The 144,179-nt window shown below is 28.2% G+C and overlaps 10 protein-coding genes across 26 annotated transcripts in view; 6 read left to right on the top strand and 4 right to left on the bottom strand.

Moving 5' to 3' along the window:
- LOC119685464 (sex determination protein fruitless-like) overlaps nucleotides 1-21,960 on the top strand; it is a 421,971-nt gene extending 400,011 nt beyond the window's left edge. Inside the window, exon 7 of one of the 4 annotated variants that reach the window (XM_038099749.1) lies at nucleotides 21,368-21,960. In XM_038099749.1, coding sequence (XP_037955677.1) covers nucleotides 21,368-21,834 — 467 coding nt within the window. In that variant the 3' untranslated portion in view covers nucleotides 21,835-21,960. Of the gene's footprint in view, nucleotides 1-2,389; nucleotides 3,621-10,593; nucleotides 11,557-21,367 lie in introns of those variants that run through there. The other 3 variants (XM_038099748.1, XM_038099746.1, XM_038099745.1) reach the window with 3 other exon arrangements.
- Nucleotides 21,961-35,134: 13,174 nt separating this feature from the next.
- Nucleotides 35,135-40,279, top strand: LOC119685382 (calcineurin B homologous protein 1). Its single transcript, XM_038099645.1, has 3 exons — nucleotides 35,135-35,281; nucleotides 38,372-38,635; nucleotides 39,807-40,279. The coding sequence occupies exons 1-3, from the start codon at nucleotides 35,215-35,217 to the stop codon at nucleotides 40,043-40,045; spliced, it is 570 nt and encodes a 189-aa protein (XP_037955573.1). The 5' UTR covers nucleotides 35,135-35,214; the 3' UTR covers nucleotides 40,046-40,279.
- A 325-nt stretch (nucleotides 40,280-40,604) lies between these two features.
- On the bottom strand, nucleotides 40,605-45,758 carry LOC119678518 (protein transport protein Sec23A). 2 transcript variants are annotated; one of them, XM_038090378.1, is made up of 6 exons: nucleotides 45,480-45,758; nucleotides 44,155-45,422; nucleotides 43,937-44,090; nucleotides 43,321-43,869; nucleotides 43,131-43,151; nucleotides 40,605-40,818 (listed from the first exon to the last, which is right to left on the bottom strand). In XM_038090378.1, exons 1-6 carry the CDS (start codon nucleotides 45,756-45,758, stop codon nucleotides 40,729-40,731), a joined length of 2,361 nt encoding a protein of 786 aa, XP_037946306.1. In that variant the 3' UTR covers nucleotides 40,605-40,728. The 2 variants fall into 2 exon arrangements, with proteins under 2 accessions (XP_037946306.1, XP_037946307.1); XM_038090379.1 differs by lacking the exon at nucleotides 43,131-43,151 and having other exon boundaries at nucleotides 40,729-40,818.
- A 1,353-nt stretch (nucleotides 45,759-47,111) lies between these two features.
- LOC119679534 (metastasis-associated protein MTA3) lies at nucleotides 47,112-67,490 on the top strand. 7 transcript variants are annotated; one of them, XM_038091938.1, is made up of 13 exons: nucleotides 47,112-47,287; nucleotides 55,877-56,038; nucleotides 61,968-62,075; nucleotides 62,419-62,639; nucleotides 62,843-63,163; nucleotides 63,221-63,409; nucleotides 63,469-63,732; nucleotides 65,196-65,383; nucleotides 65,674-65,924; nucleotides 66,003-66,344; nucleotides 66,391-66,533; nucleotides 66,590-66,705; nucleotides 66,783-67,490. In XM_038091938.1, the coding sequence occupies exons 1-13, from the start codon at nucleotides 47,263-47,265 to the stop codon at nucleotides 66,907-66,909; spliced, it is 2,457 nt and encodes an 818-aa protein (XP_037947866.1). In that variant the 5' UTR covers nucleotides 47,112-47,262; the 3' UTR covers nucleotides 66,910-67,490. The 7 variants fall into 7 exon arrangements, with proteins under 7 accessions (XP_037947866.1, XP_037947868.1, XP_037947865.1 ...); XM_038091940.1 differs by having other exon boundaries at nucleotides 62,416-62,639; nucleotides 66,406-66,533; XM_038091937.1 differs by having other exon boundaries at nucleotides 62,416-62,639.
- Nucleotides 67,491-73,943: 6,453 nt separating this feature from the next.
- LOC119680640 (3-oxoacyl-[acyl-carrier-protein] synthase, mitochondrial-like) lies at nucleotides 73,944-75,372 on the bottom strand. Its single transcript, XM_038093562.1, has one exon. The coding sequence runs from the start codon at nucleotides 75,333-75,335 to the stop codon at nucleotides 73,980-73,982; it is 1,356 nt and encodes a 451-aa protein (XP_037949490.1). The 5' UTR covers nucleotides 75,336-75,372; the 3' UTR covers nucleotides 73,944-73,979.
- Nucleotides 75,373-77,245: 1,873 nt separating this feature from the next.
- Nucleotides 77,246-81,377, top strand: LOC119680313 (oligopeptidase A). The gene is made up of 3 exons (XM_038093075.1): nucleotides 77,246-77,443; nucleotides 77,506-78,341; nucleotides 79,920-81,377. Exons 1-3 carry the CDS (start codon nucleotides 77,352-77,354, stop codon nucleotides 81,161-81,163), a joined length of 2,172 nt encoding a protein of 723 aa, XP_037949003.1. The 5' UTR covers nucleotides 77,246-77,351; the 3' UTR covers nucleotides 81,164-81,377.
- Nucleotides 81,378-83,111: 1,734 nt separating this feature from the next.
- LOC119678897 (oxysterol-binding protein 1) lies at nucleotides 83,112-89,048 on the bottom strand. 3 transcript variants are annotated; one of them, XM_038090979.1, is made up of 4 exons: nucleotides 88,851-89,047; nucleotides 88,287-88,747; nucleotides 87,267-88,208; nucleotides 83,112-83,951 (listed from the first exon to the last, which is right to left on the bottom strand). In XM_038090979.1, the coding sequence occupies exons 2-4, from the start codon at nucleotides 88,689-88,691 to the stop codon at nucleotides 83,202-83,204; spliced, it is 2,097 nt and encodes a 698-aa protein (XP_037946907.1). In that variant the 5' UTR covers nucleotides 88,692-88,747; nucleotides 88,851-89,047; the 3' UTR covers nucleotides 83,112-83,201. The 3 variants fall into 3 exon arrangements, with proteins under 3 accessions (XP_037946907.1, XP_037946906.1, XP_037946905.1); XM_038090978.1 differs by having other exon boundaries at nucleotides 87,267-88,726; nucleotides 88,851-89,048; XM_038090977.1 differs by having other exon boundaries at nucleotides 87,267-88,747.
- Nucleotides 89,049-92,405: 3,357 nt separating this feature from the next.
- On the bottom strand, nucleotides 92,406-103,652 carry LOC119675393 (protein phosphatase Slingshot). 2 transcript variants are annotated; one of them, XM_038086591.1, is made up of 9 exons: nucleotides 103,521-103,652; nucleotides 98,822-98,865; nucleotides 98,562-98,751; nucleotides 98,052-98,500; nucleotides 97,887-97,952; nucleotides 97,623-97,817; nucleotides 97,185-97,454; nucleotides 94,327-97,125; nucleotides 92,406-92,515 (listed from the first exon to the last, which is right to left on the bottom strand). In XM_038086591.1, exons 1-9 carry the CDS (start codon nucleotides 103,575-103,577, stop codon nucleotides 92,428-92,430), a joined length of 4,158 nt encoding a protein of 1,385 aa, XP_037942519.1. In that variant the 5' UTR covers nucleotides 103,578-103,652; the 3' UTR covers nucleotides 92,406-92,427. The 2 variants fall into 2 exon arrangements, with proteins under 2 accessions (XP_037942519.1, XP_037942520.1); XM_038086592.1 differs by lacking the exon at nucleotides 92,406-92,515 and having other exon boundaries at nucleotides 94,446-94,545; nucleotides 94,611-97,125.
- Nucleotides 103,653-105,743: 2,091 nt separating this feature from the next.
- Nucleotides 105,744-110,037, top strand: LOC119681057 (nicotinamide/nicotinic acid mononucleotide adenylyltransferase 3). Of its 4 annotated transcripts, none has more exons than XM_038094123.1 (7): nucleotides 105,744-105,927; nucleotides 105,993-106,119; nucleotides 106,185-106,573; nucleotides 106,630-106,731; nucleotides 106,790-106,941; nucleotides 108,161-108,512; nucleotides 109,793-110,037. In XM_038094123.1, the coding sequence occupies exons 1-7, from the start codon at nucleotides 105,802-105,804 to the stop codon at nucleotides 109,835-109,837; spliced, it is 1,293 nt and encodes a 430-aa protein (XP_037950051.1). In that variant the 5' UTR covers nucleotides 105,744-105,801; the 3' UTR covers nucleotides 109,838-110,037. The 4 variants fall into 4 exon arrangements, 3 of the variants coding, with proteins under 3 accessions (XP_037950051.1, XP_037950053.1, XP_037950052.1); XR_005252502.1 differs by lacking the exon at nucleotides 109,793-110,037 and adding an exon at nucleotides 107,754-107,857 and having other exon boundaries at nucleotides 105,745-105,927; nucleotides 108,364-108,449; XM_038094124.1 differs by having other exon boundaries at nucleotides 105,773-105,927; nucleotides 108,353-108,512.
- A 2,731-nt stretch (nucleotides 110,038-112,768) lies between these two features.
- On the top strand, nucleotides 112,769-115,937 carry LOC119676701 (amino acid transporter AVT1C-like). Its single transcript, XM_038087957.1, has 6 exons — nucleotides 112,769-113,121; nucleotides 113,189-113,434; nucleotides 113,506-113,615; nucleotides 113,675-113,815; nucleotides 115,193-115,399; nucleotides 115,459-115,937. The coding sequence occupies exons 1-6, from the start codon at nucleotides 112,769-112,771 to the stop codon at nucleotides 115,935-115,937; spliced, it is 1,536 nt and encodes a 511-aa protein (XP_037943885.1).
- Nucleotides 115,938-144,179: the final 28,242 nt, after the last annotated feature.

The following is a 144,179-nucleotide window of genomic DNA, read 5'->3' as shown; positions in this document are numbered from 1 at the left end:
AAATTGTTGAAACTTTTTAAAAAAAAGAAAAAATAAAAAAAAATTCAATAAAAATTTTGATTTGCTTTGAAAAAACCACGCAAAATTATTGCAAAATCATTTATTTTTAATGCAATGTTTACACACAAGGGCTTAGCAACATTCCTGCTAACAAGAATTGTTTAGCAACATGTTTCGAGTTTGACTTCCGCGTTTTATTGGTTAATTTTTGAACAGAAATTTTCTTTATTAAGCATTAATTTCAATTAAGTATATATGCTCATTATTATTTATGATCCTTTGGTGCATTAGTAATTTTTGAAGGATGGCAACTCTGGCCGAGTGAGAGAAAAGTAAACGAAGCAAGTTAACGGTTGACATTTAACAAACAAGTTGTTAATTAGAAATAATTTGATTAGAAATTAATAAATAAATTGTTACTCAAACTGTTCAAGAAGTAATGTATATTTTTATTAAGTAACACGCTGTTATTTTTTGTTAGTTTTCGGGAAGCTTCATCATTCTCTATCGGTGATTCTATATATGGTTCATCCGTGAACAAATTGGCCATGAGAATTTCAACGCCTACAGAACCTTTGCAGAAGCCTTTACAGAATACTTTGCAACATTTTTTTTTAAAAAAAATTGTTGAGCAACATGTACTGATTTGAATAGAAATCAAAATCACGTTTGTATTAAATTTTACAAGAATTTTTTTAACAATTATTGTTAAACAGTGAGTCCTGAAAAGGACTTGGTTTTGCAACATTTTTGTTGACGGAAATTGTTGAGCAACATGTTTTGATTCAAGTAGAAGTCAAAATCGCTTACAACGTTTAGAGCAGATTATAGCTCTTTCGCCATAATGAATTGTTGAGCACCATGTTCTGATACAATTGTAAGTTAACAAGAGAGTTTGCAACATTTTTATTCAAGAAAATTGTTAAGTTACATGTGCTAAGTCCAGTAAAAGTCTAAATTCTTATATACTTTTTATTTATTACAAATAACCATCACTTCATCGATATTATTCATTTTATTTACGAATAGTATTAATATATACATACTATTAAAAAGCTTACTTTTAAAATAGTTCATGAAATGTAACATCAAGCGAATTAGGGAAACCTGGAGAATCTATCAATTGCTTATAAGACATTATAAGATATGTACCTGTGAATACAAACGCTGTTGATCCATGTAATCTAAGCAGCGTCCTTAAATGCATCTCTAACCGAAGTCATTGAACTCATGCAATTGATGTACACAATCACAGTCGTTCAGTGAAACTCAGTGTTTTATTTAATAGCCCTTCTTACGGGTATCAGTAAAGGCTAAAAGTTCTAAGCAAAATTTTCAGTATATTCAATGGGAACTACTTGCCTAATGTAGTACTCTTGTTTAGTACTATCCCTAATTTTAATTACGTATCAGCCAGTATAATTTGTGTCTGACATAATATATAATATATGTATCTATTTCTCCGCGACCGTATTCTTATTTATTGCGGCTATCATTAATTGTACAACTAAAATGAAAACCCACGTATATGTTGCATATATACTCGTATATATATATATACATCTTCATCATATCAGTTGTATTTCTTCAATATATCATTTATTGTGAAACCAAAGTAGAAACCTAATAGAATGTTCCTCTCTATATATATCTTCTGTCAGTTCGCACCACTAGTCTTTATGTCTACTCGTTTGCATTTTTCTCTCTTTTAATCTCTCTTCATTTTCTAATTATTTTTTCTTATCTTAATATTATGCTCTACTCTTTTACATGTTTGATTCAGACTACCACAATCCTCAGCTACCCTAATTCGTTTATAAATCTTTTCTTCACTGCTTATGTGGTAGATTTGATAAATTGATTTTGTTTCTTTAAAAATGGACTTAAGTCCATTTAGCAAAATGGATCGAATAACGTGGAGGTCTATCCGTAACAACTTGATCTCAACTAATTCAACCTATAATCTTTAAGTTTGTAGTCTCTAGGGTACTAATTAGTGTATAAAAGTTGAATATTGCCACATAACCCATTTCATCAAGATATTCGTGAGTATTGTTTTAAGTGGATTTTTCAGTGTAAACATTGCATTACCCAGATAGAATATTCTATATTATTTTATTGTTAATTTTTTTGCTTAAAAATACTACCGCTTAGCTTAAATCGAAAGTTTGTTAATTTGAACACCCAATAAAAAATTTTTTAACTTAAAATAAATTCATCTTTTCACAAACCCCAAAACAAAAAAAACCAATAAAATCGAAAGTTTAATTTTAAATTTTTAAAATTATTTTCCAAACATTCAATTTCCTTCAAACAAAAAAAAAAATACTCTTAAAATTCTTACTTTCTATCTATCTCTTGACTCTGCATTATGCCATCATGTTTACAGGTAAAGTACAAACCGATAGTGACGATTTGCATGGTGTTGTTGATAACGATGATGTCAGTGAGGAAATCGAAATCAAAGCCAACGATCCCCAAACAGACACGGAAGACGATGAGGAACATGATGAGTTACTCGACAACAACTACAATTGTCGTTACAAATGCAAACAATTAAATCTGTCCACAATACGTTGCCATCATCTGCAACGCCAGCCATACTATACACACGAGCAACATGCCCACATGTTGCATGCACGCAACGGTGAGCTAAGCAACTCACCACCGCGTACTGTAATCAATCTAGGACGTTGTAGTACAGCGCCAATGAGTGTTTCCACACCGATCACAGCATTAGATACACTATGTGCAGAAGCTGCTGCTGCGGCCGCACTCTCGCCGACAGCAGCGACAAGTGCAACAACATCCTGCTTACAACAGCAACATCTAACGTATGCACTGCAACAGCAACAACAACAACAGCAACATGCTGCAGCTGCTGCTTATCAACATATGCAACAACACCAACACAATAGCTATCAACATGTTGGTGCAACTTGTTTGACACAAGCACATCAACAACATCAACACCATGCAACACATCATACAGCTGTTGTACCATCCTCCTCCACTTCGTCCACTTCATCGAATGCCTCTTCCAGTTCAACCGCTACCAATAACTCGGCAGCAGCCGCGGCTGCTGCTGCAGCTGCTGCAAACCGTCGCGATCACAATATCGACTACTCGACGCTCTTCGTGCAACTCTCTGGCACGCTACCGACGCTCTATCGCTGTGTGAGCTGCAACAAAATCGTATCGAATCGTTGGCATCACGCCAACATACATCGTCCGCAGAGTCATGAGTGTCCTGTGTGCGGCCAAAAGTTTACGCGTCGAGACAATATGAAAGCGCATTGTAAAATAAAACACGCCGATATTAAGGATCGCTTTTTTAGCCATTATGTACATATGTGATCAATTTTCTATGTAGTTAAGTAAAATGCTAGTTCGAAAGCAAGCAAGTACGAAAATGAAAATATCCAATCAAAATACCAAAGTTACAATGCAAAATACAAATTTTATTAAATTACTTAAATATTTCTTCCTCTTCGTAGTAGTTTACAGACAGACACATACCAAATGTAGTTATTAAAATTAATTTTAAACAATATATGTAATAGCAAATATGTCTTCTCTCCCCCTCCATAAGCAATTTCTTCAACAATTAACAAAGCGATTTAATGTAATTTAATGCATAAAAATATCTCAATAAAAATTTTAATAACTTAAATGTTCTATAATTATCAAATACAATTTATAAAAAAAAAATATATATACATATATATATGTATAAATATATATATATAAGAATTTAACAAAACAAAGTATTAAATTTTAAAATTAATTAAATGAAAATGAAAAATGAAAAATGAAAAATGAAAAAGGATTTCATGTAGACTGTAGTAGACTTTTTTTCTTATATATACTTATAAACTAAAAACACAATTACAAAACAACGATTATAAAATGATATTTATTTTGTAAAATGTATTTTTTTAAGAAATTGTTGTTAGTGAAAACGAGAAGCGTGCAAAAATTCAAAAATTTATTTATTTATGTAATTTTTAGATAAATTAACAAAATTATTTACAACGAGCAAAAAGCAAATATAAGTATTATTGTAGTAATTCCAATTAAAATATTTTATTTATTTATTATTATTTCCTTAGAATAACTTAATTTTTGTTTTACTTACAATTTTTTTGTTTATATTTTTTCATAAATGAAAAAAAAATTTGTTTTTAACATTGAAAAAACTTTAGTATGCTTAGCAACATGTTTGTTGACTTCAGCAACATTTGCTATGTTTACAACACTGTTTCGATATCGTGAGCAGCAATGAATGTTAACAAAGCGATACAAAATTTTAGTATGTATTTCATGTACACATAAAGCAATATATTCACTAAGGCTAATTTTTTTATGCAATAACAATAATAAACTATTAAATTTAAAGTCTGTTCAAAAGTATATAAACAAAAAATGTTTAAGTAGCTGAAAAAAAACAATCTGTAATTTTCTAATATCATTGCTACGCAGGCGATCAAATCATCATCGATTATCACATTTGTTGTCGTTTTTAATGTTAGTCAACAAAAATAGTGATGATCGACGTTCGACGAAAAACAGTGTTGTAAAACGTACAGTACTTAAATGCATATTAATTGAATATTCTGAAAATATTGTTATTTTAATAATAATAACAAATAAATGTAACATAAAGTAACAAATATTATATGCAATATAAGTATTATTATTTATATATTTTAGTATGTATATTATATTATATTATAATTTTAATAGATGAGTGCGCCTATTGCCAATAATACTTCGCTTTAATTATTTTTCGTCTTTAAAATATTTATTTCATTAAAAATGAAAATCTTATTAATTTAATTTTCTTTGAAAGAATTTTATTTATTCGAAAATTAACCTCCAACACCTCTACAGCCTTTACAATCCGTTGCCGGATTTAGTCCTAAACCAGCATTGCTCTTTACCTGTCATTCTTTTTTTACGCTTTCTCCAATCTCGTATATAAAGTGCAGTTAGTCTGATTACACCAGAGGAAACATGATTACTTCTTCAACTGCAACTTTAAACACCTTTTTCGTCTACCATCCTAATGACATGATCAATCCAGTGAAGCAAGTACTATAATTATCATTCTTGAAAGTCTAATAAACAAAAACATTTCTCTTAAAAGCGTAGTTTTCTATCTTCACAATGGAACCAGTAAGCTACTCTCATTATTATTCTTAAAAATTTAACCGAAAACCCTTTTCGCTTCCATTAAGTAAACTGTAATTTGGTAAAAATTTAAATGTATAATATTCCATGAAAAAAATGAAGAGGAGTCCATTTTTACCGATAATGAGATATCCTCATATAATATGAGATATCCTCATATAATATGAGATATCCTCGTATCCTCATAGAAGACTTCTTCAATAATATTTATTCTCATTTCGCAACTGAGCAACGATATTTTTAATGACTAATAAGTTAATTATATATTACATTTATAAGAGACCCTATGATCCATTTTTGAGTAAGTTTTAGAGGGGAAGTTTATGTTTCTGTTTTTTAATCTCCAAGTTTATCATTAATAAAAAACTGTTAGAAGTTATTTTTATTTAATAGTTAAAAAATATTATAAGCCCACCGAAATTAAATTTTTTTTATATATTTTTTAAAAGTATAAAATATTAATTTTTATCAATATATTAAATATTTAAAAAAATTATTTTTCTTTAACACATATTTTTAAAAATTTTTAAAAATGTTTTTTATTTTGAATTAAAAAAAATTTAATTTCTAAATTATTATAAAAGTATATTTTTTAACATTTTAATGAAATAATATTTCTTTGTATTCATAAAAAAAAATTTCCATTTTTAAATTTATAAAAAGAAGTTTCTTTTTTAAAATTTTGTTTTTTAAAATAACAAAATAAAAAAATATAAAGGAATATATATTTTTAAGGAATATATTTTTAAAATATTTTATTTTATAATTCTATAAAACATAACTTTAAAAAATTTAAAGTTAAATTATTTTAAAACAATTTATTAAAATTTTTTTAAAAATAAAATTTTTTAATATTTTTAAAAATACATTTTTTTAAATGTATTCTTACAATTTTTTTAAATTTTTTTGAAAAATGCTATTTTTTATTATTTTCTGAAAATTACAATTTTTCTAAATTTTTTTAAAAATACAATTTTTGTAAAATGTTTTAAAAATACATTTTTTTTAATTTATAATAAATATTATTTTTTTAATTTATAATAAATATTATTTGTTTAATTTTCAAAAAATTGATGTCTTATTAATTCTTAAAAAACTTTTATATTCCTAAATAAACAATTATATTTTTTTTTAAATTTAATAACTGAAAATTTTCTTTTTATTTTTAAAAATAATATTGTTTTAAAATTTTTTATACATATTTCATTCTCATTGTTTTTTTTTCAAAATTTTCTTTTCGTTTTTAATTTTTACCAATAAATTTTAATATAACATTTACATATAAGTGTCAGCAATATTTTCGGAATATTTGATCTATTTCACCACACATAAATAATTGCATTATATTTATAATTATTTAGATATATAGTAAACCAAAGCAATTGAGCCCACCTTATTTTAAAAGATTTTAAAGATTTCGTTGAATTTATTTTTTAAATGAAAAATAAATACTTTTAGGCTAATTAACAAAAGGCAAAGATTTAATATAAAAAATATATATTTTAAATTAAAAAGCAGTTTTTTAAAAATAATAATAAAACAAAACACAAATAAAAAAATTATTTAAAATATATTCATTAACTAATAAAACAATTATTATAAACACAAACAACATAAATCAAATTTAACTTCTTAAATTAATTAATTAATAAAAATTTTCTTTATTAAAATCTAAAAATGGCGTATTTCTTGCTGTTGTAGTGTTGCAAAATTTTGTACCAGTTCTTTTTACGATTACTTCTCGTTGCATCTATGTTTAGATTTTCAACACTGTATCTACATTCAATTAAAAACTCAAAATAAATGTTCAAAGTTAAAACTCATATAAAATATGGATATTTTATATACTCGTATATTATATGAAACATATTTTTATATAATAAAAAATGATTTAGTTTGGCATTGCCAGTGATTTTAATAAAAGACGGTAAGTTCTCAAATTCTTTACATTGACGTATATTTGTTTTTGTATTTATTTTAGCTTTAAGTTTTATATACATATAAATATATATATATAGAAATATTTTTTAAAATTAATTTATTGCTAAAATGATAAATTAGGCACAAAAATTCAATTTGCAAATGTGACAAAATTTAAAGAAAAAAAACAGGAATTGGCCGCCAAAATTCAAGTTTTGAAAATTCACCACAAAAAATCAATTTTACTTAATATTGAAAATTATTTTTATGTTTTTTATTTCGTTTTGAGCAGGAAGGAGGGGTGTTGAAAATATGTTCGATGTTTTCTTTCATATATATGTTTTACAATTTCAGAAAAAGTATTTTTTTTATTACCAAATAATTGTTGAAACCTACAACTTTAACAAATTGTCAAACATTTCTACTTCATACTAAATTTTTTTTAGTTAAACAATTAAATTAAAATAAGATCTATGATATATGAAAACGTTATACTATCTTCTATTTAACTCTTCTTAACTTATTTTCTCTGAAACTGACATTTTTTAAAACATTCTTAACATTTATAGAGAGTTTAACGTTTGTTTAGTTAAAAAAAAATTGTTATTAAGAAACAAAATTTTATAAATAATTGAACAGATTTTTTTAATAACCCCTAACGCACTTTGTTTTTATTTTTAAACTTAAGACATAACTTTTTTCTTGGCATTTGAAACAACAAATATCAAGTGTTTAATATTTCATTTCATTTAAATATTATTATTAACAAAAATCATGTGTAAAATTATATATATACAAAAGCTAATATAAGTAAATTTCCCTAAACACATTGGTACAGGGTTACTTTTAATATATTACTTTCATATACTCAGAGTATTTTCATAATTCATTTACTTAAATACTGGTTTATATATAAAAATATTTTTTTTAAAACTTTAATGTGTGTGTGTGTGTAATAGTTAATTACAACGACTCCCTTGTTTTTAATTTATAAATACAAACTATAAGTAAAAAAAATTGGTGTTTATTACGAAATAATTATTCAGGCAATAAAATGTATAGTGTAAATATAACTTCCACTCTTGAAATCTTATACCTCGATAAACAGGGTTTACACATACAATTAAAACAATAATAATATATGTATGAGAACGTAGTTACTTTATATAAATACTAATAAATAATTGCTTAAATTTATTTTTTAAACTTAATTATTTAAATAAAATAAATTGGTTTTAGTTCTCTCCTTGATGCACATATGAAAATTGTAAAATAATTTCTATTTATTTGAAATTTATTTAATAAATGTTTAATAGAATAATTTTAAACAAAACCTACTACAACAAAAAAATTTGTTTACAGCCTAACAGTTTTATAAGTAGCTATTTATATTTATATATGTATGTATATATATAATATATTTGTCTCATAACTTAAACATTTATTAAAAAATCTGAACTTTTTTTATAGTAAAACTAACCATATTTTTTTGGGTGTAACGAGTTTGTTGCGTAGCCTCAAAATTAAATTCCAAAAAAAAAAAATTAGTAAATAAACGTTTCATGAATTTTCATGAAGTAATTGTTTCAGTGATAAATATAAGGTTAAAGGTTAAAGATTTTATAAAATTTAATAACTTCTTTTTATTTTCAATGAAATTGACCATTTACATAAAAGATGTAGTATAGAATAGGATCTATCCTTAATTAAGTTAGATGATCCCACAACCAGCTAGCTAAGAAGCAAGGTAGCATTATTAATATTGTGTTTATGTGATCACTTATTCAATCTACTTATAATTAATCGCTCCCCGAGCTTATGGCTCTATGATGACTCCTTTATTACTCTACAATATCTAGTTAATAAATCAGATTTCATTGTTATATAAAGGAGGTTTTAATCGAGTTTGAATAGATAAATATTTATGGGAATTTAATAACAAACATTATATTATTGCTCCACGATGTTTGGGGTTGCGTACTTCCAGACTTTAATAGTTTATATTAAGTTGTTTAAAAATTTAGTACCTGATCTAATGGATTATAACACTAGTACACTTTTGAGTATTAATATTGTCAAACTATAGATTCTCATAAATTTTTTTTTCTGGTTCATGACAATAGTATGTGTACTAGGAAAAAATGTATTCCTGTTTTCTCTTCTATAAAACCAAATAAGACAGTAGTCGATCATAACATATAGTGATGCTAAGACGAGTAATATTTAGTACAGATTTTTACTTTTTAAAGTTTTTATTTTGATAAATATTTATTAAGCTATTGATGACTGCCAAACAGGAGAATAGTATATACAACTGAATAAATAGTCAGAAATGTATGCTTTATAAAATGTATCAAAATATTTAATGATTCTTATAGATTAACATATGAGTAGGGCATGAATAATGAGAATTAAAGTACACTTATACTGTGTATCCTATTTAAACTATATATTATCAGTCGTAAGCTGAGCGATACCTTCCCACCTGTAAATGATCTCCTGTTTCACATGGCATTAACAATGCTGAACTTGGTTGGCCTAGACTTTGTAGGTAATATCCACTGGCGGATGTAGTGCTGTAACTGATTATATGAATTGGTGTAGGAATGTAAACTTTGTGAAGGAGGTAGGAAACCATACTTTAAAATATTTTATTTAGAATAGTTTACAGTTCAAAATTTAATTATTACAAAAACAACAAATCGCTTGATCTATATAACTACCACTACTTGTTTAGCTCCAAGCAAGTTAGGTTAGAAAATCAAAGTAGCCCTTGGGATCTTATAAGCCTGTTTAGTTTAACTTAGATAAGATTATTAACTCATTCCTGAAAGTTAATAAGGTAAGATGGTTTTAGTGGGTATAAATCTCATAAACTCATAATGGATCTATATAAGCCTGAAAGTCCAAGTTTAATCCCAAGTAAGCTGTTAGCTGTTAGCTGTTTCACAAAATCTTTCGATTTATACACTGAATTTACTTTATAATAAAAATCACTGAACACGCGTACAATTTCGAGAAAGTTTTCAGGCCCCTTATATCCATAACCATTGATTTCATTGTTTCTTAAAATATTATAAAAAATTGTTAAAAAAAATTTTCCGTAGGCCATTTCGTACTAAAACAAATATAAATCATTTTATTTACATTATTATATAAATATGTATTTATGTGTCTCAATGATATTTATGTATAACAGCATTTATGTAGTTTATTTTATTTAGTTAAAGATGTTAGTAGTGTATTTTAGACATTTATAACAACAAAAAATAATTTGTTTATGAGTATCACCAACCAAAAATTGTTTTTCTCTTCTCTTCTCTATGCGCACGAATGACGCAAAAAATCTCATAATGAACAAATCAAAACTATGAAATATCAATGAAAATATTAAATAATAATAAATTTGAAAAAAACATTTATATAAAAATTCAAATTTAAATCAATGGCGATCTCTACGCTGATGATGTGCCCTTGTAGGTTCCAAAGCCTGGCATATGCGTCTAACGTTCGAGCGGCTCTCCGGTGGCTGCAATTTACATCGCTGTAAACTTTGCGGCAAAGTGGTGACGCACATACGAAATCATTATCACGTGCATTTTCCAGGCCGTTTCGAATGCCCGCTCTGCCGTGCCACCTATACTCGCAGCGACAACTTACGTACGCATTGCAAGTTCAAACATCCCATGTACAACCCCGACACCAGAAAGTTTGACAATCTAATGTCGGCTGCATCAGTTGCTGCTGCTGCGCAATCACCCACGGCGACACAGATATCACAAGCAGCAATGGCTGCAGCTGCTGCGGCTGCATTCAATGCTGCACAGCAACATCAACAACAACGCGAACAACAACAGCGTGAACAACAGCAACGTGAGCAACAACAACGCGAACGCGAACGTGAACGAGAACGTGAACATCAGCAACAAATGCAACAGCATGCGCACAATTTAACACAACAGCAACATATGCTGTTGCCATCGCAGCAACAACCACATAACGCTACAACAGAATGATACAGTCAGTATATTGGCTGGGATTGTGGCAACATGTTAAACGGCTCCTTAACGTCAACTGCAGAAGTCAATGCAACAACAACATATCAGCAGCAACAACAACCGAATCCGTATCTTTGGGAAATGCAAGAAAGGCATGATACACGCCAACCTTTATCCACGCCACACACTGCAACCATTACACATTATCAGCAATACCAAGAACAGTATAATGTGCTGACACGTCGAACAAGCCACTATAGCAACAGCAATGGCAGCGGCAATAATGTTGCAGCCTATGGTGCTGCTGCAACACAAGTGCAACATTTCAACATTTATCGTCAACGTGAGCAAATTTTCACACGTCACATGCACAATTACTCCAACAAACGAAACAAAATGCAAACAAATCCCACACATTTTTAAAATGTTGCAGAGCAATTTAAACATGTTGCTAGAAGCAAAATATTCAACACTAAAATAAATGTTGCACAAATTTTAAATGATTTTATCAAAGCGTTCAATTTGAATAAAAGAATAAATGAATAAATGCCAATATAGAAACTAAGTTCAATCGTAATTTGTTTAAAAATATGGAAAATTTTTTGGAATACATATTAAAATAGTTACTATGCATTGAAACAATGTTTATAAACAATGTTTACAACAATTTCATTTACATTAGATTGCACTGTAGAACTTTTGAACACCAAATTCTTGTGGATAAAGTGATTTCTTTAATTTATTTAAAAAATTTATATAAAATTTATATTGACAGCACAGTTAATATATTTAATTATATAAAGATTTAAGAATGATGTAAATCGATGCTGGCTTCATTTGTTTATATACAAGATTTACACATATTGAGATAAATTATGTAAATAGTTAATGTTTAAAAATAAAAATAAATTAAACACTACTCCGCCCACCCACACTTAAAAACAAAATAAAATACTTATAATGTATTCCTGAGCACTTTTAAGCATAAAAATTAAAAAAGTAAATAAAAATAGTGTTAAATTCATCAACAAACTAAATAATACGGTTTCCATTTAAAAAAAAACAAAAACAAAAACGAGTTCTAAATGTTGTGCAATTTAAAAAAAAATTAAAATAAAATAAGTACAATGATATATAAGAGGTTTCTTAATATTAAAGAAAATTAATTTTGATCAATTATAATCAAGAATTGCCTAAAGAAAAAAAAACATGGAAAGTGCATAATAAATTTAATTTTAACAAATTATTTAAAAATAATTTTAGTAAATTTAATATAGTTTTTTTTAAAAATATTTTTATAACTTTTAACAACATATAAAAGTACTAGTTTTTTTTATTAATTATTACAATATACTAGAAATAAATATGTTACTATCTCATATAATATAGAAGTATTTTTTTTTAATAGTTATTTATCTTTTAAAATGCGTATTAATATCTTCGCTTTATTTAAAAAAATATTTTATTTATAGAAATATATTTTTGTTTAATGCTAAATTTTAAATATATTTTAACTCGTTTAGTGTTGGAAAAAATTAAAAAAAAAATACTTAAAATATACTTTTGTAATATTTATTTTTTTTTTATATATACATTTTTATATAAAATTATTTTTTAAAATTTTATTTTTAAAGAAAAACATATTTAAAAATATGGTTTTTTATACATATATACATTTTAAAATATTATTCATACATAAAACATATTTTTAATTTTTTCTATTTAAAAAATTTTTTAAAATTGGATTTTTTCGTAATAGCATTAAAATTTGACTTTTATAAGAATAGATTTTATAACTTTATTTATTTAAATAATTAAATTTTTAAAATCATTTTGAATGAAAAATATATTTTATAATTTAAAATGAAAATATATTTTGTTTACATATTAAATTTTAAATTATGTTTTTATGAAAAAATAAATTTTGAAATTTATTTAAAAAGTTTAAAAATTTTAATTATTTATAAAATCACCAACTTTTTAGTTTCAACATTTTTGAATACTTTATATTTAATAAATATTTACAGTAATACAGTATAATACAATTAAATTAAAATATAATATCATTTGCAATTATATTTTATTTTGAATGGAACACATATTACAGTGAGTCAGTTTTTTCAACTACCGCATGGTATATCTATATTAAATATTAAAAAGATATATTGTTTTATATAAAGTTAGATTGAAATATAATTTTATTTAATGATATATAAAAAATATTTAATATTTTTATTTTGTTGCAATATATTTATTTGAGTTTTATATTTAAAATTTGAATATATAATATTGAAAACCAGTCAATTACAATTATTTTTTGTGATATAAAAATATGTATATGTGTTTAATAAAAGTATATTTCAATATATTATATTTTATTAAAAAATGCTGTATGTTGAACATTAAAATATGTATAAAAATAAACTGTATATTAAAGATTGTATATGCTATATTATATGAGAATATATTTTTGTGTTTTATATTGCATGAAAATGTATTGTAATATTTTATTTCATATAAAAATATACATATTAATATATAAAATTGAAAAAAGTATGTTTTGATATTTTGTGCCTTTTAATTTTATTCTAAATTGTATTTATAATAAAACTTATATACATTTTTTATTAAAAATCAAGCATAATAAACGTATTTTTATTTGTATTAAATAAAAAGGATCAAATTACAGTAACGAACAAAATTATTTATAATTATAAATGATCAATAATTATAAATTATATATATAAGAAATGAAAATAATTGTTGTGAAAATATTAACTTAAATATTCAAAAGAAAATATTTTATTATAAAACATCAAAAATATTTTCCATATTTTTAAACGAAAATTATATGTGCAATTTTATTAATTAAATTTAAATTAAGGTATTAAAAAAAATAAACTCTACAATTTTAACGTAAATAAAGTTGTTTATATAAAATTAACACGTAGTAAACATATATAAAAAATACTACGAGAAAGAGAACAAAATGAATTAAATTTAAATTAAAATTAAATAAATTAAAAAAAGAAAAATGTTAACAAAAACAAAACATATTAGTGTTAAGAAGCATTTAAGTTATATTATTAATAATTATAAATTTAGTATAAAAACGAAATGCATATAATAATATTTGTTTATAGCTGCTTGTTAATTATTAAATGTTTAACATCTTATGATTAATTTTTAATAACATAATTTTTTTATAATATTCATTTAAAAATTAACTTTTAAATTATATAATTAAAGCAGCTTTTAACATAAAAAACAATGCAACTAATGAACATGTACTGCTTGTGTACAAATATTTAGAAATTATTTTATATTGAAAAAACTATATATGTTTAATATATTAATTATTTTTATTATAACATTTTTTTACTAAAAACAAACAATATGTACAAAATAAATTTTAGTTTGAAACAAGAGCAATATCTACACGAACTATTTTAAAATTTGTTGTAAACAATTTTGGCAATTAATATTTTATTAAGCATATATTATTATATTAATATATAATTTTTGTTAAAATATTTGTAATTTATTTTTAACATATTTATTTTTTAATTTATACAACAAAAAAGAAAAACTAAGAAAAATAGTATTAACTAAAATAAAAAAAATTAAATAAACCTTGTGCTGCACTTAGATTCTTTAATAAATAACTTTATACAAGTTTTGGTTCCTAAACTATTATTTTTAAACCTTTGGTTTATAAAAAACTATTTCCTATTAAATTTTTTTGATATAAAAGCTTCTACATTTTTTACATTACAAATAAAAACAAGAACGATTTCGCCAATTGTGAACTTACGTGCTATTCACAATAGATTTTTGTTGGAAAACATTTTAAATTTAATTCTCTATTTATTTTTTAACTTTTACTTTCATTTATTTAGTTTAATAAAATAATAAAATTAACGTTTATTTTTAACTTCTTCTCAGTGCAGCACTTTTTGTACTATAATTATTAAATTAAATATATTACAATAACAGTAACAATAAAATAACGTAATTGTTTTCAAAACTATTTATTTAAAATCGATGGTGCACAAATGTTATAAACAAAAATTAATTAATTTATTTATAGAGAAAATGTAATTCGTCAAATTAGAATTGGAAAAGATTTTATTAATGTTTTACTATTTAATTTGAAATGGAATGTGATAATTACAAATAATAGACGTTAAAAATGAGGAAAAGCGAGATTTACGGTTTGAATGGTGCTAAATCCAAATAGTTTAATATAAAACGAGAATTTAAGAGAGGTTTTGAGAAATTTCACAGAAAGCTAAAAGCACAAAACATCTAAAAATTATCTATACTTTTTTATACATACTTTAATTGCTAAATTTTAACAAACAAAAAAAAGAATAAGTTAATAAATAATTAAAAAAAATTAAATATAAAAACAAAAATAGTTATTAAAAAAAATACTACTTGTGAGAACCGTTGTGCAATATGACTAGTTATTTTTTGTTTAATTAATATACATTAAATTATATTTTTAAAATAATATAATAAAATTTATAATTAAACATAAAACTCGATTTAAATTATTAAATATTGCATTAATTATTTTTACATTTAAATTAAGCTGTTGTACTAAATTTAGTTTTTATATACAAACATTTTTCTTCGAGAATATTAAACTAATTTACTAGTTTTAGCAATTGAAAATATTTGTGCTAAAAGAATTTAGTTGTAAACAAAATAGATACACTGTAAAAAAATTTCTATGCACACATCCACGTTTTCAATATATAATAATAAACTCTCAGCTAAATTATTTACTATGCATTTTTAAAAAGAATAAAATGTAAAAAATTAGAAATTAAATGGTACCTTGATGTTAAATAAAAAAACAAAAAAAAGAACTACAAATTAATATTGAATAAAATAAATATTTGTGTGTAGTTTTAAATGTCATTACTCTGTATAAAAAAAATCGTTATATATAATATTTAAAAAACAAACAAGAAGACTTACCTGATTTACTTTGCAACTAATTTCAATATTTATATTTGCATTGATTTATTTGTGAGCATATATATCTATATAAAATATTTAATATAAATATTCATATATATGTATAAAGTTTAATGCAACCCTAAGCATCTTTTAATTTGCAGCTCCATTAATTTCATATTTAACACCAACCCACACCCACGCCGCGCAGCAAAAAGAAAATTTTTTTATTTTTATATAAAAGCAAAAATTATTTAATTTAATTTTTAGTTTAAGTCTTATTTATATACAAAAATGAAAAACATTTAATTTAAGCTAGTTTTAGTTGAAAACTACAAAAACAAAGGATCAAAAAAATATTAAAGCATTTGTTAAATTTTACAACTAATATTTTTTATGTACTAAAATACAAAAAAAAAAACATTAAATAAATTAATAAAAAAAAACAAATAATTTTTTTAGTTAAATTTTTATTTTAATACAAAAATTGAAATAAATAATTATTTTATTAAATTCTATATAATGTTGTTTATTTTTTGCTTCTTATAAGGTTCATCTGTAAATGGAGTAAAATAGGTTTATCGGTGTAAATGTCATATATAAATATTATTGAAATAGGTTTGAGTGAATTGTGCTTCCAACTTTTAGGATACGCTTATATATATAAATATGTATTTATATATAATACAGATATAAAATAATATTAATGTAGTAAAACTCGTAAAAATTTTCAACCCTCGGCCCAAGTTCCTGTTTTTTTTTTTTTTCTCATTTAATATAAAAATATTCTTTTCGTATTTTTATTTATATACATATACTTTTGTTTATATAAGTATACACGTAAATATTTTAACACATAAGCTTTGTAAGTATTTATATAAATTTTATATATAATTATTTTGTTTAATTATTTAATAAAATATTTCGCACAAGTGTTACACCCAAAAATTTTAATGGCTTATAAATATATTTCAGAAAATAATTGTGCGAATATATTTTTTATGTTTTATTATTTATATACTTATAATGTATAAGAAGTTAAATTTTTATTTCAAAGAGATTTAGCCGTTTGTGACTAATTTTTATTTGTTTATCTTATATTTTTTAATTTTAATGATGTGTTTATGTAAAATATATATGTACTATATATACAGAATTGTAATGGAGGCATTTTTAATATTAAATTTTTATAATATTATATATATTATTATAAAAACAAACTAAAGAAAATCACACCAAACAACATAAAAATTAATTAAAAATTAAGTCAAAAGCTAAACAATGTTTATAAATTTTTTTTCTCGTATATAAAATGCACGCTGGAATGTTATAAAATTATAATAAGATTTTATAATTTTAATTATTATTTTTCATACATAAATTATTTTTTTTTTTTGCTTTCTTAATTTTTGCTAGTAATCATTAACTAAAAATATTTTTTATAAAATTTGAAATAATTTTACTGTATGTTAAAATTTTTATAATAATTTAGTTGTAAATTTTTTTTTTAATTAGAGTAATTTTAATAAATAGATTATTATATATTTTCTTCATAATATATATAAGTTTACTAAAGTATCGTTTATCCAATTGTTTAAAATTTTTTAGATATATACTTTTAGTCAGCTACTGAGTTCCTTTCAGAAAATAAGTTAAAAGTGTTAGTTCACAATAGATTTTAATAAAATGGTACCAGCTATATAATTTAAGCTTATGCATTCTCATAACGTAAATTCTTAGTTCTTAATACTTCTAAATATTTTAATAATCGCTGGCAGTAAAGATATGCTTTATAGTGTCGTAAATAAAAATTCTCTTCGCAGAGAACCAAATTATATATATGAAAATGTTATTATTATTTTATTTATTACGATTAGTGAGCTTTTGTTGTCATATGGGGTATTATTTATTCTTAGAAACTATTCTCATGATATATGGTATAATTCACGATATTTTTTAAATAATCTTCGAGGTTTATGGTGTTTATGGATTTTAAGCAAGCATGCAACACTTAAAATCAATGCAATTTCTTTATTCAAGTTGATTATATTATTATTTAATTTAATAAAATAATAATACTCTATATAATTAAATATAAACATATTAAGTCACAAAAATTTAAAAAAGAATTTTGAAATAGTTAACAAATTGAACAAACATAAATTCAACCATTCACAATAGCAGCAGCCTAATGCTTAAAACCCGTTCTAATAGAATAGAGAGGGTAGAGAATTTGATTTATTAATTAGTTAGTGTTTTCTTCATTGATTTAAATAAATAGTACAATTTTCTTAAGTTATAGAATACTATTTAATATGATTATACCTTTCTATAATGTGAAACGAAAAGTGATACAATCATGCAAAACAATACTATGAACTATATAACAAATTGCAAGTCCCGAATCTTTTCCACAAACGATTGCATAGATTTAGTTAAAAATCTACCCTTTATGTACAACAGTCCTGATACAATCTATGGGTGTCACCATAAGTTTATTTATTAAACGTATATGAAATAATCTACCTGCAAAATATATGTTTATTTATTTAAAATATTATTTTTAAATTTTCAAAAAAAAAGACTAAATTGTTTATTTAATAATTTCTAATTTATATATGTATGCTTGTAATATGTTTATGAATTTAGTTTTACAAGTTCACTTACATACATATATACATACATAATTAAAATTATTTGAAAATCTGAGCAGCTTAACTGATCTAGTTAAAAATAGGGAATAGGGTCGATAGAACAGTCAGTCGTCACTTGAGCGTAAATACTGAATTAAATCATTAATTTTTTTACTTGATTCATGCTTAAGTCAGTTTAGAGACTAAAGTCCTTTGGGACTGGAAAATATCACCTCGAGAAATAGATAGAAATCACCTCGTAATTAAAAAATTATTCAATAATTAATAATTTTAATTTAATTTCATTTATAATTGTTTATTGGTCTCACTAAAAAAATTTTGACACTATTTTTAAATTCTACTTATAGTTCAAAATCAAAAAGTTCCATCAAAATTTTTTTCGTAGATTAAATAATATTAATCTTATTAACATTAATGTGATTTAAACTTTTTTAAAGTGTATTCACATACAATACAGAATACATTCACAATAGATAATAATATTACTATTCACTTAGTTTCACCAATAATCGATTGGTAATTAGCGTGATTACTACGTTGATTTGATTGGCCGTGACTCTTTCATATATATTCACTTTATAGGTATATAAGTTAAGTAATATATAAAAATATTTTTATAGACTTATACAAAAGTAGTATGTATGGTTTATAGATTTTTATTTAATTTAATAAAAAGATATTTTTATATATATATATTTCTTTTTGTAATAATTGACAATTTGTATTTTATTACGGTGTTGATATGTTGTTTTTAGTAAGCTAAGAAACGAAAATTAAATAATAGAAATCAGTGTTGTATATCATTTGTTTTATATTTAAGTTTATTTATATATTATTCTAGATTTTTTAAAAGTAATATTAATTTTTTCATACTACAAATAGTTGAATTATATTTTCAATGTAAAGTGTTGTGGTATATTTCAAAGAAATAGATTGAATTTCTGTATCTTATTTCAAATACAAATTATATTTAAAATTAGGTATTCAAATTAAGTTTTCATATAGTTTGTTGTTTTATTATATACAAAAGATAATATATATAATAAATTTTTTAACAACAAAAATTATATTAAAACTAATTTAAGACCTCGAAACATTGCAGTTAGTTTACTTCAAAAAAACAACAAAAATTATTAAAACTAATTAAATAATTATTTAATTTTTTGTCTAATTTTTAATGGCAATACAATAATGGTACAATAGTAGATTTATATTGTTATAAGACATTCATTTTCTTATATTCATATTCTTATAAAGTTTTTATTGTATGCCTACAGGTTTATTCTAATTAAATTGTGGTTAACTATAAACTGTCAATAAAGCCTTGACTACAGCCACCCATTTAACATGTTAAATGTAAAATAATAAGTTAAGTGACTTCAAACAAGTTATATTAATGAATAGAAACAATTGTTATTGGAGTTAAACCTGTTAAATAAAATAACTAGTTCCAAATGTAATGTTGCAATTATGATAGTAGAAACATATTTGTTATTTCTGCGTACGAAAATATTGTTTCTTTCGTTTTATTTTTCAAAGAAAGTAATATTGAAGTTTATTTACAAATAAACAAATTAAAATGAAATATTTAAAATTCATTTGATTGACTATCATAATAGAAAAATATTAAATGAATTTATTTATACATATATAATGTTCAATATTTCAATTCAATAATTCAATTTATAAATATGTTTAAATTCAATTCAATATATTTTTATTGCTATTCACAAAACAATAATTTAACCATTTAACAACTTACCTTCAATATCAGAACAATCGAATTCAAAATAGTTTTCTGCTTTTTTTTAATGTTGCCAGTAGAGCTTAACTTCATTCATTTTAATTCCCTTTGTGACGTAAATAAAAATTATTATAGGACAAACTGCATACAATACATTTCAACACTCTATGAATCTTGAAATATAAAAAGCTTTTAGTGTAGGGAACAAAAAGGTTAAGTTTAAGTATCTATTGTGAATAAAAGCAAATTTTTATTTAAAGACTATTCACAATTAAATGTTAACATAAAACATGTATTGTCATAAACAATATAATATGCAACAAATAGACTTATTTTAAAGAAAAAGCTATATCTTAGAAAAGTTAAAAAATTAGATTTCAGAGAACATTAATTTTAATACACGTTTAAAGTAGCAGTATATTTTTCGTTTAATTAATTTATTATATATTTTATTATATTGTGCTAATTGGTCAATTACGTTAAATTTTTGTTAAATAAGAAAACCAAGCAAAAACAATTTTTATTTAGTTCAATATTTTTATTTAACACAATTAGCCCAATATAACACAATAGTAATAATAATTTTGGTTAAAAAATATTAAAATATTTAATATATATTTTCATATTATTATGTATATTTTAGAATATATATATAATAGCTATTTTATTTATATAATTTTTGTTATAGCTTATAGTTTTTATTTTATTTTATTAATTTATTATTGATTATTTATCATATATTTATTTATTTATTATTTATACTATATGTATATGTATTATCTTAAGTTACACATTTTACGTGCTTCCAATCCAAACCAAAACTATTTGTTTCTCTTGGGCTTATTTTCGCCCCTTTTGTGGTGTGTTTTCTTTATTTTCATGACAAACAGGGCCGGGGGGACGTCATCATCTTTCAACACCACTTTCGACTACATCATCAGCATCACCACCACCACCTCCACCGCTACCGCATGCATTTAGCATGCACCTGAGTGCAGCATTAAAAAACGAATATCATTTGGACTACATACGGAATAGTAATGGCGGACATCACACCGGACAACCACACGGCTATAATCAATCACAGGCAATAGGATCGACTACACCCACACCACCTTCACATCATCAAATGTCCTATCACAATATGTTCACACAATCACGCGAACCGGGCACAATGTGGCGTTGTCGTTCTTGCGGCAAAGAGGTCACCAACCGATGGCATCACTTTCACTCACACACCGCACAACGTTCCATGTGCCCCTATTGCCCAGCAACATATAGTCGCATAGATACGTTACGTTCACACTTACGCGTCAAACATCCAGATCGTTTATGTAAATTAGGTTCGTCCATTTGAATGTTTTGGCAACCATAAAGCGCATATGGTTATGGATAGTCGCACAAAACCTTTTCAATGCCTCATTAATGCTAAAGTCAAAATATTTCTAAAACTAAAAACAATTTAACATTTTTGTTTTATTTTATAAATATGTTTAGAAGGCAAGAAATTATAAAAAATTAAATTTATTACCTCGTGTGAAACTATTAATTAAACAAATATCACTGAGATGTCTGCATAATATTTTAAATATCATATGTAAACACTAACATTAATTTCAAAATGCATACACAATTATAATTGCATTTTTAATATTTAAAAAAACAAAAAACAATTTTAAACTATGGCTAACCGATAAAATATTAAACGGTTTTTATATATACCTATAGATAAATATTATTTTTGCTTAGCTTTAGTAATTTGTTGTAATGTTAAAAACGAAAAAATTTTAAAGTGAAAAATCAATTAACATATATTGTAATGTAAGACGTTTTTGTTTGTATGATACTATTTTTGTTTGTATGTATGCTACGTTAAATTCTAGTTTGTATAACCTTAGGACCTCAAGAATATATATGTTATATTAATTTTGTATTAAGTTATATGATTCATGTTTAATTTTTATGCTATGATTTAGTTTAAGTTTTCTTGTGTTTATTAATAGATAATTTCAGCTATATATGTATATAGTTATAACAAATTTCATAACTGTTATAACTGTTATAACTGCTTAATCAAAGCTACAAGAGCATATATTGTATTGATTTTAAAAAAACTACTATATTTGCACAAAAAAAAAATACGATGAGAAATTATTGCAGAAAATGCATTTCTAATAAGTGAACAATGAATAAAAATTAGATAAAATCAATTGGAAAGGAACAATTTGCAGAACTAATATACAATGTTCAAAAAGTTGTGTAACTTAATTCAAAATAACTGTGGTGTCTTAATCAGCCGGTGTATTAATTTGAGCTTGGATAACAAGGCTGCCACTCCAAGTTTACACAACATAATCTAAAATATTAAAATCAAGATAAAAATAAACAGTATAAGTATAATAACAAAACAATTCACAATAGAAGCAATTTGAAATAATCTGAAACGCTAAAGCAGGGATGCCCAGCTCGATAAATTATTAACTGGTGCTTTAAATATTATTTAAGTTATTTAAAGCTTCGAGCAGTGTAATTTTCATGAAATTCCTATTTATGTTTGAACTCTATACGGTGCTCGAACATTTTCTGTTATGTGTATTTGTTGAAAACAAGATGAAATTAGGGGAAAACGTAAAGTAGAGAGTTGTGTGGTGTGCTAGTATTAACTATATTACGTTATTGCTTGAAACAATAACTCTCGCTCTTTCTCTTCTTCTTATATACTTGATGAAACGCTAGTTAGTGTCTAAAACTGTTTTACTCAATAGTGTCCTTGATCACTGGCGTGATCCACAGTAACAAGTACACCATGATCTATGAGATCATAGCTCAATGATAATTCAGATAATTTTGTAGAAGTATAGTTTGAGTATATAGTATATTTGTTTTAAGGGAAAGCAATTCTGAAAATTGCCCATCTTAAAAATATAAAGTCTTAAAAACATTAAAAAGTACGGTTTTAGAATATAAAAGAAACTAAAATAATAAAATAAAATAAAAAATCATGCAATGAAATGTACATATGCACATATATCACAAAACTGTAAAATATATCCCTTTCAAATTACTTGTTAATTCACAATAGAAAAACGTTTTTACTTAGCAGAAATGGATGTTCTTTATACAGTACCAAGTTCACAACAAAATCGAAACTGGATTGCAAAATTAAAAAAAAATCATTTTCTTTCTTTTATAAGAAATTATAAAGTCTTGAAAAAATATTGGTAACATAGACACACCTACAATTTGATTTATCTAATACAATATATATCTCTTGAATAACCAAAACTAAATAGAAATCAATGCATGCCAAATAATAATTTTTTTTTTTACTATTAATATTTTTTAAATTAAATTTTAAATACATACAACGAAATGAAATATTTACACTTTATAATATTTTCATGTCTGTTTAAAATTATTAAATGAAATCAGTCTATTGTGGTTGAATTGATTCTTAAGGAATTATTTATCTTAGTTCGACTAAGCCAACTACATATGATATTAATTTAAACACATTGAATAGATGAAAATAGTTTAAGGTGTACTGAAAACACAGTTTCAATTTTTATGTTTTTCAGCTCTTTATAATCAATTATATTTTACCATTAAAATAATAATAAAAGTTTACTAAAAATACCGCAGAAAAACTTTTATCATATTAATATTACGGGTTACCACATACGGCGTACTAAAAACTAATTTATTTGATGAAATTACTAAAATTGATATATGATTTATTGAGCTGCACATCGCTCTATATATTTTTAACCAAAACAGATATTCGAACCTATAAACTGTTACCAAAATCACCAAGACCCCATCGCTCTCGTTAATTGTGTGATGCGCTTGCTATATAAGTGCTATATAAGCCCCTCTTAAAAAGAGCAAAACACGAATAAATTACACTAATAATTGTCTGCAAAAGTAGCCCAGCTATTTAAAAAGCCCAACAAAAATAAAAAAACTTCACAAAAAAATAATTAAAATTTGTTGTTTTAATATTTTTTTAAACTTTAAAAATTTTTTTGATCTTTATTCTCTAAAAAATTTAAATATCGCTTCTTTCTCATTATAAAGAAAGCGTAGCTTTACCAACAACAATAAAACATACTTTATTCTATAACATTATTTACTAATTTTTTTCATTTGAATATTTATATATGAGAATTGAAAAAGTATTTCAAGATATTCATTTGATATTCTATTTAAAAATCTGCTGGATCATTGTGGTTTCAAATATTACTATTTTGTTGAAAGTGTTTTGCTTGTGAATACATCTCTGTTTTTAAAACTTTCGACATTCACAATAAACTCACACAAGTAATTTTTATTAGTTCAGAAGCAGCATAAAATTATTGGAAAAAAAATTAAATAATAAATTTAATATAAAGAGGTTTTTGAACAGAAGTGAAACAACAACAAAAATTTATTTTTTAAATTATTTTAATTAATTGAATTTTTGGCTGACCATACAGCTGTTTCGAGTATTGCCAAATACCCTTCATCAGTGGTCTTGGAAATAATTCTTGTATTTAATTATTCGTAAATAATTATTTTTGAGACTGCAAGTACCAGGAATCGAACTCGGGTCCTGCCAAATGTGAAGCTCAGAATCAGCGCAAATTTAAATAAAATAAAACAACAGCATTGATATATATTAAAATTAAAAATTTTCTCCATAGTAAAATAAATTAAATTTTAAAATTCAAATATGAAAATCATTAACACAAAATAAAACAAGAAAACAAAATTGTTTACGGTTTCTCTAAATGTTGTTTCCTAATATAAAACAAACTAAACAAGCACTAAGATAATCACTTCATAGGCTTAGATCTGTTAATTTAAAAAAAAAAAAAAAATATAAATTAAATATACGGAAAATAAGTGCTTGATTCCTAATCAAAAAATAAAAAATTATTGTTGTTTAAGTTTCTTTATTAATATATACATGTATTTGTTATATTTTATATGTTTAATTGTTTAAGCTCAACCAAGTTCACTTTTAGTTTTAATTTTAATAAATAGAAAATTAAAAAATAAGTTCAAACTATAATAATTACTACAACCAAGTAAAATCAATATACCTCAACTGCATTTCAGTTTATTAGTATCTAGCATTAAGTTAAAAAACACATAATATATATGTATATATATATATATATGCAAATATGATAAATATGTATATATATATTTATATATTACTAGGTTAATTGTTATTATAATTGTAATATTTTTAATTGATTTAAAAAATTAATTTTTTTTTCACAAACAAAAATTAATATAATATTATATTTTAATTACACTTTAAGGTTTTTGTGTTTTTATATAATAAAGAAAACGGGTTTTTTAATTGTAGAATCTTATTCTTAATATTTTTTTTTTGTTGGTTTGACTTTCATTGCATTTTTAATGTTATTATTTTCTAATGCGTATTATTAATTTTAATTTAATTATTTCTTTTATGGTTGTAACTATTTAAAAATATTTAATATTTTTCTAAATTCAAATTTTACTTATTTTTTATTTAAAAAAAAATTTTTTTTTTTAATTTAACTTTTAAATAAATTTATTTTAGTGATGTTATTAATTTCTTAAATGTATAATTTATAATTTTTATAACTATTTTTGTTTGTATTTGTATTTGTTTGCGTTTAATAATTTTTATTATTTCATTGTTTTCTTATATCAATACTTAAATTATTTTCTTATTTGTTTTTATAATTATTTAAAATTTTTAATTTTTTTTTTTAATTTTAAATTTCTAACTTTTTATAAAATATTTAGAAACATTATTAATGTAAGATTTTTTTTTTTTTATTGTTACCTTTTTTTATTTTTTGTGGATTTTATACTTTTTGTTTCTTTTTTGTTAAAAAAAAATCACAAAAACATTATTATTATTTTTTTTTTTTTGAAAAATCATTTGACAAACCACTTAAAGTCCTAATTTTTAAATATAAGCTTAAGTTTTTACATTAAAATGAAATTAAATTTAAAATGTTTATCAACTAAAATTTTTATTTTGACAAAAACAAAAACAAAAACAAAAACAAGAGAAACCTTTGTGGTTTATAAACAAAAAATTATCATACAAATTTTTAAATCTAAAATTAAAAATTAAGAGGCAAATTACTAAACATAAAAAATTTTGCTCAAAATTCTTTACGCAATTAATAAGAATAACAAAATATTAAAAAAAAAAACAAGAAAAAATTAAAATAGAAGCTAAAAGATATTTTTAAAATGCTATGATTAAAGATGCTTAAAAGGCAGGGTTTCACTCGATTTTAGAATTATATTTGAAAAAAAGCTAAAAAATCATAATATTTTAAAACCCTGTTAATTATTTTTGCTGTCTTTTTTAAAAAGAAGTGCCAAGTTGCTAAATTAAAAATAATATTAATAAAATATAAAAACATATAACTATTATAAAAATGCAGCACTCGCTCTGAAGTATCCTATTTTTTTATATACGATATATTTTTTTTTTAAATTGAAATGAAACATTTAAAAAAAAAATAACAAAACAAAACAAAATAAACTTAGAATTTAAACACAAAATAAAACAAAAATTATTTTAAAACATTTTGTGATAATCAAAATTATAATTTTTGGAATATTATATATTGTTTTTTTTTTTCTCTTTTCTTTTCTTTTCTCTTTAAATGGTATGAAAATATAAAAAATAAATTTTGTCAAAATTTTAAATTTTAGGCCAAAAAAATCTATAACTTATATATATATATATAAACTGATATATATAAAATATTTGTGATATTTTGCAAAAGAAAATTATTAAAAATAAAATTGTATTTATTTAGGCACAAATTGGAAAAAAAATTTCTTTGTTATATTTTTGTTAAACAAAATTGTTATATTTCGGCCTTTGAAAACATAAAAAATTTAAATAAATTAAGCACAAAATGTATAAAATAATTTTAAGTTCGTTTCGATTTATAAATTTAAGCTTAAATTACACTCAAATTTTGTTATATATATATTGTAGCTGTAAATATTATTATTATTATTATTAAAAGTTTTGTTAGTTTTTAGAATTTTATGTACCAAAAAAAAGGAAATAAAATAAAAATTTATTATATAAAAATTTTCAAAATAAATTTAAAAAAATATTTTATTTATTTTAGTTGTTCTTTTATTCATATATCATTTTTTTTTTTTTAAATATATTTTATTAAAAGAAATTTTCATTTATTAAAAAGGTTTTTTACATTTCTCTACGATAGAATGACTACAAAGGAAACGTGATCAATTGGAAAAATTATAGACTTTAATGTGATATCTAAACATCTTATATAGAAATATGTCATCCCCTATAGAGAAGTTCACTTTAGTTAACTATAAAAATCTGCTGCGTCCTTTCCACATTATTAGTAATTGGTTATATACATATTGTTGGCGCTACATACCTACACGATAAGGACCCGCTCTCTGCTTTAATTATGTGAACTGTCTTTGAAAATGTACTGTGATTTATTATTTAAACGTTTGTAAGCCAATCTAGGTTAGGTTAAACTTAAATTCAGTCAAGCTAAAGCTTGGAGCACAATAAAATAGCTATCCTTAATACTTTTTTCCAAGTATAGAGTTTGCTAAATTGATTACAACATGTTCATAACTATAAGACGATGATCCTGTAATTAGCGAGGTTCACTAACTTCTTGCGATCCAATTTACTACCCACCGAAAAAATCATATTTGATAAAATAACTATACCAAACATAAAGATGATAATATTATTACATCTTATATTCTAAAATGAAGTATATATTCCCTGTAGTCAATTTAAATGTCCATAACGTGAGTGTGATATAATGTATTTTCCAAACCTCTTTGCCTCTCTTAACTCATATATAAATCTCATTTCTATAAGTTAACTAACGCTAAAACATTAAGGTCAATGTATGTCAGCTACTGATATTAATGGATCCAGATTGATTTTGATACTGTAAAGTATTTGACAGCTTGTATATGCTCTGTTTCAGCTCAGAGCACTGAGTAAACTATGAGTTGCAGCCATTATATCCATTGCATTCTCATATCACCTCCGACCAATTTAAATAATTTTATTGAAACCTCTGCATTGGAACTTGTTTTCTCTGTTATTTACTTCATCCACTTATTTTTATTCATTCAAACGTGATATATCGCTGTGAAAAAGAAACATGCATACACATGCATACACACCTTACTCCATAGATCTCTGTTCCACAACAGTTTCAAACGTGTATACCTTTTGTAGGAACTAACTTAATTCAATATATCTTTATTCCAAGCTTTCTTTTTTTCCCTATTATCTTTTACACTAATTTAATACATATTGTCTTATATTATCCCTCTCTCAAACTATATGTAGGAATATATTTTTTTCTTTGTTCTATTTTTTTTGTATTTTGTTTAGGTTATATACTTCATCTTTAAATTTTTACCAGTATGGATATATATTTTCTTTTATTTTAGAATTAAATTTTTTTTTTTTTTCTTATAAAATAATTCTCTTCAGACATTTTTTTTATTTCAAATTTCCTTGTTTTAGTTAATAATTCTTTATTGTAAGTAAATATATTAATATATATTATTTAATTCCGATATTATGTTATATATAAAAATAGCAATAAAAATAAAATAAGTCAGTGTTTTAGTTAACAATTTTTTATTAAAATTAACAGCTGCCTTTTTTTAATATTATTATTTAAATTTAAATAAATATATTATTTAATTTTAATATTATGTTATATATAAAAATAACAATTATAAAAAAATAAATCATAATATAATAGTAAAAAATTAATAAATTTTTAATTATGTACCGAATCAAATACGCAATAGATCTAGATCTCTTAATTGACGTATGTGACACAATACTAAATGATATAAAATAAATTACTATAAATTTATCTTAATAATATATTTAATATTATATTTTTATATAAAATTAAGGAATACCTAATCTTAAACTATATATACTAAAGATGTGATTAAATGTCTGCTTGGCAAGGTTGCAAGGTCCAAAAAATCAGTAGGCGATTGACAAAGAGCACAAGCCATGAGGCAAACGTGATTGATTAAATTAATTATAATATTTATTATATATATATATATATATAAATATATATATTTAATAGTTCTCTTCAAGATACATATTAGTATAAGAACAAAAACTTTAAATATAAAATAATAAATAAAATTTCTTAGATGAAGCTGAAGTTTATGATGTCAACAAATCAATTTTTATTACAATTAAATTTTAACTAAATGTAATAAATATTTATATACATAATTTAAAAACTTTTTTATATAATAAAATAACTTCTTTTTATAATTAAAACAGTCATTTTAATTTTCATTTCATTTCTAGTAATCATTAAATAAATAACTAAATAAGACTATAAGTTTATTAGAACAAAGTATTTTATTTTTTTTTTTCTGTAAGTAAAAAATAATTATTTTTATTAGAATTTTTTTTAAAATTATTTTTTAAATAGTTTATATGATAAATAATTACTTCTATATAAAATTCATAGCAATGATAAATTTTATATAATAAAATATACATAATATTTTAAATTTTAAAATTTTAACTAGAATAAAAAATTCAAAATTAATTGTAATTCATACTAAAGTTACAATTAAATAAATTATTATAGTTGAATTAGGAAACGTATGTTTTGCTTAAAAATTAAATAAAAAAAAACAAAAATTAAGAAATAAAATTAATTTAATACAAAAAACTTTATGTACTAACGAAATATTATTAAATATTAAAAACTCATATTTAAATACGTCACATTTAAAAAACATAAATTCATGTGATGTATTATATTTAAATTTTTTTTATATGTATTTAAAATTATTTCGTTTATATATGATATATGATTTGAAAACTGAAACTTATATTAACAAATTGTCGAATTTATATTAGTAATTTAGTTTTAATAAAATAATCTTTGATAGTCTCTACATATGTCCGTTTATGTTGCTCATAAGGAAATATTTTATTGATATATATTGTTTTGATTTTTTATTTATATTTTATATATGTTAAGATCGTCTGGAAGCACAATTCATTTATTTAAACTTATTGTAAAATGGTAAGTTAGATATCTTACGAGCAAAAAAAATGTAAGTCAAAATGGTCTGACAAAAAAAAATTTTTTTAAATATTTAAATCGACGTTCACAACTCTGTCATATTTAGATATAAATAGATATATCCACATAATTAAAACCTAAAAAAAAATCGTTTTTATTTAAACCGAAATAATAAAAAACATTATAAAAAATTAATTCATTTCGTTTAATTTTATAATGAAAACTAAGACGGTGAGTATGATTTATATGTTTCTAGGACATAATTATTAAATATTTTATTATAATTACAACAATTATTAATATTATATGTTTTTTTATTCAAACTCACATTCATGAATATAAATTATTATATATTAAATTTATATAATAAAAGGACTTCTAATATCTTTGCACTATTAACACAATGGTCAGATATTATCTTTTGATATACAAACTAGTGCTTCAGTTTTTGAACTTTCCAATTTTTCAAGTATTCAGATCGTTGAATACTATCGGCCTTATTCATAAAAAGTTATAGTAGGTTTGTAATACATTTTATCGAAAATGTTATTCATAAACGTTATTTAACAGTGTTATAAAGCATTTATAAAACTGTATTCATAAACGTATTTTAAACTTAAAATGCTGTTAAAATGCTGTTAAAATATGTCAAAATTTATAATAGGTTTATACCTTCTATAACAGCATTTTAAGCACAATTTTTGATTGTGTAGTAATTTTTATTGGGTGAATTACAATTAAATATGGATGCTATAAGCATAATTAAAGAAATTGGTGAGTATTTAATTTAATTTTTTGTATAATTTTATATAATTATATAATTTTTTTATTTTTTTATATAATTAAAAACGAAACTATTGTGTAGATTTTTTAAATGGAATAGCCAAAAAAAATTGTCGCCATTTAAAAATATATAAACAACATGGAGATCCGTTTATGCTGCGGGATGATGAATTTCAACTAAGGTACCGATTTTCAAAAAAGGTCGTAGAAAAAATAATTGACTTAGTGAAACAGGACTTAACGTTTGATAGTAGAGGCGCTGGAACTTCCGCAAGATTACAAGTTCTAGTAGCTTTGCGATGTAGTCGCAAGATGGAGAAGTAGTACACACGACTGCCGGATTTTCGATGAATCAATTCTTAAAGAACAATTAGAGGCAGGAAAATCCAAAGGGAGCTTGGTTGGCGATTCAGGATACAAACTTCAACCATACCTATTCACTCCAATACTGAAACCACAAACACAAAAGAAGAACGATACAATGCTGCACACATTGCCACCAAAAATACAATTGAAAGATGCTTTGGTGTATGGAAGCAAAGATTTTGTTGTCTTCTAGATGGGTTGAATATATCATTGGAGAATGCGAAAACAGTTATAGTCGCACTTGCAGTATTGCACAATCTTGCAGTTACTTACAATGAAAATGACTCCAAAATACCTTATAATGACATTTTTTCTGCGGCTATCAACTTTAGTTCCTTATCTGACTGTGAAGAAATATGTGATGATAATTCAACAAATCGAAAGAAACCTAATGTTATATTAAAAACATTTATTGAAAAAAACTTTTAATGAAATTGCAAATTAAATAACGATTTATTAATCTTAAAAAATTTTTTAAATTTTTATTTTTGTGCTGCATTAATTCATATTTCTCACAGTGTTGTAAAATGTTTTGTGTTTAACAGTAATGTTATTAACATTTGTATTATAGTTATCAAAGGTTTATAATACGTTTATGAATAATGTGCATTATAAGGCCATTATAAAGTTAAAATACATTTTAACTAAAATGTATTTAAAAAGCATTTTAAGAAATTTTTATGAATAAGGCCGTATAACTATAAAATTATGATGTTTTATACATGATTTACTTTAGCAATATTTTGATGTTCTATTTCAGATATAAACCATAATCGAATATTCTTTCAATGTTGACAAAAGTTATACGAAATGAAAATCGTATAATAATTGCATTTATATATTAAAAAGTTTACGCAACAGCTGTTGAGGTAAAAATTTTTGACTTAAATCACATAAAATATTCTGGAAGTAGGAATACCGATTCAAACTACATAGTACTTTAACTTTTATATTAACAATGTCATTCAATTCCATTTGCCATTTACCAAACAAAAAGAAAATTAATTTTAAAGCAAATGCGAATTATAATATTTAATAGATTCAACGCCTAAGTTAAGTTTATAAGTTTATTCGTATCTTAGACAATATAATTCTCATAGACTTAATTTAGTTGTTAAGTATTCTATTTGAGTATTATAATTCACGTTTACTTTAAAATTTATTTTGCTTATAAATTGCAATAAAGGCCAATAACCATTGAATAGAAATTTTAATATAAAAAAGAAAATGGCTTAGAATTTCTATTTATTTCCATCGCATTGCTGACATTCAGATGGCAAGTAATACATCTTATTTGAGAATTAGATATACATATTTCGCTTGATTTATATCTAAAATATAATACATACATAGTAACTAATGCATATATTCTTTTGCGGTCTTTAAAACCTTTTTAATATTAGTGTATATTGAATTTATGAAAAATATTTATAAGGCAATAAACGACTGGTTAGGTTACTTATAATGCATATGTTATATATCGGATAACTGACAAAATTTAAACTTATCATCGTTACTTTACACGGATGATACAATTTTTTAATTGTTTTAAATAAATTATTGCTAATGCAGGTATAAACAAACAGCAGGTGAAGCAACAACAATGTTCTTAAAATACTTGCAAAAACATAAAAGACTAAAGTTCTAGTACGTCCAAATTCAAAAATCAGTCTGTTATGACTGTTTACTAAAAACTATGTTCTAAAATTTAAGTTAAAAAACATGTCAAACAAAAGCATTCAACATATTTTAAAATACTGCTAATTTCTTTTAACCAAACTTAATGTTATTTTTTTCCTACTCTGAAAAAAAAATTACACGTATTGATTAAAAGTATTTTAGTATCTAAAAATCATATAAAATTAAAAAGGCATTTGGCAGCACTGATGACTGTGCAAATTTAAAGCAACCAGCTGATAGCTACACAAAAGAAAAATGCGTAAAAGTATCACAGAGTTGCCATTATTTGATAGCATCAACGTTTTTAAATATTGTGTATTTGCTGTGCATTCAATACAATATCACAATTATTGATGAATATGGTTATAGACTTATAGTTAAATATAAGTTGTTTTTATTTAATTGAACCTTAATTTTTATGGATACAAATTGTAAGTACATTTATTTACTGGTAGTATTAGATGAAATAAAAAATTATTTGATATAAATACTATAAGAATGTTCAAATTAAGACCAGTAATACGTTAATCACTAATCTATTACTAATATTTTTTTAATGAAATTATAGCTTGACTGTGTGAGTTAAGAACATAACACACATTATAGGAATTCTGTCCTAATTTAAAAGAATATATTATAAAAACAAATGGAGTTTATTTATTATTGCAGCCATAAAAACTAATTGATTATATTATAAATTTAAAAACAAATATCAGCAGAAGTATTACGCACAGTACTCTATTCATTGCTGTTGAGCAGCTGTCATGTAGCCACACGTTGCCAACTCAACCCCACAATTATAAAATATTTTCTTTGCTTCTTATGTGGATGTGGTAGGTGAAAAAACAGCTGTTTCATTTTGATGTCGCAATGCTGTAACAGAGAACTTCGCAGTCTTGCAATTTTAGTATATCATTCTTGTATTACATGCACCTTGCATTGACTTTGCAAGACAGGGTGAGTACCCTATTATTATATACATTTAGTATTTGTACTTACCTTAATAAATAATTCAATTTAGGGCCATGTTATGTAGAGTGTCACGGGCACGGCATGAACACAATTGTTGTTGTTTTCAATACAAAATATAAAACTGAAATTAAGTCAAGAGGCTATCTGTAACTCGTCACAAAGCAGTGTTCAGTAATAAATGGTGGAATTTGTACTTTTTAGGACTTAATTGCTATAATTTTAATATGTTTTGAAGAAAAACCGCTAGTAATCTATTTTATAAACCGCTAGTAATCTAATACTTACAGTTTCCAATTTTAAGGAAAGGCGTATAATTTTGCAAGTACTGTTAAGACCGTGTGCAAGTTCGAGTAAATTGAGGTAAAGTAAATTAAAATTTCCTAGGGATTTTTTGCACTGGACTTATGTTAATATTTATTTATTTATTTGTTGCACTTAATTATAATTTTTGGTTAAAAGTTTTCAAATTTATTTATTAAGCATCATAAAATTTTCACTTTGGTAACACCTAATTTTTATCTAATTTACCCTACTCGAAATTCTAATAAATGCCAACATCGCTACCATACCGACATAATTTACTATTTCCCTCAATTTACTCGACTCCGGCCTAAATAAATATTGTGCATTGCACACTTAAAATTCATTTACACAGTATATGTCAAAAAAACATTGTTAACACGCAACGCTGGCAACTCTGTCATGTGGTTAGTTCGTTCTCAAAAATAATTTAGTTCAGTGAATTGCATCGAGTGTGTCGTAGCAGTTATATATCAGTATTTATTGAAATATTATTTTATTTATATAATTGAAAAGTTTGAATTAAAATGGGCAATAAATCCTCGTTGCTTCTGAGATCGGAAGAGATCGCACAAATACAAGAGGAAACAGGATGTAAGAGTTAAATTGCTTGAGTTTTTCATACCGTTGGTACGCGTCTCACATAAATAGTGAATTATATATATATTTTTTGTAAATATTTGAACAATTATTTATTGCAATATTTGAACATTTTTAATTGTTAATTAATAATGTAAACATTCCTTTCCAATACAATTTTTTTGTGTTTCTTTACCTAAAATGTTGAAGTCATTTTGTTTCCATCACGTGACATAACAAAAATTTCTTATAAAATTTTATAAACAAATTTGATTTCAATGCATTTGCTCTCTTGTATGTTTGATTTTATTAACATTGCATTAAAAACTTTAATTAAAATTCCATATTTTTGTTACGCTGACGTCAGAAGTTCATTTTCGGAATAACAGAACAAAGGGAGCGCAGTGAAGCGTGCAGTAGACTCAGTGAAATTATTTACAAGGTTAATTGTATAAATAAAAGGTTAAAGTTTTATCTTTCCAGTGTTGTTATCTTAACAATAAAACTGTTTTCTAAAACAATAATTTTTAGGTCATTAAAATATGTTATGTGAAAAGTATTTCACAGTGAACGTTTTATGGCATTTTATTTATGATTGGATTTGCGGTGTTGTATACATAATTAGATTGTTGTCGTTATATAGATCTCTACGGAATATAACACAGATCTATATTCTATTACTTTCTTTCAGTTAAGTCATTATTTACCTGAATTATATTGATTTTAATTGAAAGTTTAGCTTTTCATATAAAAAAACTCATATTTAATATGGATTAATCTCGATTTTATATATAAGCCGGCGATATTACTCTTTCTAATAAACTAATAATAACAAAAATAGGAATCTAGTCATTTATTTTTAATGTCTTCAATTATAAAAGAAATTTCAAAGGTCTATAGTAACAGGCAGACAGAACAAACCAGGTCTATAGTAACAGGCAGACAGAACAAACCAGTTCTATAGTAACAGGCAGATAGAACAAACCAGGTCTATAGTAACAGGCAGACAGAACATACCATTCTTTCAATAAACTTTAACATAAAATATATAACAAAACAAAAAAACCTATATTTCGACCTTGTCTATGTGTTAACCGCTTTGATCTTTATACCTATTTTGATGGTTTTCTAAGTCTAGCATAAAAGCAGCGTCACTGTGCGTGGTATAACAACAGGCTATTATTTGTGCTCAAATGAAGCGTGGTGTACCACCCCACCTAATCGAACCTATATATCTATTTGCTTATATCCATCAGTACAAACTCATTATTTCATAATTATACACATGACTAGATTGGATATTCCTAGTAGATATTGCTGTAGAAATCATAAAGATGAGGGTATGCCATTAAATAAACATAAATTTAGGTCGTTAGGTTTCTACTTCGAGGAATTGAAAAACTTAGTCTATTAGACATAACAAAACTTGTAAGATTTGTAATTGCTACACTATTACATATTGTGGAATGTGCAATAATATGGCATAATAATAATAAACGTTATATTTACTTTATATAAAAATTTAATTTTAGATTAAAATACTCTAATATTTATAAATAAATAAAATAAAATAACTAATTCTCTATATCCAATAATGTGACATATTATTATACTCTAAAACTAAGAGATAAAATTTCATTTCAAGACGTTTGTTTTGATCTATACTCCTTGAGTATATATCTTGTAGTTTATAATAAAATATTCTTTTTATAATTATTTATTTATATTGTTTTTGTAAACATTTATATTATATAAATCTTAAATAAATAAATCTTGCTTGTTGGCTATATAATCATTTTAGATATATATATTATTTATATAAATTATTCTTATAATTTTGAGCAAACATTTAGTATGCAGATATATTTTTATTTTAGCCTTATTGGTTAATACTTATAGAACTAATATCAAATTAAAACAAAATTTATATATATATAATGAATCAGATGTATAATATAAATATGCCCTGTACGGAAATCGTAGCATTTTTTCATAGTCTAATTATTTTATATCTTGCTGACTATCAAAGTACAATCGTTATCAATGTTTTTTAATTAGTACCTGCTTTAAAATTAAATGTTCTGTTGTTTATCTGAAAATTTTTAACATATATTTATCACTGATAATATACGAGAAAGCTAGCCCATATATCTTTAAAATTCATTATAGACAATGTCCAACAAATTTGAAAAAATAATACATAGTTTGGTTTCTACAAATTATCTTAAAATATAATTATATGCCATTATCAAATGAATACATTTGCGTAATGTTAAAATTATTTGATTATTATTAAAACAAAAAAACTTGATAACATTTGAAATAAGGAAAGGAATTGAAAATTGGTGTCTACGGGTGTAGAGAAGATGGAAGGAAATGCAGCTTAGTCATGCTTTTAAATAAGAATAAAAAATACTAAATACTATATATATATAATTATTTGACCTACCGCGTGACATATGACTACTAATAAGTTATATTGTCTTTTAATTGCAATCTGTTTCATTGTATTAAAATATGAGCTTTAAAACATTGATGCTATTAAAATGAAAATAAAACTACTAAGTATATTTCAAAGTCACTCGACGACATTAATGTTAAAGGGGCATTCATCTCTTCCGTTTTCTATAACTTAATCGTCTATTGATCATATAATTCATCACAAAAATACTAACAAGAAATACGATAGAAAAAAGATAATATCCATTTCAAGATAAACGTCTTATTGAGGACTACTCTAAAAATGTTTTTTCAGATATCCTATGATAACTTTATCTTCTAAAACCTATGAAGTTTAGCATTGTCTTCTTCGATACTTCGTTTATATCCAGGTTGATGGAACCAAGGCTGTTATGTCTGCAGAATATAGTCACATGCTAAAGAGTTACTTGTCACATATACACAACTGCAAGGCTGTTCTTTATAACGTTACCCATCTGTTTTCATCTACAAACAAAGCAATGACTTCGATTCATTTTTGTTTTTTTTTTGTTATATCCCTTTGATGTGACAAAACTCCTTAAACTTCCACTAATCACTTTTTCATCTTTATATTTAAACTAATATTAGAAAATATGGCTAATATATTTTTTTAATTTTTTATAGTTACACCAAAGCAAATTGAGCGATTATATTCCCGGTTTACTTCATTGGATCGCGGAGATTGTGGAACATTGTCTCGTGATGACTTCCTCAGAATACCAGAATTGGCAATTAACCCATTATGCGAACGAATTGTTCATGCCTTCTTTGCCGACAGCACAGATGATCGTGTAAATTTCAGACAATTCATGAATGTGCTCGCACATTTCAGGCCGATACAAGTGAAAAAGGAAAACAGACTAAACAGTCGAGAAGAGAAATTGAAATGTAAGAAAGAATATACTAAAATTATGATTTACGGAAAATTGCGTTATTTAGCTCCTATAGCAGTTCTAGAGTATTTCTAAACCTCAGAACTTTATTGGATTCATTTTATTTGAAATGATTGGCTCCAAGTTACCGTCTCCTAATAGAAAAAATTGTTCTGCGTTGAACCGCATAAACGTCATAAACGTGTGAAGTGTTATTAGTCTTTTTGCTTGTCTTCCTGAGCTTCACAAGAATTAATGAAGCTATTTTAAAAAGCGCTTGTTTACCTTATACAAAGTTTCCATGCTAATAAAGGGGTTCTCAACGCGTCTTTTGGCTAAACAGTCTGCCCTATTGCTGTCTTCAAGTCATAAGCTTCTCTGCGGAAGAAATAAAATAAATTTTGAAAAAACTACATATATCGTCCATTATTGTCCAGCATTTGGGATAATTAAATGGAAATTTTTATATTATAATGTCGTGTTTCTCTTTCTCTCGCTCTCTCTCTCTCTCTCTCTCTCTCTCTCTCTCTCTCTCTCTCTCTCTCTCTCTCTCTACGCGATTTTTTTTTTTGATTCATCAAAGAAACTACGAAATTCGGATTAGAGTAGTTTAATTAGGTACTAAATTCTTCCTTGGGGTTCACGTACAGTTGTCAACTGACTATGGTGCCTGGTTTTATCCTACCCTATATTAAAAAAATATAAGCCATCTCTATTTGGTAGACTATAACTTTATAACCTTCATTTTATGTGCTATTAAAAATAAAGTCAGTCTATATGGTAGTTTCATGTCCCGAAAACCCATGATAACCCAAAATCTAGATTCAAGGAAATACTATTGAATTACAATATCTTAGTCTTAATATTGATGGTTAATCTTAGTCTTAATAATAATAATTGTTAATAATAATCAATACGAGTAATATTTCTTAAGTGCTCAATTCTCCAACCATCTTGTGCGATTGAAAATTTGTCATTTACCTGCTTGAGTAACCAACAAATGGTTATCCAACCAGGCCTGCGAAAGTTTGCTAAATAGCAAACTCATTATAAAATTTAGTTTTTGGTTTATATTCAAATTATGCACCTGCCTAATGAAGGCTTTTAAATATCTGATACTCTATTATATATCACACATATAACATATATATAATTTTAAATGAATTATTTCTTTGCACTACTTTCAGTTGCCTTCAAAATGTACGATTTGGATGATGATGGCGTAATTAGTAGGGACGAACTACTGAGCATATTGCACATGATGGTCGGAGCAAATATAAGTCAGGACCAATTGATCAGCATAGCTGAACGCACAATCCTAGAAGCCGATCTGTGTTGCCAAGGGAAAATTTCTTTTGAGGATTTTTGCAAGGCACTGGAACGTACCGATGTGGAACAGAAAATGTCAATCCGTTTTCTAAATTAGTGAAAAAAGCCATAGGCATGGAATTATAATAATCGCATAATGAAACTAGAAAAATTGATCAAAGAGCAGCAGGCAATTAATTACTTTTGAATTTAGAAAAGTATTATTTTTAATGTACATTAATTAACCTTGTTAATATTATTTCGTCAAAGCAAACACATTTTGATATTAAATTCTAATAGCATAATTTCATTCCGTTTTTTCTATAATTTTCTGCTTTTGCTATTTTGCATTTGTAAAGTTATTTGAAGCTTTTTCAATTTACTTAAACTTTATTTTTGTCTTTTTCAAGTAGTTTTAAGCACAAAGATTGATGTATTTACGAATTATTATGTATTTGCATAAAGATTGCATAAAGTTAAAATATATACTGAAGTCAGAAGTCAGAATTTAACAAACAACAAATCTGCATTTGTTTTCATTTATATTTAATTATATTATATAAATTTGTTTAATTACATATAAGCGCACTATATTATTTTAGGGGAAGTTTAATGTATTTTTATATATATTTTATATTTGTAATTGAATAACTTTTCTAAAAAAAAAAACAACATAGACGATAAACAGAAAACTGAAAACTGAAAACACTAAGTTCCGACAGACCAACATTGCATTAAGCGTCTTCTTATAAATGCTAGGATATTTCTAAAATAAAATTTAACTCGGTTCCACAGTCTAATTCATGTAGTTGATGATACGGCCAACTTCTTCAAGTGTTCCATGAACAATTGAAGGGAAACATCATCAGTGAGTACAGGCGCACCTCCATCCTGGAAAAATATGTAGAATAATTAAATAAATGTAAGTTAAGTTAAGATATATTAGAAAGGGTTTAAAGGTATCTTTGTTAAGATAAAAAAATTATTAAATTATATGAATAATGCGATTGAGAAGGAAAAGGATTAAGAATGAGATTATAGATTAAAATAGTTAAGTTATGAAAAATATGAACATTAAATGGATGCGAAAGTTGAACACAGTATGCATGCTTGTACCATAAACTTTATGTCACTATTGGAATTCCTTATAGTTAAGAAACGATGAACCTTAATAATGTGATATGGTTCTTCATTGATTTGAAAATTATAATATGTATTAATATAATGTACAAAAGTATTAATATTAGACCATTGTTTCTCAACCCAACAATACGAATCTGAAAAATATTTAATCTGTTTCGCAAGGACTAGTACCAATATCTTTTCAAGAATAATATCAATATTTTAGACACCGGCAGTTATAACGGTGCATGCCGACAGTGGATAGCAAGTACCAACCAGCTACGACGTACTCTCTCTTATATACAATAGGACCGACCACAAAGAACTTGTTACTTGCTCTTTTGTACTTAATCGTCGTTATGACTGCTGCATATATAAAATGTAGTATTTATCTTCTTGGCACTTTTAATAAACATTACATTTAATGAAAGAGTTTGTTGATCTGATATAAAGCGCAGTAACCGGATCTTATTCTTATAACACAGTTTTTTATATTCCCACCCTTAGACAATAAAATAGATAAATATGTACAATACATATTAGTGTAACGTACATTACAAGATCATAAAAATTTGTACGAAAAAGTATCACTGATAATTACAATACGTATTAAAGGTAATAAAAGAAAGACAGGAGTTACCAAGAAAATTTTGGAACCCTTTAAGTTCCTAATTCGGAAACTCTCCGGTAGACTGACTACAAAACAAAAATGGAAACCAACTATGAGAAACGCTTCGCAGTGAAATTAAATACCAATAAAGAAAAAACGTATACTTTCAAGGAAGATACGAATAATATATAATATAATATGATATTATTAGTACCTATGATATACGGATAGGTCAAAATTTGGAAGTGGGACTGTGACAGGAGTAATTTGAGTCAAGAACCAAATATACAAAACCCATAAGAATATATTCAACACATTCTAAATAGAAATTTTCGCTATCTTTAAAACAGTTACAAATATAATCGGACTGTCAAACTGGCATTAGAGTTCTAAACTGCCGTTGGAGAACTAATTTGCCATTCGTACGATGTTGATTCCAACTTAGTATGGGACTGTCTTAAGAATAAACAACAAAATCATCTTCCACTAGGTTTTTGGAATATAGTGATTCAAAAGATTAAGCAATCTGATAAATTTGCCAAAAAGAAATCCTCCGTTGCTAAAACAAAGTCAAAATCATATTTCAGGAAAGGTAGAGATATATGGGATATATATAGAAGCGCTAAGGGATCAAGAAGAAAATTCTTGCTAATTTTTTTGATTAAAATATTAAAGTTATATGTTAGTGTGTCAAACAACAGAATAATAATGATAACTGCGCTGATGAGTAAACCTTTAGACTCGATAGACAGCACAGCACAGTCATTGTATCAAATCATATGTGTAGTTACTACAATAAATAACCTGGGCCACTGTATTCGAAAAATGCGGTGCATAGAAAAATACTTGAGAACAATGTTAATATCAGATAAAGAATTAATAATCTCGCAAATAGAAAACCGAGCCAACATTTTTGAATTATTTGAGAGCAATAAGATTGGTATTGATTTTACAGAGCTTCCTTTCACTAGGAGACCCCATATTCATAAATCTCTTGCTCGCAGTACATTTATTTAAGTTATAACAAAAATCAACAACACTAAATTTTCGCCGACAAGCTTGAGTTTTTAAAGGCAACAAGGCTTTATAGGACAACCCTATACATTAGAACTCCTGGGAACAAAACATTAGATCTCCTGGCACTATACCTAATGTACTTCACACTCAAACATAAACATCACTCCCTTTATCTCGATAAATTTAATATTATTTTGAAGTATCTTAAAACTATTTTTTAACATATACCAAAATTGTCGTTAGTTTCTCAGTATATACAACCCAATTACTATAGCTAAAATTATAGGTATCATTATTCAAACACCACACCATCACCAAATGTTTATTTCGGGTTTATGATCAATGAATTTGTAAAAAGTTATTAAATTAGGTCATAAGAAATATAGACCTTAACCAGCACCAAAAATGTTGACAAAATCTTAAACAAAATAAAATAAAATAAAATTATAAATACCGTCGATTGACCAATTGGCGGCTACATTTCATTTCATTGAAGTTTAAACACAAAAAATGTTTAAGAACATTCAAATTAATTTGACAAAAAACAACGTAAACAGGTACAAAAACAAAAAGAGAAGTAAAAATATTAAATCATAAATTTAAATAATGGAATATAAAGCCGAAGAAATTAAAACAAAACTTACCTGTCCGTAAGCGTACATATTGTTGTGTGTCTGTGAAGGATTCACTTTCGATAAGAGGAAACGCGCCTGAGAGCCGCCATGATCAGTATCGATATACCTAGGCATAGGAAACCGTGTTTGGAGTATTTCTTGAGCATCATCTACAGGTGCTTGCAGCAATTGTTTGAAGTTTTCGTATTCAACCATATCCTGGTACTTTAGTGCACGCCACTGTGCTATTGTTTCGCCGTGATATATCAGAATTTGAAAGAATGTGTCCATCAGCAAAATTCGATCGGGCTGTATGGATGATGTATCTAACAACACCGGCTCTGGTGGACCATTAAATGAATAACTATATAGAATTGGTTGAATCATAATTAATGATTGGGTAAGGTCTTCGCGCATCAGCATGTGTCGATAGAATGTGGTCTCGTCAGGCGAATTGTTGAATACTTGGAGGAATTGTGAACGACGCAGATGATACATGAATTGTGGGAACAAACTAAAGTTTTGCGCCAATCGAAAACTGTTTGGATCATCCTTGCTGTATTCACCGAATTTTTGACACTACAATAAAACAAAGTACGAAAGACAAAATATTATTTTACTTAAATTATTTACAATAATTACATACCAGACGTATAAGTTGCCTATCCACCCAGCGCAATATATCGGGACCCTCATCCGTCTCAGCACGATAAACAGCCATTCGTGACATTATAACAGCAGCAGCTTCTTGATCAAATCCTGCGCTTATATGATGTATATTCGTTGTGGCGTCGGCCCAACTACATAAACGGAAAATTTTTCATTAGAATATTAAAGTTACGCTGATCATTGTTATTGATTTACTTTCTTGCTAATGTGGTTACTCTAATGCGTCGCTGTCCACTTGGGTGCTGATATTGCGTAATAAACTGTATGCAACCACGTCCTCCTTGTGGCATTGGTGCTGCATGCTGATTCACCACCTCGAAGAAGAATGCTAATGTCGAGCTGGGATTCAGCGTGCATAATTTCCATTGCACCGTGTTACCCATGCCAATTTCAACGTCCGATACCGACGGGCTCTTCACATTCAATGACACACACGAGCCAATCCCACCAGAGATCTTTAGCTCACGCGAACACTTTACCTCCAGCGTGCCGTTGAAACCCATTTTAAGATCGCCACGTGCATCGCGCGCAAACACACGTTGAAAAGTTTGTTTGAATAAAGAAGAATTAAACGAATCACCCATAACCATATGACCACCGGTAGAGTTACAGCATTGTTTCATTTCCATTAAACCTGTCTGATCCAATGCACACGAATATATATCTATGCAGTGACCATTCGTAGCTGTACGTAACGCCAGCGCTTCGTAATGTTTAATGGCTTTCTTCATAAATTTAACGTTATCCTTATGTATATCGTGATGTGATCTTATTGGATGTTTTAGTTCATCATCGACTACTTGACCGGGACCCTGGGAGCAAGGTCCACCAACGAATGACAAAATGCGCCCACCGGTATTCGGGTAGGTGCATTCGAGCAAGCCAACAGCAATAGCTAAAGCAGCTCCAGTAGACCGCAGGTAACGTTTGCCCTGAGGTACTGGCCAAGGATCACGCTGCAGTTCACTCAATAAATCTCCCAATACAATATCACATTTTGATATCGGTTGCAAGAAACGATTTACAGGCGGAGCAGCGGCAGTAGGTGCACGTTGCTGCCCAGGTGCGGGCATTTGTTGCCCTGGTTGACCTGGTCCACCAGGCGCAACGCCACCACCTCTTCCAATTCCAAGCATTTCCTGTACTTGTTTGGCAGTCAAATCCTTTGTACCACGAAAAACGTAACTTTTGGAATAACCTTTAACCACCAGTTCGTGCACTTGTATCATTTTACCAAATGTTATTAAACCGACCAATGCATTTGGTGGCAGCAAACTTAAAGACATTTGTAACGAATCCTTTAATGCGTCTAATTCCTCTTCATCCATGCATGTATCAACTAAAAATATAAAAACAGGTGGCATACAGGGCGCTCGTGTAATTGTGTACTCGATTGTGCTAAAACTTGGTATCAACTCAGCGGGTTGATGTTGTTCAGATATTGCTGCATATTGCGGTGGAAACTATATACAACAAAATTATGTTTACAAAATATAATTATAATATTTTTACACACTTACTGGATTTCTTTGAAAACAGAAATTACAAACCCACAGCTTCGCTCTGTAATCTACTTGGCAGAGAGGATTTAATATGGCACGACAATTGCCACGAGTGCATAGCACTGGTTCATATTGTATTGGTGGCAAATCTGGTCGCTCTTTTAGTGGCTGGTAGAGACACGCCAGCGGTACTACCATCCTACTTGCATCAATTCGACTAGATGGCCAAACATTCCATGTAAGGCGCACGCCATCACGATCCTCGTTCTGCTGTATAAACTCTTCATACGTGGTCATTATAAAAAGGCAATTTTTTAACCACAACCGCTAATTCTTTCAACTTATTATATTAAATAATAAAGCTGTGCCAAAATGTCGGAAAATTTGCTAGCCTAGCCACGTCACTGTCGTCACTGACCTGTCAACAAAATCAATTGTCGATAATACAGTATGCCTAGGGTGGCACTAAGATAGGTTAAAAAGTCCGATTTAACAATTCTGACGCACGCAAAAAAGTTTTCAATGTTCTGAAAATTATTTCCTATCAGTTTAAAATTTGTATATATACATAATAAATGCTGTTATCAACAATAAAGTTTCTCCTAATTATCACAAAATATATAACATACATGTATAATACATTTGTTTTGCAATACATCTTATATATAAGAGTTTTTATAAATACATATTACGAAATTTGTCATTAAAAATATTATGAATACTAGCAGTTTTCTCGATTGAGATTAGAATATTCTTAAAGACAAAACTAATTTAAATTAAAGAATAAAGAAATTTGCAAAATATTAATTATTAAACTTTTATATATCTCACGATATGGAGCAACTGTTATTGTCAATATAAACACAAATCGTAGAGTTGAAAATATCTCTTTTATATGTAATTGCATTTTAAAGTAAAATAATATTTTTCTCAAATAATCGATTTAAATTATATTGGAAAAATATTGGCAGTCTCGAAAAGTTTCAGTTTTTTTGTTTGTATACGCTTCTCAAAGCTAATTTGATCATATTAATGATGTATTCTTATGTAGCATCACATATATCATGCTTGAGTTAACTATTTCAACCTTCATTCATTAAAACTAATATTTAGACCGTGTGCGAGTCGAGTAAATTGAAATTTTCTAGGGATTTTTTACACTGCACTTATGTAAATATTTATTTATTTATTTATTGCCGTTATTCATAGTTTTTGGTTAAAAGCATTTAAATTTATTTATTTATCAAACCTTCTACAAAATTTTAACAATAATAACATCTAATTTACCTAATTTTTACCTAATTTACCCTACTCGAAATTTTAGTAAATACCAACATCCGCTGCCATACCGACATATTATACTATTTGTCACAATTTAAAATCATTTATATATATATATATATATATGTTAATTTTGAACTGCCTGTACAAAAATACTCTATACAGCCCCATACACAGTTCAGAGTTTATTATTAAACATGTTTCGATAGGAACATAGGAACTTGTCATGCACATATGAGTAGAATGACATTTACTAATAAAATATTCAACAAAATTACTAAAAAATGCAACCTTACAAGTAATGCAAGCAAGAAGAAAACCAAAAAACAGAGAAACAAAATTTTTTCTCATAGTAATTTTTAAGATGGCGAACAGGAAAAAAACGCGTCTTAGTGCAATCATAACAAATTAAGTTTTAATGGATTTTATATAAAATAAAATAAATAAAACTATTAAAATATATCACTAAACTAATAGTGAAGACTTTGCATGTGAAATTATATGTGAAAATTTAGTGAAAATGTCGAACATGTATCGAGTTGGAGGTGAGAAAATTTTTCCATTTTCACTATTGCCTTGCATTGTCTTTCGTTGTCGGCGGCGCTGCCGTCTATGTTTCCAGATATGAAAGTGCATTATAATTTTAATAAATGATAATACATAGTGCAAAATATACAATTTTCAAAATAAACTGAAACTTATTGTGATGTGGTCAAAAAATAAGATTGCCTAAAAGTAAATATCAAAATGTTAATATACGCCAATGCACCGGAGTCTACACTGATGTGACTGCGCTGCTGTATTAGTCGACGTTACTAATTTTAATAAAAAGAGCGTAAAATGCTAATGAAGTAAAAGGCAACAAAATTTTAAAATATGCATTTCCACAGTGATTTTTCCAAAATATGTTGAAGTATCATAAATAAAGCAAAACAATTTAATTGATATTGCTGTTCTAATTGGAAATCGTTCGAAGCGTGACGAAAGTGCATATTAAATAAAATAATTATTGTTCTGCAAGGATTATAAATTGTAAAAACGAACGTTGTTATAATTACAGTCATCAATAGTGTGATCGTATTTATTTAGTTGACTTAATTGCACTGCAGATCATTGAACTTTTCTGAATGAACTGGATATAAATACCTATGCTTTTACTTACGCATACAGACGATTCATTAAAGTTTGATTCTAAAAATTTATTTCTTTCATTGTTTTTATTATATTAATAAAAAAAAAGTGCTAATAAAATTATTTGCAACCTATAATTTTTTGTTAAGAGATTTAAAATGCACAACCTATAACCTTCGCGTTTTAAAATATTTATATCTTAAGACTCAAAGTTCATATGTTGTATACAAATATTACTTTTGTTATGAAATATGTTACATAAAACTATAGATCGAAAATCATATATCATATAGTATATTTAGCAAAAAATAAAAAAACTAATTTGCAGCGAACGTTCGCCAGAAACAGGTTGTATTACACAACTATTACCCAATTAAACACTTAAAAATTTACTGTTAATTAAAAAAAATATATAAAAAAATGTTTTTTATAAAATAATAATTTGGTTGCCACTATTAAATGTTTGGCTAAATACAATACATAATAATATGCATTGCATTCACTAAGGACGATATATAATTTGAAACACTTGTACTGCAATAGTATTTTTGTTGTTGGTGATATTGTAAATATTTTATACTTTCTTCGTCGTTGATATGTTAATACTAAAGTATCCTTGAGACACTACTCTTTAAGTGCAGAATACTATACACCACGACTGAATTCTACCTCCAATGATAGCGTCCATGACTTTTTCTGCTCCAACGCACTCACAAAGCTAAGTCCAATCTGCCTTTGAGCTCGTTCCTTAGAAGTGGTTGAATTCTATCTCACTTTCTGATAATCTCACCTTCCCCTACACACAACCATTATCCATTCACATTCTAGTCCATATATTCATGGATCATGTAATTCCTTTTATGTAATCTGTTTTAAAGATTCCAGCGGGCTACAACAACAACAATTAAGATAATCTATTGTGCAAATCCTCGAAACAATATATTCCCTTTGAGTTTTTTTTTTTAATATAATATATTTTCATTTATCAATATTTAAGACACAGGTTGTTATGACTCTTGTTTCTAATGCGGTGATGTAATAAAGTATGGAAAATTTTTTAACTCTAACAAAACACAGAAGATGATAAATGTTTAATAAATATTATATCTCGCTATCATTATTATTCTCTAAAAACGAGGAGAAAACTGTTTTCCATCTCATGTGTCAGTGCCCATCTTTAGATAGGAGATCAAAAATCTTGTTGGCCCCTTTTCTGACCGATCTGACTGAGCTGTCATCCTGCAATGTTAAGCACCTGGCCAGATTGATAGAACTATCACCAACGCTATTCCTGTGATATCACAACGGATCATTATTTTGAGCTCAAGTGGGCTTTTTTGGTATACAAGGTCGCCACTCCAACCTAACCTACCCTACCATTATTCTAAACTTTACAGTTCAGTAAGTTTAGGTCACACTCCCTAAACTTGCTTTATGCTCGTTCCAAGAATTATGTTTATGTTCATTACAGTGTTCCAAAAGTGTTATAGAGTTCAATTGAACTCCTCACCGTTTCTCTCTGTATTGTAATAATCTATGGCATTTAATATCATTTAGAAGAATTCCATTATTTACTATCACTAATTGGTTAATATTTATTTACTATATATTAGGAATCATATATTTACATATAGTTTGATTTTTTGATCAGTAGAATAAACCAATTTATTACATAAAAATATAATTTATATAGTCTAATGATTTTTTTCAGTAATACTAACCCAAACGAACTATCACATGTGAATTAAACCTGTCTATTGTTTAATTGCTTGATTCATGCCGAATATAAGATTATAATATACTTAGATCTATCTCAAACTGAATTTTTTTGTCGAGTTGACTCAAATATACTTCCTACAAAGTCTTAGAGAGTATCGAACCTTAATAGGGTGTACAAACGATGATTTAGTGTTTAGATTTAATGATTTAGAATTAGTAGCTTGGTGATCTTCTAAAAATATTTAAATAAAATAAAAAATTAAAATAAAAATATTTATCGCAATGTTTTGAATCAATTCTATTACTGCTTTGAAGCCTTATATAGAATATAAATTTCAAATTAATTAAAAATTATAACTTCTAGTTATTAATTCCGTTATGCTATTGTTTTCAAAGTCTATCTTGGCGCTGTTTATGCTTTCATTATTGGTATAATAATAAACAACTGCTTCCAAGCACTAATTTATCTTCTTTAATCTAATTTTCACTATTTTATTAATTCTGAAAAATAGATTTATTACTTAGAACCTTAAAATCATTATAACAGTACTTCAAATAGCTTGTACTGTCGTTTGCTTTCAAGTCTTTTAAATAACTTGATCAACTTTAAATTAAATGAGAATTATAACTTTAAAAATGTATTCCAACATATTGCCGCTCTTAAAGTCTAGTTTTGGGCTATTTATATTTTTATTATTAGTTTAATTAAATAAATTCGTAAATTTTTTCATCGCCGCAATTTATCTTCACTGGTATGATTTGATCTATCTCTAGAATAATTCCTCGTTTGAGTGTACGATCTCAATAACCTTAAATTCGTTTTGATATATGCATCTTCTATTGGGCTATATGAAAAAAAAACACGTTTACAAATAAACTGGTTCAGTCCTAATTAATGTTTACTAAATGTTAAATATTTTAATTATATTTCTATTGTGTATCTGATGTGTAGTATTTCTATGGCAATTGTTTGTTAGATTGTACGATCCTAATTAACTTAAATTCATATTGATAAATGCGCTATTAGACTATAAGATAAAAAACTGATATACAATTAATTTAGTAAGTTTAAATACAGATTCTTTTCTCTGTGATAAACTTGACTAATTCTGCATAAAAATATCATTTTTTTGAATTTTTTAAAATAGTAGGAAGCTTTTATTTAATCGTATATATTAAGTATTTATTCTGGATTGCATTGCATGTATATACATATCTATATAACGATCCATTTGGAACTACGAATTTTGGTGAAGTTGCTATCTATAATAGTTGATATTAATACTTAAGTGTTCGTGCGTTCATTAAAATAATAATGATACTTTTTAAATATTATGCCAAATATAGAATTAATTCATTAATGGTCTTCTCTCCATAATATACCATACTTCTAGCTAATCTAAAGTAACCCCACGATTTTTAAAAATAAAAAAACAACGTTCATAGTATTTTCTCGAAAGGAGCAACTAATTGATATTTTCCGTATTAAACTCTTTTCGTATTTAAAGTTTAAACTAGAAACTGGAAATATTTACGCTCATTAAGTACCAACAACTTCGAGAAGATTACTGTAACACCTTCAAAGGCATTTCAACTTTATATTTATAAATCTTCGAAGATGAGTCTAAAATTTTTAGTAGAAACTAGTTGCTTATTGCTTAAACATTTTTCAATTTATTTTAATGTCTGTTTTACCATTTCAAAAAAATAAAATAAAATAAAATAAAATAAAATAGAAAAGAAAAAACAGGGGAAAAAATAATCATTAAAACAGCCATTAGATTGCAGTAAACTCATATTAAACCATGAAATGCAAAGATACTCATTCATTTCGTTGTCGTTGCCCAGTTTCATTTACCTCAGATACCTGCTTTAATGGTCGTTTTCGGTTCATTTTTGTTTTGACGTGTTATTCGTATTCGTCGTACTAAAAACACAAGCTTATTTTTCTACTCAGTATTATTATAAAATTATATTATAATACATTATTTATTATTTTATAATAATTTTTCATATTGTGTCACATTTAGCTATGCCTTCACTTGCCCATCTTTCTTTGGTAGAACTGTGTAGAAACTGTGCATTTCTATTGGTATCTATCTAGCATTTGTATCTGGTCTGGCCAAATGTGCGGTGTGTATCTGCAGATTGTGCGTGTGTGTAACAGCGACAGGTTTACTTATCTATTGCTTGGGTAGAAAATGTTACGCTGCATGATTATGTGTCTGCAACGTCATAATTATAAATGAATAATATATAAGCCACTACAATTACAGGGCTGAGATCTGTTTTTTTGTAATACTCTTTGCTATACAACAACTAACTAATTCCATTCAAATAATAGAAATAATCAAGTACAGTAAAAACATATGGGTTATGGGTAAACATTTTATTAATATCCAAAGATAACTTCAAACTTCATACTAATATGTAGTATATTGTGATTAGATTTAGTATATGTTTTGATACCAAACATGAATACAGAATTTAAAAACAGATTTTTTTTAATTATTTTAATTGAAATTATAAATAAAAATAAATGCACTATTTTATTATTAAACACATACCTACACATTCCTTAATCAATAATTATGACTTAAGGTTAAAAGTATGAAATGTATTTCACATATAATTGCATAACTTATAATCAAATATAAAGTAATTAACTAATTAATTTCTTATATTTATGATCGAAAATGAAATATTGAAAGATAATAATTTGTTAGTTGTTCATTATTAGATTAGAGAAGGAAGTCGCCACAAAGCATATTTTTATGTATTTTGTACTATAACTGACCCGAACCAAGCATAAGATATTATAGAATTATATGAAAGCGTATACATGCTATAATATTTAGCTCTTTTAATGAAAAGATGAAAGCTTATTAAATTTTGAATGAAATGAGACGGAAATGGAAGTTTCCTCCCCATCTTCATTTTGATTCAAATCGAATTTAGTCTTTAGCAAAGATTGTCTTATTTCATCAAATCATCGTAGACTTGAATAGATCTAGACATATCTATTTTATTGAATTGGATCATAAGTTAAATTGTTTTTCACGGAACTTATCAGCAACATAAAGTCTGCTACCAGACCTTATATCATATAGAAATCATACGGAAATCATAATATATTAGTTATAGTTTGTATTCTAACACGTTCAGCACTCTAAAAATATCCACTTTTTGACTGTAACTAATGTGGTTAATTAAGATCAGTGCTCAAAGTGTCATAATTAATGATGGTTCTAGTTTTTCAATATACAATCGTTATTACTATAGTTTGAATAGTAAAAGAAAATTTGGCATTCATAATCAACGATTACACTTAGAAGGGAAACGAACATATAACTCAACTTCACTTCTAATATTCAGATAGTTTAATCCAAATTAGAAAAGAAAATAAGTTTCTCTATTTTTTTCGTAAATTAAAACATTAAATAAACATTTACAAAACATTCGTTATTAGTATCTTGTTAGGTTGACGTCCAGGTAGTGTCAACATCCATGGAGAACACTATTTGGTTTGCATATTGTTGCACTTTTCTTAGTATCATAGCACTTTTTACTACATTAAAAAATATTGAAGTTTAATAATATTTTTAAGTATTTTTAATCATGACAGCAAAATTAACAAAAAAATAATTATATTCTAGTCACTTATTAAATAATAGATCCAACATGTCATACTTGTGTGATAAAAAAAAATCAGTTAGACTATTGCTCTTTGTATTCTAAAAGATAAGGTACAATGGGCCTAAGTTTCTATGTTTTCTATGTTTCTATTTTCTATGTGCTTACTTTTAAAATTTAAAGTGTCAAATTAGGACCCAGTAGCTTACCTAAGCATTTAAAATAAAATAAATAAAAAATAAAAATATCCTGATAATGTTACAATGGTCCGTATCTAAATACCTTCTGCTCAAAAAGTACTCGAGTTTTGTAAATAAAACACACAAATTTAAATTTTATTCCAAATTTATTTTATCTCCTTTAAAATATGCTTCTTCTGAAGCGATACACATATGCCAACGCTTCACCCAATCTTCCGTACACTTTTGGTAGGCCCGTAAAGGTATGGCTTTTAGTTCCTTCGACGAATTCTCTTTTACCGATTCAATCGAATCAAAACGCTTACCACGAAGGGGCAATTTGAGTTTCGGGAACAGGAAAAGTCGTACGGCCACCATATTCGCCAGATCTGAGCGATGACATAAATATTCTTTTTAAATTATATAAAGATTGTGGATTAGGGTTTAACCCACCCATATAGAACTTAACTTTTATTTTTTTTTTTTTCAAATAAAATAAAATATCACTATTCAAAAAAGAACATTCAAATTATTTGCATCATTGTTTCTATTTGTCTCATTGTGATATAGAAACTGCATCATACTAATTTATTAAAGATAAGCTGCATTTTGAGATAAGATTGAGCGTATTAGAAACGCTAGTAGCTTGACATTCTATGTATATGGTTTTATATATGATCAATTCAAATTTTTTGTGCTATTTAATATGGTAATTTAATTTTTTAATTTACAAAGAAAGTCAATGTCACAAACAGGTAAGAGAGATCTTCTTCGGTTCAAGGTTGCATAGAAATATACAGCAGATATGTATTATATGTGTATACAACATTTTTTATACATCTTAATCCTATCCTTATAGCAATTCCGATTGCTTCAATAATCACTGTGTGTTTGTAATAGATTTAGATTGATAGGAAAATATATATAGTAAATATGAGTGTTCTATATATATAAAAAAATTATATAGTATGTATTTCATCTGAAGTTGAGTATAATGATGGATTAAAAAAATCGGAATACATACAAATAATGAGAATTTTTAAAAAATTTGGAATAAAATATAATAAATGCTAAACAATTAGTCGAATCGAATCCAATCGAATCTCAGAATGGTTACAGGCTCCTCGGGGAGGTATGCAGATCTGAAGTCAATTATTGCTTCAGATGAAGTGATAAACAATAATCCAGTCAAGGCGTAGAGAGATGTTATGAAGAAACCTCGCATTTAATAGAGAGTAAAAGTGCTCAAGTGCACTGACTTAATAGCCTCAACATAATAATAATATATCGAAAAATTTTCTCCTTATTTTTGTACCACCTCTCATGCCACTCCAAAGTCGTTATTGGTTGCGTTGTGTGTTGAGATGAGCAAGCAAATGAAATGATTGAACCTAAAAGAGTTTTGCGTATTTGTAAAAAATTTAGAGCATATGACATAAACATAAACAAGTATATATAGTTTAGTAGTTTGTAGATCTAAATGGCTTACTGATATGATCAAACATTTTCAATTTAGAAAAGCTTCATTACAATATATAAATAAACTAACTTGCTCTTCAACACCAATGTTGCAAATATAGTTAAAATGAAAAAAGTGTGATTGGATAGATGAAAGGCTTGTTTTACGATCAAGCTGATAGTAATATTTAGCTGAAGTTAATAGATAAATTTATATAGGAACGCAAGAACGCTAATACATTTTTTTATTGCCAAATTTAATTAAAATATTATTTATAAAAAATAAATATTTGGTATTTCTGTCTTCATCTTCGGTTTCATCTTTGTCTTTGCTTCACTATTATAACTTTCGTGATATTACATATGTTTTTATTGGTACAGTTTTTCATCTTAATATTACCCTTCGTCTTCACTATATTTGCCTTTTAAGAATATTCTTTCACATCATACCTTGTGTTGTATAACAAAGGCTATTGACTTTTGTCGACACACTTACTGCATTTACCAACTAATTATAGTATCTGTTATATTACACTACTGTCCGATTTCATTTCTTCCTTAATTTAAAAACCATCTTCATTCTTTTACTAAATTCTTAAGCAACTTATCATTCGGATTTATATCGAATATATCCAAATTGGTTTAAAGTTTATGATATATGATTTTCTCAAATACAGATATTTGTTATATAAAATATAGCTTTCTGCTACTATTGATTGATATCTTCCTAAAGTTCGAATTTGTAACTATTATCTTCCACTTTTTTTTGTCATGTTTGGAAAATCGTTACTGAAGTGGGCCATTTGTTATGACTGTCTGTTATAACTATTGTAAATTCTTTCTTGAGTCGAACTATTTCTGGTAACGACTTTATTTAGAAAGGAGCATACGTTGCGTTTTAGCAAACCGCTTAATTGGCATATTGCTAAACTGAAATCTCTTATATATAATTAATTTTAGTTATTGTTATAATCATACAGCTACTAACAAATATTAAATGTTTTTATTTTACAGACTACGTCTATGTAGAGACATCTCCAAACAGTCCATATCTTATACGACGCATAGAAGAATTAAATAAAAATCAAACGGGTAATGTCGAAGCAAAAGTAATGTGCTTCTACCGAAGACGAGATTTGCCAAACTCATTAGTAATTTTAGCCGATAAGCATCAACGTAAGTACAATACCATCTATCATATACGTAGTAATTTCTCTTTATATTTTTATACTTAATTAAAGAATTTTATATAAAACATATCTGGATGCAGATCTTAAAGAATTAGATCTTGCAGATCTATACATAAAAATCTGTATTAAACAAAAGAAATGAAGAACAAATTTAAAATATATTTGTATTAGAGAAAAAAAAAGTAAAATAGTATAGTAAAATAGAAGAACATAAACAGTTTTTTTTGGTTAGATCTTAAATAGTTATCTAAATCGTTCTTCAATGGTATAAGAGAGAATTTTTTTTATACTCTGTAACATATAAAGTATTGGAACATCATTTTATTGCTGAGAACGTATGTTAATATTATGATGTTCGTTTCTGTGTCTGCTCATAATCTTTCTTGTCAGCTTCAATTCCTACCGATTACAGATGAAAATTATTTAATATGTTACTGTGCTGATTTTTCGTGTCTGTGAATAGATCATAAAATGTTTGCCTCATAACTATGTCGTGGTTATCATATTCTGTCAGTTGATGTAAATGTGTATTTAAGTGTTAATTTATGAAAAAAATATTTATTTCGAGAGAAACTTGTATTATATATGTTTTCTGTTCAGATCTGTCCAGCATCTACGAAATATTGAAACTGTCGTGCATTTGCTTTATATTTAAAGAACAACCAGGTTGACTTGTCTTATTTTTGAAGATTTGAGAAAGAAAGACCTTTACGAACGCTACTTGGTCAGAAGTAGATTTACCATTACTGAAACCAATTTATCAATCAATGTCCGGTGAGAAAGTCACGAAGCAGTTAATAATTTTATGTAGCATTTAATATCTGAACAATAAATAAATAACTTTGAAATAATTTTTTATCCTTCAAATTATTATACATACTTATAATATAATATATAATATGATATATAATATAATAAAATATAATATAATATAATATATAATATATAATATATAAAACAATATAATATAATATAATATAATATAATATAATATGATATAATATAATGTAATATAATATAATATAATATAGTGGTATATTATTATTAATATTAATATTTATTAACTGAATTAACTATAGTTATTATTATAATATAATGAATTATTCAGAAATTATTTATTTGATTCTATTGACTCTATTATGATTTAAAAAGTCTATAAAAAAATATTTTGTGAATCTATATAAGAAGAATAAAGCTTAGAGTTCTTAAATTCACAAAAAAAAAATCCCTACTAAAAACATGAGTAGATGCTTTACTTTATCTGTTATTGCTAGCCTACAGAAGGTTTATGTGTGACTTATGATCAGCTAAATTAGGTTTACCTAATGATTTTGGAACAACTTATTTTCCGTTATTAAAAACCACTCAACAATTTTGAAAGCAGATATGCTCCTATCGAGACAATCAAAGATATAGAAAGAGAGAGTATATTATGACAATTTGCCAGCTATATTTCTTTTCATATAAAAGTAATGTCATTAATGTTAGCATTTCTTCAATCCGTACTTTTTAAAGAACTCTTACGACAGAGTATTTTAGCAGGTAATGACGGAATTTATTTGATGCTAATGAGGTTCTCATATTAATAAATCTTAGAGCAACAAAATGTATTCATTTTTTTAATTATTTTGTTTTTGCTGCAACTGTTGACGCAAAATTTGGCAATATTTTTGTTTTTTTTTTAATTATGTTCTGAATTTTTTTTTTATTTCGTTGCCATATTTTTTTAATATTCTGCTTGGGTTGATGGCATTTATTGCGAATATGCATGCGTTTCGGTTTCAATTTTTTATGTCAACAAAATTGGGACTTAAAAACGTTATGATTTCATACAGAAATATATGTATTTCTTGTGCACTTTGCAAATTTAACAGAAAATTTTTAATTTATTCAGCAGTTTTCTTTTGTTTTACCCAAATCGTACGAATTTAATTCAATTCAAGTTAATTTTCCAATAAACATTTTTCTTTCGTTAAGAGAAAAATATGTTTTTTTTGTTTTTGTTTTATAAAAACAAATATATAAGTTACTTATTATCGATTTGCATATTTAAAAAGGACGACTGACTTCAATTTTATATTCGGCGCACAAGTGCTCACGTACTTACGTTCGGTCCCTTGCCTTAACGAATATGTAGGCGTCTGTTTGGCTGGGTCTTTTCTAATAAATGCAAACAATATTTTCTACCTCCCAGGCAACTCCCCGCAGAGTGCACTAGTGTAAGCTTACTTGTTTTACTCACTTTACGGATACCAAAAGTCACCTACTTGAATGGTAAAACGACAACAAAAACAACAACAGCAACATTAGCAGCAAAAACCACTATACAAACAACCCTCCACACCTCACCCCATTGTACTGAATCGTTGACGATGACTGCCTGCCTGGTTGATGGCTGACTGCCGACACTGCCGACACTGACTCACTCGCACTTCCAACGTTGGCTACAAGAACCAGTTTAGTCCCAGTTACAGAACTTTGCAATCAACAGCATCAACAGTAGACTAAAACAAAACCAACAACAATAATATTAATAATAAGAGGCAACAACAGAGAATTTACATCCGCATCCGTAGCAACATCTAATACGAAACAGCAACAACATCAACCACAGCAACAATAAAAGCAATAGGGAAAGCAGAAGCAGTACAATGATTTCAACACATCCTACTACTGCATACCGACCGATTATACCTATTTGCAGTTGTTGTTGTTGTTGTTATTGTTGCTGCTGCTGTAGCTGCTGTTGGTACAGTTCAGCTTTTAGGTGCCACGGCTTTAGAAAGGCAAGCAGACGTCGCTTGTTCGTGATAGTTACACTACTAACGACATGTTATGCTTGCATGTGTATGCGTTTGGCTGGATAAACATGAAAATCATAAATGTTGCAAGCTTCTGCATATATAAACACATGATTAAACTCATTTACAAACTGACATTTTCAAAAATTGAAAATAAAAAACAAAACAAAAATACAGAACGCATATGCAAAAGTTGCGTATGCATACCGCACGCCGCCCCCTGCCCCTCCTCCCCCCGCCTTCAGCACTTTGCTTAATATAAAACATTTGGTAACGCATACCGAACCGCTTCCATACTGCCATTAACGAAGCGCATCCACAAACTACAGGACCAAAAATTTTTCTTCCTGTTTTGTTGTTTGTTTCCGCTATGATTGGATTTGTCTACATAACTACAAACTCGAATTACAGATATGTATAAAATATATGCACTCAACTAACCTCCCAACCGCCCATGACCGACCCCACCGACAGTTGCCAACATAGACAAAGCGCAGTGTCAACTACACAAATATGCTACAGCGTGAGTCGCTATCATTTTAATTTATTAAATTGCAAGTTTAGGCTTTAATACTGCAACACCCGGTGCATAACCGTCTGAAAGATTTGAATTCATCTAACAGGAGTACATTACACACACACACAAATAATTTTCATAGTCAAGAATACTGATCTAATTTACTTTAATTTAATTACTTTAATATTATATATATTATATATACACGCATATTTAATGTTAATTGTATGTAACGCCTTTGATATTTCGTGCTTGTCGACTAGCACCCACCCACTCATCCATCCATCCATCCATTCTCCCACCTTTGTATTTTATTTCGTTGCCTACTAAAATATTTCCACACAAACTCATCTGAATGGTTTCTGTTTGTATAAACCAAATAAGAGCATTCTATGTGCCCCCTCCTCCATCAGCATAATACCTCAGGCCCTCCATTTCTACATTCATATCAATACAGCGAAGTTACACTGTCCCAACTCCTTCGACTCCCACAATCTTCTATCAACATGCGTTTGCTAACTTCGGTTTCCATCCACTCACCAATTGCACTACAACGCGCTTACATTTTCCATTTCTCATACATATCCCTTCCGTCTCCTCTATCTATACAATACACATAATATTCATTTCCCGCACACTTCCACCCCCTTACTTAAGGTATTAAAAATAAATTCAAAAAGTTTGTATTTAACCTTTTTTTCTCTCTTTCCAACTATGTCCTTCTTTTCGACGAGTGAATTCAATTCAGCGGCTTTCATTTTTAAAGTATTCAATATTTTTTCCTGTTTTCATCCATTTTCCTTTAAAGTTTTTTAATTTTTTCTAATGCAATTCCATAATACTTACATTGGCACTGTCAATGCAAACAACCATTTTATAAAATTAAAAAAATAAAATAAAATAAAAAAACTAAGAGAATTGCCAAATAAAAATTTGAGAGAAACCCTAGCAACAGATGTGAAAATTTTCCATTTCCATTTCGGGGTTTAAATTATAAATTTGGAGGATTTCGCAGAAATGGTATAGAGTAAAAATGTTGAATTAGTAAAATAGAGTACCATCAATTCTAGAAATACACTAATTAGTTATAAAATACGTATAAAAAAATGTAACATTGTGAAAATGAAAATAAATAAAAAATCTAAAGAATTAGTTATGTATTAAAGAGTTAGGATGTACTTAAGTCCAATAGGTATAGAAATAATATAAATACACTGTTTAACATATATACTTGGTTAATAAAGGTATGAAACTAGCTATGTAATTAGGTTACTATAGATAAAATTCAAGAACTATTTATTTACATACTGGACACAGTGTTAAACTATGTGTTTGTATACAGTGCTTTCTGGCAATGTAGTCGTCCAATTGAAGATTGGGTATATAATGTAATCTATTGAAAAAATTGCAATAATGCTAATATTAAAACGACTATTAAATACCACGACTTGCAAGATTATTTGCATTATTCCTGTAGATAGCTTCCTAAGCTATTCAAGACAAATTTAAGATAAATTAATATAAATCTGATGTAGTAAGTGAGCCTCTTTTAATTGTTATCCTTTAAAAAAGTTTCCCAATCTAGTCTGGACAAATTTAAGCTGATCTATCAATGCTAATAGTATTAAAAAAAATAATAATTTATACATCTGAGCTGTTGTGGTTTTCCTGCAGAAAGCTTTCTTAAATATTATAGACAAACTTAAGCTAACCTGTTAGATCTAAGTTGAATATAAGTCTGATTTAGAAACTGAGCCTATTTTAATTGTTATGCTTGTAAAACAGTTTCCGTATATAGCCTGGACAAATTTAAGCTGACCTATCAATGTTAATAGTATTCAAAAATATAATTATTTATATGTTACATCTGAGATCTGTTGTGGTATTCCTGCAGAAAGCTTTCCAAGCTATTATATACAAATTTAAGTTAACCTTACAATATATCTTTTGGTGCAAGATCACAGACGATATTTAGTTTAGATGTCAGATGTATCAGATGTAGATAATGCACTTGTTTATTCACAATCGCAACCTATGAGCAGTTAAGAGAGATTGATGGTTTACTTTGCATTTTACCGAGTCTAGAGATGTGACCGTTTTTTAAGCTCAACCTTGAAAGGTGTTAGTTAACAGAAGCATTAAGAAATCATTATTTAATTCGAGTACAGGTCTACCATATTTAGAATGGAAAATATAACAGCATTTTTGTTGATCTAAATGAATTATCTGGTTTGTACAGACTTTATGCAACGGTTCATTACTTCGCAATGATGAGCTTTTATTTTATTATATACCATATTTATAGTATTTATTTCTGATTAATATTGAATGTTTCTAAGTGATGCAGTGTGTTAGGTTGATGTACTAAATTAAGGAAGAAATCAAGTATTATATGTTACTGTCCTGTAATATTATATATTACCTGAAATAAAATCTAAGTAATGTTTATATTTCTATAATTGTTGTTTCGCTCTATATGTTTATAAACGTAAGTGCACTCTAGCATTTAATTTATATACACATTTTGTATTATTTTTTTGTTTGTTTATATATTAATTAAAACGAAATCATTGTAATATTTAAATTTAACTACGTAGTGGCAACAGCAGAAGATTCCCCACTGGCTATGAAGTTGAAGAAAACCTGGCTTAGAACACCAGTTGGAGAAGAGCAAGCCGCACAAGCTGTATTAGATCCTTCGATAGGTATCACAAATTCACATCAACTTCATATAGTATCGTAATATCGTAAACTTGTAGCAAAATCAAAATCAAAATCGTATCAAATTTTAATTTATGATTTGTAGTTGTAGAAAATTTCTGTAGAATTCTGTTAAAAGAATTTCAATTGGATTCTCCATAAAAATACCGAAATTCTTGCTTATAAAATTGGTTGTTTCGATCTGAAAACTTTATGATTTCTGTTATTATTTTTTTTCTTTAAATTTAAGTTCGTTCATATTTAAAAAAAACTGCAAAGTAATGTCTCTCAATTTTTATAAAATAATTTGTTAAAGAAATGGAATGAATTAATTTCATATTACAGCAGCCCTGGATGAAGATCGTACGAGTCCTGTCAATTCAACAAGCGGTGTAGGTTCATCTGAGAAGGGAGAATCGCTAACAGCTAAACAACGATATCAAATAAAACATCGTGAATTATTTTTATCACGACAAGTCGAAGCGCTGCCTGCTACACAAATCAGAGGAAGGTGCTCTGTAACGCTGCTGAATGAAACTGAATCATTACAAAGCTATCTGAATAAAGACGTGAGTCGTAAATTTCATACCAACTAATAAATTAGTCGAAACATTAACATTAACATAGAAGCATAGAAGCATTTTTAATATAAATTGTTGTTTAAAATAGTTTAAACTATTAACATTCGTATTAACATGTATTAACATGTAGTAAAATTATATTAATTGATATTTTCAACAAATTAACATAAAACACTTGCTATTACTTTTAGGACACCTTCTTTTACTGCCTAGTTTTTGATCCAAATCAAAAAACATTACTCGCTGACAAAGGTGAAATACGTGTTGGCAGTCGATATCAAAGTGAAATACCTGCGAAACTGAAAGATACCAATACAGACGAACGCAAGTTGGAGGAATTAGAAACACTTGTCTGGACGCCTCAACATAGTCTGACCGATAGAAAAATAGATCAATTTTTGGTTGTGTCACGTTCGATAGGAACATTTGCGCGTGCTTTAGATTGTAGTAGTTCGGTAAAGCAACCATCGTTACATATGTCAGCAGCGGCAGCCAGTCGCGATATAACCTTGGTATGTAAATACTTTATATATATATAAAGTATAAATATTAATTTTTCTGTTTTATAGTTTCATGCTATGGATGTACTGCACAAGCACACGTATTCTATTGAGGAAGCAATGTGTTCTTTAGTTCCTTCCAGTGGACCTGTGCTGTGTCGTGATGAAATCGAAGATTGGAGTGCCTCAGAGGCTAATCTCTTTGAGGAAGCTTTAGATAAATATGGCAAAGATTTTAATGACATACGGCAAGACTTTGTATGTTAAACATATAAATCAATGATAACTTTTAATAAAAAAAAATTTTTTCCTTATAGTTACCGTGGAAAACATTAAAACAAATAATAGAATATTATTATATGTGGAAAACAACAGACCGTTATGTGCAACAAAAACGTGTGAAAGCTGTAGAAGCGGAACTGAAACTTAAACAAGTTTATGTACCACAATATAATGCTGCGAAAAGTGGTAATGCCATCAAGGGTGGTGCTAACATTTACAATGGCACAACAAATGGCGGCACAGATCTTACCAATAATGGTAAACCTTGCGAGTCTTGCTCAACAATTAAATCCACACAAGTAAGTTGCATCATTTGTACATATTCTCGAAGAAAAATTCCAGTATACAATATTTTGGATATGGAAGGAAGTACAGATTTGAAAGATGTGGGAATTTGTGTTTGTTGTTGTTGTAGCCCTAGAAAAGCTATGTAACCGGTAATAAGAAAGAAGTTAGAAACACAAATATATGGGTTAATATAGAATATGGTTGGGAAAGAGAACGATAAAAGGGATGACAGTTGTTTAGAAACTAGAACGCATGGGTGAAATGGGTGAAATTTGTGCTTGTTATTATTGTTGTTATGGTTCAAATTGTTCCGGAAACCAAAGAAACTATACGGATAAAAATTTTGCACGATAGAATCGATTGGGAAGATTAAGGAGGTATAAAATAAGTTGGAAGATCATCAGATCGTATCACACAATCAGTTTAAAAGAAAATTAATTTACATTAATAGGGATTTAATTTTTTGTGCACATTTAGGCGATGTTATAAAAAGTAAAATGTGTTTTTATCGTTATATCCAAACATCAGTTGCGCCCTAACATTTTTTTGTACAGGTGTCAGTCATTTATTGCAATGCAGATCAATAGAGATTATAATGCCTATATATATGATAACAGCAGTCAACATCAAACAATATGAACACTGCAAAAATTATATTATGCAACTTTAATTTTCTAACGATTTATTTTCTAAACAATCATAAAATATTTTATAGAAGGACCGATATAGATGTGAAATATAATTTACAACTAAAAAAACTGATTTTAAAAACAATAAACTCTTGCCGTAAATGAGTAATTTAGTTCTTTAATATTTTAAAGTTATACTATTTATTCTTCAATATTTGTATAAGATTGCAATAAATTATTTTTTAAATTTAAATGAAATTATTTGCGAAAACTGACAGACTTACCAACACCGCGTTATCAAATCTCAAAATGGTTACAGGCTCCTCGGGAAGGTATGCAAATCTGAGGTCAATTATTGCTTAGTCTGATGAAGTGATAAACAATAATGTAGTTAAGGTGTAAAGAGGGATTTTGAAAATACCTCGAGTTAAAAAAGAGTAAAAGTAAGAGAGTAAGTGCACTGGCTCAAAACAGCTTCAACATAATAATAGAAGATGTTTAGTTGTGTGTAAACATGTAAATGCATGTTTACTCCCAGACGTAGACTTGAAACCGACTATTAGTTTAAAAGGAAATTATTTAAAATATAACTTACAATTTATAATATATATAATTTAAGTAGTCAATAAACAGATTTGAAACAAATATATGAAAATATCAATAACTATTGCTATATAAAATAAATTGCTATTAAAGCTTCTAGAGATTGTCCTGTATAATTTCTTATTAATCTTATTGCCAGTAATTAATATTACTAGCTTACAAAATATTATTTTTTTTTTGAAACTATATGGAAATATTTGTATGAATATTAATCTTTTTTTTTGTTTTTTTGCTATGAACAGTGGTATCCTTGGGCCAGCGGTCACATGTCCAGTCGATTATGTCAAAACTGTTGGGATTATTGGAAAAAGTATGGTGGATTAAAAAATTCAATTAAACACGAAGTTGTAGAAACCGAAACGAAAAAGAAGCCTATAGAAATTGTTGATGATGAAAAAGTTAATGACTTATCCAACCGTCAAATGCATAAGTACGTATCCATTTTACATCTATTAAACCTTTTTATATACATAAAGCACATAGTTCCCTTATTTTTATCAGTTCATTGTACTAAAAAGTAAGTTTGTATGGATCTATGCTACAAAAAGCATTACTGCTATTTTATGCAGTGTAAAACTACTATATTATGATTATAAATTATATAATCTAATATTATTTATATTAGTTAGCTTGTAGATTAAAAATAATATCTTTCATAAATGTTAATTCTAAGAATAAATAAATGTACTAGTTATGTAACAAAAAAATTTTGCTTTGCAGATGTTCTATAGTCAATTGCGGAAAGGATTTTAAACTTAAAACGCATTTAGCGCGTCATTATGCTCAAGCACATGGTATTGCAATCAGTTCAGGGTCACCTCGCCCCATAATGAAAACACGTACCGCCTTCTTTTTACACACAAATCCCATGACACGTCTGGCGCGTGTTTTGTGCAGAAATATTATAAAATCTAAAAAGGCAGCACGGCAATCATCTTTCGCAATAAACACACAATTAGTAAAACAGGAATGTAAGTATTTAAATGAATTTATATTGTCAATATAGTAACCTATTTTTAATAAAATACACTTTACGTTTATTATAACAGTTACAAACCGATTGAATGGTAAATCACCAATAGAAATTAAAAAATTACTTCTGTTCAAAAAGAAAGAACGTGGAAGCGTAACAAAAATAGCGAATCGGTTAGGTTCACCAGGAATTGGACCGCATGAATGGTTAGTGTTAACACCGAAAGATAAAATGCCTAAACCCGATGTTGTTTCATTTCCCAAACCACCGAAAGCACCTGACGGTAGTTTGTTATATGATCGTATACCAAACAAAATAATAGAATTAGATAAAGATATAACTATAATACCAGCGCCAGCAGCGTCTTCAATACGTAAACGTCCATTGGAGGACGTGCAGCAATTGAACGGCACTGAAGGTAATAATTGAGTTATGAATTTTAAACTGATCACTAAATTTTACAGTAAAAACAATTACAGTGACAATTGTGCCTGCTGGACCACCAGCTAAGCGACCTAATAAAGATCCTATGCCGGCACATTGCCCAAGTCCGGAACAGTTTGCAGCTATGATGGCAGCTTCAGGCCAACCATTATCAAGACATCATGTAAATTCTAGACACAACAATTTTAATTAAATACTTATTATATAAAAACTTTTTAGTTAAATGGTAAACCGAAAATAGCACAAATGGCCCGCACAGGTAATGGTCGAAAACAAGTCATCAGTTGGATGGATGCACCTGATGATGTCTATTTTAGAGCAAATGAAGCAAGCAAGTACGTAACACAAATAATATGAAAATAATTAATATATAACACTTTTATATAACACTTTTTTCAAACAATATTTATAGAAAAGCACGTAAAATGCTCCCACCGGTTGAAATACGTCGGGCGGCGCGAAAACCTTGGCGCATTTTACCAATAAAACCTGTCTTGAATAGCAGACCAATTGATTCGCAAGTTGTGATATTAGACTGACCGTCATCGGCAGCATCGGCATCGTCATCAACTGAACTACATTTCCAGCAACAGCAACAGTTGCAATTGCCATATGCCAAACAGCAGCATACGCAACAACATCATCACCTTCTGCAGCAACAACAACAAGTAAAACAACAGCAACCACCGTTTCCATACACAATGGATGCGTTACTCAATTAAGCTAATTATAGAATATTTAGGTATATTATTATTATACAAACTGGTATGTACGGAGTTATATGTTATGGAATTATGCATTTGAGTGGTTATTGTGATTAATTGGATGACGTCAGACTATAAATGTATATAATTGTTGGCTTATAAGACGAGAAAATCCCATAAGGACAACGATACAACTAAGTATGTATTTAAAAATTAAATTTAGGTTAGCGATATAAGTATAATGAGTAATAGGATCATATTACACTTCCCTTAACGATTGACCTGCAGGCTAAAATGTTATTTCTAAATTTCAATCTCACAACATTACATAGGAGAGTGAAAAAATTTATTCAATTATTAAATTAAAATTTTAATTCTTCACGGTGTGGTTGGAAAATTTCAGGTTAATGATATTAATTTACTTTCGTTTTTTATTTTTATATCTTCTTAAATATTATTTTTATTTAAAATTTAATGGTATATATTTTATAAAGTAAATATAATTATATAAATTTTTTATTAATTTAATGTCTTATGTTGAGATTTTTCAGTATTGGTGCAACTGGGCACTTTTACTTTTTCTTAGCTGGGGAGTTTCTACAAAATCCCTCCCTTCTCTTTGACTAATTTATGTATTCCTCACAAGCTTCGTAGATATGCTCACTTTCAATACAAATTTCAATTCAAATCTTTTTTAAAACGTCTTTGCCGATAATAGCTTATGCTATGTTTATATTTCAGTTTTTCTATAGGTGTATTCTTTTGATATGATTGCTCCAATAGAACAACTTTTTGTGCTTAAAAATAACTTGGCATCACTACCTAATCCAGAAATAATGTGAAAACAATTTTAAAATAATTTGCGGTTGAATTTTGTAAAAAAGTTTTTTATATAAATATAATATATACCTCCGGCTCAAAAAGTACCCGGATTTTGAAAACAAAACTCACAAATTTAAATTTTATTTCAAATTCTTTTTATCTCCTTCAAAATAAGCTCCTTCTGAAGCGATACACCAACGCTTAACCCAATCTTCCAAACACTTTTCGTAGGCCCGTGCAGGTAAGGCTATTAGTTCCTTCGGCGAATTCTCTTTTACCGATTCAATCGACTCAAAGCGCTTAACACGAAGGCGCAATTTGAGTTTCGGGAACAGGAAAAGTCGCACGGCGCCAGATCTGGCGAATATGGTGCCTGAGCGATGACAGTAGTGTCATGTTTGGTCAAAAAATCGCGTACAACAAGAATTTTCCATAGTAAAAATCACTAAATGCACTTGAGGTAGTCTCACATTAACAGCTGCTGTAAACAAACTAATTGACAGATGGCGCTCAGATTTGTACCATATGTCAAGAAAGGGTGTACCAACATAACAAAAAAAAATTTTTTTAAAAGGTCTATTACTTAAGGAGTAGCTAATAAACAACAAAATCCGGATACTTTTTGAGCAGAAGGTAAAACGAATGACACAAAAAAATTATTGGTGAGGTTTATATAATTTTCAAACTTGTGACATTACTAGTTAATGCTAAATGAACAGTATGTAACATTGTTTTATTTTACTTGCAATTGTCTTACAATTTTTTTCTTTTATTTTAATGATTGTATTTAATGTTTTGTATTTATTCATGTATTACATATTTGAATGAACACAGAAATTAAAATATTTTTAATAAATAATTAACTTCACAATTACTAAAATGTCACTCATGTTCAAAAAGTTTATTAAAATAATTACTTTATTAAAATATTTATATTTACTCATTAACACTCGCAACTTTTGTAACTAATAAACAGCTTACTGGAGTTTTCCATTTTGTTCTAAAAATCAATCATAATAACACATCACTCAATAAGTCATATGACTGACACACAGATGGCGCTGCAATTGTCGAATCCGTATCACGTTTATGATGTACCAACCATCAAAAGACTATGTGTAAAATTTCATGACATTTCGATTAGTCAGAAACCATTTGTTATTGATTTACTGAATTTAAACCTGGTCGAACAGACACCGATGATGGTGAACGTTCTGATCGTCCAATTGAGATGGTTACTCCAGAAAACATCAAAAAAGTCCAGAAATTGGTTATATCTGATCGTAAATTGAAATTGCGTGAGATAGCTAAGACCGTAAAAATATCAAAAGGCAATGTGTTTAAAATTATGCATAAACATTTGACCATGAGAAAGCTTTTTTTCAAAGTGGGTGCCGTGTTTACTCACGGTAGCTCAAAAACAACAACGTGTTGATGATTCAGAGCAGTGCTGAAGCGTCCAAATGCACAACAGTCAGCTGGGAAGGTTATGGCTTCAGTATTTTGAAATGCACATGGTATAATCTTCACTGACTATATCGAAAAGTGGAAAACCATCAATAGTAACTACTACACGGCATTACTAGATCGTTTGAAAGCAGAATTTGTGAAAAAACGACCGTATATGACGAAGAAAATAATTTTGTTTCACCAAAACAATGCACCATGTCCGTATAGTCCAGATCTGGCCCCCAGCGAGAACTGGCTATTTGCTGATCTCAAAAAATGCTCGCCGGTAGGAAATTCATCTCAAATGAAGAAGTATTTGCTGAAACTGAAGCCTATTTTGAAGTAAAAGACAAATACTTCTACAAGCACGGCATCGTAAATCGATTTTTGGTAGAAAAAATTAGTTTTTCTTAGTCACACGACTTATTGAGTGATGTGTTAAGTCATCTTTAAGATTTGGAGCTATTGTCATGCGATGTACTTATTATATGGGCTTATTTTCGTGAATTTATTTTTACTTTCCATGTTAAATGTTTATGCACCAAGTGTTTTATTGCAGCGATCATGTCAAAAGAATATATCTAATAAAGAAAAAATGGTTCTTACCAAATAATGACTGAAGGTGATCGGAAAAATAGATAATAATTGGAATATATTTTATACATTTTACTCAATTCATTATAAATTATTTACTGTTTATTTTATGAGTCTATATTATTTTTTGTTTATTTGATAAAGTTATAATTATCTCTTTTATGTTAAAAGGTGTACAGTACCTTCTATACAAGTTTGTAAAAGTTTATATTATTTGAAACTATTATTATATTATTTGTTTTTATAATGTACTGACCATACTCTTTGCTAGTTAGATAGAATATAACAATTACAATGGATTTCTCTTCAAGCTATAGGAATAAAAGAAATCAATATAAATAATAAAATATATAATTTCTGAATTACATAAACACTATGCGTTTCAAAATTATTTGTATAATTGTGAGTAAAGAAAATAACATTAACATTAACATTAATTTAAACAACAAATGAATATATCACTGTTTCCTTTCCATATTTAAAAACTCGTACTTCCTTCACATATGTGATTTTAAAAATATTATAATAGAACACTTTTTTATTGTACTTTCCAAATAATTCACCAACAATTAGAAAACTTATACATCAACATTAACGAAATACTATCGAACTTTTCCAAATAACAGCTACCTAACTATACGTAATCTATGACATTATTCAAACTTTTGATTATATAAACAAAAACCTAGAAAACAATATAAATTCAAATATAATTTTGTCAAGAATAATAATTTAATTATTTTTACACACTTTAAACAATACATTTGTACAGTTAATATCAGCGTAAACAATTCGAATAATATTTTATATGCATAATAATATAATATAAAAAAGAAAAAACATGAAATAATTTTTAAAATGTTTTATATTTATTAAGTATATAAATATTATAAAAATATATATAAATTAAATATACGTACATATTTATGTAGTTGTATTAAATAAAAAAAGTAGCATATATTTTATGTATTTTATAAATAATATAAATTAAAGAAAATTTTTTAAAACTTCTTATTTAAATGAAATATTAAGAATTATTTTAATGTAACTTTAAATTTTAAATTAGTAATAATAGTTTATAAAATATGAAAATAATGAGAAACTAGCATTTTTTGTTATTTTTATTTTGTTAGTAATATAAGAAATCTGTAAAAAAATTATTAAAACAATTTAAGAATTTTAAAAAATTGTATGTGTAAGTGAAATAATGAAAGCTTATTTATATGCTTTGCAAATTAATTATAATAATATATATGTAGCAACCTCTCAACGTCCTTTATTTTTTATATATTTAAATTATTTTCGATTTTTTACGATTCTTCCTATTAGCACATAAATTTTTATATTTTTAATAAATGTGCTAAAAATCATTGAAAACAATACAAAAAATGCAATTTCCTTATGGAAACAAAATGAGAAAAAAAATTGTATTTATTTAAAAACATTTACAAAAGTAAAAAAAATAAAAATAAATTTATGTTTTAAAAACGTTTATTTTTTACTACCTAACCGGCTTTCTCAAAAATTTATTTAAAGCCTAATTTGTTTATTTTAAATATAGAATTAATTTCAAATGAAATGAATGAGCTATAATTTAATTCTAAAATGATTTAATTAAACTACATTAATAAGAACACATAAAACTACCATTTCTTTTTTATAACATCAAAATCATGATCTTTCATTGCCGGTTGGCGTTTTTTTAAAACACATTACACAATAAAAATATATTATACATATATATACAGTTAAATCAGTAATATAAAAAACATATAACAGATTCATATATTTAACTATGAAATTTACAAAAACAAAAACAAAAAACAAATATTTTCAACTGCTTCAATTAAGAAATAAGTAAATGAAAATATCAAAACATTTTTAATTTGTAAAAAAAAATAAATGCAATTCAAATTATGGTTAATTAAACATTTAAGTTAATGTATAAATCCAAAAAAAAAACATATATATATATATAAATCTATGGATAAAAATATATATATATGAGAACCCAAAAAATATTAAAAAAGGAACATTTTTACTGAAGTTTTCCAAATAAACTTTATGAATTTAACATTTTCCTATAATTGTATTCATTTTGGTTTTATTTTTTGGTTAAAATAAATGTGGATATTGTGGATGCTATTATAAATTTGTATTGTATTGTTTATTTATGAATAGGATATATGAACAAAGTAACATGAATAGAATATATAACTGAAAAGAATTAGCTGTGCCAAAACTTTTCATCACCTCCAACCGCTATTCAGAAATAAAAATCTCAATGCTAAGAACAGGAAACTGATATATAACCAAATAATTCGTCCGTCACTTCTATATGGTTGTGTGGCGTTTAGCAAAGACTACAAACACTACTGTTCGCCAGCTAGAATTTGCACAAAGTCAGACTTAAAGTACCATGGTACATTAGAACGAATGACAACCTCACTTCTTTATGGATGTGTAGCGTTTAGCAAAGCTTTAAACACTACTATTCGCCAGCTAGAAATTGCACAAAGTCAGTTTCTGAGAAGACTTTTCAAAGTACCATGGTACATTAGGACGAATGACATCCTCAGGGACCTCAAGATTGCTCCCATCAAAAAAGAGGATAGATGATAGGATAGAGCCCTGAAATTATTTACGAAAACTGACAGACTTACCAACACCGCGTTATCAAATCTCAGAATGGTTACAGGCTTCTCGGGGAGGTATGCAGATCTGAGGTCAATTATTGCTTAGTCTGATGAAGTGATAAACAATAATTCAGTCAAGGCGTAGAGAGGGGTTTTGACCCCTCTTCTCGAGTTAAGAAAGAGTAAAAGTGCTCAAGTGCACTGGCTCAAATAGCTTCAACATAATAATATGAAATATATAACACTATTTGGCACGATTCTGTTTTCTTTGTCGCAGCGATTTGACGACAGATTTTGGTGAAATCGGCTATTTAGAGAAACGTGTTCCACTGCGCTATTAACTGACATCTAGTTTTATGAATGTAAACACCAAAAATTTGATGTTCTTTCTAATATGTTATATGTAGTTGTCTTAACTACTTTCTGTTTGTGTAATCATTATTTACAACTTTAAATTCCGATATCTCGAAAACCAGTTATATCGCTATATAATACCGTAATTTTCCTCTATACAAATTATTTCTCAAAACTCGACGACCACAAAATGGGTATCGTATTTAATATTATATTTATATCAATGTTGACTAATGAATAAGTTTCTGCTATTGAATAGAGGATATACACATTTATGAACTACACTCAACCTATATTCAGAGGGCTGATAAAAGTTAATAGATATATTGCAGACCAAAATAACTAGAAACTGCAATAGGCCATTATTTGAGCTCACATGAGCTTTGTTGTACAAAGCCACCACTCTAAACCCTAACCTGACATAGCAACAGTGATTTACTAGAATTCTATAAACCAGTAGGATAAGATAGGAATAAACGGGGTACTAGCTCCCAGCGGAGCGGCGCACTGCGATTATGTTTGATCTTTTGTGCCCTAACCGAACAGAACACATTATACCTTCCGTAACAAGGCCAAAATGTTGGCCGTTGAGGAAAGGGAGAGTAGTTGTCGACCCAGTGACCTCTTCAGTAATTAATTTGTACTAGGCCGGGAGTTTTTATACATATAACTTTTTGTGAAATCTTTCAGAAAAAAAATTCTGTAAATTCACTGTTTTTTGAAAATGAATACTAAAAGAATAGTTTATTTTTCTAAAATTCTGGAAAACACTAAATAAAGATAAAGAAAAACTAAAGGTACTCGATTTTTCTAATATTCTAGCTACTAGAATTTGTGGTAAATTTAGATAAACAGTAAATTTAGATTATTCTAATAATATTTAGATTATTCTAGATTATTATAATTTGTTTAACATCAATTCTCGTGTTAACCAATAAAATACAACTTATGTTAATACGAGTTATCTAATATTAAAAAAAAAACAATTTAATTATATATTTACATGTATTAACATATACTATATATTTGAAATCATTATGTGATATACATTCATTCCTTAAAACTAGAAAAACAAAGTGAAGCATTAGTACCGCCAAACCCGAAAGAATTCTTTAATGCTATACGCTGTATAGTATTATCGCTACACCAAGTTTCGGCTTTGGTAACGACATTCACCTTAACGTCTTTGTCCAACTCTTCAATATTTATTGTAGGTGGCAAAATATTCTCATTACAAGCGTGTACAACGAAAAGAGCCTCTAAATTACCAGATGAGCCCAATAAATGTCCATGTGCACCTTTTGTGGCAGATACACGTACCTCAGGTGCATGTGCACCGAATACGCTTTCTATAGCGTGAGCTTCAATACGGTCTCCTGTTGGAGTGGATGTAGCGTGTGCATTAACGTAAGTAATTTGATCCAAACATACACCTGCATCGTTTATGGCACGTTTCATAGCCAGTGCAGCGCCGGTACCGTCCTCACTTGGAGAAGTTATATGATAAGCATCGCCAGATAAACCGTATCCAAGCAATTCAGCTAAAATTGTTGCATTACGTTTGCGTGCATGTTCTAGTTCCTCAAGTACAAGTATGGCAGCTCCTTCTCCCATAACAAACCCGTCACGCTTAACATCAAAAGGTCGTGAAGCCTTATCGGGTGTATCATTATGTGCTGTACTCAGAGCCCTCAAGCGACAAAAGCCAGCTATGGAAAGTGGATCAATACAAGATTCACCGCTACCTGCTATCATTACATCCGCATCACCATTACGTATGAAACGCATAGCGTCACCTATTGCATGTGCTCCAGTAGCACAGGCTGTAGAGACAGAGTGATTTGGCCCACGGAAACCATGACGCATGCTAACATGACCACAAGCCATATTAGGCAACAAGCGTGGTATAAAAAATGGACTCACGCGATTATAACCTCGCTGCAGTTGTTGCCACGTGTTGTACACTTCCGAAAGGTCAAACATGCCCATACCAACGCAAACACCGATTCTTTCAAGTTCTGCTGCGCTCAGCTCTTTGGGTTTCAATTTTGCATTACATAAAGCTTCATCTGTGGCCATTACAGCAAATTGTGTTGCGGGACTCATTAATTTCAAGTCACTTTTACTGAAATGCTTATCTAGTGACAGTCGCTCCTTTGGTATTTGTGCAGCGACTTGGCAAGGCAGACCTTTGTATTGCTCATTAAGCCGCGTTATTGCTGATTCGCCGGCAAGCAGTCGTTGCCAGGATTCAAGTACATTGTTACCCAATGGTGTTACTGCTCCACTACCTGTTACAACCACTCGTCTTCGTGTTGGTGTGACGGTTCCATAATGTCGTCGATATTTTGTTACAATTTGTACTGTTTGTGGTACCCTTCGCAAAATTTTTTTTGTTATGCACATTTTTATATTTTGGTTCTGTAATGATAAAAACAGCTGATTGCAGCTGATGATAAAAACAAACAAATGGAAAACAGCTGACCGAAAAGTCGCGGAAATAGGGTTGCAAGTAGTTTTAAAAAGCTTCCTCAAAAGCTCAAATGTGGAATGTTGTATGAAAATATTTGAATTGAACTCACGTGAGAATTAATGCTACACTTATTCGGAACTTCGTTTTTTTTCTATTTTTCTATGATATATTATTAATTGATTATAAATAAATATATTTTTCTTCGTTATAATGTTAGGTAAAATGTTCATTAATAACGACAGCTTCATGTTTGCATATAATGCCATTTAAGATCTAATCTTCATACTTAATTTAAGATGTGATATATACTTCAGTATGATATATAAATATACAAAATACCTTTGCAGATGTACAATAAAAAATGTAAGGTTAGGTTCGAGCAGCGATTCTGCAATTGAACCCAATTGAACACAATATCTGACCCATTGTGCTAAAATAAAATAGAAAATAAAATAAAATTTAAAAATTATAATTAAATTATAATTAAAATTATAATAATTATATATAACGAAAGAAATATAACTGTCTTGGGTGTTTCCAACTTTTAGTGTAGAAATTAAAATATTGCCGAAGTAATGCATACTTGTCGTAAGATGCGACTAAAATCGATTAGGTACTACCATGTTTTATTTGGAGTATGACTGGTAGTAAATGTGTTTCAATTGCAAGACCCAGCCAGAGATGTAAAATATTTATTACAAAGTTTAGGGCACACAGGTTCAATTGTGCTAACTAATAGAAGTTGTCTCTTTAAAGAGAGAATCGCGGTGGCTCCGGTTAAAACCTAAATGTAAGCAGGTAAAACTTGACGTGCAGTTGCATTTTTGGAGTTAAACCTTCACGAAAGCTAGTCATGATAAATAACTCTGGAATCTGTCTCGAACTTCAGATATTATATTTAAATGACACCACAACAGATTTAAAGCACTTTAATTAGTGTAAGCTAGATATTATTCGCAAAAGAGATATAACTCATGAAGATAAAAAAAGAAAAGACTAAAAACATGAAAATTCAAACTTTATTAATATGAAGTCAGTTATGTTGTTGATATGTTTAATACACTTTTAGATTCGTTCCACGAGCTACTCGTAGTAACTTTGAGTAACGCTGTGTATACACTAATAAGTTAAACCACCAAATTTTCTTGTAAATGAAAGCATTTGATAGAGCGTAATATCTCTGTTGAAATTTGAAATTTATTTTAAGTAAAATTTGTGTGATGTGTTAATCAACTGTTTTGGTTTGAATTTAAATTTTTATGTTGCTTATTTTCGCGGCACTGGTGTTTTCACTAGACTTAACATAGAGCTGTTCCATGAAAATTTGTATAAAGAGTATAATCTAACATTTTATTTGTGTTACGCTTTCAGTTTATACTTTACATGTGTTTTACTTGAGTTCTACTACGAGTAGCTCGTGGAACAGACCTATTGTATTACATAAATATATAAAAAACTCATATTTAATTATTAATTTGCTATTACTAAATTCTTTATATTTTTATATACTGATTTATAAATTTTATTCTTAGTCAGTAATTGCTACCTGGCAAGATCGTCTTTCCTTTCTCAGCTTACTTGTTTCCAATTTTGGTATATATACCATATATTAGTCTTTGGTCTTCTAATGTCTGCTTTTCCTTTCATTACTGGAATGGGGTTTCAGCTTTTGGCCTTTACTGTCTAGTAGCTGAAATTTGTTTATATTACATTTTATGAAGTGGATTTAGTGGACTTCTACAGAACAAACACATAGTAAAACAAAAACTACTGCATTTTTAGAATATCAATTCCTTTTACTACTATTTATTTGATATTTTTAGTAACACGGAACACTATTTGATGCCGGACACTCGCGGTGTTGTGTAAACGTTTTTCTTTTGAAAAGAAGAGAAAAACACGATTTTTCAAAATATAAATAAAAGTTATTAATAAACAATTAATTTAATATGCTAACTGTGCTGCGTCGTTGTCAAATTACCAATGCAGCCAGATTGCATTTGCACACATCAGCCACACGGGACACTGGTTACATTGTGCTGTAAGTGAATTGATTTATTTATAAAAAAAGAGTATTGAAGAAAAAACATTTTTTAAAAATAGTGTACCTGAAATTGGTGAAGATGCACACGCTGGGGACGGTATTATAAATCCAGATGGCCTACCCGCATTCAATGACATAACCATTGAAAATTGTATGGGCGCCATTGGCTATCAAGCGGGCGCTGTGGAAAAGACTGTTAAGCGTATTGAAGATGCCATTAAGGAACAAGAAGGTCGCGTCGATACTTCACGCATATTTCGTGAACTGGACGAAGTGACGGGACCATTAGACGCTACATGGGGTGTGGCGAAAGCACTATATTTGGGTAACTCAACTTTGATACCAACCAAAACATACATGAATATACATGAGCGTGCCCGGAACGCACGTGCTTCAAAATATACCAACAAAACTCTTTTTAATGCTATCAGTAAACAGCAAAGCAATAATGAACAGGAAAGTCGACTAATACAAAAATATCTATTAGAAGGCAAACTAAATGGGTTAATGCTTGACGAAGAGAAACGCAATACGTTAAAAGATATATTAAACAAATTGGGCAAAGAACGTGGTGATTATCGTTTCAAAGTTGATATGTCAATAAATGGCTTCCAACACATGGTTAAAGATTATCAGCTGGTGCGTGATTTTCCTCCAACATTGCTAGAGTCAACAGCTAAAGATCCAAATCAACCTATGCAAGGTCCATGGAAAATCACGCTGCAACCACAAATTGTTGAGGGCTTTTTAAAATATTGTCCTGACCGTACACAACGTTGGAACGTGTGGCAGGCCAATGTACGCAAGGCAACAGCACAAGTGGACAGAAATCTAGAAAACAGTACACATTTGGAAAAAATACGTGGGTTACGTAAACAGCAAGCAAATATTTTGGGTATGTAAAAGAATTAAACGAAAAAGATTTCTAAAAATTTGACTATTAAATTTTATTCTCATTGCATCCATTTATCGAATGAACAGCTTCCTCTCTACGTATTCGTAAAATCATATTTACATATCAGAATAATTTCAATAATTTAATTAATTATAAATAATAGGTTGTACCAATTTCATGAATTCGCACTGATATTTCTATAGACAGACACCTGTTTGTCATGTCTCTGCTTTGGAATTGCTTAAATTAGAGTAAATTCACTTATCGTATGCATTCTCATAGATTTCTAATATGTAATCTAAAGAAAACTTTTTCTCTACATACAATATTGTTAGCAATTATATTTAATAGAATTAAATTATACCCAAAAGTATTAAAAACTATAAGTTGCGCAACACAATATATTAAAATTAATATTTATATAGAATTAAACTATTCCTGAAAGTATCAAAAGCTTTTGTACTTTGTACACCAAAATGTATTTATTAAAAACCACCAACGTGGACTTACAGTCCTCCACCTACATGCAGTATCCTCTTTAACTCACAATAAGATTCTTATCAGACTCCCGCCTAATATTTCTTAGGAAGAGCGACATCTCCGCCATATAGTACGAATTGTCTTTAAATCCTTCTAAAAGGTCTTAATACTTTTCTTTTTAATTTTTATTAATTCATCAAAAATACTTTTTTTACTGCAATTGTGGGTACAATAGTTATTATTTATGTTGAAGCTATTTGAGCCAGTGCACTTGAGCACTTTTACTCTCTATTAACTCGAGGCATCTTCAAAACCCCTCTTTACGCCTTGACTGGATTATTGTTTATCATTTCATCAAACTAAGCAATAATTGACCTCAGATCTGCATACCTCCACGAGGAGCCTATAACCATTCTGAGATTCGATATTGCTGTGTTGGTAAGTCTGTCAGTTTTCGCAAATAATTTTAGAGCTCTATCCTTTATGTATTTTTTGATCGGGTCAAATAATATCATTAAATTCCTGATTAATAGTATGAATAGTACAACTTAATATTTTCATTAAAATATATTTTAATTCAAGGTTTTTTTAATTGAGGGAGGGTGTCTTTCAGCGTTGTTCGCACGCAGACCACTGCGGAGATTATTTAAGTCTGCTAATGAACAACGCTAATCCGTGGTATTGAAAAGGGTCGTTCTAACAGCTTAAACGGACTTTGGTGTACAGTACTGCTACGATAACCTAATTGTAGCTTTAATATCTATTGAAGCTTGATTTACTCCTATTTAGAAAGCAAAGTGCCTGATTGAGAATTCCAGCTAGAGTTAAGTCACGCACATTACTCGATAGCTTCTCAGTTCCTTGTTATTCCTAACTTAAATGGAAAATGTTTAAAAGAAATCTTATATACGTTAATTGTCTTTTTTTTTATTTGTTTGTTTGCTAATTTCCTAAGCCTTAAGGGATTGCTGTTCAAATTGCAATTACATTAATATACAATTTTACTTTTGAATTAAAAACATTTTATGTAGTATTATCTTTATGAAATATATTGTGCTATTATTTATTTATACTTTAAAAATGTTATAAATTTTTCAGGTTATCCTACATATGTCGATATGTCAATGGAGACGAAAATGGTGCATAGTGTAGATAATCTTAAGCAAATCTTTGCTAAGCTTTTACAATTTGCTGGTCCAGCACAATCTGTTGAAATACAGGAATTACAAAAATTCGCTACAGAACGTGGTTTCGAACATCCTTTGGATTTGTATGATATTTCCTTTTGGCAGCGTAAATACCTTATCGCAAACTATCAACTTAACGAGGAGAAACTCCGCGAATATTTTCCATTGTCACGCGTGTTAGCTGGTCTGTTTGCATTTAGCGAAAAATTGTTAAATATTCGAATCGCTGAGCGCAGAGAAGCAGTAGTTTGGCAACCTGCAGTTAAGTACTACGATGTGTTTGACTGCGATGCAGATTCCTCTTCGACACCAATCGGTGGTTTCTATGTAGACTGTTACTCAAAAGAAAACAAATTTGGCAAAAATAATGGCTGGATGGTAAGCATACGTAATCGAAATGAAGCAGCGGGTAACCTCACACCGTTATGTGCGCTTGTCTTTAATTTTACCGAACCTGTGTATGGCAAACCTTATCTACTTAGTTTAGAAGATTTACATATGGTCTTCAAAACATTTGGTTCAGCTATGCAACATTTATTGACCAAAGCTGTTTTCACCGATTTGGCCGGTTTATCAAATATTGAGTGGGATGCTTCACAAGTTTGTGGTAATGTTATGTGCAATTTCTTATCAGATGTCGATGTATTAAAGCATATATCTGGACATTTTGCTAATGATGAACCCATTCCCGATGAGTTGGCACAACAAACAACTTTACTTAAAACAAATTTTGCTGGTTATAATTTGTGTCAAGAACTATATCTGGCCGATCTAGATATTGAATTACACAAGTCAGATAGTTTTTGGCTGGATATTGTAAAAAAATTATGGCCAATTTATCGTTGCTTGCCACTGGACAAGAAGGACGCTCATCCTTGCTCGATGGCTGAAATATTTTCAGGAGATTGGGCTGCTGCATATTTTAGCCATTTATATTCAAGAATGATTGCCGCTGATATCAGTGACGAATTCCTACAAAATCCGACTGAACTTCCAGCAGTTGGCAAACGTTTCAAAGAAGCATTTTTGGCAACTGGCGGCGCTATGCCCACAGCGGAAGTATTTAGACGTTTTCGCGGACGTGATCCCTCTGTTGAGGCTTTACTAAAATCACTCAAACTACTGAATACCACACAGACATCAGGCGAACTTTAGTTTCTTTATTATTGATATTTTTTTTTTCAATTTCCTTATCATTTGTTAATACTTCAAAAGTATTTATATTGTTGAGACGCGAGCGTAATATATCGACGTGCACATACGAGCTATGTGCATGCATAGTAATAAATTGTTGACTAATTTATGGCATTATTTTGTAATCTAATATGTTTTAAAATATAATATTAAAATATGTTTTTCTCAAACCATATTAAGCTTTGTTCTCAATGAAAATTATTTTTATACAAATATTTGTCAATAATTCGTTATCGTTTATAACAAATTATTTCCGTTCATAAAAAATGGCGACAAGTTACTTACAAAACTTATGACAAAAAACTTCATTATTTTGGTTTATTATTTAATAATAAAGTTACAAATATATAAATGAAAAATATATATCATAAAAATTGAAAAAACAAAGAAGAACCTTTTGATATCCAACACAAGCCTTCTTCTTCTCATTCATATACTGAAATATAGAACTCCAACAATAACATTGAACGAAAACAATCGATTATCAAGTACCTTTCACACATCCGTTAATATAGGCAAAAGAAAAAAGATTCTCCAAAAGCAGCGAATTCACTTAACAATAACTGACCTTTGTTTTCAAGGTCAATCCTTTTAGAGATAGCTGACTAAAACAAGATTTCATAAAACGGAGAATTCACTTTACAACATCGAAATTTGTTTTCTAGTTGTAGAATCACAAGATTTACTCACACTTCAACAACACCATAACTTTTTTATAGGTCCAAAGTCGCGTATCATCCATTTTTTTGTCCCATTCAAACATCCGTCAAAGTTTTACAGTTCACAAGATAGGAGAACAAGACAATATTTTTCAAGAATAGAGGATTTACGCGAGCTATATTGACTGAATTCCAGAATTTTTTATAATGTTTAAGCTGCCATGCTTGTTCTTTAAATTTTTCTATATATTTTAACAAGGTGTACGCAGAATGGTTCTCTCCAGAGGCGTCATAGTAACAATACCAAAAACCAAGTTATGAAAATTTGTTTCAAATCCAACCCGCCTGATTGATAAAGATTATTCATTAAAGATCTATAAGGCTTCTTAATTCATTGAATTCATAAATAAGAGTCATAAAGAAATAAATCAGATTTTTTGGTATGGGTAGTACCAAATGGTTAGTGACTACCACGAGTTTTGCCATCTCAATCGTGGATCTACCTAGTAGGGTTTTTGATCTCGATAAATTGCAGCTTGGCCATGTTAGTTGGGTGCAATAGTTATCCTTTCGTTTTGTAATTGGTAATTGTTTTATTAGTTAAATCTACAATAAATTTTAAACAATTGTATAAGCAGTTTTAAAAACATTTTAATTTATGATTTTTATTAATTATTTTTTAGTTAATTTTTATTAAAGTTTGCATTTTTTCTGCTATTTAAATAATACTATAAATTTAAATATATTATAATAGAGGTGTATTTTTCATATTCATCAAATGTTTAATAATTCAATTTATATATATAGTATATGTACAACACAAATTAAAACAAATATAACAAAAACAATTAAAACTTTAATTAAAGTAGAATAAAAAACTAGAACCTATATTGTTCATCTATTTTATAGTTATTTGCTCGCTCGTATTATAAAAAGAAATATGCATAACAAAATTTAATATACAGTCATATATATAAAGTAATTTTTTAAAAATTATTCAATTATTAATTAATTATTTCACATTACATATGTTAATTATAATTTAAATAGTTGTTATGGATTTTTAATATTTAGTTTTAGTTGAATTTTTTAATGACTGACTACTTTGCTATTTTTAGAATACATTTATTTTAATTCTCGCTATAGAATATTTGTTAACGTATGTGTAATATTTTTTTAATTATATATATGTTTATCTTGTTTCCTTTGGGCTGTTATATCATAGCATTCATTATAGTTTTTTTTTTTAATTATTAATTGTAATTATTTTTTCTGTCATTCTAACGATTTTGAACGATATTAGTTTATTATTTCAAATGGAAAGTGGTTTCTTTTGAAGTTTAGTATAGATCGGGACATATTGACCAGTCTTGGTCACGCTTATGCTCCCAATATCTGCCATTATAAATATGTACTACACTTTCTACACCTTCCTCTTTCTGGCGTGTAAACCAGATAGATTCATATGGTGGATATGGACGTCCAGCGGAGGCAGCTGATTCTGCTTCAGACTCACGTTCCCGTCGCTTAGCACGCTGTTTTTCTTCTAAACGTATTTTTTGCACATTACTCTCATCCCATTTGCCTTCTTCCATTAAACGCTGATCTGGACGCAAACGCGAATCTGTTGGTGCTACATTTTCTTCATGCTCATTCAGCTGGCATGCTAACACAGTGAAACCATAATATTTATCACTATCAGGTTCTGGTAAACGTCTATTCCACACAGTTGTAAAAGGGCTTGTTTTATATAGTGGATTTTCGGTAGTACCATTTGCTGAAACTACTTTAGCTATTTCAATTTTTGTATCCCACGTGCCTCGCAATAACCATTTGACTGATTTATTTTCATCAAAAACTTCGCCCTTCACTCTACGTTGTTGTTCTCGTGAAAAATATGAATATGGTATGTATTTAATCCGAGCGTTGATGCCGGCTGCTGATTTTAGACCTTTCATCTCCATTTCTCCGTGGTGATCAACCCAAAGTTTCCCAACAATTATATTATTTACAGTTGTAGTGACTTTGTGCCAAGTATATTTATTACCTGAGGCAGTGAATTCCACATATGCGTTACCCAAAGGAATAACCTACAAATTTAGAATGAAAAAATATAAAAAAATATATATATAATTATTGAACTAAAGAAGTTGTAAGAAACGGTTATAATTAAATAAGTCATTAGACTGTTAACATGTTTAAGTCTTTCAGAAAAATAATGTATGTAAATTAGTAAAATAAATATTCTGAAACCGCAGATAATCTGAATCGAAGATAATACTCAATATTCTGGCTACGATTTTTTTTACCAGAATATTGTTAAGAATACTTTGATGTAGATATCGAAATAGTTACTGATGTGAAGAACTTTAAAATTAACGAAATACTTAATATATAAAAATAATGAGATTAGTTGCAATATAACCTTAGTCTGGTTAATGATAGACAAATAGTTGTTTATGAGTTTAAATTGCCAACAATAGGTAAGGTATATTTATATTTATATTATTGCAAAACATTTTATTTATCCTGGATAGAATAAAACAAAGGCACTTAGAAAGTTGATCATTACGCCCAAAACCGAATGAAATCAGAAGTAAAAATTTAAACGGAAGAATAAGCTATTATAACTAGAATTTTTTATTTTCTTAATGAATCTAAGAATATTGCGTAAAAAAAGAGCATAATTTAACAATCTCAATTTAGTATTTATTAACGCTTGATAATAAAAGAAGAAGTGTTGTCTACATTGTCGAGATAAGATTGGCATCACAGATCTGTAATAAGATATAGAGGTGTTCACCTTTGTGCTGTGCCCTGTAATGACTCCGATCTGTACTCTTAATGTATGTCAGGTTTTGTTATAAAGCTTTTCATGTTTGTGCAAGTTTCCATTTCAGACTGCCTTATTTTATGGACAAAGTCTACAAAGGTATTGAAACAACTAAGGAGGAATCCTGTAGAGCTAACGACAAAAATTGGTTTGGAACTTATAAAAGCCTTAGCTATCGCTGCTATTCCAAGGTTTAGTTAATCTTACAGTTTTTAACACATAATCATTAAAAATCGAACTTAGAATTACTTACCAGTACTAAATAGAAGATATATACCATAAAATCGATTTTAAGGATATCGTTTATTTTGATATCTATCAAAATCAGATTATCTATCCGGAAATATATGTTGTTTAATGTTAGACGCTAAATGAAATGCAGTGAAAAGTGACAAAGATGTTGTTAAGCACTTTCTTCTTATTGACAACTGCGACAAGATTCATTATAAGAAGAAATCTTAGTCAATCTTCTAGCAGGGCTGCTAAATCAACAAACCCATCATAGGATAGATATTTCTAGAAAAAATCCGATCGTGAAATTATTTTCCAAGTAAAAGTGGCTAGTTTTTTTTTTTGTTTTTTTGCTAAATGATAATTATTTTTGTTTTGGATCCATATTTATAACTGTTATCACACAAATACTAAAAGTCTAGTCCATATACACATACATATGTATATGTAGAAAATTCTATTTCTATATTTTGAAGTCAATTTCAGAAGAGATGTATTCGAAAACATATTTGATAATTAAATAATTTTATTATAAAAGATATATACATTAACCCCGTATATACTTAAATATTACTTAAACAATATTCTGAGATAAAAATTTTTGTCGATTAAGAATTCAAACCATAAGTTTGTAAGTGTTATTGAGGATAAGTTTGTTATTCAACTTTCGAAGTTGAATGATGGTGTTAGAAGGAAAATATAATTATGTCTACTGGAATGTATTAGTATAAACATTACATACGAATATCAAAATCATCTTGAAATCCTCATATTCTTGATATCCTTATTTATTTATATATTTGAGCCTAATCATGGTCAAGCCTTTTAAAATATATGAAAATATTCGTAGTGAAGTATTGTTCTGCCCAAAATTTGAATGCAAGCAAACATGTGAAGGGTAAAGGGTTAGAGGGTCAGAGTTAGGCATAACTTTGCCGCCATCAATAAACGCAAGGCTATTTTCAATGAAATCTACAAACTCAATTAATAACTACAACCTTTGACAGAATCGCGTGACTTAGGAATTTTAAGTGTCGCTAATATAATTATATCGAACACACATGCTAACATAGACATACTATATAAGGAGAAGGGGAAGTGAATAGAAATCCTGCAATCCCTACGTGATAATAAATTGGTTCAGCACCCAAAAACAAAAAAACAAAAAATAAATGTTCTAACTGCAGAACATTTCGCAATATTCAGTAAGCAAATTAGTCACAGCAAAATTTTGAACTTAGTTACTAAAAGTTATTAGCACAAATTTATATATTTTATTATGTACCTTTGTGTATATATACATATAGTAGTGTAGACATACGCGTGTTAGTAAAAGTATCTGCAGACCTATATAAAAAATCTTACGCTTTCCATATAGTTTGCACACAAATTTAAAGCACAAATTGATAAGATCAAACAACCATATTATTTAATAAAAATTTAAAAAAAATATTTAAAAATAATTGATTTGCCATTGTAGGGTTGCGTTGCAATAATAAGCAAAGAGAGCCCTAATATTAATGCTGATTGAGTACAGATGTACTAGTCAAATATCTAATGCATATATATAATTCAATTTGGGAGTTGTGAAGTATATTTGACTTACAATATGTAATTTTTTTTTATATTTGCTCACAAAGAAAAGAATATTTGCAAAGAATAATTAGGAAAAAATAAAGAATATGTATGTAAATATGTAATAGAATAGAAAAAAAGAATAGTAATAGAATATGTAAAAATAAGAATATGTACTAGATTCTTTCTGGCTCTTTGTAGTACAGTAATTCTATTGCTGTACAATAATTCTATTCACTATTACTGTAAGTGAACTATTTTTGTTATTGCTGATAGTATAGTCCTGGTTGGAAGTGATTCATGTTTATGGCTTTGAGCCCTAACTGTCTACGGTTTCTCTACTTTTGTGGAAAATTGCTTTACCTTTAACTACCCAGGATAGTTTCAATTGCCTCCACCCAAACTCATGCATTTCCTATTTCACCCATGAGAACCCATGAATAAGTGTTTAATTTGTGTGTTATCTTTTAAAGAATTTTTATACACCATTTTATAGTTTTATACATGAAAAACTTAAAACCTCTCAAACCCTATTTCAAGATACAGCTTGACACGCAGTACTATATATGTTAGCAGCAATTTGGCTCATTTAATCTAAGGTAATTTAATGGTTCGTTTGCATGAACGGGGAATTTTCATATATATAAAAGTATATATATGAAAATATTGCTTTCATTTGTGTTATATTGAATATTTTTCAGTTAAAAAACATATTTTTCCTTAAACAATATTTATACAAAATCTATATATTAAACAGATTGCTTACCTGTAAATATTTTCCGCGAAATTTACTTGTCATAGTAAATTCCTGCCAGCATTTCCATCCACGGCCTTCACAATGCACAGCTGCCATTGGTGGATGATGAGATACTTGTTCTGCTATCATGCGCCAGCCGAGATCATCTGTGCGATCGCATTCGTATGTTTCTCCTAGAAGCGGATTGAAGGGCTTACTTGTACGTGTTGTTGAATAACTGGTAATTGCAAATGCGGCAATATAACTCAATTGCTCGCACTTGTCGTTTGTTTGTGCCGCCTTATCTAATAAGTATGCGTATTCATAATCTTCGCCGAGTCGTTGTAGCATTGAAAGAGGCTCATTAAAATTAACTGGCATAGGTATTTTTGACAACTCCTTGCCAATACAATTCTTCATAAAAGACCACAAATTTAATGGATAATTTGGTTTGTCTGGTATGCGTGTTCTACGTTTTCTTAAAACTATACTATTTGTCGGTGTTAGTGTTATCGGTTCTGGTATGTTAACTGAGCTTCGATCAACAGTATCTCTGTTGCTCGTAGATGGTTCTTCCTCAACAGTCTCTTGCAATAATTCATCACCAAAGCACATATTTTCCTCGGCATCGAAAAACTCGTTCTCATCATCTGACGTTACTGTCATAATTGAATTACCATGTCTAGGCATGATTTTGTTTTGTTGGACGTTTAATTGTGCAGCATGCTCTAGCTGCGTGTGTTGTTTTGCTAGCTGTTCTACCATATCTTCCAGACGTTGTCGTTGCTCACGTTCGTGCAGCAGCATTTTCGACCATTTATGTCCTTGCGTTTCCGCTGTTGATAGATAATCGTTACAAGCATTTATCATTGCATTCGATGTTATGCGAAATAATGTTGCACGCTCGTTAACGATTTTCGTACGGCTAGATAGTTGTTCCTGATCGTTGGTTTCCAATTCACTGAGGGCGCGCTGCAATGCAACACCATGTTTAGTAATAAGATCATAACAAGTACGTAAATTTTCTAAGCGTTCCGTTAGATCACGCACCACTGTATTTAGTTCCTCACTTGGCACCACTTGCGCGGTCTCTTCTTCTTCCTCCTCCTCGCTCTCCATCGCACGTATAGCTTTCGCTTTGGCCAATTCAAGCGCTGTAACCCAAGATTGGCGCTCAACCTCGTTACCAGCTTTTATGTGAAAAGTTTGTGTGCCACCGTTCGATATGGCGAATGTACACGAATCGACCGTGTGTATAAGTGCACCATGCAATGAAATTGTGCCACGACAAGTATGATTTATTTCGGCCTGATTGCGATAATAACTTAACACACCATTTGAGAGGACGAACCAGCGTCTTTGGTAACCTTTAATATAATTAGTCCATTTAAGCAACCAACCTTTCATTTCAGGATCTTTTTTCTCGGGTGTTGCCTTCGCATTGTTTTCACTCATGATTGCAATACGTTAGTTGATTGGATGAACTCGCTCTATCAAAACGGAATAAATTTCTGGGAATATAAATGCAAACACATCACAAAACAGAGAAATTATTTTAAAATGATATAAGCCAATACAAATAGAAAGATATCTAATAAAATTAATGCCACGTACTTTCCTAAAAAAAAATTCTCTCACAATTTTTAGCACACCAATTATTTCTATTAAGATATTTAACACTTCACATTTAATACATTTGCGCTTATAACTGATATTTCAACTTAAATATAGTACAAAATGTATCAAAAAATTTGCTAAATTTTTCGCCCGAAAAATGAAAACTTGTAGCAAAAAACCTTTTTCGCACAAAAGGAAAATAATGAATGTAAAAAAATTTGACACTTCGTGCGAAGAGCTTAAAAACAGTGTTGCTAACATATCGTAAATTTTTGCTCCGTACAGTGACAAACACGAAATAGCGATATAAGGTAATCACACATAAGCTTATGAAACTTTTTTCAATACAATAATATATCTAAGATAAATTAATTATTGCTATTATTTGTATGTATATTGCATATTTGACAAGAGAAAAGATTATTTATCAGTTTACTGTTTTATGTAGCTTAAAACAATGAAACATACATATATGGTGCATATTCACTTATTAGTAATATTTATTATTACTTTTAATATTTAAATATTTAATATTTATTATTATTTATGTTTAAGCAGATTTCATTTATCTTTTGTTATATATTAAAAAACTAATACATTTAGAATTTGCAATAACAGTTTTTGTGTGTTTAAAAAATAAAAGTACAACATTGATTTGCAAGGTGTGTTCAGTTGGTTCAAAGCTCGCAATATTTTGCACTAAAATGTTATCTGCGTTTAATAAAGTTTGAAAAATAAAAACAATCCACAGTTGACAGTTGAGGCTATGATAAATGAACTACAAAATACAAAATAATATTTTGAAACTCAATATAAATAAATAAATACAGCGAAAAAATTTTATGATATAATTTAACTAAAATGTGTTTCAAAATGTTTGTAAATATTCATTTACAAATATTTGTTGCAGGTGTTTGGGATTAGGTGAAGATAAGCCACAAAATTATCATTACTCAGTTAGAGATAAATAAATTAGCCATAAATATGGTTCGATCAGGTTTTAATCGCCTATATAAAACATTTAAAATACGTCAGATAATAATCAGATAATAAAAGTAATTAAACTCAAGTAAAAATACTATCGTTCAATGTGGTACACATGTACCTTTTATATGACTGATTTCCAAAATTTTCTTTATACGGCCGTGAATTCGAGTAAATTTAAGTAAAGTAAATTGATATTTGCAAGAGGTTTTTTTGCACTTATGTAAATATATAATTATTTATTTATTGCACTTAAATTTATTTATTTGACAACTTATAAAATTTGGTAGTACCTAATTTACCTAGTTTTTATCTAATATACCTTATTCGAAATTCTGCTAAATACCAATATTCGCTGCCATACCGACATAATATTCTATTTCCCTCAATTAACCATCAATTTACAACCTTTAGATAAGTACATCTGATATAATTTACAGTTGAATTTTCAAACTCTATATAATATTTGCATATTAATTTATTCCATGGTACCCATTTAAAACATGAACTCAATAAATTTGAAGTAAGGTCACTTACTAGATTTCTCAGTGTTTATATGATATAATATAGAACGTAATGCTTGCGTTATTTTATTATTGAACTAAAAAAAGCTATGTTTCATTACTGTTTCTGTTTAGAACGAGAAAATTAGACTACAAATTTATCTGTTCGTACGTTATAATCTATTAAAAATGCTAAACTAGCTTGAATACACCACTTATAAGTTTTCCTATATTAGTTTATTTCTAATTTGATTTTGATATTTTGAGTCATTTCAACTAGGTAAAGATAACCAAGCTTCCCAGTTCACGCCAAACAGCACTGCCTTTTAACATTCCTTTCAACAAAGTTGTGTTCAGATTGGGTGGCCCAAACAGTGACTTCTGTAGAAGTTGTCAGAAGGAAGAAACGATAGAAAATTTGGTCGATGTCGATGGCTAAAACTTTCCAGACAAAGAGTCAAGTCCTAAAAAATTTTTACTTTGAGATATTGGGATTTCTTAATTTTAATAGATTGTTCTCCATAAGCGGTTACTCACTCAATGGTAGCATAATAGCACTAAGTGCCATAATGTTATTAATAGTATTAATTTAAACTTAAGATTTATTCAATACAATCTATCAATCTAATATTCAATACAATCTATAATACATTATCAATGTGCTGTACTCTATATTGCATGAGTAGCTTATGAAAAAAGTCTAATACTTATTCATAAATAACGCTTAGATCAGATCAACTTCAATCAGTATGCGTATTATGGTATCAGATAAGATGGTCCAACTCATGGAGAATAGAACTACACTTGCAGCACATATTAAAAGTTGATGAATATATATCTGCCAAGTAACTGTTTAGTACATGGATGTATCCTGACACTAACAGAGTTAGGACAAAAAGGTATATTTCTTCTTTAGAGACATCAAGACGAGGGCTGTTACCCTTTAAATTGTATATATAGTAGTCATCTACTATAACAAATGACCAATTAAACAAATGTCCAATTCTATCGTTAACAGAATTTTAAACCCATAAATCGTTATATGAAATACTCAATGATTTGACGAATACTGCAAAAACAAAAAAAATATGAAAAGAATTCTATATTCGAAATAAAATCCAAAATAAATACACAAAAGGCGAGGTTTCTATATACAATAATGTACGGGTACCAACATCATGATTTTTCAGGCATAAATAGTGTCTATATTTTTTAAAAATAAAATATAAAGAATTAGTGAATATATATTTTTTGTGTAATGTATTCATCGATTTAATGAATGAGCTGTGTGCAAGAAATCTTTTGTTAAATTGGGGGATTACTGTATTTCATACTATAATATTGTATCTTCATATTTCTCGGCTTATTAGGCCTAAGCTAAACAATCTTTTCACTAATTATATAAGTAGAAAATAATTTTAATGTTTTTCAATATTTTTCTGTATGAATTTTTAATATTTTTTAAAATACAATACAAACATAAAAATAGAAAAAATCTTACAATATTTACAAAAAATTATTTGTTATTTTTGTTTTCATTTTGTTGTTGTTGTTTGTTGCTAAATTTGCATTATTCAAATATAGTTTTACATATTCTTACAAATATAAATAATACAATACAATGGTAAAAGCGATACAAATAAATGTTTTTGTTTTTTATATTGAATTTCTTTTCAATTATAATTAATTATATAAGCAATATAATTAATAATTATTATAATTTAAGTTTATATTATATAAAAATAAAACTATGAATAAAAAAAATTATATTAAAAATAAATAATTTTTAATAAACTAAAAAACATTACTTTTATATATATATATATTTAATTATTTATTAAATTAAAATTAAAGCGCATGCACTTTACTTTTATATATCATTTTTAGTTGTTCTTTTTTTATATATAAAAAACAGTAGTTCCATATTTGTAGTTGTTGTTGGTGAAGTTTATTAAGTAGTGGCAAAATAGCAATAGCAAAATTAACTCGGCTCATATTTTTGTTAATTTAAGTTGTTATTTGTAATTTAATATATTTAATTTGTATTGCATATGCGCATTAATTTTTATCTATCTTAAAAATATATATTATTTTGTGTTATTGTTGTTATTTGTGGAGGAAGTGTTGTTGTTGTTGTTGAATGAATATGTAACCTTGCGTATCATGCGGAAAAGGCTGCAAAATTTTATATATTTATAAAAATTATAGTTAAAAAAATATACAAAATTAATTTTGTTAGTTACAAAATGTGTGTGCATGAAATATCTAAATGTTAAATGAATCATTAAACAAGAAAACATTATTTTTTTCATATATATAGTAATTTTTAAATAGTCAAAACATTCATTTATAAAATGAAAATGATTTTTAGTCGAAAACAAGTAATCACTGAGAACAATTATGTACAACAAAATATGCATATTAAATAATAATAATAAAGATATACAATGTATATATATTCAAAAACATAAAAACTAATAATTACGTAATATTTTTTACATAATAAACAAACTATTACAGAATTTTAATTAATGTTATAAAACAAAGTACAGTCAAATAGTTTTTAAAATAAAAAAAAAACAATTAACAACAAATATATAAGTATGGATTATATTGAATTTAATAAAATGTAAATTGTTTATAAATAACAAAATGACACTGTATTTAATTATAGAAAAATAATGAAGCAGGTGCGGGGTAGTCATTAGCTATGCAGCGATGGCAGTTAAATTTTAATTTTTTAATCTCTAAAATGTTTAATTTTAATATTTTTTAACAACTGTGTTCAACCGTAAAAAAGCAAGAATTGTAAAATGCAATGAATTTGGAGAAAAATGCGGTAATAACGAGGCATGTACTAAAAGTTTAAAAGTGAGTACTAAAGAAAATATTTCTTATATATTTTACATACTTTTTCTTTAAAAAGTTTACTTTTAAAACTTCTAGAAGTGTCCTAGTATATAAATATCTAAGCATACGATTATTTCTATAAACATGAAAAAGGCAATAAAGTAATGCATTATATACATTGTGTATATAACAGCATACGAAGTTTGTTTTAAGGCTATAACTTAAAACAGCATACTTATATAAATAAATATTTATATAAAATATAAAGTGTTTTTTACGAATATGTATATTTGTATTTGAAAAAAAAACACGCTATTGAATAATATTTAAAATATGCCAATTTATATTTTTAACCAATTTAACCAAATTATTTACTTTTTAGCAACCAATTAACTGTTCAAAACTAATTTATTTGAAAATTTCACTCATATATATCTATATACATATCAGTTTGATTCTAATTTTCCAAACGTAATTGTTTAAAATAATATTTATAAAATTATATAAATCAAGTACGAAAATAGAATACAGGTTACTGACAAATAACAACAACAAAATTCTAATGCACAAACTAAGAAATAAATCACCGAAAATACATATATAAAACTGATTAACCTAACGAGTAACAAGGATATTGGCATGATCGAACTAAGTGTTTATGTGCGCTAATATGAGTATATGGATAAATATATGTACGTATGTAATGTATGTATAAATATATGTGTATTCAGATGTGTAAGTGAAAAAGTGCCTATAGTATATATACTACATATATATATAAACATACTAGATATATATATATATAGAACACATTTATATATGTATATAACAAATACACATTTACATGTTTATAAAATATATACATATATATAGATATATATATATATATATACTAGCATGCATATATATTATTATAAGTATATAAAGATATATGTGTATGATTATTTTAAATGGACACATCGAACATGCATCGAACATATTTTACATTTATTTATGTATTAGGTGCGTTTCTATGGCTGTTTGACTTATTTTACTGTTTGACTAACAGAATATATTCGAAAATATGTTTAATGTAGGCAATAATGGACGCGCATATAACAATTACGGTAACAATATACGTTAACACGACAGTTTACATCGTATTATAAGCGGCTGCATTAAAGCTTTGCTTTGGTAAACTTAGCCTAGCGAGTGGATGTGTTTTGCCATGTTGCAGTCGTCGCTGCTGTTGTTGATGTTGTTGTGCTAAAATGCTTTCTGTCATGATATGGCTAGTGGCTGTTGAACCTGTTGATTTGGCAGGTGCTGGCGGTGGTCTACTGTCGCTGTAATCGTGTGGTTTACCCATTATCGATCTGTGGGAATGAGGATTTTCATAATAGGATCGTGGACGTGGTTTTGTGCTACTAAATGTATTTACTACTACTGTTGTTATTGCTGGTGTATTTGATGCGCTGGAAGCTGCTGTGCTAGGAGTAGTCGTTTGATATTTATGTACCAAGCCTTTTACATTGCGTTCATTTGTGTCACTTACACTAGATGATGATGACGAATTTGAGGAATTGGATGATGTATTTTTTGTAGGAACCGCTGTTGTTGTCTCTTCTACATTACTTATGGCTGTTGTCGTAGTTGTTGTTGCAACGGAAATTGTTACTGTTGTTCTTATATTACCGCTATGGTCTACGTGTTGAGCTACTGGTGATGAGGGCAGTGATTGATGGCCTTTTTTTGAGCTGGCCGTAAGATTTGCTTGAGTTGCTGCAGTTGTTGCAGTACCGCCCGCTTTAGCTTCAAAACTTTTTTTGAGTATTTGCACATTGCCTGATATACGTTGATCCTCTGCTGTTGCACCAATTTGTTGTAAATTATTTGTGCGTAGTAACACTTCAGAAGAGTCTTCAACATTTTCCTGCGGTAACAGATTTTTATTTTCAATATCTGACATTGTATATGACTCGGGGGCTGAAGCAGAAAACAATTCACTTTGTATTGGCTTGTTACCATCGCTACGGCGTGTTGTAGCTTGCGTCAATACTACTGCTGTTACAGTCGGCACTATTTCTTCGCTATTACATCGGTGTGGAAAACGTGTTCTTGCTGTACCACCAGCTGCTGAGGCGCTGCGATATAAATTCGAGCCTTTCTTTTGCGAACTTATAACTGAGGTAGTATTTACAGGACTTGACAAGGCTTCTTCACTTACTCTATCACTTTCACTTTCTCCATTTTCTTGGCAAAGTTTTTTTTGCACGGTGCATTCCTCTAGTTTTTGTTTTGTCCGTTTTACGGTGCCTATGTGGCTGTGTTGGTTTTGTTGGCGTTCATTCGTAGCCTTGTAGTTGACAGTCTTATTACTCATGTTCAGTTCATGTATTTGTCCCTCGAATATGGCAGAATTCGCTGTGCCACCATATTGGAAGGTATTGCGATTAGTATCATACGGACCCCAGGAACTGTTGCGGATGGGCACGCCACAGCGATTATCACCCGAACCCCAAGATGCATGTCGCGATGGTAATTCACGTTGACGTGGTCGTGTGCGAACAACGCCTTCATATATTGTAGAGGTAGTACTCGAGGAGGCTGAATCAATACTGCTGTTGGAGCCTTTAGCTTTAATACCTATACCACTATTAATTAATGTATTACTTTCCAGGATTATGCCACCGCTTGAACCACTTGTAGCAGCCCAGGATTGGGTTTTCCGTCTATGTCGCTTCTCTTCTTCATTTGCAAACACATTATCCAATTGAGAGGAAAACATATCAGCGCTAGGATCATTATTACTACTCGAAGAGTTTCTCCTGACATGACTGTTTTTACGTAATGCAGGATGAATGTTTTCCGTTTCTTTATCGCATTGCTGTAATTTTAAATTCGACGTTTGTGTTATAAGCTTAGCGGATGATGTCCACACAGGACTTTTTGTAATATTTGTGTGTGCAGATTCTTGCGCTGTGTTATTACTTAAATTCTCTTCCGTTCGCGTTGCGGCGTCATGCGAAACGGAGCGTCCAAATTGCAAATTTAATACTTTGCGATCGTCTACAGTTTTACGTCTATCCTTAACTGCTTCTAAATCATGAACAATGGTACGAACTGAATTTGGTGGTAGTGCTGTATCTCCACTAGTAGGTATAGTTACCGATTTCTTTTGTATATGTAATACTTGATTTTGTGTAACGCTATAGTTTTCACCATTGCTTCCCGGAAAACGCACATTTTTCGGCTCATCCGCAATGCTACGTTCTGGGGTTAAGTTTTCTAGCGACTGACTTTGCTGTTTCATAACTATAACATTATGACTTTGTATGCTACTTTTTGGCGATATGCTATTTGAACGACGTAAAAGCAGGCGGGTTTTAACATAAGCTATCCTTTCGCAATTCAAATTTACTTCGTTGGCCTCGGTAGTTTCACAATCACCAACCTCAACACTAACACCATGCCCAGCTGACTTTGACTTCGATTGATTAAGAGCTTGTATTAACGGTGTAGGTTCACTACCAGGGAGTAAACGTGCATCTTTTGTGCTTTTTAGATTTGTTTCACTTTTGCTGCGTTGCAATTTTTCTTTGTTTTTCATGGCGTCCAACATACCACGGTACGTCTCTAATTGATTTAAAAAATTCTTGTTTGGTTTTATACAACTACGACGTTCTTTAACATGTTGTAAAGCATGTTCAAACTCCCAATTATACGCTTTCATGGCGTAAGCAATAACCACAGAAGCAGAACGACTCACACCCATCTTACAATGAACCAACACTTTGGAACCTTCCGATTTGGCACGTGATATATAACGGTAGGTATTATCCCAATGTTTTAATAAATTTGTTTTTTCATCATCATAAACGCGGACATTAAAATAATCAAATATGCCAGGAAAAAAGTTATCAATTTCGCGTGTTACATTCAAAATATGTCGTACACTAAAAACATAGATAAACACATATACACTCATATTGAAATCATATATTGCATGATATACCCATTTTTTTGTAACTCCTCCAGATTGCTAGCATTCCATTCAGAACCCAAATATACGTGATCAAATATTTCTGTTGGTGCATCCATTTGACCGAGTATTAAGAGCATTTCTGTATCAATAAACGATTTATACTCTCCAAGATCCATGTCAAGATGTTCTTCTAAACGCCCACGTATGTATTTTGATGTAACTTCATCCAAATCTACCGACATCATTATTTCTTTTAATTTCATTTTAATCACACTCTCAGTTTCCTCCTTTGCCGTTGGTCTGCAAGAAAAACAAATTTATAACCAACAAAAAGGATTGAACGTATGAATGAGATAAATTCGGTGCTCCTGAAGTAGTATAGTTACAAAACTATACCAGTTCTTTTTAACGCGTATTATCTATTGAATTCAGCGATATACGTTTTTCATAAATATCACTTATACTTACTTATTTCTTATGGCATCTGGCGACGGAGGACGACGACTTTCTAATGAATCCATAGCGTTCCACTCATTTAGGCAAGACTGATCGGACTCAACACGTTGCTCATAATACGATAACCAATCGTGCGAAGGACCACCAGGATAAAAATTATTCTCACGAGCCTTATGAGATACTTTATGTAAGGTCTGCAATGCTGACCTGTTTTCATATGAAATAATCATATATAAAAATTAATTAAATAATTACAACTAATAGTATTTAACTTACCACATTGCTTGTACAGATACTGGTTTAAAGATATGAGTTTTTCCATAAACAGAAACACTGAAACCGCTAAGATATAAACAAATTATAAATAAATATTTTTCTAAAAAATCTTATTAATGTGGATAATTTAAAATTTAAAATGAATATTTTTACATAAATACATACCCATCACCATCTAAGTGTATAGTTGTGTCAGCGAGTATTGGTACAACTAAACCGAGTGTTGTACGTTCATTGCAATCAATGCCCAGTAAACATGATTCTTCGATACCATCAGCACATTTGTTATCACCACCGGCAGTATATTTGTCATCACATTTTACACTTTGACGATTTGTTAAATAGGTTGATAATCCAGATAGACGTTTATCATACGCTTCTAGATTATCACTAGCATCAGTTTGTGACTGTTGCAATTGTTGTTGAGTTTTATTGCAATTAAGATCATTATTTTGGCGTGTATTGGCGTTACTTGTTAATGTTGCTGCTGATTTTGTTGAATTGTTGCGAGTTACTTTATGTTTACGATCGGTGGTAGTGGAACGAAAACAACAACGAGATGCTATAACGAGATATCTTGTGCGATTCGGTCTATGTGATTCCAATTTAACTGCCTATAAAATAAAAACGTTTTCTAAATTTTGTACATTTTTTATGAAATTTATAAATAAATACCATTTTTAATGTTTCTTCATGTTTCAATAAATTAAACATGGATTGCAAATGTTGTTGTATGTCAGAGTTGTTACTTTGCGTACTATTCGTGGATCGTGTTGAATCTGTACTTAACCTACGTTCTGAATGTTGTGGAATATCTTTCAGTGCTAAAACAAGTGCAGTCCCTTTGCCAGCAAAAAAGCATTCACTGTTAATGAAAAAATTTTATATTAAATAAGGAATAATGTATAAAATATTATTAATAATATTTAATTCACCTTTTTTCATTTCTGTTACCGTCTTCGTCATCCGCTTCACCATCCTGTAATATATCATATAAAATTACTATTAAAATTATATATTTCGAATAATCGTAAATAAAATATAGACAACATCTGTTTACTACAGAGATATTAACGTAGCATTTGAAGTACAGATTTCATTATAACATTATAGTACAGATGTAGTGAAATTGTGCAGTATAAAATTACAACTTGATAAGAATAATGAATAAAATACAAACAGTTCCGATTAATTTTTATTCATTATGTGCTGTTGCTTATGGTATGCATTATACAAATGTCTTCTTTACAAATTTAAACAGAAAAGCAACAACAACAATAACAGATGATCTATTCATCGAGGTTAAAAAGACGACGTGTTAAGTAATGAACTAAATTATAGATTTTGAGCCAATTTCGATCAAATGGAATCATGTGTTAATAAGTCTATTCCATTAATGACATAATTAATGAAAACAGAGGTATAACGACCGAAGCAGAGGTAGATCACGTATAAAACGGCTTAACAACGTAATCGACGACATTAGAAAAATGGGTATCCGAAATTGGAGGTCTAAAACAACATGCAAAGCAGAATGGAGAAAACTGGTTGATGCAGCTAAAGCTCTCCCGAATGATGATGATGTATAGCTACTGTCTGTAGTTTGCACTGCGGGTACACATTAACAATATTTGTACAAGCAACTGTTTAGTAAATAAATATGTTCTAACTTAATTTGGGCTCGTAAAATCTTGATAATACTAGCAAGGTTTATTAATTAAACAATTATAAATAAAGAGCAAAGTAATATCTTTCATATGGCTTCCACTATTTAATTAATTATGCCAAGTTTTTATGGGATACTGGCATATCAGAATTCCGCTTGATCATAACTTCAGTTTTAAAAATTTTTTCTAAAAGTATCTATCACAATATAACTAGACCAAAGGTTACAAATCCACTGAATTTTTTTTTTTAGAAAATGAAAATCAATACTTTAATGTTAATATGACACTATTACTTCTGGTATAGTTCCTTTTGAGATTGGTGAACGGCACTTGGTCGTCGAAATAAATAAGTGGCTTCGGGATGTAGACCCGGTCGCTCCAGGGATAGAAGCAGTATCTTCTTAAAGATGACGAATGCATTGCCTCAATTGGCCTCCGCTTAATATCTGCTTGCAAAAACGACGCCTTCAAGAACTGTCTAAGACCAAGTGAAAGCAGGATGTACCGATATACTAAACAGTTACTTGTCATGAATAAATGCGTAATTTCCAATTTCCTAATCCCCATGCACATGCCAACTTGTGTCTTGATCTAGATTGACTTTAATTAAAATCCCATCACTTTCTCAATTCCTTCATGCTTCTAAATAACCATCTCCCCTCTTACACTTCCTTTGCTAAACCATATTCTAATCCCTGTATATGTATTTGAAATTTCTTTCATGTTAATTGCTGACAGATCTCTCCGTGGTTTACAACAATAACAACAAAATTGCAATTATAAAAATATCTTATGACTTGATGTCAAACATTAAAAGGTGCTACAAAAGGTCGTACAAAAAGGTGCTATTTAAAATTTTTTTTACTGATTAATCGATTAGTTTTGTATAAATGATACAAATTCACTATAGCATACCTTGAAAAATCCAGAGAACTCAATTACATTTCTCAAAGCTGTTTCCTTAAGCAATATAAATGTTGAAATATAGTTTTTAGGATACATTTTTTTACAATAATTGTTAATTTTTTAACAATAAATATTTTCTAACATTGCCAATCATAAAACCCAATTAAAAAAAGTTTTTTGATATAGTCAAACCAAAAATAATGAGGCAGCTATACAATAAAATTATTTGTTTTAGAAGCGGAAGGTGTTTTTTTCTATTGAAGTAACGTAATTTCTGTTATGAATCACAAATTAAATAATAAATAAAATTTGTCGTAAACCTCAATATCAAGATAATCAGTACAATTTTTAAACCTCTTATCAATTGAAATATACTTAAAACACGTACAAAACAAAAAAAAAAACTCTATTGATAGAAATTAAATATATATATTTATATCTGAGTGCAATGTCAACTTAATGTTTATTAAGCCATAATTTTCAAACATAAAATATGATAAATGGGATTGGAAATTGAATAGGTAGATGTAGACTTATGAACAATTTGGGAAACTAGTTGACCTGCCTGTGATTGGGGATAATGGAAACTTTTTATCATACTGGAAAACCACACTTTGTGAAAACTTAAGGAAGCAAACGTTATGAGCATTGCAAAACAGTAATGGATAAACAGATAGGCAGATTGAAGAAACATACTCCCAAATCTCCTTAGCGATACCAGTTAGAGACATGATTGACATAATTGTAGTAAAGTTGAGGAATATATATCCATTCTATGCACAAGTTAGCTAGTTGTACCAGAATTTTCACTATCGAAAACAATATCTATAACTTCTGTTCTCCATATTCTCGGTAGAACTTATAGCTATCTAAAAAGAAGTTCTATAAAAAAAAACTATAGTAAATCCTTCTAACCATTCATACTATTTCCTACATATTAGACAAACACTTGGCGAATCCACACCTCGTATCAAATGAATATAGTTACCTCTCGCTCTATCTCCGAAATATACGAGGAAATGAAAAAACTGACAAAATAGCAAAGCCACGATTTAAAAATCCTTTTTCACGAAAATCATATCTGTCATTTTCAAAACAAATTCAAAAAAAATATAATCTTGTCGTAGATGTGTGCACAGAAAATTTGAAAAAGATAACATACAGTTAATAGGTAGATTGTTAGTTATTGTTTTACCCCGGGGAGATATATATAGCAAATAACATAGAAGAAAATACGAATACATTTGATTAGGATATAGTTAGGTAAAGGAAGAGTGAAAGAAAAGATAATCATTTGGTATAAAAAATGGATTATAAATAGATGGAAAGGTACCAAGAGCAGTTGGATGCACGTCCGTGAGACACTCATCAACTATGGCGACCAAGTGCGCTCATTTCTCGCAAAATCGGCTAAACCAGACCTGATTCCATATAGACCTGATAGTTAGATAACAATAAGAAAGGTGAACATCTAAAGGCAATAAATGAAGACAAGATATATAATACAATATCAGAAACAACAAATTTTGTTAGAACTAGTAATTTCAAAAAATTTACTCATTTTTAAAATCTTTCGGGCTGAAACAGAAAAATTCCAGAGAGAGTTTCTTTAATAACCTCCTTCTTGCAATGTTGTAATTGGGACCCGCAGGAGTCTGCTTGCATTGTTTCTTTTGGAAATGGCGAATGGAAATTGGTTTTTGGAATCTATTTGCATTTATCACTACTGGTAAGATTTAGTTTATTAGCTTGTATTAACTCCCACTAACATAGAAGAAGATATAAATAAGTATATGTAGTAATAGACGCATATTTCAGTGGTAATATTACTAGAGTGTCACTACATAAATTATATTAGAAACTAGTCGAAACTATTACGGCTGAGTCACTCGTTGAATTTGATGACGAAATGTCATTCAGCAATCCCAAAAGCGTCTACAGACCCTTGTTCGCTATATCAAGAACAACATGTGACCCAACACCTTAGGTTATACATTTTCTAACGTACTTTGGTTGTCCAACAAAGTGTGACTTTTTCCGAATACGCAAATTATTCATTTAAAAAAATGGACCATAATAAATCTAAAACGGTATCATAATGGGTTTTTTTTTATATTAATACATACACATCACAATTTTTATTTAATGTTTACAAATGAACAATTTGTAAACATGATAACGAAGGCCAAGAAAATTTGTGAAAATGCCATTGCAAAGATATAAAAAATTTAAATTTAATAGAATTGTAAGCAGAACATTGAATTGCTTTAAAAGGCCAACGAAATTATTACAATTAGTACACTAATGTGCTCTGCTCCCCTCAGTCATCCTCTGCAGTGATGACAAAACGCCCACATATCTGAGTAGCAATAATAAAAATATTACATGTGCGCATTTATCTTAATTTTAGCAAAAATATTACATTTTTGAAATGATCAGTTTTTTTTGGATTGTAAAAAATTTAAATATAAATAATTATGAACAAATAAACAGTTTCTGTATATACACATAAATACACATTTGTTTAAAAACAAAATTTATAAATGTTTCATGCACAAAAAAGGCTAGAATGACACAACCCAATCACGGAAAAAACGCAACAGTAGCTATGAGTTACCGTCATTTACGACTCCTTTTTTTTTTGATATAAATAACGAAAAACATTAAAAAAAACAAACAAAAGCAAAGCGGAAGTTTTAGTCCGTTTCACTACAGCAACAATGAGTCGTCACTACGAAAACACCTCCCCAACCCACAATAACCAACAATTTTACGCACTTTTCCTTTTTTGCACATTGCTGTTGTTACAAAGAGAACCAAAAACAAAAATACACACACACAAAAACGAAAGTAAAAGAGAGAAGGAAAATCATTTAAAAGAAAGAATTTTCCTTTGTATATTTTTTTATATGAAGAAAAACCACTTCTTATACATTTTGCATATGGTTGCACGAAAAATTTTGCTTTTTAACTGTTTTATTAATATCGGTTAATACCATTTTCTGATTTATTTTAAATATATTGCAAATTTTTTTCTTTTGTTCATCGAAGACACACTCACCGAATTGGACCGCGGCGACCCAGCTATGGGCGATCGCTGGACCGTCACTAATGCCATTTTCTTTCAAATACTTAAAAAATATTTCACAAATTCATTTTTTTCCGTCACAATTACTATTTATTATGTGTTTAATTGCCTATATAAGATATTTTAATTTTTTTACAACATACTAATATGACGACGCCATATTTGATTTTTTCAATGACAGTATTTGACATTTATGTGGTATATGTTCAGTGGCACTAGTTGTTGTACAAAACATATGATTGGAATACAGTGGAATCACACATTGAAAAAATTAAATATATTTCGCCCATACAGATTATTTTTAAAATGTATAAAATTTGAAATTTTTTGTTTTTGCCTTAGTATATATTGGAATTATTATAAATATAATCTTCTGTGTTTATTGTGTCAAATTTTAATAATTCATTAATCTTTTCAACAGTTTCTTTTATTTCTTATTCGTTTGTTGATGTATTTTTGTTAAATAAGAATTCGAAGTGTTAAGTAATTATTGTTGACATAATTATAATATAATTATTTAAAAAGGAATAATGAAATCAACACGTCAAAGTAATTAAGCAGAATCACTTTAAACAGTCTATATTAATAAGTTTAAGGAATATTGGTATGTTTGTACACACAAATAATAATCGTTAAGTAAAAGTAAGTGTGGATCATTAATAAACTATTATTATTAGTAGAATTGCTGTACTGGTATAAATTATATAATTAAATTAACTCTTTTATATAAATATATTTCGTTTAATTATGAATTTCAAATGATTTTTTTAGATTTCTTTATCAAATATATTTGATATCATAAAATGCTATAATAATCAAAGACTTAAATCTTATGCAGAAATAATAAGCAATTATTGTAATTGCAATTATATATGCTTGCAGTCAATTCAAGTGGAATAATTAATTGTAGTTGGAATATGAGTGGCATTATATGACATGCGAATGTTTCTGCGTATTTAGTGCAATGTAAGATTATATTAATTATAGCAATTATAGATTATAGTAATCGTAATTTTGATTATGATATTGCTTTTTTGGTTCATTCATTACACTTACATACAAAATTTAGCTAAAATTATAATTTATTTTTCAAACCAAACACACATAATATAATAGTGCAGCAAAAAAATAAAGCAAAATAAAAAACCTTTAGCACATTTATACAAAAACTAATATGAAATTCAATATTAAGATTAATCGCTCTATTTTGTGAATTTGACAAATTCGTCAAGTATTAACAATTATTTACGACATTGCATATTTGTCAAGGTTTTGGTATTCTATGCTATAAATAAAAAGCTCTTTTGTTGATAAATTGTTAAGTTGACATATGTTCTGACAAATAAAATATATTTCCTTTACAAGCATATTTTATTGTTATTTGAATGCATAACAAAATTCAAAATAGAATAATTATTGAATTTATAGTTATTTATTAAAGTACTGTATATAAATATATAATAATATAAAAATAGTTATAATAATAATTATAATAAAATTTCAAATAACATGATTAGTGATTTTACAATTATTTATTAAAGTAGTGTAAAAATATACAATACTTTTGAGTTATCTGTATACATGATAAATTTCTAAATACCAAATAACGAATTAAAAAAATATAACTACCGATGCATGTGATATGAATATAATACAATGGAATAGTTCACATACACTACTTTTATTTTTGGTATACAAAACTCTTTACACCATAGTGCGGTGAAAAGCACTAGGTACATGAGCTCTGAAATTTGTTAAGATTTGTCCAGAACAGTAAACAATTTTTTGCTTGATAAAAATCTTGATTAATTGTCAATTCCTGACAAATTCACAGAATTTAGTGTAAATGTAGATATATAATATAGTGTGTGACGAAATTTTTAGTAAAGTGAGGCAATACTAAAATAATAATCAAAATTACAATTACTTGTGCTGTGGGAGTATGCTATTCTTCTTTGAAAAATTGTAATAAATTAATTTTAAAAACTTAATGTTAGTATGTACGAACTGTTTGATGGAAATTAATAGGGTTTCCGATATAGACTTCGTTTTAATAATTTATTTTTTTACTCCTTATTAAGAAAAAAACTATTAAGAGAAAAAACTTCAAAAAACAATATGTATATTTAATACATCATATATGTTTGTTTTTTAAATATTTTAGCTTCTAAGATATATTTACCATATCCGAATGTGTTTTGTATGGAAAATTTACTTAGAATAAAAAAATTATAGACGATTAAAAAATTTAAAAATGAATCTATCAATTTATGTAAATAAAAATTTTATGCTGACCTGGCATCACTTATTTGTCGCAGCTGATGTTGTTATGAAAAGTAATAAAAGATATTTTGCACTCGGAAGAATTTCGTCACAGCAAGTACGACGGAAAAAAAATATTTCTATTTAATTGAAATTAATATATAATTATAATTACTTTCAAAGCAAAAATCAACGAATATGACGACAATACTTGATGAAACAATAAGGAAAACCTGCCAGTTGCCTAGGCTAGTGTTAATTGCATGCGGTTCCTTTAGTCCACCAACTCCAATGCATATGCGTATGTTTGGTATGTATAAATAAAAGAATAATAAGAAAATAAATTTAATTGAGAAATTTAAATTCTTATTGCAGAAATTGCTCGAGATTATTTTGAAATGCAAGGTACACATCAAGTGCTAGGTGGAGTCATTTCACCAACTCACGATAGTTATGGGAAAAAAGGTTTAGCAACAGCAGTTCACCGAATTGCAATGGTTAAATTGGCATTAAGATCATCAAACTGGATACGTGTGTCCGATTGGGAAATGCATCAATCAAAGTGGTCGCGCACAATAGAAGTCTTACAATATCATCAAAATTATATTAATAATTACATCAATGGAGGAAATGACAATAATAAATTGCCTGGTTGGCTGCCAAATGGTTTGCTGGATCGATGTGATCGGGTGCAACTTAGATTACTTTGTGGTGCCGACTTATTAGAGTCATTTGCTACACCCGGTTTATGGGCTAATGAAGATGTAATAAAAAACTATTAAATCCCAAATTCAAAATTGTTAATATTTTAAGTTTATAGATTGAAGATATTGTAGCTAATCATGGTCTCGTTGTTATAACTAGAAGTGGTTCTAATCCAGACAAGTTTATATTTGAAAGTGATGTGTTAACTCAATATCAGGTATTTTCATTTAGTAAATTTATAATTTATATTACTTACTTTAATATAATGTTTCTAGAAAAACATAACTCTCATTACCAATTGGGTTCCGAACGAGGTTAGCTCTACTATGATAAGACGTTTACTCTGGCGTGGGCAGTCTGTGAAGTATATACTTGATGAACTGGTGGAAGAATACATAAGAAAAAATGGACTATATAATTGCAAATCGTAAGTAAATGAAAATAAAACAATTTAAATAATTGCTATCTGTATATCATTATAACATATATATCTAGAAACTAATGATACGTGCACTGAATAATATATTTCTTTGAAGAAATCTTTTAATAGGTATTTTTCTGAAGTTTTAATAAAAATAAAACGTCTCTTAGAGGAAGAAACACCTCAGGTTAATTTTTTGTATGTGATAATTAAGTACATATAAAAATAAATCTGAAGCTATATACGAAAACCGATAGGCTGTCCTACTTAGCATTAACTAATCTCAGAGTAATCACTAACCGCACGGGGCGGTACACAGATCTTAGATTAGTCATTGAAAAATCACGAAGCTTATGAGGAATACACAAATTAGTCAGTGAGATGGGTGGGACTCTGCAGAAACCCCCCTGCTGTCAAAGAGTAAAAGTGCCCAGATGCACTAACTCGGAAAAGGCGCAACATATATATATTTAAATATATTTCCATTTTAATCTTAACGTCATTGTAAAAGAACGGCTTATGAAGAAATTTTATTTTTTACCATTTTGCTTTATGGGTATTTGTAGAAAACCATGTTTATAATGGTTTATATCATAAAAAAACTAATAGAGAAGAAAATTGCTTTATAAACAAAATAAGCAAAATTATTCATTTTTATTGTTTATGTTTTAGATATTATAATTAAATAATGATAATTCAATCACAAAGATTAGGTATTTTAAAATTGAAATTAAGTTAACTTTGCATGAAATTCATAATCAAAATTATTTGTATTAAACCAGCGCTATAATTTCTACTAACTTTATATTGAGTTTCAGATGACGGTATTGCACTCGTAATAAATCTAAAAAGTTGCACTCTGTAGAGATATTTCAACAAAGCCAACAAAATTTACGACTTCAATGGAAATTTTTTATGGAGTGTGAGTTTATTTTTCTGATAAATGACAACTGTTCTTTATCGTTATATGTTAAATAAAAAAATTATTTATTAAAGAAATGCATGAATTTAGAAATACATATTAGGCAACATACCTTCTATTACTGATTATATAAACAAAGCAAGTAGTATCCTTTTATATAGTTAAGTCTTGACTTCAGTGTACGTATCTGAATTTAAAAAATTTGATTTGTTTAATTTAAAACATTTTGTTTTGAAATAAATGTCCATAATTAAAAATTAATTATGTAACTATTTTCCATATTGCTAACAATGTGGAGTATAGTAAGTATATAACTGACTTAATTCGCCCCGCACAAAGTATCTATACTATTGAATATATTAATCAAGTTAATTTAAATGTAACATCCAATGACAATACGCCTTCGTCTGATGAAGAAGGTAATAACGTTGTTGTTATGGATGAAGAAGAGCATATGGATGAGACAGATTATTCCATTAAAAATATATTGACTAGCATTAATTTAGATAATCGCAAAGCAACACAAGTATTTTGCTGTGGAGAAAGTGACAAGACTGGCAAGAAATTGCTTCTTAACCGCAATGGACCAGGGCAAGCTGTACAAGTTATTACAACAGAACGTGGTGTGACGGATGTCGTAGCAGAAGGCGAACATGTAAGTTAGAAAATGTATCAATTTTCAATTAATAACAACAATTGTAGTTGAATATAATATATATGTCAATACTTTTTCATAGTATTTAATAAACAGTCAATGGTACTAAAAATACAATACTTAACTATATTTATAAGTTGTAAAAATATTTTATAAATTTTTTTTGTCTTTATATGTTTATTACAATGTATGTTAATTATATTTTTATTTTTGTAATATTGCTAGGGTAACATATACAAAATATGTTGTATTTTTAGTAAATAATATTCAGGATTAACTGTAAATAGTTAGCTATTTATTGCTTTCATCTGTGTGATTTTATTATCATAGGTACGTCAATTAGAAAACAATTTTAGTAAAATCAGCTATTTTTAATAACTTTTTTTTCACTACACTGGATATCGAGTTGTACATTTTTTACATTAAGAAAGAACACTACCAAAGATTATACTTGCTATTTAGCACATTCTAATATTAATTATTATTTACATTAATCACACAAAAGAATAGCCAAACCAACTAGTAAATATTTACTTGGTGGTTTTCACTTAATAATTTCCAACTTTAAAACTCGATATTTGAGAAATTAAGTTTTGTTGACGTATAGCCTTGAGAATCGAGAAGAAAGCTGCCATACTCGTCAAATAATAACTTTTTATTTAAATTCCTTACAAGATACGATCATATGTTAAACAAATACTTGAAATGCATTAACACGTGAATTTTCAAGGTGTGAGTCAACTGTTGTTATACTTCTTATAAAGCTGCTCATCTGTTATCCTGCCCATAAGCACAATTATTTCCGCTCTATGATTGTATGATTTCTATGGTTCAAGAGTTCTGGTTCTGGCGAATTTCAATTTAGATATCCTAACCCCCCTTTTCCTTCCCTTTCCTAACCCAACAACTCTTCTTCCCCGATATCTTTACACTCCTCCTAACCCATGTATTCGTCTTGTAATTCCATTCATGATTTCTGCTGTATATGTTAGATCTCCATGGACAGTAATAACAACAAACAATCGCTTTTTAGATGGTATACTACATCCACACTATATGGACGTTGGATTTAAAAATGTTTTTTTTTTTAGTTTTTTGAGTAATTATGTTTAAAAAGTTTTTTAGTCCAAGAATGATAAGCATATAATGTTAATTCAGGGCTGAAATGTTACAAACAGGAAATTGGATTGAAAAGACAATATCCTGAAGAATTTATTATGCCTAATTATCAACGAATTTTATATTGTTTACTAATTGATTTATTTTTCTGTTTATTTCAGTTAAAGTCTAAAAAAATGAAGATCACTGCACCACAAGATGTCTAAATAGCGGTGTAAAGCGGCTTCACGATGGTAGTTCGATGTGCAAATGAAAGACATCTTAAAACTTCTATAAGTACAACTTAATGTAGTTAATAACGTAAGGCTCTCTGATCGTGATAAAGAAAGAATTTATGGAAAAGAATTTCTCAATATTAATTTATAAAATTATATTTTTTATGTTATCTATTTAATATATTGTTAACAAAAGCATTCCTATATAAGAAAAAATAAGTATAAAAGTTATTTGTATATACTTTGTTCTTATTTCAAAAAAAAGCTATTTCTCATATAAATTGCAATTGTTTATGCTATAGAAGAAAAAAAATAAAACTTATAATAAATGTTTGCGTGCCCATACATGTGTCTTTATATTTAAACTCTTTGATATTTTGTGCAATTTTGTATTATTTTCTTAAGTTCTTAAGTTTTTAAGTTTTGCGAAATTTGTTACACTTTAGTATTTACAACATTTCGTTTATTTTCTGTTGCTTGATTTAAAAATTAGGTTTCTTATTCAGCAGCTGCTGTTATTGTTATTTAATTGCTTTTTAACAATATCTTTTATCTGGCAATTTTTTTATCTCAAGTGAGTTTTTGTATCTCAAATCGCTACTGTGTTATAGCAATGCCAAAATAAGAAAAGATTTCAAATTGATTTTCTGCTCCTTTTTCTGTCAAAAGCAACGAAAAATAACTATGGTTTTGATGAAACGGAATTTCTAAGAATGAATGATGAATTGCTAAAAAAATAATTTGGCTATAATTTTTTTTTTTTTTTTGTAAATTATAAAATGACTTTAACTTCTTTCAGTTTGTTATACTCGCATGTGAAAGAAAGTTAAATTGTTAATGTGAAGGTCGGTCGATTACTTCTCTTTTGAATTTTTTAACTACGAGTGGGTATCTAAATTCTACTTTTAAGCTATCTTCATTTTCTACTTTGCTTTTGACTTGACTTGTCTAAAACGAAATCAAGTAGTTGAGTTAACAGCGCCGACTAAGGCAATGAACTCATCCCCCTTTGTAACTCATTATAAATGTCTTCCTCTTCCTCTGTCTGCCTTTTGTTAGTTAAGAATTTTTTATTTAAATTAAAAAATTATTGTTTCTTTACGTTTTTCTCCACAATAAAATATTTTATGCTTTTTAGAGATGAAATTGTTTAATTGTAATTTTTATGGTACATTGACATTGCGAATTGTGACTCAAGGGCTTCTCGCCCTTTGCTTTAGTACGTGAGCTGCAGAAATGTGGGGTGCTCACGATGTGGAGAAACACGGAGTGACTATTTCTGTGCTTTGTTATTTAAACAATATTGAATTTCTACTTGAAACTTGTTGTTTATGCTTTATGATAACCGCAATTGTAATGTAGAAAAATATGTTAAAAAGAGATATTTGCAAATAAAGGAAATGAGTACTAAAACTAGTGCAGTCGAACAAGAACTGTTGGAATACCGTACAAATTGTGGTATGCAACTCCTAATAAAGCTATTTATATTCCACAAAAACGTAAATTTAATTGTACCTTATTGACGTTCAGGACGTTTAATTGATATGCTTTTATGGCCATGGGCGTATATATTTATATATATATTTATATTATATATAATATATACATGATATGTATATCATGTGTATATTTACTTATTACACTTATTTATTGTTTTTAGTTAAAAGTTTACAAATTTATTTATTTAATCATTAAAGATCTTATAAAATTTTTATTTACCCTATTCGAAATTCTGGTAAATACCAACATTCGCTACCATATCGACATTATTTACTATTTCCCTCAATTTATAATCAATCTACTCGAACTCGCACACGGCCTACTTACTCAACTCTTGTATATTAAGAAATATATTAAGAAAGGTGTTCCAGTTACGCCTGGAACAATGATTTTTCTGGGATCGAGTAATATTCGCTCTCTGTATCAACTTAAACAAGTCTTCATAGTTGTCTAGAGTATAGTTTTTATGCATGCCATAATTTGTTCAAATAATACTGCGTGAAATCGTTTCTTTTAAATATTGGTAGCATTGCTTAGTCATCGACTCTCGTTTTTTAAATATCAGTACTATAGACTGCAGTACAATAGACCACTGTCTATATGCCAGTGTGTACGTATCTAAAAACCTACGGGTCAGAGGGATAATATAATAAATGCTATCATTAACCCGTGCTATTGTTTGATAACTGTTTTATAATCTTAAGATCCGTAAAATATTAGTTCATTGAATCAAATAAGGTTGGAGATTTTCGAGCATTTCATTTATTGGAAGGTTTGTCAATAGCCTTAATTAGTACAGGTTAGCTTAGGAGACTCTTTCCAGTTAAAGTACAACAGATCTTATAGTATACTATAATATTTTTTCCTTTTGGTGAAAACTGAGTTTAAAGAAACGATAGAGATAGAGACACAAGGGAAGGAATTTCTAATATATTTTCTATATAAAAATTGGCAGAGTAAGGAATTATCCTCAAGCATATGCTATGTATATATTTCAATAATCATGAAGATATGCAAATTATACGTAATATTATTGGTTATATTCCGATACATTAATTGTATTGAAATACGTTTTTTGTGATTAAAGAAAGTTAGACTTTGCTTAGTGTCAACGGTGTAGGGTAACTAAATGACTGGATTGATTTAATATTGGTACTTGTAGAGAGTATTTTTGCTTCTTATATAGAATTGAAACCACTTTTACATTAGAAAAGAGAATAGCTGTTGCATTTTGTTGCATATTATAACAGAAGAAAAGAAATGCAGAAAAGGCTACAACTCACTGTTACCATTTAGTTGGTTATGTGTTGAATGTGAAATGAATGAAGTTGCGAAATGGCTTCAGTTCCACTTTTAATCTCAAAGTTTTAAGTTGGCATGAATTTACTTAAAATTGTTTAGTGTTTTATAGTTATTAATTAAATGTTTTCAAAGCGTCGTAAAGTTGCAGTACGTCCTTCCAAGGCGTTCCAGCGACAGCGACACAATGATCAACTACCATTTTTAACACGTAGTCGATTTGGTGCTTTGCCTCAATTACGAGTAATTGATGAAGAACCAGAGAATCTAACACTTTTCATCGCCATTTTATATGTTATTGATTTATTTGGAGTATTTCCGTTGATAACACTACCAAGTCTACTCGCGCAATTGGGATTTTTTGGCATACCTTTGGTGTTGTCTGTAATAATGCTACAAATCTATACATCGTTTTTATTAAGTAAATGCTGGACTATGGCTGAAAGATTAGATGCATCTATTGTACAGAAAAGCAGGTTAATATAAAACACTCATGGAATCTTAATTAATATAAAAATTAATTGCATATTTTCTATAAAAAAGATATCCATATGCTGCAATTGCCGACTTAGCTTACGGTCCATATCTGAGCCTTTTTGTTACCATCCTGTTGGACTTAAGCATTTTTGCTATGGGCATACCAAATTTAGTAGTTGCTTCAGAAAACTTAGAACTTGTTGTACAACGCATCAGTGATGATCGCTATACGTTTTCTTTCTGCTATTGGGTCATAATTGTCGGTCTATTCATTTGTCCACTTATGTGGTTGGGAAGTCCTAAGCATATGCGGTATGTACTCATATGTGTAAAGTAAAATGAAACTATTCCAGTACAATGTTTCTTTCGGTTTTATATTACAGAAGCTTGGCTATACTTTCCGTTTGTGTCGTTATAATTATTGTTATCTTGTTGTGGTTTTGTCTCTTCAATGCAGCACCGCTTGGTAAACCTTTTGAAGGCATCAGTTTAGGTTTAACATAATTTACATACAATGATCGTGCTGGAATAATTTGTATTGGTTTTTTACAGATTTGCCACCTTTTCTGACTGTTTTGAATGGTTACAGCGTTTTGGCATTTCAATTTGATATTCATCCAATGCTGTTGACACTGCAAATCGATATGCAACAAAAATCTCAAGTTCGCTGGGCAGCCTTCGGTGGGATCATAGGTAAGTGCAAATTTCTTTACACATTTTTCTTAAGAATTCCAAGGACGAAATTAAAAAAACCTGTTAATGGATTATTTGCTTGTGTGTACGTCAAAAAAATGTTCTATATACATATATAAATTATAATATGTATCACGTATTTTATTAGAGATTTATACATATAAATTTTACATAATTTGTTAATATATTAAAAAAAATTTCTCAATTTAAAGTAAACATTCGAATAGAAAAGGTTAGGTTAGGTTATACCGGCGAACCCAGGGGGATCCACTTAGGCCTATAGGCCCATTGTGATACCGTATTATTAGAACCCATGGTCTAAATCCATCTTGAACCTTTAATAAAGCTTATAATGCTACACAGAGGGAGGTCTCGAAGTTCGTCAAGATCCTCAAAAAAGAAAGCCCCCAAAAATTTAAGGCGACGCCGTGCATGTGCCGGACAGAAACAAAGCAGAATTGGTTCGAATAGAAAAACTTCTCAGTTTTCCAGATAAAAGTACTTGTCACTAAAATCACTGCCAGAGAACACTTTAAATATATATGCATCAGATTTAATACTCATATTTAAATATGACTATTTCGATAGCCAACACCTATAGCAGCTTTTTAGATTGATCTGAATTTTCATAATTCTGGTTACTAAACTTGAATGAAGTGAGGATATCCGTTTCTATTCACATCATTTACGACGGTAACTGTCCAATCTTTTTGCAGCATTTCCCTCGCAGTGAGAAACATTTATCAAAAATAATTTATAAATAAATTGAATATAAAATAACTGAACCAGAAATAAAGACAAAGGCGTAAGTTGAGTTTCTTTAGTTTCAAGTTTCTTAGTCTTAGATTAAAAAATAGTTTTTAAAAGAATAGTCTCCAATTAACATAACGATTTCTTTAATGACCATTTTATTGATTTAATAGATTTTTATGTGGACCTTTTTTAAGCACAGCGAAATGGTAGTCGTAGCTGGATACCAAAGACGGAAGCAATTCGAAGAGTAGTAGGATAGTCTTGTAGGACTATGTATTCTCCTGATGAAAAGCACTTTTTTCCTTCAATTTATCAAAATGAGACTGGTTATTTGAAATAGGAGTAGATATTTGTAAACTTTATATGTTAATATCAACTCTATCGACTCTGTTCGCATATCAAAGTTATAAAGAAAGCAAATTTTATCTGTAAATATTAATTCAATTATATTGAGAGATTTAAAACTAGTCTGAGTCAAAGAGTATAGTCAAAGAGTATAAATAGTCCTTCGGGAGTTCTTTTTCTTAATTATGAAAATTGTACAAATTTAGCTTTACAAACTTTTAGTTAGTAATATGATATATATACCTAAGTTAAAACCCAAAATATATTTTACATTTTCAGTGACTTGCTCCATTGCCATATTTGGTTCTATTATAGCAGCATATAAATTTGGTACAATGATAGCGGAGAACATATTGGAAACTTTACCGAAAAGTGTGCCTCTTGTGTGTTTACTGATATTAATGGCACTACAGTTGTGTTTTTCAACGATTGTGGGAAGCTCTGCTCTTTTTCTGCAAATTGAAAACTATTTCAGGGTGCCTGATGGTGAGTAAAAAAAGTTTGATCTGTACATACGTCATTTAAATAAATATATTTTAATTTAGCTTTATCGCTTAAACGTATTGGCATACGTTCCTTTATTTTAGCACTGGAGCTTCTAATTGCAGAATTTATTCCTGATTTTGATGTGCTTATGGGTGTAGTAGGTGGTACAATATCTGGTCCATTAGTATTCATATTGCCACCATTGCTTTATCGACGCATAAGTCGAATGGTACGCACACACCAACGGATTGCCACTGAAGCAGCTTACGGTAGCATGAAATTGGATTTGAATTATGATCCGATGCGTATGGAATTGGAACCTATATCTTCCACAGAGACAGAGAGTGCACTACGGGTTTATTGGCAACGCCTAGTACAATCTTATCGACGATTACAATGCAATATATCAATGTCGCTGGCAGTGCTTGTTTTTGGACTTGTAGCCACATTCTTCTCAACATATTTAAATATTTTTAAGATCAGCAATCTATTTCGAAATAACTCACCGTGCTTTGGTAATCTAACGCAATGGTTTTAAAAAAAATAAGTATTTAAATTAAATTTTTTTTTATATTTAAAGCATATAAAAAGAATTAAAGCCAACATTGGAGTTTAATCGAATTAATTGCAGGAACCAAGCGTTTTATAGGATTTCTAATGAATTGAGGCATATTCGTTGTCTTTTATTATTATTATTTATTTTCGCTTTAATGTGCGTCGTATAGTGCTTGAATATTTCTAACTACTTCTGAAAATGTTCAATTTTTAACGCAGGTTGACGTATAATTTTTATGACTGTTTAACGCCTTCCTCGGCATTTGCTTAGTAGATAAAAATCTCTTGCTGTGTGCGGTCGGTTTGAGATACTTTTTATTCCATGCAAAGGAAATATTGTGGCGCTCTTTATATCCCCGTTAATTGCTACTTTAAGTTTAAATTACTTGAAAGTTTTTTAATGCAGCTTAATGATATAAAATTCCTATTTTATAAAATTAAAAAAATAGTACATTTAAAGCTACTACGCTTAAGGTAGTAAAATTTGTCTCACAAGTACTTTTAAATCGAAAAGAATTTATTTTATAGACTAAAATTCTTACCCAGCATGACTTTAAAAATATACACTGAAAAGGAGTTTAAAACATGAACTTACATACTTACTTAATGAGTATCTCGACGAATATTAATAATATTACTATGATAAATACTTTGTATGTAGAAGAAATGTGATTGAATGAAAATGGATTTGACTGAACTTGAAGTTAATGTGTTGTAAACATTTAATAGAAACCTTATGAAATCGAAGTGCTATTAAAGGAAGAATAAGACATAAATATAAATTAATTAATTTTATTCTACATAACGATTTGCGTTAAAATATCTCGCTTAAACATGAAATTTCGTTTTGATAGGTGATTTAAAGATCTTATTGTCGATGATATGAATTTGAAAAGTTATGGCCCTAGTTTAGAGCTAAAAATGATCCAGTGGTGCACTGATGTTTACAAAACTTAAGTAAAATTTGGTTTAGAATCGTGCGTCTTGAATTTCGCTCGCGCTGGTTCTATAACATACTGTCTTCAAAGCTAATATTCATGCTATTGAGGTTTATGTTTAAGTCAACCTAATCAAATGTTAAAAAGGCGCCAATATTTGTAGAGGCACAGTTAGTCAAACATTAAACACAGCATTGTTTATTTTGCATATTCCCTTTAGAGTTCCTGACGGACTGCTATGAAATACTGCACCAACTGGCAAGCAATAATAGGTAATCGCAAACCTATTTTGTCCTTATAACTACGGTAAAGCAACAGGAATTTATACAGAATTATTTAAGCAAAGATTGCAAAGATGAAAAATTTGATGTTCATATCAAATTATTTAAATAAAAAAGTCAATTATATTCTTTAAGTACACCAATGTGAAGTATAACTCATTAGCAGAAAAGATTCGAAGCTGCCAACAGAAGATTAACAACAGTTTGCATTACTTTCTCAAAGAAGATAGGCAGAATGCGGCTTATGTACTTTAAAGGAAATATAATGTCTAGTCATACTGTTTATGATTATTCGGTTTTAAAGGAGCTTTCATTACCAAATAATATTAAAAAATCTTTAACGGAAAACATTTTTGTTGGCTTAGGAGTGTCTTGTGCTGGGTTAGGATTGTTTGCTGACACAAAAGATCTACTGTGATCGCAGTGTATCGCTGTAATAGAAGCTTATTACTCTGTACAGTCCCTTGACAAAAAAAATCAAGGAAAGCTAACAGGAAAGAAACTGAATAGCATAATAAAATATTAAGCGCTCTCTGCAATGTCTTCATCTGGGTCCAGTACAATAATACAGTCAATCGAATTTATAACTGCAGTCAGTTTGTTAGGAAAAATTACATTAGACTTTTTATTCTTATTATGTCAATGTTAACTGTTGTGTAAAGATCTGTTGTGGTCGCAGTGCATCGCTCTATTAGAAGTTTAGTACCCTGTTCAAGCACATTGCCAAAAATTAATTTGAAGAGAATACTTGAGCAGTAGTCTTTGAGATTCTTTTTTTTTGTGATATTTGCAATATCCTAGTTAATTGAAAATATAAGAAGTGCTCTCTGGCTGTTATGACCAATTACATTAAAGTTCTTATTCTCTTAGCTGTTAGCTATTATAATTGATTGAACAATAAAAATCATAGAAAGATACTTAATTTCCGGAAAATATGTTGAATTACTGTACTTTACCTCTACTGTAACTTATACACAGTTTTTATTGGCTACATTTTATATATATACGATATATTTGTGTTTATGTAAACTCACTGCTTCAATTTAATCTAAGTTGATGCTAAACCAAATGGGAGATTTTTTAGGATTTTTTGCACTGCACACATTTAGCCATTTATCAACACGTATCGACACATCACTATATTATCGGCACAACTTAGAATTTCCCTCATTTAGAACCCAACTTAGCCTAACTCGCACACGACCTAAATTAAGAGTTGTATATATATTGTTCTTCAGCTGTTAAGCTATTTAACAAAATAATAGTTGCGATTAAAAAGTTTATAATTACTATAACTATACCACTGATTTTAAGGATCCACTAAGGCATATTGACATATTGTGTTATCGTAAATGAAGTCGAACGTTTAAGAACCTTTGTTTAATGGGGCTTAATTTTAGTTTAATACTTTTTATACTCTTCATTAAAAAACGTAAAGTGAAATTTTGATTAGAATAGTTTTTTACCAAGCTATAAACACTAAAATAGTTACCTTGAAATAGTGCAGGCACCTTAAAAATTTATGAGGTTCATGAACTACGTTTAATGTGGAAAATATCTAATCACAATATATTTTCGTAGCATTATTGCAACGCATATTCAAAATATGATTTATAGACCACACAAGTTCGAAAACAAATTTTAATAATTTATCAAAATTAAGTTTGCAGTGTTAACTACACAAAGAGGATTAAAATAGCAGTCAAAATCAACAATTTTAACAATTTCGACAAAATAGCAACTAAACTGCACATATAAGCCATATAAGCTTCATCAATCAAAAAACTCTGCACAAATTGCAGATGCGAGCAAACCTTAAAAATGTTCGATTAAACGGCTACAAAAACAAAAACAAAAACAAAAATAAAAAAAAAGATGCAAATATTTAACAAATAAAAAACACATGTTTGATTAATTTGTTGCTTAATTTGACTATTGATGAATATCTATTTTTGTTCAGTAGATTTGTGTACAATATGTCAGTGTTTTTCAAAAGACACAATTTATCATAGCTAAATATAAACATACATATGTTAGACTACTATCTGATTAAGAATCTGCAAAAGTAATTTGTATCTTATGTTTATGCTGCATGAATTTGAGGTTTAAGTGGCGAGCAAATAATTCTGTTCAAGTGTCAACAGCATTTGCAATGAATCAGTGATGGCGCATTTTAACAATGAGCACTTGGTCAACGTTACCACTTTCCAGTTAACTTCCGGACATGTTCAAATGTCAATGCTTAGCCATGCTACATTGAAAACGGATTAACCGTGCCAGCGATGTCCCGCACCAAACCGCCGTACTGTACTTGCTACCAAGATAGCCGGCAGTTAGCAACTTTGGAGCATCTTCCCTGCGCAGACATTGACATGCACATGAGCTCACAATTATTTTTACTATTGTTAGCATTTTTTATGATTCTATACATTTTATGCGTTTATTTCCGTCTAATAAAATAAATAAATTTATTAATAAACAAATAGTTTCGCTTTTGTATACATACATACACGATCATACACGATGACTCAAATATATTTTATTATATTTTGATAATCTACAACAAAAACAAAACGAATCAAAACAATACTTAAACAACAATGTATCTATGTATCTATGTATCTATGTATCTATGTATCATGTATCTTTGCATCAGCGTATCTAACTTTTTTAACACTTCCACAATAACATCTGCCAGTCTGTGGCCGCATCATTAAGGCGATGATAATGACGTTCATTATCAACAACAAGTGTATCATGTTCATAAACAAATAAGTTTTACAAGTTTTTATACATTTTATTGCTAAAAATTAATATTTATTATTTTATTGTTACTCGCGTAGCTGAATCAACCGAACCTAATGCTAAAGCAGATATAAATATTTTACTTTAATGTGTTTTGAAGCACTTAAAAATTGAAGATTTTATGCTTAGCCGATAAACAACTTAAGCCTGGTTGAGCATATAATAAATTTTTATTTGTTTTTGGGAAATAAGAATTTTAGTAACTAATTACATACACATACCTGTGCTTTATTCCAAAATAACAGCGAAAAAGTCTTTAGAAGTGCATTTCAACTTTGAGAAATTTGAGAAAGAAGTTTAAAGCCTTGGGTTAAGAAACGATTTTATAATTTGATTTTAATTGAAAACACTTTGCACCAATGCAAATGTTTATAGAGAGACATTATATGCAATTATATGCAATACTTCTTTCAATTTTTGGTGCTGTTAGCTGTCGTTTCGGTTGTTTGTATGATATACATCCCTACTGTTCATTGTTAGATGATGTCACTAATTTGTATTATTATACGCTGCCACTATGCTTATTCTGCTACATATTACTTTTACTGCTACTTAATTTTTATGAAACTTTTGCTTTACCGATAAAATAGTCGTGTGTACAACTTTATATAGTTTGACAGTTCAAAAACATTAACTCGCTGTTGTGAAGTGCATGTGTAGTCTAAACGCCATCTGTTTAGCATTTTACACCATAAGAAGGTGTTGAGATATCATCAAGTACCTTTACTCCGTTCTCTTTATAGAAGAAAAGAACGGAGTGATGTGGATACATCATCGTTACGTGAATATAGACTACATTCACAACAAGTCACTATATAGTATGGCATTTAGTCTGGTGTTGGGATATAACTGTACTTTTTAAAAGTAATGAAGCAATCAAATCCTCAGTTGTGATTGTAATAATTATATGATTATCAATTTTTTTTGTGTGAAATTAAAGACATAGATATGGTAGATATTTGGTTTCATGAGGACACATAACATTTACTGGTGATCTAAGTAGATCATCGAGATTACAAAATTTACCACAATTAGATTTTTTATTGAGATTACGCAAAGAGTAGTATTTCTAAGTAGTGCCCGTAAGCTCTCAATGCTTTGAAGACGGTTATTATAATCGATGATTATAAAAAATTACCTATCGTGACTGATATTCGAATGATATTGTATTTTATATATAAGGTCAAAGTGTGCAAACGATGTATTGAAATAAAAATTTGATTAAGCGGTTTGATTTAAGCGATTTAAGCCTTAAAGTGAGTAATAAGACTACTGAAATATAGAGAACTTAGCGATTTGGAATGCTCACAGTTGAATTCCTTAAATACACCTCAGTATTTGTATTAATAAGATTAGTGCAATACAGAAAGAGCAATATGGCTGTCATATACTAATATTTAGTTTTAATTGATAAAAATTATCACAGAAAGACAAATAGTACACTTAACAGTAATTGTCTTAGCTTTTAGAACCACGACAACTTTGCTACAAAGGTACAATTTAGATTTCTGATCCAATCGATCTCATCTTTCAGTAAGTTATTAATTACCCCTGCAAAAAAAAAATTTTTATCTACAAAAGAATCTACAAAATTCTTTTTGCCATTTTATAGATTCTATACGATTGCGCATCATAGCTTACAAGTTATTAAATCCTGAAAATAATTTTTTTCTACCTCTAAATGAACAGACATTAGATCACCACTATATTTGCTTTATCAAAATATTGAAAATCAATTCAAAATATTGCAAATTTATACAGAAGATGAGTTTCTAAATTTAAAACTTCGAATTGTGTTGCCTAATTAACTATTGTAACTATTAATAAATGCCGTAAATTATAAGTCAATAAATAAAATAATACAGATAACAGGAAGGCCTTTAAGTACACGATTTCAGATGATTCACGATTATTAGGAACAACAATAAAGTTATATTATTTTATTTATTAACTTTGCTACAAACGCTTTTTTCTACTGGTGTTATGTATTGTAGTAGTGAAAACATCAGAGCCAATCAACACTAGCAGTCAACTGACGACATCATCAATGGGTGGAAACGAATCCAATAAAGATTCAATCGCTGATGAAGATTTCAAGTACAAAATGAGTCTTGTTAATTATAAAAACAATATACAATATAGAAAAATGTAATGTATGTACATCAAAAACAATCAAAAAACAATACATAAAGCCAAAAGTTCTGTACTATTAGCAGGTACCAGAGGTTATCGGTTATCGGGAAGCCACTTATAAATCCGATGTACGCAATTAAAAGATTTGAAAGATACTTTTGTTTTGTTATTTTTAATTGTTTTCGCGTTATAATATTTTTATTAATTGTTATTGTTTTTCGACAGCTAAGTAATTAATTTAAACAAATTTCAATAAATTTGTTAAATATTTTTGTGATCTTTGCTAAGATATTATTTAGGCTTATTGATACTTGAATGGATGATGAATAATTTGAACTAAAGCAGTCTGAAGCTGTCGGCATGACAAACACATGATTGAAATTTTTTATAGATTAAAATAATTAAAAATAAAAATAAATTCAATAATATTAAAAACAAATATGTATAATTAAAATACTTGTATTTGCAAATTATTGCGAATTTTGTTGATAAAAATTTCTGCGAAGATAAAAACATTCACTTTAAATTTTAATTCATTTTTAAAATAAAAAATGATGTAATTAATAATTTATTTGTTTGGTATTCTTAATTAATACCTAATATGATAATAATTTAACCAAAAGACAGCACAAAGGATTTCACAATCATAACCAAAAATAGTAATTAAAATTTCAAAATAATGCAAATTTCTCAGAGATCATTTAAATATTTAAAAAGAATTAACCATAGTGCCCAATACCATCTGCCTGCTCCACACAAAGAATATATATTCAGATACTTTCTGGTACAGAAGAATTTTAGCAAAAATTTGCCAAAAATTATTGTTGTGTTTTTTTTTTATCTACTCTGATGGCTCTTTTATGTGGTTTTTAATTTTATAAAAAATTAGAAATATTTTTAAGCCGTTTTTATTAGTAAATAATAATTATAATTCGGTGTCGAAAGCTGACTTGATTTATGATGAAAATATCTAATTGTATCCGTTTGATAAGGCATGGAAATGTGTGGAACGGATACGTCATAAAGTTATTTTTAAATTTTGTCTTTGCTGACCATGCAATTACTATATTTAAATACTGATTATAACTATTCAACATATAAAAAATAAATGCTTATAAATATATCTATTGTAAAATATTCTCAGCTCAGATCCATCCGATGGCTGGAATTTTCATTATATATTTCTAAAAGAAAGTTTTAGGGGAACAAAGTTTTACACGGTGAGAGTTGATGGTTGCCACCATAAAGAAAAAGAAGTTAATCTATTAACAAAGTGATACCAATTGCTTCAGGTTTGCACTATTGCTTTTAAGATTTTATTTCTTTGTTCTCCTCTATGCTATTTTGGGCCAACCATATTTTTCTCTGCTTTGCTACATACCATATATCAGTTAATCGATTTGTCAAGCTACTTATCTTCGTTTTTTAATATCTTTAATATAATATCACTTGAAAATCAAATTTTAAGGACTTACTAAAGACAAAACTTGCTTAAAACCATGTTTCAGATACATATTCAGATACTTTTTGAGATACTCAGATACTAATTTTATTACTATTTGTATTCCAACCGGTTTTTATATACTTTTAAGATTTGTTGTTGCTTTAATCTCAGATATTGCACCACAATCAGGTGAAATAGTACTGTGATAGTATCACCTTTTTATATTTAGAACCAATATTTATTATTTCTATCCTTGTCTAATGTCATTACTTGATGATAATGTCTTGTCATTGTGCAATACGCTATAGGTTATTTACCTATTTATTTTATCGACCTATTTAACTGCATTTTGCCCACTTAGGTCTCGAAAGTGGATCTCCTCTAATAAACCTATATAAAGATACCCTTATTTCGGATTAGAAACTGCTTTGTCGTTTCAATAAAACATGCAATAGTTTTAATGTCTATACTACTGATATCGATAAAACATTTGAAAAAAGTATACCCCGAACTGTATACGCTCCTACTCAATCGCCATGCTACCCCAAAAAACAGTGTTTGATACTATGGCAATAGTGTTGAACAGTAAATGGTAAGGAAGATTAATCAGTTGCTCAGTTATTTTTTGGCTATAGTGAACCATATAGTAGTTGTGTTAGCCGCTATTTTAAAATATAGAGTACAAATGACTAAATTAACAGATAAAGATAAAGATAACTACATTTAAAGCGATTAACCTAATGAAAAATTTTGTACCAGAGTTCTGATCATTTTATTAGCCCCACTCCTATATATATCCCTATACCAATACCCTTATATACCCTTATATTTAAAAACATTCCACAAATGATTATGATTGAGCATATCAAAGGCCTTTCAGAACTACTTAAGTTCCTAAATTGTAGTATATATTTGTATAATTTTTAATAAGAGCATGATTTTATGGTATTATAGTTGAGAAAGATGTCATGTTATGAAAGCAATGTTAAACTTGTTAGATATACTTTGAGTACAATGTAAAGTATAGCGGTACAGTGGTATCGAAAAGAGAAATATTCGAAACATGGATTTGTCCTCATTTTTATATTTATATTCTTTATATATACTAGTGATGTTGTATGCATTCTTGATCTGTATACTGAGTTTTTTTCTTGTTACTTGGAATGTTACTGTTTAGGGGAATTAATTACATATATATTTAATGGAAATACTGTGATAGTTGATAAGATTAAATTTCATTTTTCTCTGAATAAGAAAAACTATGAGCTATTAGAACTATTGTTCTAATTTTTGAAATTAAGCATTTCAGTCTTCATAAACAATTTTGTTTTTAAGCTCAATAAGTCAAACAAATTGAGATGCAAATCTTTTTATTTTACGATTTTTTCTTTATAAAAGAAGTACTTAAAAATAACGGACTATCAAAACTGCGTCTTGTTAAAAAAATCTTTTGTAGCCAATATTAAAATAAAATTAAAGCAACTTACACGTGCACATGTTTCTTCGCAGATACTTTAATTTTTTCTCTTCGTATTTTCGTATATGGCTTTGGTTGCTTGGGAAAGTGAATGTTGGATTTAGTCTTGGGCAAAAACCAAAAAACCTCAAACTAGGGAAGAGAAGATACTTGTATATATAAAATTGTTTAAGAAATCAACTAAAGCAAAGTTCAATATGCACAAAAAATGAAATCCCCAAAAATCAGTTTAAGTAAATACCCGCTGGGTACTAATTGTGCAAATAATACGCAAACTTGACCAACTATGGACCACAATGGGAGTTGCCTACTGGACGTTGAAGAAACGTTTAAGTGTGAAACTTAAAATCGCACAGAATTGTAATTTGTTAAAAACAGATGGAGAAGATAAATAAATGAAAGAGTCATCGTTGCCAACAACATATAGTCAAGAGCATATAGCCAACAACATTGTCAAAACTAACAGCGATAATAGGTTTGAATATAAAAATAATAACAATGCTACATATAATCAAAATTAGAAAGATCAGAGCCACTGCAAATCTAAACTATTCAAAACGATTTACAAATACGAATATGTAAGACACTATTTTCATATTCACACATATATATATATATATACGAGTATATATACAACATTTATATGTACGTATATATGCTCCTATGTAACTGTTCTTCTATAAGTTATGTATGGATGTATCTGAAAATGCTTACCAAAAAGCGAACCAAACGGTCGTTGAAATTAATTGTTTGTGGTTTCTTGTGTGCTTAATGAGAATTCAATTGATATAAAAATTATTTAGTGGCGGACTCGTGGAAGGTACAAGTACCGACCAAGAGCTAAGTAAATTAATAGTTTGGATCTTATACAAGCGCTTTTGGACATGTACTACAAATAAGAATCATTTAAATTTGATTAGCAGCGAAAAGCGAAAAATTCGATTATCTTGAAATTTGGGTCAATAGGAAATGAAAAGTGAAATTACCTGTTCTTTTGTTGTTATTGAAATAAAACTATAATAAAACTATAATAAAACTTACAAAAAAAAAAATCATAGAATAGGGAACTTACTATTTACGACACTATAATAAAGTTTATATTTTTTAGGTTAATTTAAATAGGTTTATCTGTACACAGGTTTTTATTTATATCATCTTTGTTCTATTGTTTACTGTAAATTTGCAAAGAACAAAATATATATAAAAGTTAAGATAAATAAAACTGATAATTTTTGAACCACAATACATAAAAGCTACCCTTAAGGCTGGCACTCTTTTATATAGCTTTTCTGCAACCATTCAAATTGTTCCAATCTCGTTAATGTAAAAGCTTCAAGAGTTGGAGAAATCAAGTCGTTAACAATGAGTGAGGTCTATGATTAATTTAATGCATAATTAAAAAAATATTTTTTTTTATATACAAAATTAATGTTGGAGTTAGATAGATAAGTAGGCACAGTTTCATTGATTTTTAATAAATCGCAAAAAATTATTACATTTCGTTTGTTATACGTTAGATATAAATAGATTCTTATTTATAATAGAAAGTTTTCTGAGTTTAGTACGCGCTTTCAGGAAGAACACTTCAAGTTATATGAAGACTTAAGCCTGGTAACATCGACACATCTAACCTATTATATTATATGCATAGACCTGGAGAAGGCAAATCGACATGGAAATGTTACACATGCGGAAAAGTTATGGAGAGTTGAAGGTATTGGTCACTAATCGTACCGAGTGGAAGATATTTGTTGCGGTCCTATGCTTTTCCTAGGAGTTAACGGATTAAATATATTTATATATATATATATGTATATATCAACTCATACTTAACATTTTATATTTTTTATTATATTTTACTTTAAAATATCTAAGAAAACAAATGTATATATGAAGTTAGAACACACAAGCTTCCAATGACAACTAATATTTATGTTAATATTATTATTACAGTTTCCAACTAAGAAGTCTTGGGAGTTATCTAGATCTGAGGTCTGTTGTGGTATGATAGCAATATCTCTCACTTTTTTAGCAATGTTTTATATCAATCACAACAAAATTACTCAACATAAAATGAAATCGAATAGAAAAAAATTTAAATTAGATATTTTATCTCAAATAGAACAAAATTTTGTACGGGAATAGAATTTCGAATGTGATACAATAACGCAAAAATTCTTTATCAATTGTACTGGGGAAGTAGATCTGTAGCTGCTTTTAACTTGTATAGGATATTGCATATTGCATATCGATATTGATAAGTTAATGTATTTTCTCTGCAGATCGATCAGGTATCTTGTGCTAATAATGTGGTGTTTATTTTATCATTTAGCCTTTCTTAGCTACTTTTAGATCATAATAGTTGTAATTGCTTTTATCTTTATTTTCAGTTGGAGTCTTAACGTTTCGGGTATTATTGCTAATTTATATACTTATTTCGTATACTACGAAAATATATCTGAAAGTGCTGCAAATTTTATTTTTATAATTGATATTGTATTAAATTTTTATGCTGCCTTTTCGAATACAATCATGAAAGATCAATTGATTTTATTTAAGTCATATTGGGTTTTAAAGATTTATTTACAAAATAAATGTATTCATAAGCATTTTTATACATAAATTTTCATTTCACACTTCACTGACATACTCGTAAAGATTCCCATAAATTATCGAAATATTTATATATTTTACTTATATATTAATTGCTATTGGAGATAAATGAATTATGTGTTCTTATTTGACATTCAATTAAATGTAGCTTTATTGCAATTATTTTATAAAAAATCATGTATGAGAAACCAAAAGTTATTGATGGCCTTCAACGTCCTTGACGACAAGTGTGTTGTTATTACAGACGTACTGTGTTCCTACAATATTGGTCAGCATACCACGACCTTCACAAACAAAATTGTTATTGCTTGTTTGTGTTCACTTGTTTTGTAACGAATATATCGTATACTCGCTAATTTGCGCAGTTCTTTCAGCAAATCTGTGAAGAGAGTTCTTACATTTGCTTTATGATGTGAAGCATCATTCTATTTTCTGAATGATTTCGCTATGAATAACTACTAATTCGTAATACGTAGTTAATTCGTAGTATATCGTAAAACCTAACCGAACCTATTGTTTATCATTTATCCGATCATTTATTTAAACAATTTTTCCATGCACATCTGCTAAAAAATGTATAGCACTATTCGCTATAACAAAATTTTATAAATAATATATAATAATAATATATATATTATAATAAACTTTATAAAAAATTGGTCATTAATTAATACTGCGTTTATACTGTACAGATAATTTCGATTTTTAACTTTTGATATACAAATAATACGTATTTACACGGCGATTCACACATCAAACAAACTCATAAAAATTGATTGTGATTATCTAAGGAAAGTCGTTAGGTTCTGTACTATCTTTGAAATATTCAGTAACGGCAAGTTGAAAATAATTCACGGACATTTCAATTGTGTTTATTATTTATAATTGATAATAAAAAATGTATTGTAGGAAAAAGTAGACACATTTTTTAATGTATTGAAAGTAGGGAAAAGTAACATATATTTTTTTAGGATCTCGAACATTGCGATTTTCTTTCATATTAATAAATTTATTATTATTATTAAGTGCTATAAAGTACTGCGAACTGAAAGGATCTTTTTCGCCTAGCTATAACCTTGCATATTTATGCTTTTTATAAAGTTTAGCACATTTTGGAGTTTGTTCTTCCATAATTTTTGCTCGTATCGAAGTAAAATAACTCCATGTATGTGATATAACTTTTATTATTTTTTAGCTTTTGATGAGCATTGTACATAAACGATAGAAATCTGTGTCCGAGAGTCTTAAGTAATACCATAGGTTGCAGTGAACTGTAAACTAAACACATACTATAATCAAGTTCATATTGTTTAGCGAAAATATCGTAAACACGAAATATTAGTTACTTTGTTGTTAACATAAAGTGATATTTAAAATATTTTAATAATTTTATTCTTACTCTTAATTTCTTTCATTCTTAATTTTATTACTATTATCAATTTTATTCTTGATAATAAATGAGTACTTTACCTTTTTGTTACAAACCAACCAGACCGACCGTAAAATTTTTCAGTCATTACTAAGAATTTTGCTTTCAGCATTCACAGGTTGGATATTATTATTGCTTATAGTCTAAAAAGTCATTACTTCTTAAATAATTTATTAAAATTCTTATTACTTCTGCTGTTTAACATAATTCTTAAGACTAAAAGAAAAAATGCCAACATCAAAATAGTTCTTCTTCAAGATACATACTTTATCGTCGACATCCTAAGTCAGCTTCGAGCTTTAATTTTAGCTGTTGTTAATTCTGTCTGAAATTGTTGTTTCTGTTTATTTTTTTTAATATTAATAATTATATATTATAATACATTAAAGCACTGTAGTATCAGTTAGAAAATTATTAATTATAACGTCATCAATTTATTTTTAAGAGCTTCTCTATTTTTTCCACACTGAATAGTAAATTGACTAATGTATTTTTTCAGCCTTAGCAAAAATACTTGGATACTACGATATACACTTATGTAAATTTTCTATCTTATTTGTATTTATTGTTTATACGTTTCAGATTTATAAATTGAAGTTACGCTTTAATCGTGAAATTCCTTTAGTTTATTCAGTAAATTATTATCTGCGCCTAAATTACTTTCGATTTTCAAATTACACCAAATCGATATCTTAATTGCTGTGCTATTTTTTATGAAGCTATGTAGTAATCCATCTTCTAAATCGAAATTATTCACTACATATTCTTCCATTATTAATTAAAATAATTCTAGCATTTCCTTACATTTACCTCATGTGCACGAAGATTTATTTGAGTTATTTAAATTGATCACAATTCATACAGGTAGCAAATTCATAATTGGCTTTGTAATTTGTAAGGCAGTTAATAATGAATTAAAACATCGTCAAGCTGGCGAAACGAATGCTAATTGATAAGGTGAACATTAATTCAGTTTCGTGAAGCATAAATTATATAATCAACATCTTCAGCAGCATTGCCATATGCATAATTTTCAATGTTAACTTACTTAAATGCTAATAAAACTGGCGTAATAAGCCCGTATACGTATATCAACTGACAAAGTTGAATTATCTAAGTTGTATTATAATTTTTGCTTTGTTCTATTGGATATATTCCTTGAAATGTTAAGTATGAAAAATTTATGTTCACTATATGTCATAATAACATTATAGTTAATGGGTAATTCTTTAAGCAATTTGGCACTTTATTAGTTCAGGTTTGGTTTCTAACAAGTAGTGTCACAAATACTCTTTCCGGAAACCTCAAAGGGTGGTAGTTGAATACTCAACACTAAATTTATAACTGATAATTACACTATATCTTTATATAAAGAGGTTTTTGAACAGAAGTGAAACAACAACAAAAATTTATTTTTTTTTTTTTTTTTTTTAAATTATTTTAATTAATTGAATTTTTGGCTGACCATACAGCTGTTTCGAGTATTGGCCAAAATACCCTTCATCAGTGGTCTTGGAAATAATTCTTGTATTTAATTATTCGTAAATAATTATTTTTGAGACTGCAAGTACCAGGAATCGAACTATATCTTTATTAAAAAAAACTCACGGAAACCTCAAAGGGCGTTCGTTGAATAGTCAACATTAAATTTATAACTGATCATTCCACTATATCTTTATTAAGAGAACTCACTTTTCCGCCACATAATAAAAAGAATGATATGTATTTAAGAATTTTGTCTGGCTATCTTGGGTAAATTAAAAATATTGTACATATATTTTAAATTCGTGCCTATCAATTATTGCTTATATAGTATAGGCTTTGGCTGAATATAATACAGCTGTTATGGATATTGTTATTGATATTAATATACATTTCTATATACATAGATTTTAACGTGATTACTCAAGTGACATCTCAGAAGGATGGGTGTACTCAGAGTCGAGTTTAGGGTAGAGCCGCTGGTATGCTAATATGACATTATCATAGGTATACTATATGCAAGCATGAAGTGAAAAAACCATTATTTAAGAACTATATACATGCCAAATATATTTATGTAAATTAGTACAATATTAAAAAGGCGAATTTTACATATTTCTTATAAGCAATATTTTAATTTTTTTCAAAACAATCATAAAATATTTTAGTTTATTCCGCCTTCCTGCCCCTACGTGTCTACGCCCATGCTAGGCAGATCTCGGTGATGATATATAGCCAGACACAAACATACTGGCCTCAACATCTAAATAGAAAATGGATGCGTATTGGTGTTTTATTATTATTAGAAATTAACTGAGATGTATTGTTGTAATGAGGAAAAGGATTCACAAAAGCGTATTTAACTTATATCTGTGGGTGCATACGAAAAACAGAAAATAGCTAAGGAGTTAGTTAGTAGGCTTGTCCTAAGTGAAGTTTTAATGACAAAATATACTAATACTATAAACTGTTAGTCTCTCTAGTGGGCTATAACATACTGAACAAATCTTAAGGAATGATATATATGTATGATATATATTAATTGATTGATATTGATTGATATTATATAGCAGAATCTAATTCTTATTGTTCAATACTTTAAACGATATATTTTTAAAAAACTTTTGAGTTGTAATTAACAGTTTTTGGAATATATACATACATAATTAAAGGACAGTTAAGATTATTATTACAAAATTTACAAAGCAATCTAATAGAAAAAAAATTAATTTTAACGTAGATTACTTTTGTAGTTTGACTTTCTTAGTGATAACAAATTAAGGATAGATACAAGTTCCGTTTTAATCTGAGAATTAATTTTTTAACAAAAAGAGACTAATATTTCAGCAAAAAAAATATTGTGGCTTATAGAAAATCAGCTTAACTTTGGCTGTTTTTGGAATTATATACGAGGGGTATTTATATAGTTTTATGTTCAATATTGAAAGGAACATAACTAAGTTTTTTGTTGTAGTTTATTTTCGGCATGATCTGTTTTAAGAGTACATCTTTCTTCCTTTGATACTAAAACTTTTTTAACACGTTTAAATAGTGCATTGTTTGAAGGTCTTCAAAATTTACATTAACTTTGAAAATCAAAATTTCGTCTGAAAAGATTAATATTGGAAATAAAATATTTGATATATGCCGAGTTTTGAGTTGGTGTATTCTCTTCGAAAAATAAACTTCTTTGTATTAGTAACAAAAAAGTGAAGTTTTTCGTTAATTACAATATTAACTTCACTTACAAAATTTATTATATAGTATCTTTAAGTTGATGATCCATTTTCTTTGAGTTTTTCTCGAATGACAGTAGCCATACTTATGGGGATTAGAAAATTCCAGCTAGTTAACAAGTACAAACATTTAAGCGATTGAAAGAAATGCCTACAGATTCAGTAATTTCTTCGATTTTTATATCGTACAAAACCAATATTTGTACAAAATTCATAGAATACAAGAAACATGGTAGTTTTTTCGGCCCATTTTCATGATAAAGTTGATGGATAAATCTAATTATTAAATATAATTTTGACCATACAAACAGTTAATAATTTCAGGGTTGCTTTTTAAACTATGGTCCAAAAAAACCGAATAAAATTTGCTGTCCTGAATTATTTGCTTTTTGTTTAGAAGTTGTAATATAGTATGTATATGTGGTATAGTATATACTCGCAATATACACATATATGTATTATGTATATGAGACACAGATATGTTAAATTTATGCAAAGCTTAAAATATAATTGTGAAATTTTGTATTTTTATTTCCTACTTTAAAATATCTAAATATTTCTTCTTAATAACGAAGCATTAGTTTCATTAGTTGGATATTGTCGCGGGCTAAAACTTTTGCTGACTTCACTGCAAACTTTCAATTTCAACGCAACGTTAATCTTCTTAGACATTAACAAACTATACATTTTTAACATTATCCCCTCTTGTATTTTTACTTGAAAAACAAACTTTTTTTATTTTAAATTCTTAAAATAGATTTTATTTATTCTTCTTATGGTTGACGCCTTACTATTTTAATATCCATTGTCTACTGTTTAACTTTTGCATTAATAAATCATAGTCAAACCATTTTTCATGATCTTTTCTATTATATACAGAAAACAAATTAATTTTGTACTATAATAAAAACATTTAAATTCTCATTTGTCAAAATAAATTTCTGTTCTTTACTTGAACCATGAGTATCTAAAGAAGTTGCGAGTGCCGTAACTAAGCTCGAGGATTCTGTCAGAATATTGTAAATATGCTAATACCATACTAAGCTCTCTTAGTGTTTATTATTGAAAACTGTCAGATATATATATACGTGAATATTTACATTGATTTGTGACTAATTTTCTTACAATATTAATTCCGGGTTATTGGTTATTTTCTCACTCTGACTCTGATCAGCTGTAATATTTTTATTTCTATTAAAGTTGTTATTATTAAATTATCTAAAATTATATTGACAGTTGGGAAATGTATTAACTATTAAAAAAAATTAAATTAAAAGGGCAACAGCTTCTTATATGTATAAAATTTAAACAAATTATAATTGTAATTAAAAATTATACATGGTTTCGATTATCTCTTCATTTAATGTAATGTAAGCATTTACTTATATATGCGCGAGATTAGGAGAAGTTTATACGGTATTGGCCTTCTGAAAATGCGTGAATAAAATATTATTTTATAATTAAAGCTTAAAGTGATTGATATAGAGGCCCAATCTATATATGACACTCAAAACATTATATTTGACAAAAACGTTTGGCTAGTTATGTGCAATAGTCTTTGTTGCGAGCATGAAGTGAAATCAGATTTGGGCTGGCACTTTGACTTATGTCTATTTTAATGTATATATTTCAGTTCACTAACTGCAGGCGGAAATGAATTAAGGGCTTACTTTACTTTAAGGGCTTACTTTATTTTTAAGATCATAATTTTTTCTGAATTTTCCAGTTTTTAGTGCTGTTAGCTTATATATTGACTATATTCTTTTTTGATTGTTTTAAGTGCTGTAAGTTTACACTTCAACTGTTGTTTATTTTATGTAAAATATAAAAAACATACATGGTAGGTAAATAAGTCCGTATTGTAATAATAATATATTAATTTCTGGCTTAGTTACTTAAGTAAGTAATAAGGATTCTTATATTAAAATCGTTGTGAGCAAGTGAGGAATTATACATAATACCACTTATAATCCGATAAAAAAATTAGTCAATGATAAAGGATAACATATTAACAAAATTCGAAGTGGTTATAAGGCATAAATCATAAATAAATTTATTTAAAAAAACCACAGTTCAGCGAAGGACTGAAATCTGCATTATTGGTGAAATATACATATTATCACTGATATTCCGTTTAAATATTTCAATGATAAAGGATAATTGTAAACATTTTAACAAAATTCGAAAGATAAATGGTTATAAGGCATAAATCATAAATAAATTAATTTAAAAAAATCACAGTTCAGCGAAGGGCTGAAATCTATATTATTGGTGCCCTAACCAAAAGTGCAGCCATTGTGTTAGACCCAATTTTTATCTATTAGCTTTTCAATTTCACAACTTGAAATATATAGGATTAGCTATACATACAGTATACCTATATTAGCTGTTATAATATGAATAATGGAAAAGGTTGTGAAGTTTTCTCTAATTAACTGGAAATATCAGGCGGAGGTTATTGCTATTAGGGAAAATATTGTTTGTATTGTATTAAAAGATATACTAAATGGAACCATATTTTATTAAAATAAATTTATATTAAATGATAATATAATATCTGAATATAGTTGGCACATTTTCTTAGTGAAACACTATGTACTCGCTAATGGTAATGAAATTTTCTTTGAGAAACTGGAAATATCTGAATTTTATAATCTTTATAATCATTGCAGCATCATTCATATGGAGGTTGTTGCTATTAGGAAGCCGATTATATCTTCCCTAATAGTGAATGATATATAAAATAGGTATATCTTAAAAATAATATAATTTTAATTTTTTTTATTGTATTGTATTTATTGTAAGTGGTTATTGCATCACCACATAAGATAATATATGCATGTTACCATAATCTTAATGAAAGGCATGATATATTAATATTTTACAATAATGGATATAGACGATATTTTTATTTTTAAGTTGTTATTGCCACTTAAATGGTACCTTTAATGATTTAGCAAGTTAAAAATGCAATCTTAATTTAGATTTTAGTCTTAAGAATGTGTACATATTTAAAAATAAAATTCTTATAAATCAGACAGACGTGGACTTTTATCCATTAACACAGATTGATGTTAGTCAATAAATATTCATTTAAAACATAAAACTATGCATTGGATAAAACCACATCAAAAAACATGCGAATTAAGTTCATTAAAGGGATTTACACGTTATGCTAATAAAAAAAAACTGCATAAGCATATAAAAACCTAGGAACAAATATTTTAATAATGTTGCAAGTTTTCTGGTTAAAAAATTCATCTCATATAGTGGAATGGCCTTGCGGTAGCCAAGTGTAAAAACCCAACAAACCATAAACAACATCATCACCGAAGACATTATCCGTAAACATCAAGATACGAGCTGAGTACGGCAGCACTTCTTGAAAAATGATCAAAGATAAATGTGCTAAAAATAGCACAAATCTAAATGGCTCAGAAGATGCTTTGCTGCTTTTGTTGATGGTGTTTTCGTTGTCGAGCAAGCGCCTCAATCCTTTAGTGCCTCCTCCTCATTTTTTCTTCCACATTTTATAAATTAGCTCAACTTACAGGCTGGACAGAACGCATTTAAGTGTTTTGATTGGAATGATTGGAAAAGCAGTTCGCACTCAAAAAGTGTTTATTGCACACATGTTGGCGCCCTTCAACAATATGATATAGAATTTATTGTTAATTTTAATATTTAAAACTAATAATTCAAAATAATGCATTTAATACTTTAACATTATTACGACCTGAACTTTCGTTCAGAGTTTTTTCTCCTGATCGAGTTAGTTGGTTTGTAGTGTACTTTACTTCAATTACATGCATGATTATAATACACATTTTCTTTTTTTTATTTATTACGAGTATATCTTTTAACGTTTCTGTTCGTAAAAGTGCTAAAATTCAAAGTATATAAGTATAAGGAATTACTTATCAATGTTACTGTTGTCCACTTAGACTTCTTGGTAGCTAGATATCTTCGTCTTCTTGTCGTTTGGTTGGTTTCTATCGCTCCAGCTGCAACCCTTTAAATTTTTTACGCTATAAATTAGCTGACAATAAACTTTTTATTTGCCTAGGATTTTTACAACTTGAAAGAAGTTAACTGATTTTAAAAATTGTAAATTTTAATTACTTAGGCATATAAAATAGTTGCAATAAGTAAAAAATGAACACTGCGGCCGGATAAAGGACACCGATGGCTACCAAAGTGTCGATCATAAATCGAAAGCCAAAAGATGTGGAAAAAATGCTGATGAAGTTAATTTTATTATTGCTAATGATGCTGTTGCTGTTGTTTATGTTGCAGTTAGGTAGAGACTTTTAAAAATCTTCGATGGTCCATAGTCATATTATAAATGTGAACTTGTCCTTGAAAGCATAATGAAACTTACATTTACTTTTTCAGTTCATACTTAATCCTGTTGATATTTTTATGGCCACATACTTAATAGAACAGAATTAAAGTTAAAATGTTAAGGTTAAAGCGTATAATAGCTTTTTGCAGTATAAAGGCCCTAAAAAGTGTTCTATCTGATAGTTAAGTGCAACTTATCTGCAGTGTAAAATGTATATGAAGTAGATATAAAATATTTTGTTACAAAATGTTACAAGTATAGTACAGTTTGTTTTACAATATAGCACTATATACTAGTTAGATAAACGAAAAAACATTGTATATCATTCTTTTTTTTTTTTCATTTTATTTTAAAATATTTTAAAATTTCAACATGTATATAGTACATATTTACATAGTGTTAAATCTTAACAATCAAATTATATATATATCAGGTTAAAAATATTGTTAACAATTTTAACTTTTTTTGACTATAACAAGAATTTTATTATTTAAAACATTATCTATACATTGTAAAATTTGTGAGTTGTAACTTCGAAAAACTAATGCAGTTGCTTTTCAAAATCTATTTTGACATCAATTTTACGCCACCAACAAAATGTTGCAGAGTTTGCAACTAATGCTAATCTAATTATGCATTAGAACAGACGGATATACTACTCAGCACAGTCCATTCAAGCCTACAAAAATTGTAGTTATATAGTCACTACCTCTTAAATATTGTTCATTGTCTATTCTTAAGTACCAGATCGAAATAAAAGAAAATAAATTAGAAAAAAAAATTATGCATTGTGAGGACTATACGGTTAATGTATCGTAACTTCCTAGAAGAGATAAATATTTATTTCGGGACTGCGAGAATCAAAAAAATAATTTTAATCCAATAATAAAGTCAATGCATCATGATTTTTCAGTCTAGATATTTAAAAGCTTCTCGTCTCCAAGATATGTATGTATTATGCCTTGAAGATGAAGAAACAACTATGCATTTACTTATGTCCATCTTTAATAACGCACAGAAGAAATTTGTTTCATATGGAATTTCTGTTACCAGAACAGATTAATATGATATTCTCAAGATTTAGTTCTGGACTTTGTTCACAAAGCTTTAAAGAGCTTTGTGTGATCAAGAGTAAAATTGGTACAATGGGAATCTTCTGGCCGTAGTACCGGCTGTTGGGCGATTTCACTTCAAAGCTGTAATAATAATATGTATGTGGCTTTGTATAATCTAGAGAGAGATGGGCTTGTGATATATGGTGCACTTAGCAAGTTTAGTATTTAAATCATGCAGAGTCTACAATCCAAAATATTGAGAACTATAGTCAACACAGTAATGTATCTGATATCTAGTGTTGGACAGAAAAAGAGCAATCCAAAGGAGATTAAAACGCTTCATGCTTATCGAGTTGATGAATGTCTTAAGCTATTATATATTTTATTAGTAATATTACTAATAGTAACTTACTATACGTTGGAATTTAATTGATTCCAATTGGTTATATTTATCATGAAGCATCAATAAGAAATAACTTTCTTAAATGAGCTATAATTTATAAATATTGAAGAATCTGCAAAGTCAAAGCTAACTTTCGTTCTTGTTTTTATACAAATAAAAATATATATGTAATGTACATAATATATATAGTCAGTATAATAATTCGCAATAGTTTTTTTTTTATGTACACATATATTGTTATTTAAGCTTTTAGCTTCTGTATTTAGTTAAAAACGTAAGTTAACTGGTATCCAATTCGATGAAACTGAGTCTTTCTAAATATGAACATTAAGTCTCTTAATTTTTGACGCTAGTTTTTTTATTATCGATTTATTTTCTCATACGGTGAGCAGTTTGAACTTTTTGAACCTAATTAAAATAAAAAATAATACCAATAAAAAGTTTGAAAAAATACATAAATAAATTTTAATTATGCTACTTTAATGAGACAGAATATCGGTTGTTCTCAAATGTTGGTTAGTCTTAAGGTTCAATGGCTGAATTAATATGAAAAAAAAAAATAAAATTAACAACTGGCGCCTTTCCTTTGCCCAAAATCTAATTTATGTGAAATTTTCAATATTGTATATTTTATATTTGGGTAAGCACTTATCCGAATATAGAAAAAAAATCATTTCTCAAATTGTATTCCAAAATTTTGAAAGGGTTCTCCAGTTATACGTATAAGCATCCTAGAAATGTACTTCAACGGTACATTGCGCCAAAATATTTGCATAAGAGACATTTTTAATATTTTTCAGAATATTTAAAAATTTGAAAAAGTTAAAAAAAAAATATTATTAAATTTATATTATTTGGCATTTATCTTGTGTATGTAAAAACACTTCTGTTCAGTACTTACGAGAAAGCAGCTCATGAATGAATTCGTAAAAGTAAACAAAATATCTAGTACAAGAGTGGCTGCATTGTACGTCTACAATCTCAACGTACGTCTCCTATTCTATTTTGCTGGGAAACATGCTACGCCTGCGGACATTTCGTTAAGATTCTTTTGACGGAAGCACCGCCATGGTCCACAAAGCTGCTTTGTTCATTGCTAACTATTATGTGGTTTTATTTGCCAAATTTGCATTTAAATGCGCGAAATTAATCAAATTTGTGGGTTTTTTGAGTTTAATTTTTTTCCAATTATTATAAATATACAAAAATAAATTTTTTTTGGAAATATTTGTATTTATGTTCGCAAGATATCACAAAAAAAACAGAACTTTTCAAGTGAAGTCGTTGTGACTTCTATTCGTATTTTATATATATGCTTTTATGTACATATAATCTTATTCATATTTTCTTTTTTTACATCATTGTCTTAAACTACTGTAAGAATTGCCTTGGGACGTCATAGATGTGGAGCTTTATTGGCCTTTTTTGTTTGTGTTCAGGTCAATTATTCAGCGATTTACAAGCATTTTCTTAACAAGAGTTCATTAGGACTATTGCCATGGGCTTCAAAAATTCGTTATTGTTTTGATAGTTTTATGCAGCGACTGGAGAGATATTTGACATATTTTTACTTTGCATCGCACATTTTGTATATAATTTTAACAAACTTTCACGATACTATAAAGTTCTATTTTTCCTTCCTATTTTTCTTACGATTATTATTATTTGTTTAAAAGTTTTTATTCTAAAAAAAGTAAACGTGTAAAATTACACGTATATAATTATAATTCGAACAATGATAAAAATATCTAGTAGTTTTTTACAACACTGGAATTACATAACATACATTTTTATTCTAATTTATTATTTATAGGCTAAGTTATGTGTTCGTAGAGATCGAAACAATTTTGAACATTATATAAGGCATGAGATGGAGTTCAAAATGTTTAGTAGTTCACTAAGATCTTAACTTATGTTTAACTTTTTTTGCGGTGGTGTCGAAAATGTGAAGTACTTTTCTCATCTTCCTTTTCAGTTGTGCTCAGACTGCTGAAGAGGGGTTATGAAGAAACCTCTCAGTTAATAGAGAGTAACAGTGCTCAAATGCACTGACTCAACTAGCCTCAATATAATAATAATAATTAAATTTAATAGCATAATTTTCTTAACAACAGTTATCTTATTTAGATAACAATCTTATTTAGCAATCTTATTTAGTAATCTTATTTAGAACTGATGTCTCTATGGAGCATTGCAAAGAGATAGGTTTTTTTTTCTTGTCTGAATATTATTTATTGTACTACGCAGAACTTTAATTATTTGCATAATGTTATTAGTATATTTAGGTTATTTATTTTTCAGATGTTCAGAATCTGTTTAACTAGTTCATCTGTCTTGGGAATACCTGTGATCTCCGTGTGGCTGGAATTCCTACTTATTCCATATAGGAAGACTTCAAAAATTTTTTGTTTGATGCTAACGGTTTTTTTGTAATCATATACTATTCAAATGTTGTCGACTTTTTTTGAGGCATCCGACTAGTTCATCTGGCTTGCAGTTGGCTGTAAGATATGCAAGTTGGGATATAGGGAAGTTAAAAATTGAACTGCGTGGGAACAGCTACTAGATGTAAATTAAACTAAATAATATAATAATATTAAAGATATGTAAATAAAATGATATTCAATATATAATACAAGATATAACTAAAAAGTAGCAATATTACAATGATCAGGAAGTTTTTAATCTTTACTTACAAAAAACTTCACCGCATATCATATTAAAGCTGTCTAATAGAATAGAGTCGTTTAATAGAATCGAGCCGTCTATAAATAGGAGCACTTATTTATCAAGTTAACTTTTAAACTATTAATTTGCACAAATTACATAAGTGATAAATATTATACCAAAAAAGTACAGTTTTACTAACAGTGAATTCTTTATTCACAGAACGTTACTTATCCTAAGTGTTCTATTTAATAGTCGTACTAACATAATTAGATTCGCTTACCAATTACCTTAAGCATATATTATTATGGTTTCAAATAAAAGTCGATTTATTTATAAAATTATTGCATTCAAATTACTGTTGAAGTTTAAACCTTATGCGGTAATAAATGATAATATATATGTCATAAAATAGTCATAAAAAGTATATAAAAACTGTCTTAAGCGTTATATAGAATGGCTTGATTTTAAATGAGGCATTTAAATGTCGGCTTTTGAGGTAAGACTGAAATTTATGATGCTTAGAAAATTAATTTATGGGACGATTTGTATTTTGTAATTAAATTTTTAAACAGAAGTTACAGTTTTAATTTACGATGTGGTTTACATATAATTATAGAATATAAAAAAAAATAATTTTTAGTTTAAAATAAATATCAAACTAATATTTAAAATTGTAGTAAAAGAACGTAATTATAACTTAAAGTACATTGCATTTATTTGTTAATTGGTTTCATTATTTTCATAAAAAATTAATTTAAAGACCTTTTTTTTTTAATCGTTACATTAAAAATGTTTGATGGGAGGTTTTCATTTTTATTATTATTATCTTTTTGTGTTTTTTTTTTTACTTTCACAATCGATAATTTTCAAGTACGTCTACCAAAGTTATTACGAGTATTACTGTTGTAATATATATACGCGTTTTTTTTTGAAATTTAACGGTTAATATTAGTACTTAAATATTAACAATTTTAAACAATTTCATAAAAGTTCAATAAACTATCTTTGAAACACTGTAAATTTTAAGTTTCTACCTTTTATAGAACTTGTGATATAGCCATTTGAAAATGTGTCTACTAAGCCAATTCTCAAAACCCCATGGGTCCATATCTCCTGGGAAAAAAATCACAAAATTTTTTCCTGAGATGCGGATCTTCTTATTTTATTAAAGGAGCTCAATTCAGTCAAATCGGATATCATGAGGTCAAAAAGGTGTCCGAGTTTTAAAAGAATGATCCATGTAAGTAAGTTTCTGGTTTAGATGAACATAGCCCACTAAGTATTAAGCCTATCTGCTCCCATCTCTCTCGGTCATGATTACTGGAATGAAGTTTGCACGCTGTTATGAAAATCTTCTTTATTAATTTCTAAGAGGTGGGTTTAGTGGGTTCAAGTCTTAAACTGTGGTTTTCGATGTTTTCGAAGTAAATTTCAAACATCTTGAGATTAAAAATACTTCACTGTTATTGTTTTTATTGCTGTGTTATGTGTAAATCTGAAGTGACTGTTGAAAAACTTATAATGAAGAAGATTTAATTTACTCTTTGCCAAATTTGATTGAATTTATTTGAGTTGGAAAATATTTCAAGTCTCAAAACTGAAAGGATGTTGACAACTTCTTCATCAAACCATCAAATATTAGTCTTTTCCAAGCTATGAATATCTATAACAGCACATTTGCCAATGTCGTAGAACTTCTGAACAAGATCTTCTTCTTTTTCGACTGCCTACTCACCTTGAGTGTCACGACCGCTGACATTTGTTAACAGTAAGCTTATTTCCACGTAATTTTCAATTTAAATTTTCAATATCACAATTTTTCTTTAATAATACTTAGAGCTAATCATAAAAGGTAACATTCAACTACATTATCTAACATTAAACTACAATCTATACAGCCTCCAAAAAGCGTTTTACGATATGTTGTTTACTATCGCCGTGTAAAGCTCTCTCGATCGCGCAGAGTGTATCGCCAATAGTTCGAAGGACTACATCTCAAAAAGATTGCTTATATATAAGTATCGTTATCAGATAAATATATTTTAGGAGTAAACATATTTCAGGGGTGATTTTATAAAGGTAAGATTCATTTTTATTGTATTTTACACAATTTGAACGGTACTTTTTTTTTCTACTTTTAATTCCCCTGTATATAAAAATGTATTAAACTATATTTGTTACTTTCTATTCCAACAGCCAAAACTTCCAAATCAATATAATAAAAATAGACCTACATGTATTGCTATATATAATGGTTGGACTAATGGTTGGATTTGCACTAGAATATTGTGAATAACGATAACAAAATTGGAAATCACTTATTGGAAAGACCTTACAAAAGTATTATTTTTGCAGTATTTATTTTTTCGTTTAAAAAAACATTGCAATTGTAAAAAGTACTTCACAAAGTTCGCGTGAAACAATTGAACGTGCCCGTGTAGAGCCTGAAGTCAGCGTTACATGTAATGTCGCCAATTGACACCCACGCGGGTTAATTATGCGTACCATAGACACACGCCGCAGCACGTAGTCAATTAACAAATGCGCATGAGTACAAAGCAATTTAATTTTTTTTCGTATTATTCAGATTTTGTGCTTTGAAATAAATTAAAAATACAATAAAAATCGAAACCGTTTTTTGTATAAAATAAAGAAAATATTTTAAATAAAACATAATTTAAATAATAGTTAAAAGTAAAAATGTAACATATTTTTTTATTATTATGATTAAGGACATCTATTATATCTTTTTCATTATTTAATCTTAACAAATATTACAGCACTACCACTACAGTGGTAATCGCTCCCAGTGATGTTAAGCCCTGCAAACACGATTGCACTTTTAACTGGCTTTAGTTCAACAAAAGTCACATTTAGCTGAGGACCTCTTAATGCCAAATGGGGATAAGAATTTCCTCTAGGCCGAATAGTCACATATTACAGCACTACCACTACAGTGGTAATCGCACCCAGTGATGTTAAGCCCTGCGAACACGATTGCACTTTTAACTGGCTTTAGCTGAACAAAAGACACATTTAGCTGAGGACCTCTTAATGCCAAATGGGGATAAGAATTTCCTCTAGGTCCAGATCAAAGCCGAATAGTCACAGAGAATATGACTAGAGGACTTACCCGCTTCCAAGTAGAGTCGCTATCCTATATCTTCACACCGATCTTTTTGTTAGGATGATAACCCAGCAGATAACCAATCAACACTTAATTTAACTTTAAGCTAATATATTATTATTTAATAGCAAAACAGCATTGTATTTATAACTGTCTTCTTTAGCTAACAGAAGATCAAAAATCTTCGGGGCCCCTTTTCACACCGACCTGACTGAGCTGTCATCCTGTAATATTAGATATCTAGCCAAGTTTATAAAACTGTCAGGTTAGTTTTACTTTACCTAATG

The sequence above is a fragment of the Teleopsis dalmanni genome, chromosome 2 (assembly GCF_002237135.1).
Source record: "Teleopsis dalmanni isolate 2A chromosome 2, ASM223713v2, whole genome shotgun sequence".
Lineage (NCBI taxonomy): Eukaryota > Metazoa > Arthropoda > Insecta > Diptera > Diopsidae > Teleopsis > Teleopsis dalmanni.
This window is presented reverse-complemented; position numbering and strand designations above follow the sequence as displayed.

What these genes read in the sequence shown, in the direction of transcription:
- LOC119678518 (XM_038090378.1), bottom strand. Translation starts at nt 45,758, where the DNA reads ATGACCACGTATGAAGAGTTTATACAGCAGAACGAGGATCGTGATGGC. An exon ending in GTAACCACATTAGCAAGAAA is followed by an intron (nt 44,091 to 44,154) that starts GTAAATCAATAA and finishes CCGTTTATGTAG; the next exon opens with TTGGGCCGACGCCACAACGA. An exon ending in ATAGGCAACTTATACGTCTG is followed by an intron (nt 43,870 to 43,936) that starts GTATGTAATTAT and finishes GTTTTATTGTAG; the next exon opens with TGTCAAAAATTCGGTGAATA.
- LOC119676701 (XM_038087957.1), top strand. Translation starts at nt 112,769, where the DNA reads ATGTTTTCAAAGCGTCGTAAAGTTGCAGTACGTCCTTCCAAGGCGTTC. An exon ending in GGAAGTCCTAAGCATATGCG is followed by an intron (nt 113,435 to 113,505) that starts GTATGTACTCAT and finishes TTTATATTACAG; the next exon opens with AAGCTTGGCTATACTTTCCG. An exon ending in CTATTTCAGGGTGCCTGATG is followed by an intron (nt 115,400 to 115,458) that starts GTGAGTAAAAAA and finishes ATTTTAATTTAG; the next exon opens with CTTTATCGCTTAAACGTATT.
- LOC119675393 (XM_038086591.1), bottom strand. Translation starts at nt 103,577, where the DNA reads ATGGCATTAGTGACGGTCCAGCGATCGCCCATAGCTGGGTCGCCGCGG. An exon ending in GGTAACAGAAATGAAAAAAG is followed by an intron (nt 98,752 to 98,821) that starts GTGAATTAAATA and finishes TTTCATTAACAG; the next exon opens with TGAATGCTTTTTTGCTGGCA. An exon ending in ATGAAGAAACATTAAAAATG is followed by an intron (nt 98,501 to 98,561) that starts GTATTTATTTAT and finishes TTTATTTTATAG; the next exon opens with GCAGTTAAATTGGAATCACA.
- LOC119679534 (XM_038091937.1), top strand. Translation starts at nt 47,263, where the DNA reads ATGTCGAACATGTATCGAGTTGGAG. An exon ending in TCCAACCGTCAAATGCATAA is followed by an intron (nt 65,384 to 65,673) that starts GTACGTATCCAT and finishes TTTGCTTTGCAG; the next exon opens with ATGTTCTATAGTCAATTGCG. An exon ending in ACAATTAGTAAAACAGGAAT is followed by an intron (nt 65,925 to 66,002) that starts GTAAGTATTTAA and finishes TTATTATAACAG; the next exon opens with TTACAAACCGATTGAATGGT.
- LOC119680640 (XM_038093562.1), bottom strand. Translation starts at nt 75,335, where the DNA reads ATGTGCATAACAAAAAAAATTTTGCGAAGGGTACCACAAACAGTACAA.
- LOC119678897 (XM_038090978.1), bottom strand. Translation starts at nt 88,691, where the DNA reads ATGAGTGAAAACAATGCGAAGGCAACACCCGAGAAAAAAGATCCTGAA. An exon ending in TTCGCGGAAAATATTTACAG is followed by an intron (nt 83,952 to 87,266) that starts GTAAGCAATCTG and finishes CTAAATTTGTAG; the next exon opens with GTTATTCCTTTGGGTAACGC.
- LOC119681057 (XM_038094123.1), top strand. Translation starts at nt 105,802, where the DNA reads ATGAATCTATCAATTTATGTAAATAAAAATTTTATGCTGACCTGGCAT. An exon ending in GTTTATGGGCTAATGAAGAT is followed by an intron (nt 106,574 to 106,629) that starts GTAATAAAAAAC and finishes TTAAGTTTATAG; the next exon opens with ATTGAAGATATTGTAGCTAA. An exon ending in ATGTGTTAACTCAATATCAG is followed by an intron (nt 106,732 to 106,789) that starts GTATTTTCATTT and finishes TAATGTTTCTAG; the next exon opens with AAAAACATAACTCTCATTAC.
- LOC119680313 (XM_038093075.1), top strand. Translation starts at nt 77,352, where the DNA reads ATGCTAACTGTGCTGCGTCGTTGTCAAATTACCAATGCAGCCAGATTG. An exon ending in GACACTGGTTACATTGTGCT is followed by an intron (nt 77,444 to 77,505) that starts GTAAGTGAATTG and finishes TTTTAAAAATAG; the next exon opens with TGTACCTGAAATTGGTGAAG. An exon ending in ACAGCAAGCAAATATTTTGG is followed by an intron (nt 78,342 to 79,919) that starts GTATGTAAAAGA and finishes TAAATTTTTCAG; the next exon opens with GTTATCCTACATATGTCGAT.
- LOC119685382 (XM_038099645.1), top strand. Translation starts at nt 35,215, where the DNA reads ATGGGCAATAAATCCTCGTTGCTTCTGAGATCGGAAGAGATCGCACAA. An exon ending in AATACAAGAGGAAACAGGAT is followed by an intron (nt 35,282 to 38,371) that starts GTAAGAGTTAAA and finishes AATTTTTTATAG; the next exon opens with TTACACCAAAGCAAATTGAG. An exon ending in TCGAGAAGAGAAATTGAAAT is followed by an intron (nt 38,636 to 39,806) that starts GTAAGAAAGAAT and finishes CACTACTTTCAG; the next exon opens with TTGCCTTCAAAATGTACGAT.